The sequence below is a fragment of the Urocampus carinirostris genome, chromosome 11 (assembly GCF_059441175.1).
Source record: "Urocampus carinirostris isolate Australia breed hairy pipefish chromosome 11, RoL_Ucar_1.0, whole genome shotgun sequence".
Taxonomy (NCBI): domain Eukaryota; kingdom Metazoa; phylum Chordata; class Actinopteri; order Syngnathiformes; family Syngnathidae; genus Urocampus; species Urocampus carinirostris.
In genome coordinates this window covers 24,871,777-25,015,955 of record NC_142359.1, presented here as the reverse complement: position 1 = coordinate 25,015,955, position 144,179 = coordinate 24,871,777, and the positions used below count along the sequence as shown (strand labels likewise).

The 144,179-nt window shown below is 40.4% G+C and overlaps 5 protein-coding genes and 1 long non-coding RNA gene across 13 annotated transcripts; 5 read left to right on the top strand and 1 right to left on the bottom strand.

Moving 5' to 3' along the window:
- Positions 1 to 54,131: 54,131 nt before the first annotated feature.
- Positions 54,132 to 65,157, bottom strand: dthd1 (death domain containing 1). The gene is made up of 11 exons (XM_088347450.1): positions 65,120 to 65,157; positions 64,691 to 64,785; positions 63,105 to 63,426; positions 61,580 to 61,886; positions 60,380 to 60,559; positions 60,045 to 60,304; positions 58,921 to 59,067; positions 57,945 to 58,234; positions 57,628 to 57,845; positions 57,499 to 57,556; positions 54,132 to 54,418 (listed from the first exon to the last, which is right to left on the bottom strand). The coding sequence occupies exons 1-11, from the start codon at positions 65,155 to 65,157 to the stop codon at positions 54,132 to 54,134; spliced, it is 2,202 nt and encodes a 733-aa protein (XP_088203576.1).
- Positions 65,158 to 67,258: 2,101 nt separating this feature from the next.
- On the top strand, positions 67,259 to 76,330 carry LOC148356888 (uncharacterized). Of its 5 annotated transcripts, XR_015852090.1 has the most exons (4): positions 67,259 to 67,498; positions 67,603 to 67,675; positions 67,873 to 67,975; positions 70,946 to 76,330. It is a non-coding gene; the product is annotated as an uncharacterized LOC148356888 (long non-coding RNA). The 5 variants fall into 5 exon arrangements; XR_015852089.1 differs by having other exon boundaries at positions 67,603 to 67,975; XR_015852086.1 differs by having other exon boundaries at positions 67,259 to 67,675.
- A 3,934-nt stretch (positions 76,331 to 80,264) lies between these two features.
- LOC148356887 (phosphatidylinositol-binding clathrin assembly protein) lies at positions 80,265 to 113,299 on the top strand. Of its 4 annotated transcripts, XM_088348326.1 has the most exons (20): positions 80,265 to 81,228; positions 87,691 to 87,833; positions 92,263 to 92,338; positions 92,420 to 92,522; positions 92,977 to 93,070; positions 93,177 to 93,288; positions 93,441 to 93,547; positions 94,725 to 94,766; positions 96,373 to 96,458; positions 96,529 to 96,652; positions 97,717 to 97,853; positions 98,231 to 98,331; positions 98,978 to 99,088; positions 103,155 to 103,295; positions 103,371 to 103,401; positions 104,216 to 104,348; positions 104,761 to 104,784; positions 108,727 to 108,783; positions 108,951 to 109,067; positions 109,746 to 113,299. In XM_088348326.1, the coding sequence occupies exons 1-20, from the start codon at positions 81,099 to 81,101 to the stop codon at positions 109,758 to 109,760; spliced, it is 1,884 nt and encodes a 627-aa protein (XP_088204452.1). In that variant the 5' UTR covers positions 80,265 to 81,098; the 3' UTR covers positions 109,761 to 113,299. The 4 variants fall into 4 exon arrangements, with proteins under 4 accessions (XP_088204452.1, XP_088204454.1, XP_088204455.1 ...); XM_088348328.1 differs by lacking the exon at positions 94,725 to 94,766; XM_088348329.1 differs by lacking the exon at positions 98,978 to 99,088.
- Positions 113,300 to 116,852: 3,553 nt separating this feature from the next.
- On the top strand, positions 116,853 to 124,451 carry LOC148356886 (cysteine and histidine-rich domain-containing protein 1). The gene is made up of 11 exons (XM_088348330.1): positions 116,853 to 116,997; positions 117,091 to 117,219; positions 119,189 to 119,238; positions 119,301 to 119,357; positions 119,429 to 119,583; positions 119,652 to 119,755; positions 121,289 to 121,341; positions 121,417 to 121,487; positions 121,563 to 121,665; positions 121,730 to 121,912; positions 123,832 to 124,451. The coding sequence occupies exons 2-11, from the start codon at positions 117,156 to 117,158 to the stop codon at positions 124,252 to 124,254; spliced, it is 1,263 nt and encodes a 420-aa protein (XP_088204456.1). The 5' UTR covers positions 116,853 to 116,997; positions 117,091 to 117,155; the 3' UTR covers positions 124,255 to 124,451.
- A 3,361-nt stretch (positions 124,452 to 127,812) lies between these two features.
- Positions 127,813 to 134,365, top strand: ap1s1 (adaptor related protein complex 1 subunit sigma 1). Its single transcript, XM_088346885.1, has 5 exons — positions 127,813 to 127,986; positions 131,372 to 131,550; positions 131,636 to 131,744; positions 131,839 to 131,976; positions 132,060 to 134,365. Exons 1-5 carry the CDS (start codon positions 127,984 to 127,986, stop codon positions 132,105 to 132,107), a joined length of 477 nt encoding a protein of 158 aa, XP_088203011.1. The 5' UTR covers positions 127,813 to 127,983; the 3' UTR covers positions 132,108 to 134,365.
- Positions 134,366 to 138,159: 3,794 nt separating this feature from the next.
- vgf (VGF nerve growth factor inducible) lies at positions 138,160 to 143,694 on the top strand. The gene is made up of 2 exons (XM_088346884.1): positions 138,160 to 138,426; positions 139,957 to 143,694. The coding sequence occupies exon 2, from the start codon at positions 139,978 to 139,980 to the stop codon at positions 141,568 to 141,570; it is 1,593 nt and encodes a 530-aa protein (XP_088203010.1). The 5' UTR covers positions 138,160 to 138,426; positions 139,957 to 139,977; the 3' UTR covers positions 141,571 to 143,694.
- The last annotated feature ends 485 nt before the right edge of the window (positions 143,695 to 144,179 follow it).

Here is a 144,179-nt window from a genome sequence, read left to right as displayed (position 1 = left end):
GAGCCATAATAATTCATCTAACAGGCCGGATCCTTGCTTGCTGGCCGTATGTTTGACATGCCTGGGTTAGTCCTTTAATTTTTTGATGACTTGTGCATCTATATGCATTCAAGTTCTCCGATTTCTTAATTTCCTCCTCCGGAATTTTTTGATGCCCCAAAGCACTGTGGGACTTGTTGTCAAGAACCAGGACGGACTCTCGGACACAATAGCTTTTGTTTCATATGAATTTTTATTGGAAAGAGTTGTTGCAGCTGGCTTAGGACGCCGGCGCTTGTCGGTCATCAACCTCTTTGGGCGGAATGGCAGCTCCGTGACAGGTAAGTGGAAGGTACATCTTAGCAAGTCGATGGCCAGGGCGGGAAAGCAGGTCGAAAAACGTGGGACGAAAACAGGTCAAAAACGGAAAGCAGGCATGAACCAGGCAAGAGGGGTCGTAGGTCCTTTGTAGTCTGGAGCAACACACTGGGATACAAAAAGTATGATCCGACGTCCATCTCTGGACGCAGACCGCTTAAGAGGAGAACGTCAGCCAATCAGGAAGTGCGCTCCAGCGCACCAAACGATTGCCCCAGGTGACTTCACTTAGGCAATCACGACACTTGTAGTACTTAGATGATGAATATCACACATGAAATCTGTCTGACTCACCAAAAAGCCTTATTTCTATTGCTTGATTTCTACAGGACATTTTTTAGTTTGTTTTTACAGGGTTATGGGTTTGTCTTTTGGCATGTACACAATTAATTGGGATTACTCCATTAATCCAACATCCCGTTTCCGAACCAGATTATTGCCTGCATGTAACATTTCCACTGGAAAGAGAAGAGCAAAGAGAAAATCTGTCACAACATGTTTATTAACAAATCATCTCACTGGGAGGGACCATCCGTCTTTTCATCCTCCAACCGGCTCAAGCTAGCTCTCCGCTAACACGAAGAAAGGACGAGCCCACGGCAACACTGTTGTTTGTCCTTTACAGCTGGTCCGGTGTGTTCGAGACCTCGAATATTATTGGTCATTCTGGCCACAGATAAGGTCATTAGCCCCCAAAGCAAGGTGGATTTGACTCTTTCTGTCCACTCAGGTGAATAAAATCCCAGAGACGTATGGAGGACCAATCCTACCATAAGGAAAATATAGAAGTATATGCCATAGAAATAAACTAACAAATAAATAAATTTGGTCATTTATCTATTTTGTTAATTATTTTACTGTGTAGTTTGTCTCAACTAAATGTTATTCAATTGAGGGCGTGGATCAAACCGGCTGATCTTGTCACCTATTGGTTGTTTAGCCCAGTGTTTTTCAACCCTTTTTTGAACCAAGGTACACTTTTTATTTATATTTTCCGTCGAAAATGTTTGAAAATGAAGTTATGTTAACTATTTCACTGTACTACCTCAAGCAGATAATTATTATAAAAAAAGAAGAAAATAATACATAAAATAAAAAAGAATGATGTGCTTTAATAATTTTTTTATTGTTTACAGTGCAATCTTACACCGCTTTGAAATAATAAGTTATTAAATGCAGTGTGCTACCTCATGAGAAGATAATTTGTATATAAAAAGTATATAAAAATCTACTGCCACCTACTGATATGGATGGCTGTTACAGTTCTTCGTCTGAAGAAAACAAAAATACTGAATAATAGCCTGATTTTTTTGAAAGATTAAATTGGGCAAATTCCAGCAGCACACTGGACAAGGTCTCACAGCACACTAGTGTGCCCCGGCACACTGGTTGAAAAACACTGGATTAACCAATCAATGATAAACCGATAAATCAAAAGCTAAAGCAACACATCGCCTTCTCGTTTAAATAATATTTCCTTGTGACAAAAAACACAAAAGAAAATGTATAACTAAATACATGACTAAATCCACAACAAAATGCACAACAAAATCCATGAAATAAATAAACGATAAGTTACACGAAAAAATAAGTGACAAAATACATGACCAACAAAATGACAAAATACATGAGAAAACAAAAGACTAAAACACGACAAAATATATCCCTCATGACAAAATATAAATCTAAATAAATGCGTGACAAATTACACGACAAAATATATAAAAAAATACACGAGGAATTACACAAAAAATATACAACGAAATATACAAGAAAATATACGACGAAATACAGAACAAAATATGCAACAAAATACATGACAAAATACACTGCAAAATACACGACGAAAAACACCACTATATAAATGACGAAATACACAACAAAATAAATGATAAATTACACGATAAAGTACACCACAATATACAGTAAATGACAAAATACGCGACAAAATACATGACAAAAATACGACAACACGACAGAATACATGGCAGAATACTAAGCAAAATACATGACAAAATATCCCGGCAGATTTCTCAACAAAATACTCCATAAAATACATGACAAAACAACTACCTAAAAATGTGACAAATTATACAAAATAAACATTATACTTGAAAATACAAGACAAAATACGCAACACAATAATTGACGTACTACATGACTAAATACACAACAAATGACGTGACAAAATAAACGTCAAAATAAATGACAAATTACAGAATAGAATACACTGCAAAATAAATGACAGAATATACTACAAAATAAACTAAAAATCCCCGACAAAATCCTCTACAAAATACTAGAGAAAATACACGACACAATAAATGACAAAATACACGACAACACGAAAGAATTCGAGACGCAATACACAACAAAATACACTCAAAAATACACTCAAAAGTACACGACAAAATAAATGAAAAATTCTACAACAAAATACACATTATACATCACAATACACAAAAAAATACAAATTACTAATTGAATTTATGTCACGTATTTGGGTATTACATGTTTTATTTTCTATGTTCATTTATTTATATAGCATTAATTTGGACATTTTACAACAAATATCTTCTGTACTGTAGAATCAAGGTCCACAGCCTTTCCATTGTTTATCCGTTGCAGAAGCTAAGGTGTGTTCGAGATCTCGTATCGTATCGGTCATGCCAGTTTCTAGCCCAGATGAGGTCATTAGGCCCCAAAGCTAGGCGGATTTGACCCTTCCGTCTACTCTGGTTTAGGAATATCTGGAGACGAGGCAAGGCTGCGGTCAGTTCTGCACCCGAGCACGTGATTTTGCATGTGTTGGCGTCCGGGGAATCCCGAGTATGAATTTATTCAACGAGGTCCTGGTCGACTCGCGTTAGCGTGACGAAGCCCATGGAGGACGTCTGCCCGAGCTCGCTTGTGTTTAACAACAAGACTCTCGCATTGTTTTGCGGGCGCCATTAAACACTCGGCAGACGTCTCCGGAGAGGACCTATTAGCGGGGATTATTTATGGCGGGCGTCGGCGTTTTAAGGCCGCCGCTTCTTCATCAGCACCTCCGTATCCATCCGAAAGCCCGGCCGCAGGGCTGTTAAGTATCCCGGCGGCGAACGCTTAAAAATGATTGTTGGCTCGTAAAAAAACCTGGTTGCAGGCCGCTTGCCCGCCCGGAGCTTTCACTGCTACAGGTGGTGTCGTAGCTTTTATTTCAGTTGAACGGATGCGAAGAACCTATCACCACTCCAAAAACATGATTCTAATTCACCTAGCATCTCTCCGAAAGATATTCCTTGGTTATTCTTTATTTATGTGTTGGTAGTTATCAGATGTAGCGTTGGGCATGATACTGAATTTCTTTTTATTTTATTTTTTTTCTGTAGCTTTGTATCTGGTCCAAGACTATTCATCATAGCATCAATGCTCCTTATTTTTTGTGTGTTAGGTATTTGTGTTTGTGTGTGTGCATGCATGCACGCATGCGACTGTTTATTCATGCCCTTCGGGTTAACTCTTTGTAAGACATGACAGTGTATTTTTGTCTCCTTGCTGGCTTTAGTCTGGAAACCTGCAGAGGTGAAAAATCGATGTAGAAGTGCGATACCTAATCCATATAAGCATGCGTGCATTTATGCTCCTCAGTATAACTCTTTATAAAACTTTGGCCATTCAGATGTATTTTCAACTCCTAGCCGACTCAAGTAGTCAGGAGACCTGCAGAGGTGAAGAGTCGATGTAGAAGTGTGATACCGGACTCCGTATGTGCTTGTGTGTATTTATGCTCTTCAGTAAGACTCTTTATAAGACTTTGGCCATTCAGATGTATTTTCAACCCCTAGCCGACTCAAGTAGTCAGAAAACCTAAAGAGGTGAATAGGAGATGTAGAAGTGTGATACCTGACTCCATGTGTATTCATGCTCTTCAGTATAACTCTTCATAAGACTCTGGCCATTCCCTTGTGTGTATTTTCAACTCGTATCAGACTCAAGAAGTCAGGAAACCTACAGAGGTGAATAGTAGTTGTAAAAGTGTCACGCCCAATTTCATGCATGCGTGCTTGTATTCATCTTCTTTAGTATAACTCTTCATGAGACTTTAGCTAATCCTGTGTATTTTTGACTCGTATCTGACTCAAAAAGTTAGTGAACCCGCAGAGGTGAATAGTAGATGTAGAAGTGAGATACCCTACTCCATGTATGCGTGCGTGTATACATGCTCTTCAGAATAACTCTTTATAAGACTTTGGCCATTTCCATGTATTTTCCAGTTTCGTCACTCCAAGACTAGCCACACCAATCCACTCCTCCGATTCCCTCTCTTTTCCACGTTTGTCCACCCAAGCCATCTTCATAAAGGTACTTGCATATCTTTGTCATGATTACTGATGCGAGGCACCTGTGCCCGCTCCTTTGGTGCCAACCGCCTCGGACGCTGATTGGCTCCCTGTCACTTTTCAAACCCCTGTCTTTCTGTCACCGGTTGTCAGTCCTTCTGCGAACCTCAGCATACGCTAGGCAAACTTTTCGACTCTGTACTGTTTTGGCTCCCGTCTGTTTCCCGACTTCGACCCATTTTATGATCCCGACCACAATTTTTGCTCCCCCTGTCCCGGCTACTGACCTGTTTTTCCCGCTCTCGACACAGCCATCGCTCGCCACGGAAATACAACTTCCGCGCCTGAGCAACCTGCTCCCCGCAACCAGCGATCTCCAGATCGTGTGTACGATCCTTTCTCTTCTTCCCAATAAAACTAAGAGAAATGCACGCAAGTGGGTCCTGTCTCCGTTCTGGTCCTGACAATCTTCCCTTCCAGATTTATCTTCCCCCCCAAGATCGCCTCTCTAGTTTCCCTTGCAAGTCTCCCTCTCAAGATTACCTCTGCAATCCCAGTCCCACACCCTCTTCTCGCCGGTAAAGTTTTATGTTGTTGCTGTTTAAATAAACGCACCCACTAGAGGAGTTTGACCACATCCTTCGTGTCTCCCATTTGGGTCTGTCTGACACCTTGTGACATTCAGCAATCAGAGGAGACTGACATCCAAGATCTGAATTACGCAAATAGCTCAAATAACACTGTAACATATCATATATTCATGACGGTAGAGATACAAAAATGTATCAATAACGCATTAAAGTACTCTCTCTTGGTACTACTGAGGGAAGTAATTGCATTAGTCCCAACACTAATTATATGTACTGATATATTTACTGTTTAAAGACATTTGAGCAGTGGTTGGAGTGCAGACACTTGGACGCCATTCTAATATTTGGCAATCATTTCCTTCTTCAACTCCATCGCTGTTATCGGTCTTTTCTGTTTTTCCTTCCTTTCCTCACTAACTTTTTAGGACCCATTATTATCGTCAAAAAGGCCCTTTATTACAATCTCTCTCCACAATCTATTATTATCTTATGTTGCTGGTTTAACGATATCTCTCAGAATGATGTTACCTGATTGGGCGAGAGTAGCCAAGATGTCTGTTCAACTCACTCAGTCATCTTTGTTTGACTGTGTTCAAGTTCTGATTTTTTTGTCAAATACAAAAGGAAAAGCTACTCAAATTTTAGGCAAAATACCGATTTGTACTGCGGTATCACTGTGTTCTGTTTGGCTTATGAAAAATCTTATATCTATTTGCAACTGACAAAAGGAAGTTGCAATCAGACGATTCAAACAAACAAAAAGCAATTACTTTCCTCTCCACCCCTCCGAGAGCTCTTCAACCTTTTGTTTTGTTTAGCGCAGTCAGTAAAACAAGACAGATTACATATAAGAGCCTCGCCCCATCCGTATGCATGAGACAAAAACTATTGATTGTGTAGTCTCCAGTCTCGGAAGACCAAAATACAGATTAAATACCCGGCAGAGCAAAACTAATTATCTATGTAATATGTCATGATGATCTGTGCAAGGCCCAACTTGATTCAAATTCGGATAAAGTTCTGAAAATGATTGCCTACTTTAACTGTCATTTCTGATCACCCAACACTTCATTTGTGTGTAAAAACATTTAGTTTTTTTTAGGCATAACTGACAAAATTCAGCTCAAATTGGTTAGAGTGAATTATTACCTTCTACAAATAGTTAAAATATGGTAACACATTCCTGCTGAAAGAGAAACTCCGTACAGTCTGGTACTAGACATGCCTCCACTTTGAGGTTGGGAAGGTTTTCCTTGTTGGCTGAAGCATGTGTTTTTTCTTTACCTCAAACCTCCCAGTTGGATTTAGAGCTGGCATATATGAACAATAACCTCAAATTCAACAACGGAGGTCCTGGAAAGTCTGGATCAGCAAGTTTGGGCTAGGGCTTAAACCTTTAGCTTAGCCGCTATCTTTGCTCCTGAATGGTCTAAGCTAGGGGTGGGGTTGTAACGAGCTTGCCAAACAGAATTTTGAAAATACAATAATAAGATATATTTGTTTGAAAAAGTACTACCAATAAAAATGTGCCGTTTAGTGCCTTTATGTGTACTTTTGTATTCCCCCATGAAGATTAGATTTTCCATTGCGCTCATGGCCAACAGTAAAATAGCTGACTACATTTTTCTGTACTTGCTAAGTATTTGTCAGAAAACAGAAACAGGGAAAGGACCCACTTGCGTTCATTTTTACTAAGCTTTATTTAGAAGGAAGAAAGGGCCTGCAGGTAGCAGATCCCTTGGAGCGCGGAAGTGGCACTTCCGTGGCGAGCCAAGGCAGTGTTGAGAGCAGGGAGGAGAACAGGTCGATGGCTGGGATGGTAGAGCAGAAACGTAATAGAGTTCAGAAAAGGAGTCAGCGCCGGGAATCAAACGTGAATCAGGACAGGATTGAGTCAGGGTCGAAAAGTGCTTGCCTAGCGTGGGGCTGAGGTTTGCAGACGGACTGACAATGGGTGACAGGAAGATGGGGGTTTAAAAAGAGATGAGCAGCCAATCAGCGTCCAAGGCAGTTGGCGCCAAAGGAGCTGACTCAGGTTCCTTGCATCAATAATGATGACAGTATTGCTTAAAAACTATAACAACAGTTGGAAAAAATGGTGCAAAACAGTTTTGCACTTATATTTTTTATGGGTAATCCATAGTATGAGCGTCAAAATCCTCGTCCCTGTTTCTGAGCAGAACAGCTTTTCTAAATCTCCATTTAAAGGTTCACCTCCTTCACTTTCTTCACTTTCAGAGTCATGTTCAGAGTCACTTTCCGAAAAAGTCCAAAAGTCCCGCCCAAGCATCGACAATCCATTCTTTTCATTGTAATACGCTGTAATTTCTGCGCCACCATAGTCCTGGGCTGGGTGGATAAACGACACGGTTTCAAGAAACGAAAGCACCAAGATGATAACAATAACTTTCAAATTGCTACATACGCTACGGTGTTAGCATCTCTGAGTCATTCCGCAAACAATGCTTTCCATGTGATGTCACACGTGTCATTTTCTGCGAACACAGGTAAAGGCATACAAGTCACAGGAGATCGCATGCATGTTGCATTTAGTCGAAAATGTGAAGGACCTTACGATTGAATTAATATTCTGGGGGACAATTCTCTTCAGCCTACACTAGCACGATCATTTTTAAATTGCTAAGTATGCTACAGCACTAGCATCCATGAGCATTTCAACAATGCATTGCTTGTGACGTCACGCGTCATCTTCCGCGCAGGCAAGATGTGATGACATCAAACAAGAGATGCTTAAAAGTCACAGGAGACGCAAAGACGCGTAGATCCATTTAGTTGGAAATGCGAACAATCTCACAAAAACATCAGATTTCACCCAAGGCTCAAACCTGTAACCTTCCTGTCTTGGCCACTGATCTGGCCTACATCTGCCCCTCTCCAACAGGGCGCGGCACACAATTTTAAGAAAATCTGAAGCTTTTATGTGCGCCTTATGGTAGCAGAAATATGGTACAATTAAGTATAACTTTTGCATCGAAATGTAGACAAACAAAATTGGATAGGCTTACGTTATCTTATTACCTCACGTATTGTCGAGGTATCGGATTCAACACTGCGTATTAGCATCTACAAACAATTAAACACGTCACGCAGCCTTTTTTTTCATCCTTGCCCGGCCCAAATGCAAAATGTTTTAACCTAATGCAGCCCGCAAATCAAAAAGTTTGCCACACCCCTGCTCCAAAGGAATCTTCATTCTGTAAATGAATTGTAAGGCATGGCAAAAATTGGTCGGATGCCCTGTGGAAGGAAATGGAACTCGCTGGCTGCAGATGAAATAAGTCTTTGTTGACTCAGCTCAAGTGGGTTGAAAGGAGATTTGATTTCTAGTCAAAATTATTAAGGGGTCAACACACGAGAGGTAGTAAAAAGCAAGTCTGGATGACAAAGTTTGGGCTACGGCTCGGCCGCTATTTGGCTTCCCCCCTGAGATAGCCAGCGTGCTACAATTTGCTGATTCACTCGTCTGAAGCCAAGCGTCTCATTGATTTTTAAAGTGCAATTTTTTCCCCCTAGCGACTTCCATGATGATTTACATGATCTCCTCAATTAGCAAATGAGAGTTAAAAAGTCCACATCACCACATGCATCTTCCCTGAGTTTGCACTTTCTTAGCGCCGGGTCAGCGTCGGCTGCGCTTTGCTTGATTGCGTTGCCCGATGGCTTTCCATTTGCGCTTTTTGCATTTTGAGCGCAGCGGCTCTCGTTTGCAAAGGGTTGCTCGTACATCACTGTCACGCCGGCGGGAGTTTTATCTTCTGGGGATAAACGATGGCTTTTCTTTGCTAAAAGGTATCGGACACAGAAAGCACAACAACAGTCTGCTTTTGTTGTTGGTTTTTACAAGTGGAATCATGTCATACTTTGGAGCATTCTCTTGTTAATTAATGAATATTCAATTGAAGACAATGCACATTAGTAGAGCTGATGGACTGAAAATCCCCGAAAGCAGGGTTGTCAACCTCATTTTAACTCGGGGGCCACACGATAGAACAAAAAAAATTTCCGTGCCGGACTAGTAAATTAGAAGAAAGAAGAAGAAAGAGAAAGAAAGAAGAAAAGGAGAATGAGAGAAAAAGAGAGAGGATGGGAAAAAGAAAGAGAGAAAGGGAGAAAGACAGAGAGAGAGAGAGAGAGAGAGAGAGAGAGAGAGAGAGAGAGAGAGAGAGAGAGAGAGCGAGAGAGAGCGAGAGAGAATGTGATAAACAGAAGAGATAAAAGAAAAATAGTGAGAGAGGGGGAAAGAAACAGAGAGAAAGAAAGAACTCTAGAGAGAGGGAGAAAGTACAGCTTTTATGAGAGGCACCTGGCTTTGGCAACATTAAGTGAACGTATTTCACCCTGCAGCTCGTTTTTCTCTTGCGTTTCCCTCAGCGATGTCTCGCGGGACGCATTCAATCCCTTAGCGGGCCTGTTTCTGCCCGCAAGCCACACGTTTGACACCCCTGCCCCAAAGTGTAGCTAGTATCCTAAGAAATGTTTATTTATTTAGGAAGCTAGAGAGAATAAGTAAGCTCTATGGCTTCTTATTCCTTTACAGTTTCTACCTACTTTACCTGACCACTTCCTTCTCAGGATCTGATTTATCTTTTAATTTTTTAAAACTATATTTTTAAATAATTTGTATTTGTTTTCTTTTATGCTGGTGGGCGGTCAGACAGATAGACGGCCAGACAGACAGATATTCTAACTAGAAGATAAGTACATATTATTTATATTATAGATAGGAATAGTGGGAACTTTGGTATCGAATATATGGTATATATATAATAATAATATAATAATAATAATAATAATAATATATATATATATATATATATATATATATATATATATATATATATACATACATATATATATATATATATATATATATATATATATATATATATATATATATATATATATATATATATTAGTGTTCTCGTTTGCCCGCGTCCCTGCGTCCTAGCCGCATCATTTTTCTAGGGACACATAGTTTCAAATTAACGCGCGTCCCCGGGACACAACTTTTTGGACACAAAATTGTCATCATTACCTGATTACTTTTTTTTTTCAAACAAAGATTTACTGCACTCCAAACTTTTTGTCAGGCAGATCCGCCATTGTTGTTTTGGTCTCGCGGTTCGAGTTTTCGTCTGCATGCCGATCTCGGGAAACGAGATCTCGTTGCTTAGAGATTACGTCATTGTTGTTGTTGAGTGAAAGATAAGTATGCCTCAGAAAAAACAGTTAGTATTAGGTGCAAATCAACACAAAATTGGTAATATTTTCAGTGTCAATAATAAGTCGAAACATAATGCAGAAAGTGATAACAACGGCAATAATTCCGGCACGAAAAAACGGTGGAGAAATTCTTCAGAAGATCGCCAGGGCAAGGAAAACACGAGTGTTGAAGCGAACAATTCGACGTGGGCGTAATTTATTATTCTTCAGGGAGAAACAGCACATATGAGCATTTCACAATAAAAGAATATAAGATTGATAAACGTACAAGAGATGCAATTAGACTGATTATTGAAACGTTACTTCATGTGTGTGTGTGTGTGTGAAAGATTGTTTTTATATTTAGTAATATAAAAACAAGCTAATTACCTTGAGACAGAAATTCAAGAGATTTACATTGAAAACCTGACATAATGGAGGCTACATGTTCTCTGATATGTGTACCCAGCGTGACAAAAAAACTGGATTGCATAAATCATTTCGCAATACAGTACAAACTTTCAGAAAAGCACATTGGATTGGCACAACGATAATGAAAACCACAAATTAGCTATGGAAATTCTGTTACTGCAGGAAGAGAGAGGCAAGTATGAACGGATACGACATCAAAAAGAAGACTTGGCCATGCTTTCACTGCTAAAATTAGTTAAGTGGATGGCAGTATTTTCAGTATTTTGTATAATGTACAATATTGTGAACTGAAAAATATGAAGTGATAACTGCTTTGTATTACCAATTAACTGTGATGATTAAAACTGAATGAAAATATAGATTTATATAATTATTTCAGCAATATTATTTTTTATAATTTACAATATTGTTGTGAACTGAAAAATGAATGTATAGATTTATATTATATATGTGTTGCCGATTTACAATTTCAACCTCGATAACACAAAATTTTGGGGACCCATAGATCTCTGTTGGGACCCATGGATTTTTAAGCATGCGAGTCCCCGGGACCCATCACTTTTTAGAGGTAAAATGAACACTGTGTATATATATATTTTGACACCCCTGCCCCAAAGTGTAGCTAGTATCCTAGGAAATGTTTATTTATTTAGGAAGCTAGAGAGAATAAGTAAGCTCTATGGCTTCTTATTCCTTTACAGTTTCTACCTACTTTACCTGATCACTTCCTTCTCAAGAGCTGATTTATCTTTTAATATATATATATATATATATATATTTATATATATACATTTGAAAATTATAATGTATGAATAATCTTACAATCCATTAACAAGATTACAATAGTTCTTGTTGAATTGGAAGACAGTATCCATCCCAGCACAACATTATCGATTCAATCCAAGTACTGGCTAGGTATCGATAACATCGATATTTAGAACAAACCGCCCACCCTTAATTTCTTTAAACAACCTGCTCGGTGCTGACCAGGCACTCGGGAAAAGTCAAGAAGTTCTACTCGAAGTTGGAACGATGTCCTCAATGCTGTAATGAAATCAACACAGACCGGTTGTGTAGTGAGCAAGCGGACGTCTTCACTTTTCCGGCAGGCTCAAGTATTTTAAGGAGCTGGGAGGCTGTCTTGTGTCAAGCTCAGCACCTTATTAGAGCTGCAAAAGTTGGCAAAAGTCTCCAGGAGGAGACTGAAAACTAGTGAGCGGTCGGAACTTGTCTGGCATGCCTCGATAAATTGTTCGATCTCGTCTAAATGAAAATAAATACCGTATTTTCAAGACTATAAGGCACACCCAAAAATAGATTTTGGTCACATATTTTCCATACATAAGGCGCACCGGACTATAAGGCGCTACAGTGGGAATGTCAACAAAACCGTCAGATGGTTCAGTCTAACTCATTAACCCCTTAACATTCCGACGGCTCACAAAGGAGCAAATACCTGTCTCAGACACGTACGGACATAGTTTCTGTACGATGTCACCAATCACTCAAATGCGTCATTCCACATATAATTAGGAAACTCTTGGGATTCAAGAAATGCCAACCGTTTCTTAGTGTGTATTTTCTTTTTCGTTGGCAACTGTGTGGACAGCAAAGTAAAAATTTAATCATGCAGGGAAACGTGGTTCTTTACTGTGCATATGACAACAAACACTTTGAATTGAATTGAATTTAAAAATAGACTCATCACAGATACATCATCAGTCTCAAATAAGATACTGAGAAAATATAAAGCCGGGGTAGCTTGCCAAAGTCGTCTTGCAGCCATCCCGTTCAATAATAATAGGCAACCATGGTCCTCTTACATCCGTGAGTGTAGTAAAATATTTACACACTCCAAAACACACAATATGCCAACAAATAAAATAAAAAATCCACCAAGACATTGTTTGTTGCTAGCTCCTTGATTAACCCCATAATTCCCGTTTACAAATACAGACAAGTAAAACATGTTTTCTCCATGCCTAGAGGAACCTATCGTGTGATTCACATTAATCTTTTTTAGCCAATTGCAGGCTTTGTTTTGCTCTGCTTTAGCCTATGCGAGCCTATAAATGATAAATAGGACCCGCCTCCTTTACCTCCGAAAAACTTTACCCAATAGTGACCGATTCAAATGATGATTGACACATTGTTCCGGAAATGAAACGCCGGTATATATATCCCAGCATACACCACGGACAGGGTTGGGTAGGGTTACTTTAACGTGATTACTTTCAATTACTTTTGGATTACTCCAATACCAAATATGCTTATAAAAGACAAAAGAAACTAAATATTAATAAAATTATGACTCACAACACGTGGTAAGCTTTCACTCCTGGCTTTGATCTCTTCGATCTCCGGCAAAACTAACATAAAATGCGACCGAAACAAAATAAAAAAAAAACAAACCAAACAGCTTGCCAACATCATTTTTGCCGTTCCATGTATTGCGTTACTCCCCAAGCCTGCACGAAATTTAGTAATTTTATTCATATTTAGTTTCTTTTGTCTTTTATTAGCATATTTGGTATTGGATTCATCCAAAAGTAATTGAAAGTAATCAAGTTAAAGTAACCCTACCCAACCCTGACCGCGGACTACTTCGCCTACGGGGGAAAATCTAGTGGGCTGCTGCTAGCCTTAGTTGCGAGACCTTGCGACTCAAGATTGATCCATATATAAGGCGCACTGTATTATAAGGCGCATGGTCAGCTTTTGAAAAAAATAAACGCTTTTAGGTGTGCCTTACAGTCGGAAAAATACGGTCCTTTAAAAAATTAAATTTTCAGATGTGAAGTACTGTATTTTCAAGATTATAGGGCATAAAGTGTGAATGGGCGTAGTCTCCGAAGCTGGTTCAATTTCAGTATTCAACACATACACAAGGCGCACCCCATGATAGGGCGTGGGAGCCCTCTGCTAGTGACCACGTCACAGCAACACAAACAAATGTGCGTATTTTAAAATACAACGGAAGTAAAACTGAGATTGGTCGTGGTTTAAGTATTGATTACAAAGTAAAACACATGGATAAAACATTTTTTTTTTTAAAAAGAACAGCTGCAAAACAGTATAGCACTCACATAGCAAAACAGTCAAAATCCCCTTTCTGTTTTGCTAAATCTCCATTCACTCTCTTCACTTTCAAAGTCACGTTTAGGGTCACTTTCCAAAAGCTTCAATAACAGTGTTTTTTTTAGTGAGTTAAGTTTCTCACCACTATGATGTTTTTACCTCACGGGGTGAAATAATATGTTTTTTATTTTGGCACCGCTTTATTGAATTTTCCACACTATACCACATTAACAATGAATAATTATGCAAAGTCATTATTGCACACTCTCTGTAAACCTTATCAACTTAATTTCACAGGTCAACTATGACTGCTTGTCTTCTGTATGATATATTGACTAAAATTGGTGATCCAAAACAACTGTCAGAACCAGAACAGATGGTAGACCCAAACGCATACATTTCACACCAAGGTTTATTGAGGATGTGGGGAAGTCAGGGAAAACAAACACCAGTGATTCGTTGCTCGCTGGGCAGGAAAGGCCGGAAGCCCACGAGATCGGAGCGTGGTCGGAGGACGGAAACAAGTCGGGCAGCTGGGACGGGAGATCGTAGCGTGGTCTTAGGATGGAAACAAGTCGGGCAGGCGGGACGGGAGATCGGAGCGTGGTCGGTGGACGGAAACAAGTCGGGCAGCCGGGCCGGGCAATTGGAGCGTGGTCGGTGGAAGGAATCAAGTCAGATGGCCGGAGACGATGGGGAAGCCCGGGGAAGACGAGTAGGGTACAGGATAGGACGGGACAGACGGGAGCCAGAGTCAAAAAGTGCTTGCCTTTCGTGTGCGGAGGTTCACTGACGGACTGACAAGGAGTGAATGAAAGTGTTTAAATAGGAGGGGAACCAATCAGGAAACGAGCAGCAGCTGGGGCTAAATGAGTGGGCACAGGTGAGGGCAATGGGCAAATCATGACAACAACGAGATGTCTTGAAAAAAGATAAAACTGTATGTGTCGGAATAAAAGTGACTGCTCAGCTGCCTCAAAGAAAAATATACATTTCAAAAATATTACAAATTGTGTCAAGAATGGACCGATTCCTACTTGAATAGATTTCCTTCAATTTTGTTGTTATTAGGACTTATTTTTGAAAAATCTTTTGGGTTCTTATCCAAAATTTGTGTAAAAACATCTTGGGGTAGTTTTGAAGAAAAAATTCCAGTATTGGACTTCCTTGGTGAAATATTAAACAAAGTGTTTAAGAATTGATTTCTGAAAATTTTGATCCAAATTTTGAGGGTTGTTTCAAAAAATAGATCTTTATCATGAGAAATGGACAAATCTTCTTGGTATTTCAAACAAAACAAACCAACTATAAATGGTTTGTTTGTGTAAAGTTTGGTCAATTAAACTCAAGTAATGGATCTTTCTTAGTTGGCCCAAATTGGTTTATTTTTGGAGTGCAGTCAGATAAGCAAGTAAGGCTCTGCCATTAGTCAAAATCAATTTCCCTCATTGCAAAACTTCAGGTGTTGCTCCTTGATAACAATATTATTTTCTGTGTGTGTGACATACAAGTGGAATGTTTTTAATTACTTCGGTCGTGATTGATTCAATCTACCCTTTAGCCCATGACGCATGATTTCAACTCAACGCTCTCTCGAAATAGTCTTTCTCAATCTTCCGGCCGGCAGAGTAGCCGCCGCCGCTTATTAATTTGCAAAAAGTCATCATGATCTCAGCTGGCAAAGGCCTAAATATTAATACATCATTTGGGTCTAAATGTGGAGGGCTTTCAAAAGGGTAAGGAAATCATTGATGGTGGAATAGGACTGTGAAGGAGGATGCTAGGATATCATCGCCCCTGAATCATGCAAAAATCCATTCAGGTTTGATTGATAGGGGAGCTGTGGCAAGATGGCAAATGTTGACCTGCGGGCAGTTTTACTACGCTCGATTTTTACTCCGTGTTCGCCATCTTTCGGTGCCTAGCTAAAGTATTGGCTACCCAATACCTTTCCGTCATATTGACTCAATTCAAGCTTCAAACTCAAATGTGAGTTAAAATTGTGAAGTGGATCCAAATTATTTAATCATTTTACTATATACAGTACTATGAAAAGGTATTGCCAAAACATTGGCCTCTTGTTCTCTCAGCTCGGCTAACTGACTCCAGAGGTTCCTTGATGACCTCTGAAAAATCCAATGTTGACCTAAATGCCCAACAACGACAAATGGAGCGCACCTATGTGTCATTACGTCTCAGGTAAATGCACCTATTTTTTACACATGTACACATCTCCCGCAGCACTTTGTGAGCAATGATATCAAATTGAAGCCTAAAACCACTGCAATCCTACCAAGACCTGGTCATGAGTATATCTGGCTCAGAGATAAAATGTATCTGTGTCATTTTGAGATTGATATCTGGAAAGCCAATTGTAGTACCCACAAGGTCAAAGCCTACCTTGAAGTGAAATGGTTCTGTTTAGTATATCTAGGATACAGTTTTAACTACAGCTTAGTCAGGGTGTCACACCAACAGACCTCGTTTTGGCTTTACGTGGCTATGAGTCCTTTATTTGGAAGCTAATTAAACAATCTATGTTCACTGTTGAGATGCTTTATCATGAAAACCCACAAAAATTCCAGCAAGGCATTGAGATCAATTTGATTGGAGGAGCTGTAATGGGTGGGCGTATCTTTGCACACACAGCAAATTGACTCCCTCGCCCGTGGTATTTGCGCCACAGGTAAAAACTTTACGTTGGTATCCTCATTTGCAGTATTTTGTGATATTTTTACAAAATCCAATCCAAGGAGCACCTTTGGTGATCAGCATTTCTTTGTACTCTTCAAATTCAGAGTCTGATAAAAGTGATGAGTTTCTTTTCAATTTAATGAGCTGCTAAGATGCTAGCTGTCGCCGTGCTTCGCAGTTGTAGGCCCGCCTTGCTCTTTGACTGACAGCTTATACCAGCCTGTCACAGTCATGCACACAGATAACCACGCCCAGCCAAAACACACATACAAACAGCCCATGTGATAGCATTAAGTATGTGTTTGCTGCAGAACACAATGCACAATGAACATCCGTGAAATGTCCAAAGCACAACACAGCGAAGTATTACTGTATACAAATAAATCCTGTCCCAGATGTGAGAAGACCCCCACTGGCCGCTTCAGCTCCCTTCCTTGGCTGAGAGGAGAGCCTCCACTTCCACTTTCTGTTCCAGCAAGGACCTTTCACTGTTACGTTTCTGCAGCCCCCGTAATCCTTTTTCTTTTTGGCCGTCTGCTCCCTTGATGGGAAGGTTATGTCGGTGTCTGGCGTGCCCCTTTCCACCAGAAGGCACCTCAAGGGTTTAAAATTGGGCCAGGTGTGTCCAAGCTCCACAAACCTGTCCCTAATTATTTATTTTAGACACCATCCGTTGTTGGGTTCTCATCAATATGAAAATCTATACCCCCATACCTGTGTTCCAGTTTCCTCCTAGTTTGTGAGATTTGTTTTTTCTATCTGGTTTGGATAGTTTAGTTGTTCATTGACCATTTGTTTTGTCACTTTGTTCATAATTTTGTGATTATAAACAACAATTTTTAAGGACCTTGTAGGGGTTTGAATTTACGACTTCAACAAACAATTTTTTTAATGTTTATTTGATCCGTATTTTTTTTTTGCTCAATTAAAACAGGCATTTGCTGTACTTTTTGAGCAGCAGTTCAATGGCAGAAGCTTGTACACCATTCTCATATTTGGCAATCATTTCCTTCTTCAACTCATTATTTTTTCTCACTGTTTTGTCACTAACCTATTTTTATTTCAGACAAAAAAGGCAATCATACGCACTACATCACAATGAAGTCTTTCTCCAAATGATACACAGTACATGAATACAGAATAACCAAGACGGCCACTCTCACTCAGGTTCCGGTTTGTCCGAGTTCCGATTTTCTGTTCTAATGACTCAAATTGTTTGCCCGAACACTGATGTGTTAAAAGATGGAAAAGGTTGGAGTACCGAGGCAAAACAAACATCAATTGTAAATTAGCAATGGACTCGTCTTCGTTCAGACATTCGCAGTAACGCCAATTAGCGCTAGCTTGCTTGGTTTAATTGGCGAGCGAGCGAGACAGCACGCAATCTACGAAGAAGACCAGAGAAGCTTTGAAGTGAGCGGGGCCATGGAAAGAGAGAACAAATATAATTGCGGCGCTAACAAATAGGAAATTACAAAAGACATATACAGAGTTTTAGCCGTCAAATGGTTGCCTGGTTGTTTCACCACCCTAAAAAAAAATCTGTTTTACTCACATCTCAAATATATTTTATTGAATAAAATCAGATTTAGCACTTATAACTTCTACTACTCATAGTTTGGATCTAATGTGCTTAAATAACATTTTACTGGTTGTTATCGGTTGTTTAATAATTAGAATTTTTTCAATGGGAATGCGACGAATGTCACTTCCTGGTACAGGCAAAATTTTATGATATTTTGACCTTTTTTTCATAGGAAATAAAGCGCAACAATACCTAAAATGATTTAAACTTTTTGATAATCAAACTAATTTGATTGTTTTAAATAATTGTATCCTGGGTTCCATTTTTAAGTTTTTTTCTGAATAGATAAATAGATAAAAATACAAACTTTCCGATCTTTTACTTTCTTCTTTTTTCTCCTTTCTTATCCACCGCATGTCTCGGAATTGATCTGAACCGCTTATGAAAGTGGATGAATTATGTATCATAATGTTATGTTCGTGTTGTATTTACATACCTGTCAACCTCAACCAATTGCTCCACTTACTAAAGTCATTCGTAAATTCTCAAATATGCAAAATGGGAGGCAATAGTATATGGTTTTTGCATAAAACCAATACATAAAGCTTATGAATGACCTATATTTCATGTTGATGATATTTGTGTATTGCAACATCCGTTGCAGCCTTGTCATCCTGCAAGGAGGATTACTTCCCTTCTCAAGGTTTCTTCATTTTTGTCACGTCTAGAACAAAGGGTATACCCAATCGCGTAACGTTTCTCCGAATAGGGATGTGGATCTTCTGTAGCGAGCGATGGTGGTGTCAGGGACGGAACTGGTCGGTAGCCGGGACAGGGAGAACAAAGCGGGGTCGGGGTCGGAAATGAGTCGAAAGCCAGGCCGGAAGAGTAGACGTAGTCGGGAACAAAAATGGGTCGTAAGCCGGGATGGGAGAGCAGACGTGGTCAGGATCAAAACAGGTCGTAGCGGGAGACAAACGCAAAAACGGGCCAGGTGGGGGTCAGGGTCGAAAAAGGCATGCTTTGTATACAGAGATTCGCAGACAACAGGGGACTGACAGGACTGGGTTTAAATAGTGACAGGGAACCAATCAGAATCCGCAGCGGTTGGTGCCAAATGAGCGGGCACAGGTGATTCCAATCGGTAATCATGACAGGTTTCCTCATGCTGAAGTTTCTGAGTCTTTCCTTGCCCTCATGTAGGTTTTAGATCAGGGGATGGTGTAATAATAGTCTGTAGTTTGCAATAATCTGTGGTCTGTTCAGCCCTTTGAGACTCCTTGTGATTAAGGGCTATACAAATAAAATGACTTAGTGAATACCAATTAGTCTGGATGCAGAGTCATACTTCATACTAAGATATCACTGTAGTTGTATTTTTCTAAAATATCATGATTGTAAGGTGCAATAAAAACATACACCAAATGGAAAGCCCGCTACCAATAGCTAACACAACCAGTTGTCCCAAAACTTTTGCCGTACCGTGCGTATTTCGAAACAAAGACAACCTTGATCTCTTTAACATTCACGAGTACAAACCTTGAACTTTAATTTGGCTTCACTCGATATAGTAATTGTGCATTTTATTTTGTTCTCTTACTCCGCCAGCATCTGAAAAGAAATGTTCAAGCAACAAGGTGTCTTTTCCAAGTGACAAGCTGTCTCCTTTATTCCTGCTTTGCTAATTGCCTTCCACTGAACAGCGCCGCTGTTCTCCCAACTCGTCGTGAAGGAAGCGTAACGAGAACGGCCCCTGGCAGCGCCGGCCGCTCTGATCTTCGCCGCCGTTCTCGCCTTTGCCAGAAAATTGCTCCGTAATTACGCATTCATGTGTTCTCAGAGAAATCGGGATTGTTTCCATTATCAGGCTCCATTGTCAGCGGCATTATCGAAAGAGAGTGAGTGATGTCGATAGGAACTTTCAGTAATTATTCACAAAGGTGGCGCTCTGGTTTTGCACACTTTTAGCCACCCAAAAATGTCACATTGTACACAGTGAAATCACCTCTACCAGAAAAAGTTTTGTTTACACTCATGAATGTTTCTATATATACTCACATATAAGGCACATTTAGAACTATACAGTACAATATCGAAATCAGGGGGTTGGCTCATATGCGTACAATACAAAATAAACACAAAGGGGCATAAGACAGAGAGAGCCAAAGCTGTGCTGCCGATCTCTTCCTTCCGTTCAGTCATTTGGCACCGTCCTGATTGTGTTTGAGAGGGACCACATCTCTTATTACTGTGATTTAATGTGTTTTATTGCAGTTTTTGCTAAATAACAGGTACCAGGAAGATTTGTGAGAAGGGGAAGCAAAAGTAAGAACAATGATCGAGTCATAGAAGGAAACCGATTGCGAAATACAAAAATGATGTATGAGTGTCTACCGTCAAAGAGCTTTTTACAGGTACAGTAAATTTGTTTAAAATTATTTTATATTTATCCTTATTAATCTTTATTATATATACTTTCAAATACTTATCATTGATTAGGTTTATACTCTATCCATATTTTTGGTACATAATTATTTTAGTGTGTGAAGATCTTTTAGGGGTTCTGCTTTTATTCAATGTATGCTTGTATGCGAGTATAAACGGTGATCGACCATTTATTTAACAGGTGTTACTGCATTATCGAGACTATTAAACACAACTTTTCCTGTACCCTGATTTTGATGTCTAGTATAACGCCTTCATGTAACGGCTTTATTTTTTCAGTAATGGGATGATCTGACTAATTGTTTTTTTCAGATGTTAGCACAACATTACCGTTACTGATGGTCAAAAGTGATTCGCTACTTTGAATAAATTAAAGTAACTACCATCAGTAGCAAGTCGAAGAGAGACTAAGGGGGAGGTTAGAGACAGAGTGAGAGAAGGGAGGGACTAAATGGCAGAAAAAGGGATTCAATAGTAATTTCATGTTCTTTTCCCGTTGACATTTGTTGTGAAAAGGTGCGGTTGCTTTTTTTGACTTTTGAGAGTTTGATCTATTGATTTGATGCTGCAGAAAAGTGTTAAGCACACTTTCCAATTTTGAAGTGTTTACCATTGTGTGAAAATACTTGAAGTACAGTAGCATATGTGAAACTCTCTTTATATTGTTTTATAATTGACTTTTGTCTTGAACAAAATACTCGAAGTATAGTAGGCTATGTCTGCTTGACCAGTTGTCTCAGGTTTTTTATTAAACTTACATTATATATATTTATGTATTACTGATGATTTTTAGTTTATTATATTGTTTACTGTTTATTTTTGTTGCACTTTAAGTGTAGGATAAATGTATTGCTGATGAGGTGCAATACATTTTTCAAAGTTCTATAACACAAGTACCTGTCTGTTCTTCTCTTTTCAACTAAGTAGAATACTGCTCAGAAAACTTCAAATTCTTTGACATACAATTTATTTTTAAATTAACTAAAATAGTTACTTTCCCCGGTAACTAGTTACTTTTACTATAGAGTAATTCATTTACTAACTCAGTTACCTTTGGAAGAAGTAGTAAGTGTTCATAGCTAATTCCTTTTTTAAAGTATGTGCCCAAAACGGATGCTCACACAAAGGAAATTGACCTGTTGACATGTGGAAAAATGTCAGTTGGATGAAGGTTGTTCATTTGGTGATCACTGGTTACATCATTGTGTTGGTCTCCACCCATGATCGTGCAGGGAGGGCAACCATGTTCCTTGTTTTCCCCCACCCTGTAGGGTTGTCTCCTGCTTGTATCCTATGAGACTTTTAACCTAGGAGTTACAATGGTAATAAAAAGCAGATGCAAAAAATAATAATAATAAAAAAGGGTACACTCCTAAATCATGCTCCAAAGGCGAACATCCATAAATGTTGCTCTGAATGAAACGTTGCACAGGCAAAAGCAATCGTTGTAGAAAATGAAAGCGGCGCCCGAGGGAAGAAATTTCAACCCTGTCAATCACGAAACGACTGATTTTATTCCTCCAGGCTGCCAATCTGACAGGTAAACATTTGACAGGAACGGAAAATGAGAGTCAAACGACCTGAGCTATTATCAAAAGCGCCACTTGCCAAAGTGACAAAATACAGCGAGTTCCTCAAGGGGGTGCATAGGAAATACTTGAGCAATTACTCGGCCTCCTCTTGTGTGATTCTCTGACTCGCAATTTAAGGTTTGGTGTTACTTTTGTATGCCAACAATTCTAAATTCAAACAAAATGGTGTTTCACCCAAACATTTGAGTCATTTTTGCTGTGGTCTTCAGACAAACTAATCTGAGCTCGAACAGCTGATCATAGCCGGATGTGAGAACCTCGAACAACTGCACAAATCTGAACGCAGGAACGCACGGACTTGAACACTCGAACATAGCTGAATGTGGGAGCTTAAACACTGTAACACAGCCAAACTCGGGAACTCCAACACCTTAACTAACCTTAATGGACGAACTCAAAGACAGCTGAACACGATAAGTCAAACACATAAATAAAGCCAGAAGCTGAAACTGAAAGACAGCCAAATGCGGGAACCTGAAGATTCAAACAAAGCCCTGCGTAAGAACTCAAACACCTAAACTAAGCTGAATACAGGAACTCGAAGGCAGCTGAATGTGGGAATTGGAACACTTGAACAAAGCTATCAGGTTCAAAACGATGTCCGAGACTTTTGAGTTACAAACAAACGTATTTATTAAAAAGAAGCAAACACAAAAGATGAGGCAAAGACCCCCTTAGATTGACATGTGATGAATTCCAAAGTCTAAAACGTGAATTGTAACTTTTGATTAGAGACAAATTCTTTTGGCTTGGGAAACTTATTGTCTTGACTTTGAAGGTGCTTGCTCCTGAAAACAACTTGAAAACGTAACTGGTTTTGAGTACACTATAGAAATATATAAACATATAAAGATATAAATGTCATGATTGCCAAAATGAAGACACCTGGGGCAATCGTTTGGCGTGCAGGAGCACGCTCTCTGATTGGCTGGTCGTAAACGTGGGACATAAACAGGTCAAAACCAAAGGCAGGCAGGAATCAAACAGGAGAGGTCCTTGGTACTGGAATCTGGTCTGCTATCCTGCCCGGGCCATCGACCTGCCCGCTAAGCCGGATCGATTCTGCCTACCTGTCACGGAACTGCCATTCCGTCCAACGCTGCTAGCGACCGACAACCATCGGCTTCCAAAGCAAGCTCTGTCAGCTCAATCCAATAAAGATTCCTTTAAAACGAACGCAATTGGGTCCGAGATTCCATTCTGTCAGGAACAAGAATGGAATCTCGGACCCAATTGCGTTCTGCAGGATAGCAGGTCGTAAACGTGGGACAGAAACAGGTCAAAGCCAAAGGCAGGCAGGAATCAAACAGGAGAGGTCCTTGGTACTGGAATCTGGCAAAACACCCAGAAAGACACAAGTACGGTATAAAGTATATATTGGGTGTAAAATATAGAATATAGTATAAAAGCCACACACATTTAGACCATAATTTCCCCCAGAAGAAAGCCAAACGCAAAAACTGAAACAACAAACAAAGCCAAATGCAAGAACTGGAGCACCTAAACAAAGCTGAATTTGAACACCTGAACAAGCCGAACGTAGGAACTCAAAGACAGAAGAACATAGGAACTTAAATGGTCTAATGGTCTGCATTCATATAGCGCTTTTTAATTCAATGAAGACCCAAAGCGCTTTACAATGTGCATCACACGTTCCCTTTTACATACACTAATTAACCGATTGCTGTGTCAGCTATGCAAGGCATCTTATCAGGGGCATTAGAGATTCAATGTCCAAGGACACTTCAACATATAACACGGAGGAGCCGGGAATCAAACCTGCGACCCCTTGATCCCTCCAGAGCTACTGCCGCCCCTTAAATACCAGAACAAACCTGAATGCAGGAACTTAAACAACCAAGCAAAGCTAAACACAAAAAAAAACACTTGAACTAAGATAAAATGCAAAAACTTTAACACGCAAGCGTCGTCAAACTCAAAAACCTAGACAACCCAGAAAAGCCAAATGGGGAAACTTGAACACCCGAATAAAGCAAACCCCAAGTAATCGAACACGTGAACCAAGCTGAACTCAAGAGCTTAAACGCCTAAAAGAGCCAAACATAGAAACTTGAGCACCTAAATTAAGCTGAATGCAAGACTTTGAAGAAAGACGAGCACGAGAACTCAAACACCAGAATCAGGCCAAACGCCTTGAACTATTACACCTAAACTAAGCCAAACGTAGGATCTATCTAAATAAACTTAGCTACTCTTGCCCGGGCAGAATCATTTGGAGAGAGACTATTGGTCTGGCAACTGGTGAGTTGCTCCTCGGCTCCAATCCCTGAAGCGTGTGTCGAGTACTTTAGATAAGTGGCTCATGAACCGCGAGTCGAGGTGTATGTTAATGACGTAAGCAGTGACGTTTAAAGTCCCGCGAAGTGTGTGTATCACGTCTCTTATTCAGGAAATGATTTGCTAGCTTTGAGTGTGTTTCGAAATAAAAGCGGCAAAAACGGACCCCCAGATTTGAAAGTCCCCTTTGGTATTGGGAATAAAATAAATATGCACTTCCAATTCGTTACAAATTTGGTATCACACAACTTTGCTTCATATGTACCTTGTGAAAGAGTAATTTTGAAAGCAGGTGAAGTTCCAAAAATTTTTTAAATAAAAATGAATAAGCATGTCATTTTACCATCCTTTTTTCACTTGTAACACCGAACAATTCTTGATACACTCTCACTTTGTTACGCTCTAAATACACTCTTTATATATATTTTTTTGTATGCAGAGCATATTTGAAACAAGCATGTTATACATGTTTTTATACTCATCATGGCATAGTCGAGGCAATGAATCATCTTGAAGCCCCTATGTGTTTGCGGAGCTTTCCCGTTTAGGGAAAAGGTGTCCAATACACAGCCCACGGGCCACATCTGGCTCGCTGTACGATTATATCCGGCCCTTGAAAATCATTTTATATACATCTACTATAATGGCCCGGCTCAATGAAACGCTGATAAGTCTCAAACTACAGATCCCACAATGCAACGCTTCTACTGCCGCCACAAGACTTGCCGAAAATGTTCCCGCATCAATCGAGTTAGCCTGACGAACGCATCCACCTTTAAAACAATTTACTGACAAACAACACGTTGGCCAGTTGACAAAAAAGACCGACAAGTGCATTAATAGTGAGTCTTTAGTGTCAAGAATCAGAGACTTGACACCCAGGAACAAACTTCTATCTATTATGTTGTAACGGAGGGCTAAACGGAGAAAAGCAGGGTAACACTTCTGTTGCTGTGGATTACGCGGATGCTAAACCCTCACAATGGCCGATCAAAAAGTTTATCTGGAAGACAGAGCCTTTCATAACAGGGGAGAGGCTGAATATTTGTTAATAGACATTGCCGGTAATCCCGCGTGTCTTCTATGTGGAGCTAATGCGGCCGTAAGTAAGGAAGTTAACCAAAGAAGGCCCAACGAGACAAAACTTCAGAGAAGCTGAAAAACCTGAATGGAGAGCAGAAGATATAGAAAGATGAAGAGTTAAGGAAGAATATGAGGACCCAGCATATGTGTTTCACCAAAGCGAAATTCCTAATGGTGAAAAGCCCAATTTTTATTTGTATTGACATTTTTTTCACATTTTGAATTTATAAAGTGACTTGAAAAGTGCTATATAAATGCAGTCCATTTACATTTATTTACATTATATAGTTTTGATAGATATTTTATGAAGTTTTTAAGTTTTTTTTAATGTTTAAGTTTGTGTATTCTGGAATAATATTCATGTCTGTTTTGAATTCATATTTATATTTTTTAAAAAGTTAAGTTTTAGCGTATTCGATAAATATTTTTCCAGTTCAGCCGACGACCCAAGGTGTTTGAGTTTTGGCCTTCTGTGCAATTGAGTTTGACACCGCTGCTTTAGGCTACTCTGCTTTATGGGGCTTCATTTTGCTATCACTACTGATGAGAATTGATTGTGATCCGTGTGTTTTCTTGCCTTTTCTTCCAAGAAGTTTAGTTAGTGATAAGGGGAAGGAAAAAAGGACAAGAGTGAAAACAAGCATCAAGTTGAATAAGACAATGATTCCCAGATATAAGTATATTGTACGAGTCTCTGCAATGGATCGTTGCTTAAAGGTAGAGCAAGTGCTTTCAAATCAATTCGTGTTTTTATATTTATCATGTTGAATCTTTATTTTGTACACATTTCGTACGTATTTGTTTTTTTGTGGATGTTTACGTACATGATTTATCAATATTTTATGGATTATGAAATGCTTAGGAGCCTATGGGAAAATATTTTGTGCACTCGAACAATTCGTTGTTGTCAGAAGGACCAGAACAGAACAGGAAACCCCAGAGCGTTCGTTACAGTTCTTTATTTAGGGAAGCGTACAGGGCTAGCGGGAGACGCGATGGCTTTTGGACGTCAGCAGCGGAGCCGGGAAGGTAGCTTCGGAACACGTAGCCAATCGGAGTACGGAAGTCTAGCAGGTCAAGTTTACTGGGGCTAGAGAGAAGATCGTAGCGTGGGACGGATCGGAGGCAGGCAGAATCAGGTAAACAGATCAAGACGGGACAGGTAATCAGGAGAGTCATACAGGATACAAACGTAATCCTCAGACGAAGAGGTCTGGGCGTAGCGTGCTTAAGAAGGGAAAATTAGCCAATCAGAGGGCGTCCACGTTATTGCTCCAGGTGACTCAAGTTAGCAATCACGACAGGTGTTCGAACACCGATCCCAAACGGATTGTATTCGGAAAGTTCGGCAAAGTAACAAAGGTATGAATGATCAACTGTTATACAGCGGAGAAAGCACCATCATATTCCAAGTTGGCAGAAGGACAATCTGTTTTTTCGGGAATCCCTCTCCTGCCGGCATCCACTGAGGATTCGCCGGCAGCCTTCGGGCATAAGCGTCTCGCTTGACGGAGTGTGAGCAGCCTTCCGGCTCAGCTCAACTCAACTTTTTTCCCTGAACGCTATTCAGCAGCCAACAAAGGCGTCAAAGGTTAAAAAAAAAATCAATTATTGACGAAAAAAAGAGCTCCTCGTGAATCAGGAGAGGCATTGCTTGCTAGCAACCGTCTGGTTTTAGTTTCTTTAGGAACTGTAATTTCAAATTCCAATTCAAGGTGTTTATTGTCACATGCACAGTAAAGAACCATGTTTCCCTGCACCATAAAGTTCTTTCTTTGCTGTCCACTCAGTTGCTAGCGTAAAAATAGAAACTAAGAAACTGTATACATGTATCCATAAAATAATATAACGAATATTAAAAGATAAAAATACAAGATTAACTCAAGATGAGTTAAGGTAATGAGGTAAAAATAAAGATAAAACACAGGTGTAAATGCTTGTAAATACTCGCGTTTGAAGCTTTTACCTTCTTGCAAAAACATGGCTAATCTGCTTGTAGTCCATTTGTCGCCCCAGGACAAGCATTTTTTTTTCATTTAGTCAGGATTTGAGAACTACAAGGGGCTTTCCTTCTCTATTGGGACATGATTCTTTATACTCTATTAGTAATATTTTGATCATATTATTTATTTTTTGCTACTTGTGCTATTAATTTGCCCACTAGAAATCAGGACATAAATGTTCTAATAACTTCTTAATCTGTGTTCTTGCATTTTTTCTCCAGCAGTCCAGTGTGCTTGTTTAGAATGGTCTTGTAAGAATCTGTCTCTGAGCCTGTTAAACTTTGTTTTAAGGGACCTGTAGCGCCTCCCAGAGAGCAGCAAGTCAATCAGATCCCGGGTGAGAGGAGGTGGCCAGACCCTGTTATGTCCTCCAGAATGGGCAGAGAAAAGCCCATGATTTTCTGAGATGTGTTTATCACGCGCTCTAAAGTTTAGTTTTTGGTTATTCTTTGATTTGGTGAGTCTATAATCTTGGAATTAGGTTTAGATATTGGGTTGTGTTAATTTGGATGTTGAGCAAAAAGCAAGCTATGATTATCTGGGATGTGCTGATGACCAGGCTTGGTTTTGGTTAATCTTTAAATTGGTGAATCTGGAATGTTGGAATTAAGTTTTGATTGTGTGCTGTTGTAATCTGGCTGTCGTTCAGAGATCATCCCATAATTTTCTGGGCTGTGTTGATGATTCTCTCTAAGGGGCCGGTCACACAGCCGTTTGCGGCAGAATCACGGCTAAAATTTTGCGTTTTTTTTTTGCCCGTGGTTGCCCGGGATGGAAAATGCGCAAAATTGGCCAATCCGCTGTTCATCGGTGGTATGCCCGCAAAACAGACGCCGGCGACTGTTCCGCTTCCTCATCGCGTCATTTCTGCGTCATTTTCTCGTGTGGACCACGGGTATAAAAGCTTCCGAAAGCCACCCATGATTTGCTGGGCTTATATGATGACCCTCTGTAATTGTTTGTTTTTAGTTAAATCATAATTTGGCGACTCTGGAATCCTAAAATCTAGTTTGATTTTGGGTTCTTATTTGGTTTAAGGAAAGAGAGGAGCACAACATTTTCTGGGCTGTGTTAATAACTTTTTTTCCAGTTTTTTTTAGGTAATCTATAAATTGTTGAATCTATAATGTTGGAATTATGTTTTTATTTTGTGTTGTTCTAATTTGGGTATCAGGCAGAGAATAGTCTATGATTTTCTGGGATGTACTGATGACTCTGTCAGGTACTGTTTTTGGTTAAATTCATAATTTGGAGAGTGACTGTCGGGCAGTGAGCAGCTAATAATTGTCTGGGCTTTTATGTTGACTCTTTGTAAAGTTTGGTTTTTGGTTAATTTTTAACTTGGTGAAACTATAATTTTGGTATTCAGTTTTGATTTCCTGTCATTCCAATTTGGCTGTCAGGTAAAGATCAACTCGTGATTTCCTGGGCTGTGTTGATGAATCTCTGCCAGACTGTAATTGACGCTATATGCTTTCCACTGTGACTCTTTAGAAGGACACCAGCAGTTCCAGTACAAGGTGAATTTCCCTATGCATTGAGAATCCAAGAAATGTCTGTATTGCTGTATTTGATCTGCCCTGGCATTCCTCTCCAAACAGCCGAGGAGAAAACAAATCCTTCCTGTCATTGGAAATCCCGAACGAGCGGTGCATTGAGATGCAAAGCTGCAACGGGAAGCGGTGATTCCATGCTGAAAGCCTTTATGTTTGACGCAATCCTAGAGTCTTAGATGCAACAATACAGAGATTTATTTCCTTTAGGGGGGGTCAAGTACTGATTTGTTTGGGTGGGTTTGTGTTTGTTCCAGTCCCTATTTTTTTCTCAAATACCAGAGCAAAAATGACTCGAATTTTTAGGTTGAGTGCTAATTTGTTCAGCTTTGTTCATGTTCCTATTTTTTGTCTGAATTCCATAACAAAATCTACTCCAACTTTCAGGTTGAATACTGATATGTCTGCGTAGTTTAGGGTTTGGACGAATTCAGATTTTTTTTGTTTGAATACCACAACAAAAATGACTAAAATTTTTGGGGCGAATAATAATTTGTTTAGCTGTGTTTGTGTTACGATTTTTAGTTTCATGATATGCCCATTGCCCTCACCTGTGCCCGCTCGTTTGGCTCCAGCTGCTGCTCGTTTCCTGATTGGTTTCCCTCCTATTTAAACTCAACACTCTCATTCACTACTTGTCAGTCTGTCAGCAAACCTCCGCACATTCAAGGCAATAACTTTTTTGACTCTGGCTCCCATCTGTAACGTCCTTTCCTGTATCTTACTAGTCTGCCCCTGGCTTCCCGATCGTCTCCGGCTACCTGACTTTTTCCTTCCTTCGACCACGCTCCGATCTCCCGTCCCGACTGCCCGACTTGTTTCTGCCCACCGACCACGCTCCGATCTCGTGGGCTTTCTGCTTCTCCTGCCCAGCAATCGCCGAATTGCTGGCGTTTGTTTTCCCGTGCCTGACTTCTCCGCTTCCACTACAAAGCTTGGTGTGAAACGTTACGCGTTTGGGTCTACCGTCTGTTCTGGCTTTGACATTCAGTCTGAATACCAGAGCAAAAATGACCCTAGTTTTCAGGTTTAAGACCGATCTGTCCGGGTGTGTTCATGTGTTCGAGTACCAATTATTTGTTCAAACACCTCAGCATAAATGACAAACTTCTGGACTGAATTCTGATTTTTTTTACAGATATGTTCTGTTTTTTTTACTGTCCCGATTATTCACTTGAATAGCAGAGCAAAGATGACTGGAATGTTTAGGCGAATAGTAATTATTTCAGCTTTGTTCCTGTTATTTTTTGTCTGAATTTCAAAGCAAGATCTACTCCCACTTTCAGTTTGAATACTTATATGTCTAGGTGGTTTAGGGTTTGTACGAATTCAGATTTTTTTGTATAAATACAAAAATGGCTCAAATTTTGGGGTGAAATATGAATTTGTTCAGCTGTATTCGTGTTATGATTTTTACTTTGAATACCAGAGCAAAAAGGACCTTCATTTTCAGGTCAAACACCGATCTGTTCACGTGTTCAAGAATCAACTCAAATTTTGGACTGACTTCTGATTTCATTCACAGAAATGTTTTTTTTACTGTCCTTATTATTCCCTCAAATACCGGAGCAAAAATGCTTGATTTTTTGGGTCGAACACCGATTTTTTTTAGGCTGTGTTCGTGTTTGTTCAAGTTCGAATTTTTCGTATGAATACCTAAGCAAAACGTACTGTGATTTTTGCATTGAATACTGATTTGTTGTGCTGTATTTGTATTGCCCTACTGTTCATTTTTTATGAGAAATCCTGAATGAGCAACGATTGGTATGCAACCGCAAGAAGCAATTTGACGCGGGAAGCCTCACTTTTAGATGCAATCCTAGAGGCAACAACACAGAGATTATATCCTGGAGGGGGCGTTGGGGGTCCATCCCGGAGCCGATTTTCGAAACGTGTGAGGCCTCCGTTGAGATAGGTGAACCTGACATGCTAATAAATCTGGAGACGATGGCGGCTCTCTGGGGGGATCTGCCATTGCCCCTTCCGTATTGCCAGTGCTTCTTAATTGAGTTTGGCTATGCGGAAACAGGCGACGGCACTCGGTATCTGTGCCGCCGAGCCTGGCAGCCAATCTCGGAGTCAATTGGCCACTGCCGTTAAATGAGTCAAAAGGGACGCCATTTGTCTTTCTCAAAGAGGAATTGGAGAAATGTATGCTCAAGAGGGGAGGGGGATTTAAACGAGTTCAAGGGGGGCGTCAGGTAGCCAGCACGGACCATTTCTGGGAATAGCTTACCCATGATCCGTCACTGAGATTTTCTAGGAAATTTGATTTCTAACTGGCATCTATGTCTTTTTTCCAATCTTTGCCTTTCTTTCTTTCTTTCTTTCTTTCTTTCTTTCTTTCTTTCTTTCTTTCTTTCTTTCTTTCTTTCTTTCTTTCTTTCTTTCTTTCTTTCTTTCCTTCTTTTTTAAATTTAATTTCTAATCTCTGTTTATCTCTTTTTGTGTTTCTCTCTAATTCTCCCCATCCTAAATTCTCTCAATCTATCTTTCTTTTTATTTTTATTTTAATTTTTGTCTCTTTTTGATCTCATTTTTATCTTTAAAGTCTTTTTTTAAATGTTTCTCCTGGAGTGCCACTTCAGCTAATCGTGTAAACAATGTTCACCTCGATATTATCAATGACAATAAAGACGATTTTAATTATAAAAACCCGTTGCTTAAGGAGAATTTTACAAAAACTGGCAAACTAACTCCCATTAAGTGCTGCAGTTGGACACTTGATTTGCAGACGTTTCTATTTTTTATTCTTTTTCTGTTTCCTTGTGATGAGATCTTCGTCCTGCTCAGACAAAACAAACGAGGAGATTGCGGAGATTATTCTGTATTACCGACATTTGTCATCGTTTCTCTGCCGGCCATAAAAGTTGAAAAAGAGCAGCAGCTGCCGCTGAACAAGATAGATGATCCTTTGGAGACAGCCCACTAATGGAAGCCACTTAAGGAGATTTGGCGTGGGAAAGAAAGCGAATTGCAAGTATCGAAACAGATAAGACAAGAAGCTAAAAGTTTTTACCATTGACACATCTTGTTTCAGTTTAGCTGCCCATGCATTTGTCTAACTGGAAAATCCTCAACTAACTACTCCGCATTTTCACAAATCTTGATTGGCATTTCACACCAGGCAAGGTGGAGTGGGGATTAAAATCAGTTTTACAGAATCACTGCACACAGAGTTTAACGTTCTACAAAAACACTAGGGTCAAACAATACCAAAAATGGGTAAAAATAAAATGGAACAACCCACTACTTGGATTAATTGGACGTTTCTGGGTTGCATTGTGCGAAGCAACCCAATCTGTCTGTGAGCATGACAAAACTACAGTGGAACCTCGGTTCTCGACCATAATCCGCTCAATTTCTTTGTACGAAAACCGATTTGTACGATCACCGAAGTCGTTTTTTCCCATTAAAAGTAATGTAAAATTGTTTTAATCCGTTCCAACACCCTAAATGTTTACCACGAAAGTAAACATGAAGCTAACCCAGGCTAATCGTACGTTCGCGTTAGCGTAATATTCCGTACGAAAGATTACGCTAACATGAGCGTGTAAAAATAAAAAAATCAGGTCGTTTACACGTCATTTAGCACCCGGGTCTCCACAACAAGTGGTGAGCAGTTAAAGGATAAAGAAAAGAAATAGAGTAGGATTTCTTACCTTAGCGGTTGTCTGCAGAAGCCATGCTGTATTCCTGAGAGAAGGGAAACTCGCACACCTTCTTCATATTTCGCTATTAATTCTTTCTTAAATGCAATAGTTGTACGCACTACTCCTCTTTTTTCACCTGTAGCAACTTTGCTGCTTGCACCAACCTTCTTCCGAGGCATAATTAGGAGTTAAAACACTCCCTTCACCGCTTTTGAAGAACGAAAGCAGAAAAGGAGTGCGCGTTGCCGTGACAACAGTTCTTCACGAGGGGTGGGGGTAATCTACACTCGTACGCCGCTCAGCATCGCCCCTAGCGTACCGGCGTTTGAACTCCGATTTTTTGAACGAAAAGCGAAGCAAGAATTTCTCAACATTTTTGGTCGAGAACCGATTTGTTCGAACTGAGAGGCGTTCGAAAACCGAGGTTCCACTGTACTTGACTTTTTTTCCAGTTGTTCCTAAATGTATCCAGTGGGTGGCAGAAAAGCAATCTTTCCAGTGAGTGATATTGTACCTCGGTGGTCGAAAATCTCCAATTGGTATTCAACCTAAAAGATTTAGTCATTTTTGCTGCAGTGTATGAACATAAGATCAGAACTTGAACACACCCAAACACAGCTAAAGTGAGATAAACGGCCATCTTGGCCACTCTTGCCTGGTCATTTAGGACAATTTGGAAAAAAATGGTCAGTCCAGCAACACGTGTCAAGAATTGATTGTGATTTTAGTGCCTTTTATTGTTTATAATGACGGCTCCCAAGAAATTGAGAAAGGGGAAGGAAAACAGACAACAGCCATCGATTTAAAGGAGCAAATGATTGCCAAATAAGAAAATTCTGCACAAGTGTCTGCTATCCAAAAAAGGTACCAAAAATGCTTTCAAATTGTTCTTTATTTGTACTTTTATCATGTTTCATGTGTAATTTCATCTATATCATTATCCTTGGTTAGGTACATGTTTTGTTCATATTTTGGGTATTTATCCTCGTTTGGGTATATTCATAGTTTGCTACTTTGAAATTAATAGGAATGTACGAAAATAGGGCAGCACGGCGGCGCAGTGGTTAGCGCGTGTGCAGCACAGTTCTGAGGTCATGGAATCAGACCTCCTGTGTGGAGTTTGCATGTTCTCCCTTGCTTGCGTAGGTTTCCTCCGGGCACTCCGTTTTCCTTCCACATTGCATGTCAGGTAAATAGGCCAGTCCAAATTGTCCCTAGGTCTCGAATAAGTGAGTGACTTGTCTGTCTCTGTGTGCCCTGCCACTGGCTGGCAACCGGTTCAGGGTGTCCCCTGCCCATTGCCCGAAGATAGGTGGGATGGGCTCCAGCACCCCCGCGACCCTACTGAGGATAAACGGTGCAGATAATGGATGGATGTACCAAAATAAATATCATGATTATTGTTTCAGTACTCGAATAATTGAGTGTGAATACGGATGAGTACTGACGTATTGTATTTGACTTTGTTGAAGTACTGAAATATGTCACTGCCTATAATTAGTCATTTTTGTATAATTTCTTCATGGATAACTTTTCCATTATTTCTGTCATTTATAACTTTTTGATTTATTTAGTCGTTATCACGTAGTAAATTATTCAGTTGTGATTATACAGATGCTGCCCTCCTTACGAACGAGGTTCCGGACGATCGTTCGTCAGTTGAATTTGTTCGTAAGTTGAATTTGTTCGTAAGTTGTTTCAGTGCTAAGTTTTGTATTTTTAAGGATTATATAAATATGTTTAAGGCTTGTATAAGTAACCTGTACTGTTTTGTACTAAAAAAAAAACATTTCATAAAATAATATTCTCTATAAAGATAGATAATGTTGAGTTAAACTTACTTTTGGAAGATGCGCTTCAAGAGGTCCTCCTACGTGGTAAAAAGTGGCAGAAAAAAAGCATTCCGACCATTTTCTCAACCGCATCAAGCTCTCTTATTCCACTTTCATTTCAAAAGAAACGGCTCGCCTCTTCTTTACACTTTACACAAAACATATTAAATGGATGCACGAGATATTAAACAATAAAAAATGTCAGCGTTCTTAGCGCGCTGCTGTTAGTATAGACATACACATGAATTAGGAAGAGAAAGCAGGCTTTTTTTGTTCAGGTGGATGCTGGATGACCTCTCACAGCGCCACACGCCGGTAGCGGCGGAAAAAAGCACTACAATACTGTCCTGTACTCCGAAAAAGGTGCACACAATACAACATCTAACTAAAGGCCCGGTCACACAGCCTTTCAGGGGTGTATCGAGAATGAATCACGGCCTGAAATTTCTGCCCGTGAAGCAGACGCGGTTGGACGCTTTGAGATCGCGATACAGACGAGATACAGCCGTGCTTTACACGCGGCAAGAAATTCACACGCGGTTGGCCGTGCGAAAAAGTTTTGCGCTGCTCAAAACTTTAGACCACGGGTAACCGCGGGCGGCACACGTGGTACACACGAGGTAGGACGGGGTACAGACGCGAAACGACGTGCTACGGCCGCGGCCAGGGCGTGGTTACGCGCGGGTAGGACGCGAAATTTTAGCGGGTAATCGCGGGTGGAGCACGGTCATAGCACGTTTGTGCTCCGCCTGTATCGCGGTGTTATCACGTGAATTAGTCAAGTCAAGTCAAGTCATTTTTATTTGTATAGCCCTAAATCACGAAGAGTCTCAAAGGGCTTCACAGATTGTTACACTATATTACACAAACTATTTTCAACCGACAAGAGGAGTAGGTTATTCGTATGCAATGGAGTAGAAGTGAGATTTAAGTTTAGATTTAAACATTTCCACTGAGGTTGCAGATCGAATCTCAGGGGGAAGAGCATTCCACAGCACCGGTGCCCGGATGGAGAACGCTCTCGAAACAGCAGAAGACTTCTTTGCTCTCGGGATCATCAGAAGACCAGCACTCTCAGATCGTAGGCTTCGGACCGGGACATAGTGGCAGATCAGATCTGAAAGATAAGAGGGAGCAAGTCCATGTATGATTTTGTAAAATACTAAGAGAACTTTGAAGTCACATCTTTGGCTAACTGGGAGCCAATGCAGGTTAGCCAAAATCGGTGTGTTGGCAAGTCAACCAGTTGAGTAAAACCAAATGCATCAATTAGAGAACTAAACGCAATAGTAAGTGAACTGTGTGGGGAGTTCATATGAATGTTAAAGTCTCCCATAATTATAATTTTGTCTGCATAGGTTACTAGTTCAGACAAAAGTTCAGCAAATTCGTCTAAGAAAGTTGTGTATGGCCCAGGTGCACGATAGATAGTTATTACATCAATTGACAATTGAGGGGACCGCATCACAAGAGCCTCAAACGTTTTGTAGTTATTAGAGGTACGTGTATTAAATTTGAGCGATTTTTCAGAGATTAGCGCAACACCACCACCCCTTTTCAGCGTGCGTGCTATATGACTACTCTCGTAGTCTGGGGGAGAGGCATAATTTAGCGCCAAGTGCTCATCCGGGCGTAACCACGTTTCACAAAGACCCATACAGTTAAGTTTATAATCACGAATAATGTTATCAACAAGTAAAGCTTTTGGAGCAAGCGATCTAATATTTAACAGACCAAATTTCAGCTTTGCTGAATCATTTGACTTAGCTGAGCTCTTTGTAGTCTTTGTCGAGATCTTCAAAAGCTCCCGGCGTTGTGGCCGTTCGTGAGCGCTGAGTTTAAAGCGTCGGTTGTCCAGCGAGGAATGAATGGTGGAATTAGTTACATCCTCGCGTCCATCCTCGCGTCCATCTTGCTGCTTGGACTTCACACGCTTAACACATCTACCTGCACGGCAACCACGCTTCTGTTTCCTTTCTTTACGGCGCCGCCGCCGTCGTTTATTAAGAGGAATAGCTGTCCACAAGGATGCCGGGTCTCTTTGAAGTTCGCTCGGTATATCATAGGCGTTATAAAAAGTGCCCGAAAAGTCGAAATTTAGACGCCCACCCAACCGAATAAGTTCGTCCCTACTGTAAGTGTTTTTGGCCACACATGTGTCCAAAAGTGAAAGCAAAAAAGACAAGAGAACGGCAATAAATAGAAGATTAGCTGGACAACGAGCCGCAAGCATGTATCCAAGCGCCGCCATAGCGTGCGTAACACGTGTGACGGTCAATTGCCTTTCTCCGCGTATATACAACGCGATTTGCCGAGCACACGTCAGTTGTGCTCGAGACGTCAAGGGGTGAACATGGATCCCCGTCACCGTAGTGACCTCGTCTTAATCCATTTTTATTTCTTGACATTTCTTTTCATTTCATAACAAGATAATAAAATAAAAATGAAAAACTATTACAATAATAACATATTGGCTTCTTCTTCAGTGCCATAGCTTGAGCGGTTATGATTTCTACAGCCCGGCTCGGCAGCTTTTATACCCGTGGTCCACACGCGGAAATGACGTGGAACTGACGCGATGAGGAAGCGGAACAGTCGGCGGTGTCTGTTTTGCGGGCATACCACGGATAAACAGCGGGTTAGCCAATTTTGCGCATTTTCTACCGCGGGCAACCACGGGCAAAAAAAAAATCGCAACATTTTACCCGCGATACAGACGCAAAAGGCTGTGTGACCGGGCCTTAACAGCAATGTCCGGATATTTTTCAATATCCCCTCAAAAAATTTTGTATTTAGTTTTACGTAAGTCAAATGGTCGTAAGTAGGGGAGCGTCTGGTACAACTTTTTATTTATTTCAGTTGTGTTTTGTTTTGTAGCCAGAAGAGGCCTTGAACATTGTCATATTAGATTTGCTAGAACTGGTTTAGACAAAGGGTTGTTTTGCAGTGGAAATTTTCACCACCGCTGTACGTTAAGTTTAATTTTCTATAGCTTTAGGTTTTATTTGAGCTTGTGTACCTCCCTGTTAGAATTAGAATGATTGTAACCCATTTTTCTCTTTGCACTCGTGAATTTTCAGCAGCCATTGTCCGTGATTCATTTGTGCTCAAACATTATGTGACTAAAACCTTTAGAGGAACTGTTCATTGTCTGAGCCTTTTTGCTACCCAGAATCAAACAAACGCAAAGAAAACAAAAACTTCCCAGTCAAAAAGGAAAAATGATGTTTTTCCAATGATGGAAGAGGGAGGCTGGCGGCACGGGGACTGGGTGGTTAGCGTGCAGCCCCACGGTGCAGAGGTTCAGGGTTCAAGTCCAGCTTATGCAGCCTTCCCGTGTGGAGTTTGCATGTTCTCCTTTGTCTGCTTGGGTTTCCTCCCACATTCCCAAAAACATGCATATCAGGTTAATTGACTGGTCCAAATGTTCCCTAAGTGTGAAACGAGAAAGTGAATAGTTGTCTGTCTCTGTGTGCCCTGCGACTGACGGGCAATTAGTTCAGGGTGTCCCCTGCCCTCTGATGGCTGGTATGGGCTCTAGCACTCCCCTATTGAGGATAAGCGGTGCAGATAATGAATGGATGGATGGATGGATGGAAGTGGGGGGCTACTTATTGTGCAAAAATGTGTTGAAATTCTTTCAGCAAAAAAAGTCTGTCGACTGGCTTGACCGGATATGTCTCCATTAAATCCAAAGACAGAACCGTGTAAAAGGGCAGTAGGACAGCGTGATGATGGGACGTTGAGCAGAGCAAGAAAAACGCTATTAAAGCTGGATAAGATGACATCACATGCCCGGGAGTGATGTCACCATGTGCTTGTCCTTTGGCGGGTCTCAAAATAGCTCTCTGCCTTCCTTGCGGACCCCCTCCTTCCTTGTCCTTCTCGTCCCTCCCGCTCCCCAATCCCTTTTTGCCCATTTCTATCCGCCATCTCCTTCACATACACTCATTGCTCTTTTAAGAGGGTTGGGAAGGGTGGGGGGACTTTTGCACAGCGGCCACTTCCCAAGCTCTTTGCTAGATTAATTTGCAATGGCCTGTGCCCGCTTGACTGTATGCAGTGAAAGTCACTCAGGGATTAACGGCAGGCGGCAAGCTCCTGCCCGATTGCTGCCTCGGCAGAAAAAAAAAAACACTGCGAAAAAATCCCTCCCTTCGCAACCACACACACTCTTCCCCACATCAACTCGGCCGCCATCTTCTTTGCCTTACAACCACTTTTCTATGCTTTCTCTCATCAACTCTCTGTGGTTAATTAGTGTAATGGGCTGACCGTCCTTGGAGGCGGTTGAGGGGCAGTGGCAGCACTGGTCATGTACAGTAAGCTCTCCGTGTGCTGGATGTCTTTGCACTCTTTCTCATTGCACTGCTGTTCTGATACACATACAATTTAAGCTAGCCTAAAAGCACTAACTTGTATATGTCTTTGAAGTAAAAAATGGTCTGCATTTATATAGTGCTTTTCAAGTCAATGAAGACCTCCCAAAGCGCTTTACAATGTGCTTCACACTTTTCCTTTTTACACACTAACTAACCGATTGCAGCGTCAGCCATGCAAGGCAACTATGTGCTAAGTCTTTTATAACATGTTTATCCTGGATAAAGAGAAAAAAAGATGAATAAGAATGTTTATATATCGAGTCATGTTTATTTGGATAGCCCTTAATCACAAGACGTCTCAACATGCATTGTATGCAGTAATGAGCAAAGCTTAATCTTAAATTTTTGGGACACAAACTTTCCGACTTTACACTCCTGTAACTGTTCATCTGCACGTTTTAAAACTATGCTTTTCTGGATTTACAATTGGCATTTGGGCTGCACCTATTGAACATGCTATGCACTGCTCACTCGTCATTCCTATCGCTGTTTACCACATCGATTCAAACCATGTTTTGTGTGAGGCGTGTTCCTACACATCCTATTACTTTAGGTTAATAGTCCTTGGGTTCATACAATCAAAGTCTGGATAATTTTCAATATTATGAAGATTACAATCATCATAGTATTCATCATATACCAAATTTATTGAAGTTGTTATGTTTGTTGGCGTAGCGATAGTTACCTGTGGCGTTGCAGGTTATGTTTACTCTCTAGTTCATGCTGAATCAGTTGCTGCCCCAGTAGCAGTCGGAGCCATCACTTTCTCGACTTGGGGGCTAGAAGGCAAGGTTGGCCCCAACTCTTGTATTTTGGTAGGTTTAACAATGTCATGCTTTATCACTTGGGTTTGCTGGGTAACCTCAGTAACAGTTTCTTTTAACTATAGTACTGCTAGAGTTGTTCTAGTTTTATGTCTAATTGGTCACACAGGTCCTCACGCAGCTATAGTTAATAAATCGGTAAAGATTTCCAAGATAGTGCTTATAGACTGGCTTAAATTGTAAGTGCATCGGGACGATTGTGCAACGAAAAATAGTGAAATGCCATTATTGGCAACTTATTTCTAAAATAAGAGTAGGGTATACATTTTTTTACACACAGGCAAGATATATGTTTTCCTTTTTCACATTCTTGTATGCTTGTTTAGGGTGGTGATGGCTCAGGGGAAAAACTGTCTCCTAGCCTTTACATTTTTATATGAATAATTTCCAAAAAGGTGGCACGGCATCCCAGTGGTTAGCGTGTCTGTGACACAGTTCTGAGGTCATGGGTTCAAAACCAGCTACCAGCTTTCCTGTGTGGAGTTTGCATGTTCTCCCCGTGCTTGTGTGGGTTTCCTCCAGGCACTTCGGTTTTCTCCCACATTCCAAAAACATGCATGTCAGGTTAATTGACTGGTCCAAATTGTCCCCAGGTGTGAATGAGCAAATGAGTTGTAAATACATAAATAAGTCTCTGTCACTGATCTTGTTAGTCATCGTTTTAAGGGACATATACCGACTGCCAGAGGGCCGGAAGTCAAAAGATAAGAGGGGTTCTTAAAACTGTTGTGGGCTTTATCCTTCAGTCTGGCCAGAAAGAGGACCATTATTTTCTGGGCTGTGTTGATGACTCTCTGTAAGGTATTCTTGCAGCCAGAGTACTATGTATTTGCAAAAGAAGCAGCCTTTTTGGCTTGCAATTTCCTGGGGCAGCAATATTGGCACATGGTCGAGGAGGCGAATGTCACCCTCTTCATCTGCACTCCCTCGTTTCACACTCTTACGCTCTAACAAGCAGCTGTCAAGTTTCCACGCCGATCCTCCTTATAGACGTGGCACTGCGATTGACCTCAGGCTCAAGTGGTCTCATTCGGCCCCTCGGCAAGCCTGGCGGAGGAAATCAGTCCCGGGAATCTGTAGAGAGATATCCAATATCCGCCATAATTGATCTTACTATTTGGACTTTTTCCTGGCCACACGTTGAAATGAAACTCACATTTTGCTCTGTCAACAGCAATGCAATCCAGGTAGCAAGCTCACGTTCTCTGGACAAAATGAGCTGCTCTGGTTGACCTCTGGGGTTGGATGTGTCCAAAATAAGGCCTATGGGCTATCTGCAGCCTTTCACCTGTATTTTAATGGTCCACAGAAACAAGAACTAACAGGCTAGGGGACGTACCATCTCTCCCGAATTTAGGCTACCTGTCACAGATCAGGAACGGAGACGGGACCCAATAGCATTCGTTTGACTTAGTTTTTATTAAGAAAGAGAACAGTGCTTGCATCCACGATCCGGTAGCAGGAACACGGAAGTGGCACTTCCGTGTCGAGCGAGGGTAGTCGTTGGCAGCGAGAAAAACAGGTCGAGAGGAGCAAAAGCAGAAACAGGTCCAGAAAAGAGGTTGGCAATAGGTATCAGGCAGGAAACAGGGCAGGATAGTGTCGGAGAGTACAAAAGCTTGCCTAGCTGAGAGCTTAGGTCCGCAGACGGTCTGACGGGTTCCTTTCGGAAGACGGGAGTTTAAAAAGAGTCCAACACCCAATCAGGTCCCGTGGCTGTTGGCCCCAACGGGGCAGCCGCAGGTGCCCCGAATCAGTAATCATGACAGCTACCAGACCGGGCAAGAGTAGCAAAGATGGCTGCTCATCTCACTCGGCCACTTGTTCGAGTTTTGATCCTTCAACACCACAGCCAAATTGACTTTTTTTTTTTTTTTTTTTTTTTTTTTAATTTTTGCATAAAATACCAGTTTGTTGGAACACAATGTCAATCGAGTACCAAAGCAATAACAGTGTATTTGAATTTTTGTATCTGAGTATTAGAAGAATATATTCTCTACCTCTTCATAATGTGTCTTAGGCACCAGAGAACTTGACCAATATACCAATATGTTTTCTTTTAACTTTTTTTGTGAGTAAATGCTGGGTTAAATTAAGATTGACAGCCCATTTATTAAGAATGACAGCTGCCCACTGGGCTGGAGTAGCCAAGACAGCTGCTCATCTCACTTGCGTGTGTTCAAGTTGGCTCTATTTCTGATTTTTCATTCGAATACCGCAGCAAAAATGTTTTGGATTTTTGGGTCGGACAATAGTTTTGTTCAAATACTGCCGTTTGATCATCAACTGCATTATGATTTCCTGTGGAAGTGTAAAGACAATTTGATCGTGTCCCCTTTCTACCTCTTCATAATGTGTGCGTGGCACCGGAGAGCTTGGCCGAGATTTTTTTTTGTTTGTTTTTTTAGGAAGGTTTTTTTTTTAAATTAATTTTGGGATTACGATTGACCGATGTCCAACCAGGCTTGAGCAACCTAGATGGCCCCTCATCTCGCGCAGCATGCAGGCTGTGTTCGGGTTCCTTTTTTTCCCGCTGAACACTGCAGCAAAAATGAGTCAATCTTAGGGTCAAATTTCGATTTTATTTGAGTTTTTAGAGCACTGAGGTACCACTGTAGTATTGTCCACGCTATTATTTTTCTTGCCTCTTTGTTCTTGTCTCCTCCCTCTTAGTTTTTTTTTCTCTCCTGACACTGCTTTTCTCACCATCTCCCCAACCCTTTCTCACCTTTTTCCCTTTTCACAGTGCATCAGACACTCGTATCGGATTCCACTCACCGAGCCACCGATGTGATACAACCCGAAAAAGGAAAACAGATAGCCTTTCGTTTTGAAATATGTCTTTGGAGACTTCAAAAGACTGACTCATCCTTCACCTTCCGCAGATTGGGAATTCCATTGGGAAATTGCGATCCCTTTGCTCGGCACAGTCTGCCATTGGAAAGTAGGACGAATAAGGACTTTAAAACGACCATTGGGCAACCCACTTGAGAGTTGAGCCTCACCATCTGCTTGCAGGGCATGATGGTGGTCCCTCCTTACCACGCTTGCTCTTCAGAGAGCAAGTATAAGCTGATGTTGATCATGGCAAATTAAATTTCCCACTGTTTCATATTCAAATCGCTTCTGCACAGAAGATATATTTTTTTTCCCCCACAGTCTTATGTGCTTGTCGAGGGAAGTGATGGACAAGTATGCAGTACTTTGATTTGTTAAACGACTGTTTGGGCCTGTAAGAGTTTTGGTCTTTGATTTTAATGTATTGAAGAGTATTTTTAATTGTCTGATGATTGAAAAAAATAAACGGTTTCTACTTCACAAATTACATTTTGGAACCTAACTACGCGATAAACAAGGGATCACTGTTATCCTATACATAGCTGCTTCTTGTATCTTCTTGTGTGCTTGTTTAGCGTGGGGATGGCCCTGGGAAAGAAACTGTCCCTGAGTCTGTTCAGCCAATTTTCAAAGGATAGATGTTTCTTGTGTTACGTTTATTTTTTCAAATTCAAATCTCAATTGGTCAGAAAAATATTTTTTCCATTTACTTACAGTTTTGTGTGGATATTTAGGGTGGTGATGGCCCCAGGGAAGAAATCATCTCTGGGCCTTTATATTTTCATATAAATATTTCTAAAAGAAGAGTCTAGAATTTAAAAAGTGAATACTCTTTATCCTGTAAAAAGACGACATCTATAAGTATTTTATTTTACAGTCTCGTGTGCTTGTTTATGGTGGTCACGGCCCTGGGGAAAGAAACTGTATACAAGCTATTATAATTGTATATAAATGATTCCAAAATTAGAGTAGATGAATACAATATGTATATTTTTTTTTTTATAAACATAGGCAAGATGTGTGTATAGATATTTTTCACAACCTCGTGTGCTTGTTTATCGTGGTGATGGCCCCTGAGAAGAAAGGTTCATTACCTTTATATTTTTATATGGATATTGAAAAAAATATCAGTCAAGAATTGAACTACGGATACCCGTTATCCTAGAGAGAGAGAGAGAGAGAGAGAGAGAGAGACAGAGAGAGAGACAGAGAGATATGATGATGAGAGCACTGGGGAAGAAACTTTCGTTAAGTCCTTATTTTAACGTCTGCCAAAAAGCACAAGGTCAAAGAAGTAGTGGCCAGGGTGAAAGGACTCCACAATGATATGGTCAATGTCCTCCCTTCTGGTCAGAGAACAGCCCATGAATTCCTGGTCTTTATAGATGACTCTCTGTGAGGTTCCCTCGTCTGCAGCCGTGCTCCCAGGCCTTTATAACCTGCTATGTCGAATCAACTCTAGGACTGAATAGTTCTGCCGTTAACCCCAAATGTGTTATATCCAGTGAGGCCACAACTAAAGAAACAGCAAGAGGACTATTGCGCTGAGCTTTTGTAGGATTTTCCTTTGTCAAACGCCAAAGGGGACGTGTGAGTGTGTTGAGCATCATTAGAGGCCTATCGCTGCCACAACAAGGACCGAGGGCGGGTGGCAGTAAATGTCAGGTAGGGGGGCTCCTACAGCGCCGGAAAACTGTTTCCTCTCACATACGCTTTCCCTCCCATCCTGCTCTACATTATTGAAAAGGCCACACAGCAAGACGCTGTCGGTGGTAGCGGCGGGGGGGATGGCAAGGCGCGAAAGGAAACCTGACGAGTTGATGCAGATCTTAAGAAAAAAATGAAGATTACAACCTAATTGCTTGCATTGGCGGAAGAAAATACACATCTTGTTCCGTTGGCAAATTGCTTGGCTCGTTTATGGGTCATTTACTTATCTAAGGATGAAAAATCCTTTCAAATATCACAGTTCACGGATCTTTTAACCAACAACGTGAACGGGGCACACTTTCTTTGGTGTGTCTTGGGCAAGTACAGCCTGCCGGCGGCCATTGCTCTACGGGCCGCATATTGGATTGGGGTTTGTCCCCAACATGGTTACCAGTGGTAGAAGAAGCCTCCCAATGTGACTCCGATACAGCACCTTCATAATGAGGGCAGCTTGTATATCAAATCACTGGAGAAACACTCTTTTGTTCCGAAATTTAAAGTAGGCCTTTTTTGTTCATATTAATTTTGAACAATGCACATTGCATCATTTGTGGCTTTCACATTTCTCTCGAAAACAAACGGTGATGTTATATTTTATGTTTTTGTGACATATTAATGGACAAAAGGCATTTTTTTCTGATAAAGGGATTTGCGTTTTGTACATATTTGTATTTATTTTCAAATTACAGACGTTGCCCTACTCACGGACAATCGTTTGTAAATTGAATTTGTTCGTAAGTTTCTTCAGTGCTATACAGTATTTTGTATGGAATGTATATTTAAGGTTTGTATAGGTATGTTCAAGGCTAGTATAAGTAACATGTATTGTTTTATACTACAAAAATAACATTTCATACAATAATATGCTCCATAGAGATAAATAAAGTGAAGTTTAACTTACTTTTGGAAGATGGGCTTCAAGAGGTCCTACTCATGGTATAGAGTGGACGAAAAAAAAAAGCGATTTAACCAATTTCTCAACCGCATCAAGCTTTCTTATTCCACTTTCATTTCAAAACAAACGACTCGCCTCTTCTTTACACTTTACACCAACCATATTGAATGGATGCACGAGATATTAAACAATAAAAATGTCAGAGTTCTTAGCGCGCTGCAGATAGTATAGACATAGACTGTATGGAATGTTTACACATGAAATAGGAAGAGGAAGTGGATTTCTTCTTCGGGGTGGATGCTGGTTCGGCTGCTAACATGAAATGTAAATATTAAAATCTGATTTGGTTAGCTCTTGTCTTGTCACAAGCCAGAAACAGAGACAGGACCCAGTAGCGTTCGTTTACTCAGTTTTATTGATAAAGAGGGAGAGCAGTGCTTGCTTCCACGATCCGATGATCGACGGACACGGGTTGCAGGTGGCTGGAACACGGAAGTGGCACTTCCGTGTCGAGCGAGGATAATTATAGAAAGCAGGAATACTGGTCACTAGCCGGGACGGGAGAGCAAGGGCGGTCTCGAGTTCAGAAAAGAGGTCGGCAACAGGTATCAGGCAGGATACAGGGAAAAACAGGTCGGTGGGTGGGATGGCAGATCAGGGCAGAAACGGGTCCAGAAACAGGTCGGCAACAGGTATCAGGCAGGAGAAAACGGGAGGAAAATGTCAGAAGGTATGAGCTTGCCTAGCTGGGAGCATAGGTTCGCAAACGGTATGACAGCTTCCTCTTGGAAGCCGGGGGTTTAAAAAGAGTCTCTGAACCAATCAGCGCTCAGGGCTGTTGGCGTCGATTGGGCAGTCACAAGTGCCCTGAATCAGCAATCATGACATGTCTTGTTTATAAAACAGAAAAAAGGAGGAAATTGGAGCTTTTAGGTTTTGACATACTAATCAGAGCTTCCTACACTGTGAAGAGTTGCAACGACTCAGCAAAGCCTGTATCTTCCTACCGGCTATCTGTTTACATCAGACCACGTACAGTGTCCATGGTGCACTTTTGAATTTCTGGCAGATTCCAGGCTTTAGGTGTGTCTTAAAGTCCGGAAAATGTTTGATTTTTACTTACATAGAATTTTTAAAAATTAGAGTGTGAAAAAGTCCTACTGAAATCAAATGAAAATGGCACTTGTATGTTATTGAGAGCATCAACACGTTACTCATTTCATCAGTCTGTTTGTAAATGTTATATAATTTGTTTAATTCGGTTTTCACGCAAATATCTGTCTCAGAAAATGAGAATACTGTATAGCGATGAACTTAGTTTTTTAAATGCAATTCAAAAAAATCATGCATTATGGATTCATTGCAAATCAACGGAAATGTTATAGGTATTTTCTTTTAATGTTCCCGATTATAATGTTGAGCCACGGAGTTCAGTTTTAACAAAAGCAAGAAAGACGGGGCAATACTGCTCTCTTGTGGAAATAATTTAGTTATTGCAAACAGCTCTCGTGGAAAATTAAAGAACAACAACGAACCAATAATTGCATTTTTGTTCACCAGGGATACAAACATAAAACTATTACAGCTTGTACAATAATACAGATTCCAAGTTGACAATATAATATAAAAACCAAACACCCACCTAATACATGGTCAGCAACAACAATAAATAAGAAAATTAACGAAAAAAAAGGAACTAAAAGAAACAAACAGAAAAGCTACAGTTCCTCGACAAACTTAAAAATGGCAGATAGAGTAAAGTGTAGACGCGCTGCAACGGCTGGCTCCCACACGAGACACCTGGACGCATCGTTGTAAGTGATGGATATATGGATGGATGGATAGATAGATAGATAGATAGATAGATAGATAGATAGATAGATAGATAGATAGATAGATAGATAGATAGATAGATAGATAGATAGATAGATAGATAGATAGATAGATAGATAGATAGATAGATAGATAGATAGATAGATAGATAGATAGATAGATAGATAGATAGATAGATAGATAGATAGATAGATAGATAGATAGATAGATAGATAGATAGATAGATAGATAGATAGATAGAATTACGCAGCACAATATAAAAGTCTAATGAGGGGATTGGTACAGGCATCATGCAACTACACCAGTCAGGTTAATCAATCTGGAATATGTGGGAAATCAAAATTCTATCATGGTTAAAGAAACTAGACCAGGGGTCGGGAACCTTTTTGACTCAAAGAGCCATAAAAGCAAAAAATATTAATTTTATTTTGGGAAAGAGCCACACCATATATTATGAGACAAATTTACAAAATTGCTAAACCCGCACCCCAGACAAAAGCTTAGTCTTCAGCACATTTATTTTTGATGATTTGATAAAACTTATGAAAAGAGAATAATGACAGAGCCCCTGACCCAAAATCAACAAACATATCACTTTAAACTTGTCTCTTTCTTGCAATTACTCAAGATCGGTTAAACTCCTTTTGACCCTTTTTTTCATACATATTGGTTTCAAAACCAGATGCAAGCTGTTATTGTGTAAAAACGTCACAACATTCTGCAAATAGGGAGCCTGATGAGCTCACTTTTGGCGCAGATGGCGTAGGGCGAGAGATGGGAGGGAGTGCTTGCGCTTTTTGCATGGCTCCACCCATCCCTCCCACTCACCCAATCAAAAGACTAAGTTCTCTTCCGGTGTTTTGGCGTATTTACAGTGTGTTCTGTGGATTCATCATAAGGTATCTGAACACTGAACACAGATTATATAGTGAACTTTTATATAAAGGATTCTTTACCGTTGTACAGCCAAAACGAGTTTTTTCCCACCTTTTTTTGTGTGACACCTTGACTGTAAATTGTAGTGAAAAACGTGCCCTATATATACTGCGAAGTAACGCTGTAAGACTTAGTTCTGGATTGGCTTTGCGTGTACCTGAATAGGACGAACTACTCAAGTTTCGAATTGGATGGAGAAATTTTGCATGCAATCAAATTTGTCTCTGAGCCACAGATATTCATAGAAAGAGCCATATATGGCTCGCGAGCCATAGGTTCCCGACCCCTGAACTAGACCAACAAGCTTACATGATGATGTAATGATGTCTCGTATGGCATTGGGATGTTTTAAAGTATCTAAAGAAGTTCCAAATAATGATATCATACTGTCCGGTTAGACTGGCCATTTATTTTGGAAATTGTTTGAAAAATCTCCTTCTAGAAATGATGCAGAGACGCACAGTACCAGAACATGTGGGTGTGATTGGCTGGGAATTGATTGCACCATGCACAGTTTGAGTTAACAATCTCGAACATTTTGTACATCCTTCCTTTAGTCCAATAAGCCCTGTGAACAATTTTAGTTTGAATTAGTCCATGTCAAAAAAAAAAACCTCTGAAGTCTTGAACCTCACTGTATCGGTTGAAGTTATGAAACTTCTCGATGTTAATGCTAGAATATGGTATGAAACATGGAGCTGGTGACAAAATTTGCAGACAAGGCATGGGCATTGTACAGATATACTGTACCCATAGGTGGCAAGTAACGGAGTACATTTACTCCTTTACATTTACTTGAGTAAGTTTTGGGAAACGTTGTGCATATAGGAGTATTTTTAAATCTCTATACTATACTTTTATTTGAGTAAATTTGTGAATAAAAAAAACTGTACTCTTACTCCGCTACATTGGGCTACATTGAAGTTGTTACTTCGTTACTTTAATAAATGCCCTTCACGTAATTACATGTCTGTCTGTCTCCTCTAAAGCGCTTTTGTATTGACACAGAACTACGTCAGGCTCTGCCATGTTTAACCAATCAAACATAGCTGTCAGGGAGGACCAGAACAGAGCAGGAGACCCCAGAGCGTTCATTACAAGTCTTTTATTTGGGGAAGCGTACAGGGTTAGCGGGAGACGCGATGACCGTCGAGCGTCAGCAGCAACGCCGTGAAGACAACTTCGGGACACGTAGCCAATCGTAGCGTGGGACGGAAGCAGGTCGAGTTTACCGGGACTGGAGAGAAGATCGTAGCGTGGAACGGAAGCAGGCAGAATCAGGTAAACAAGTCAAAAATACACAGGAAAATCAGGCAAGTCAAACGGGGTAAAAAGTATTCTCCGACCAAGAGTTCTCCGCGTAACACGTTTAAAAAGGGAGCATTAACCAATCAGGAAGCACATTCCAGTGCGCCACATGATTACCCCAGGTGGCTCCACTTGGGTAATCATGACAGAACCCCCCCCTCAAGGAACGGCTCCAGAAGTTCCCCAGCAAAAAAATAAAATAAAAAATAAACCCACGGAACGTCACAGGGTAACACAGGAAAATCAGGAGAGTCAACTCAGAAGAGTCGGACTCAGGGGGGTCGGATTCAGAAGAGACGGACTCAGGGGGGTCGGATTCAGAAGACTCGTACTCAGGGCGGACATGTTCAGAAGACTCGTACTCAGGGCGGACATGTTCAGAAGACTCGTACTCAGGGCGGACATGTTCAGAAGACTCGTACTCAGGGCGGACATGTTCAGAAGACTCGTACTCAGGGCGGACATGTTCAGAAGACTCGTACTCAGGGCGGGCAGGTTCAGAAGACTCGGACTCAGGGCGGGCAGATTCAGAAGAGTCGGACTCAGGGCGGGCAGATTCAGAAGAGTCGGACTCAGGGCGGGCAGATTCAGAAGAGTCGGACTCAGGGCGGGCAGATTCAGAAGAGTCGGACTCAGGGCGGGCAGATTCAGAAGAGTCGGACTCAGGGCGGGCAGATTCAGAAGAGTCGGACTCAGGGCGGGCAGATTCAGAAGAGTCGGACTCAGGGCGGGCAGATTCAGAAGAGTCGGACTCAGGGCGGGCAGATTCAGAAGAGTCGGACTCAGGGCGGGCAGATTCAGAAGAGTCGGACTCAGGGCGGGCAGGCAGCGGAGTCGGAGTCGAACAGGCAGGCATGGAAGTCGAACAGGCAGGCATGGGAGTCGAACAGGCAGGCATGGGAGTCATTGCGCAGTCATACGGCCGGAGGTGCCTTAGCCAATTTTGCCACGTCGGAAAGGACTTGCCGAACTGCACATTCTGAAGGGGAATTGCGCTGCTGATTCAGGCTTTCATAGTGGTCAGGGGGCAAATGTACGAACGCGGGGTCCATTCTGGTCGGAGGATTCTGTCAGGGAGGACCAGAACAGAGCAGGAGACCCCAGAGCGTTCGTTACAAGTCTTTTATTTGGGGAAGCGTACAGGGTTAGCGGGAGACGCGATGACCGTCGAGCGTCAGCAGCAACGCCGTGAAGACAACTTCGGGACACGTAGCCAATCGTAGCGTGGGACGGAAGCAGGTCGAGTTTACCGGGACTGGAGAGAAGATCGTAGCGTGGAACGGAAGCAGGTCGGATCGGAGGCAGGCAGAATCAGGTAAACAAGTCAAAAATACACAGGAAAATCAGGCAAGTCAAACGGGGTAAAAAAGTATCCTCCGACCAAGAGTTCTCCGCGTAACGCGTTTAAAAAGGGAGCATTAACCAATCAGGAAGCACATTCCAGCGCGCCACATGATTACCCCAGGTGGCTCCACTTGGGTAATCATGACAATAGCACCCTTGTCACAAGACCATTTTAGACTGTAGTGGGGAAAAGTTGTTTACAGATGAAACAGATAGAGAATATTGCTTAGCAATAATACCTAAGAAAACACAGAAGTGGAGAAGCACCCCTGGCCTCACATCAAAAGCATGTTTTCCTTAAAAAGGGTGCGAAACACCAGCTACAATATGCAATGTAATGTCTCCTTTGTTCGAGTTCATGGACGAGCTTGTTGTTCATCTTGCAGAGCCTGTTAAGATAAGTATCGGGCCTTTTAATGTGCTACTTGGTGCTCCATGTGCTCAATTTATACTTTGATTTGTACTATTTTGACTTTATTGTTTATTAAAACACTTGCATTTATGTTGATTATTTTAATGTAGGTTTAAATTAAAAGTATTTTGTTTGTTGTTAAATGGATGGACTATGATTATTTGATGATCTGATTGTCAGGGCCAGAACGGAAACAGGACCCAATTGCGTAACGTTTACCACAAGTTTTATTGAAGAAAAGAGGAAGGGCTGCGCCCGCGATCCGGTGTTCGCTGTGCACAGGAAGCAAGTCGCTCTCGTACTCGGATTGTGATCCGAACACGGAATTGGATCTTCCGGAGCGAGCGATGGTGGTGTCAGAGATGGAAAAACTGGTTGGTAGCCAGGACTGGGAGAGCAAAGCGTGGTCGGGGTCGGAAATGAGTCGTAAGCCAGGACGGGAGAGCAGACATGGTCAGGATCAAAACAGGTCGTAGCGGGAGACAAACAGGAGCAAAAACGGGACAGGCGGGAGTCAGGGTCGAAAAAAGGCTTGCCTTGTATACACAGAGGTTTGCAGACGGACCGACCACAGGGGATTGACAGGACTGGGTTAAAATAAGGACAGGGAGCCAATCAGAGCCCGCAGCGATTGGCTCCAAATGAGCGGGCACAAGTGATTCACATCGGTAATCATGACACTGATTGGTTGTTTAAAAAAAAGGGAATACGACGTTGAGTAATTTTTTTACCAAGTACTTTTTTGCCTTTACTTAAATAAGTACATGGAAGACTACTTTTACCTCTACTTGAGTGATATTGTTCTGAAGTAACAGTAGTTTTACTTAAGTAAAATCTTTGGCTTCCCTACCCACCTCTGTCTGTACCTCTGTGTTGAAAAAAATCGGTATTCAACCAAATTGGAGTAATTTCGGGTTTGGCATTCGAACAAAATTTAGAAATTGAACAAAACCGAAAACAGCTCAACATGTGGCCAAGTGACCTGAGCAGTCATCTTGACTACTTGGTTAACATATTTTGAGATAGATGGTCAGTCCGACAACACATGTTGAGAATTGAATGTGATTTAGGTCCTTTTGTTGCCGTTTTAGGATATAATGTGCCCTAAGAAGGTAATTGAGAAAAATAATGGAAAATGAGGAGAGTTGAACAAGGAGATGATTGCCATATATGAGAAAGTGTATGAGGATCAGCCATCAAACCGCTACTCAAAGGTAAAGTAAATGCTTCAGAAATGTCTGAGATTTTTCTCCTCCTTATGTTTAATCCTTATTATCTACTCATTTAAATAATTCTTGTGGTTTAGGTACACGTTTTAGGAATATGTTGGGCATTTGTGGTAGTTTACGTAAAGGGTTTTACTCATATTTTGGGAATATATTGTATTTTAACCCTTTGATGCATGACCTACCAGTAAACTCACTTTCCCATTACTGGGATCGAAAATTTGCGGCAAAAAATATAACAATACAATTGGTATCGTGTCATAAACATGCTTTATGACAAATATCTGGAATATGACAATATTACAACTTTTTTTTTATTTATAAAGATTTTGACAAACACAACCCATAAGGGCATTTTGACCCCACTTATGCATTTAAGGGTTAAGTACACAGTTTATGAATATTTGGGGTATTTATGGTTGTTTGGGCAATACCATTTTTTTAACTACACAGTTTCTAAATATTTTGAGCTTTTATGGTTATTTAGGTACATGTTTACTCATATTTTGGTTATTTATTGATGTTTAAGTACTTATTTTATGAATATGTTGGGTATTCATGGTTGTTTAGGTTACCGTTTTGCTTATATTTTGGGTATTTGTCGTTTATGTACATGTTTTATTCATATTTTGGGAATTTGTGGTTGTCTACATACACATTTTATTCGTATTTTGTGTATTCGTTGTTTATGTTCATGTTTTATTAATAATATGTGGATTTATGGTTGTTTAGGGACGTGTTCTATCAAGAGTTTGAGTATTTACGGTTGTTAAGATTGTTTATTTTACTGATCAAAGTCAACAGCAAAAAAGTTATTTTGACCTGCGCGACGAATACATTTTGTGAGACACTTTTGGGAGTTCTTGTGTGACTTTTTGCCTCGGATACAACACCGGTCAAAATCGGGTGAGTAATGAGTAAAATACATTTTTATGCCAAAGTGTTAAAAGTTTGAAAAAGTTGGCTCGGATAACCAATTTATATTTATAGCAGCTTAGTTGACACACAAGTTAAACTTTAGAAGAATTGACTTTTCTTGGCTTGCACGCTTGCATGTTATTATTATAGTTATTATTGTTATTATATAATATCTTCTAGCTAGCACCAGTAGTAGCAAACTTACAGTCTACAATAGCCGTTGGTATAGAAACACATTCATCCTGCTTATACTTAATAAGGAATTTGCCATTCAAGTAAATCTGAACCAGACCGCCAGGATAACTTACCAAATATCTAATGGGCACTGCAAATGCGAACATGGCTAATGATGTCCTCGTCCCAGTCAGTTCTTTTCATGGCTTGCAGCCACAGGCTGCTACGGTGCTTTTTAAAAGGCCCTTTCTTCTGGGTATAGCAAGAAAAAAGCAAGCGTTTCCTGTAAGTGCAAAATGTGCTCTTATACACACAACACCCCGGCTTTTTTTAATTGCGACTCTAAAAACACTCCATTCGAACTAGTACTAGTACTCCGGCTATTTGGGTCAACAATGTACACGCATCCTTTGGTGATCCAGTGATGGCTTGACAGGGGTCTATAGGTTTTACCTTTCGAGAACTGCAAAGAAATATGGTGCAACACTGCTCTTTTGTGGAAAGAGTTTACTTCTTGCTAGCAGATTCCATGGCAACTGGTATAAAAACAGTAATGCAGGGTGACATTTTAAACCACAATAAACTTAAACCTCACTGGATTTCTTTGATGTCATAATCATCCCTATATTATCATTAGCACCAGGAATGTCTTTATTGCAATGTCTGATGTTGCAGCAACTCTTCGGCCAGATCGGGTCGGCCGATCTTGACCAAGCACCGCGCCAACTGGGCGAGCTTTGCGCGGAGCTGGGAAATGGGCAACTCCCTTCTCCACGTGCTCAAGATGCCAAAGGCTTGAGCAGGCAAACAGTCGCCAGCCCGCAGCTTCACCAGCTGGGCAGCACCGCGTCCCAAACGGAGGGAACGTGCCAGCGGTGCCATCTCGTCCTGCAAAAGTTCTCCAGATAGCCACAGCAGCAGAGAGTCGGCTAGGCAGTCTGTTGAAATGAGCAAAATGCACTGTCTGCTCCTTGAGAACCGTTTTTCATGTTTTTGATACTGCCTTCTCCAAATCACATGGTTCTAATGATCACCTCAGTCTACTGAAGCAGGATAGTAATTATGATAGAGTTAATTTGCTATGTTTGTTTTCTCCAACACGCCTGGTTCAAAACATGACAATACTGATCAAGCTTCTCCAAAGTGAGGCGATCATTTGCACCAGGTGTTTTGACGGAGGTGACAAAACATGCATTCCCAACCCTGGATCTAACCCTCAACTATCATGGTTTATGAGCGAAGGGGTGTCCACTCCTTAAGGACCACTTTTATTTTGATGCAACCTCCTCCAAAACACCTGGTTTAAATGGTCAGCTCACCGTGCAGAAACCTGATAATGATTCTGATAAACTGGGGAAATTACCTGTTTGACTTCCATCACACCGGGATCAAATGATGACAAGTCTTAACAGGCTTCTGCAGAGTGACCGGATCATTTGAACGAGGTGTTTTGGAGAAGGTGGCATCAAAAATATAGTTGTCCTTGACGAGCAGATTTCAACACCCCTAAGGTCATAAAACATGGTTATCAATGTTCCCTCTAATTTTCCACGGGTCTGAGCGTTCACAAAAAAATCAGTGAGCAACGCTTGAAACAACAGTGAGCAACCATAATCCCAAGTGTGGCAAGATAATTAATTATCAAACATGTCCAAAATTTGACATCAAGTTACATTTTGCCGAGTTTCCGGCAATGCAAAATTTTTTTTCTCTTTTGAATGAATTGACTCATGTACTATTGCAAAGGTTGTACGCCCTACATACAGTACGTCGTTTGTTCTTACAATTCTTTCACAAGATATCCATTTCCTTTTATTTCCTGATATATTTTGTCGCATAATATTAACATTTTTGGGGGCTTATTGAGTCGGTTGTAAGATACAGAACTGTACTTAATCAGATTTTTTAGTGAAAGTACAATGTTGGCAACACGATTCACTTGATATAATTGGAAATTATCTGAATGCAACACAAACTTTTTTTTTTTTCTCCTTTTTTTTCCTTTAAAAAATCTCATTGTGTTAATTTTTTTCCAAGCTGTTACTTTTTTCTTTTTGTTCTCTATTTACTTTTTTCCAACATTTCTTTCTTTTCTTTTTTTCTGGCTTTTTAAAATGTTTTCCTTTTTTTCGCTTCCTTTTGTTTCTTTTTTACACAGCTTTTCACTACTTTTTCATTTTGGTATTTTTTCTTTTTTGTTCGATTCCCCACTTCCTTTAAGTCATTTTGTGCATAATTTTACTCAATATTCGGTCATGTTGGGATTAAAGAAGCAAAAACAACCTGAAGAGCCGTTTAGGACCCTTTTTAGTGAGCCGAGCCGAAGAAGCCGGTTCTCGACATACTCTACTAACTTTACTCAACTTCGTCTGACTTCAAAATACCGCATTTAGTACATAACGTCATGTGAACCCGTGTATTTTTACCTTCATGCACTGTAACTTTGACTTAAGTCGCTTCTTAATTAGTAATTTTGAGCCCTCATTTTTGTGCGCTGGCTAGATTTTCTTGTGCGCCGAGAATGTGCGAGCAGTGCGCAATTGCCCACGCGCGCAGCTTAGATGGAACACAGATGGTGATTAAGGGCCACTTAAGGGGCGGCAGTAGCTCAGGAGGTAGAGCGCTCGTCTTGGGATCAAGGGATCCCAGTTCGAATCCCGGCTCGTTCGTGTTACATGTCGAAGTGTCCTTGGGTAAGACACTGAACCCCTAATACCCCCAATAAGCAGGTTAGCGCCTTACATGGCTGCAAGGCCGCTATTGGGAAATGTGGAGCACATTGTAAAGCGCTTTGGGAAGTCATTGACTTGAAAAGCGCTATATAAATGCAGATCATTTCATTTTCATTTCATTTCATTTCATTTACCTCATTCAACTAATAGATCAGGGGTCAGGAACGTATGGCTTGTACGAAAGGTGTGGCTATTCTCATGGGTACGTCTAATTCGGAAATGAAATTCACTTTTTTAAAGCATTTAGGCCAGCAGTGCAACACCGTGTTTTACCACTAGCGGCTGGAGTGCTGTAACGCTTTTCTACCTTTAAATCTGGTAAGAAGAAATGTCATACAATGTTTTTCCTGTCTCTTAGCCAACGAGATGCTTCAGAATACAAATGTGAGTGGGACAGCCTTCTACCATTCTGTCAATTGTTTCTTTAGATTATAGTTTGCGCAATTTATTAAAAAAAAAAACTGTGACTGGCTGGCAACCAGTTCGGGGTGTCCCCTGCCCACTGCCCGAGGACAGGTGGGCTAGGCTCCAGCACCCCCGTGATCCAATTGAGGATAAGCGGTGCAGATAATGGATGGATGGAAATGACAAATTAACATCGCAAGTGGACTTTCAAGACATATGTTTGTAAATATCAAAGATTTTAAAGATTTGAATTTATCATACCAAAAGGAAGACAAACATTGGCTACTCAATTCCCAAGGTTAGAACGAAAGCATTTCACAAAGTCAAAGGTAAATACATCTGTATCCTTCTTGTTCGCAGTGTTTGGTGACATTTTTATAGAAACACTATGCCCGCACCTTGTTTTGAAACCATTATTTTTGACAAAAAAAGGTGAGGGTCACAAAAAGCCCCAACGTTTTTAAGTATCTGCGTTTTTAAGTATTTGGCATTATAATTTTCAAGTTTATGAAATCATCAAACGTTACGCAGTGAAATAGAATGCACTGAAGAATTAGCTTTTGTCATGGTGCGTCTGTCACTGAAAGAAGAAATCTAAATATTTTGCATTCTTAACTCTTTGAGTCAAAGGTTCCTGACCCCTGAGCTAGAACTAGGGAAGATAGATAGAGATCCTGATGGTTTGGACTAGGTGCGTCAGAATAATACATCAGAAGTCTTCAATAGCCCTTAACTCATGTATGACTTTTTCCTCTCCCAACACACCTAAACTAAACGGTCAGAGGACGGAAACACCTACATACACGATTATGATTATGGGCCCTTGAGTGCACAAATAGATACCCATGGGTTTTGTTTCAAGTGAAAAAAAATTGTTTTACCCTGGGGTTCACTGAAGGTAATCTTGGGCATAATCGGTGGTCTGATGGTTCTGACTCTCTAAAAGAAGACAGGAAGACAAATGTTAACATAAATTGGAAAGTTCTGAACCCATCTTTTGTTTTTGCTACCTTGGGCAAAGTCAGGGGCAGGGTGCAGACCGGCTTCCCAAGGTCTTTGACGGGGGTGCCCTCTCTTGTGACCTTGTAGAAGAGGACAGCACCCTTGTAGTGAGGGGAGCTGTAGTTCCCAAAGGGGTCCACTTCCGTCAGATGCAAAATCAGTTGGTTCTGGCGCTGGCTGTGGAAAGTGATCCGCTGGTCTAGAATGCCATGTTCATTAGTCCGACCTGAAAGATCATATTAGTTGAATAGAACCAAGAGCATTTTCCTCACAAAATCCTAAAACCGAATCCCTGACGTGCCTGAATCCCCAAGATGCATCTCACCTGCACAGGAGACATTTCCACAAAGACGAAGCAAGAGTTGATCGCCCTCCCGCATGCAGATCTCCTGCGACGTCCTCAGGGGCCCGTCGCAGCCCCCTGCCTGCAGCCGGGCCAGTTCCCAGCCTAGTTCCCTGGTGGGCAGGGCAGCCACCAGGACGGCTCTGGGCTGGCCCCGGTGGGGCCGGATAACGATGCTGACAGCATGGCGCTGGGCGGACTCGGCCAGCTCTTCTGCCAGAGAGATGAGGTGGCAAGGTTGCAACGGAGGGAGAAGGCGGACCACCAGGAGTCTGGAGGTCCAGAGACAGAAAATTGAGGCTGTGACTGAAACGTTCAGATTCAACCCTGCCTCTTTTCTGTTCTTCACTCCTTCAACAGAGCTGCAACAAGCTCTGAACGGGAATAATGCAAAGACACTGACAAAGTGGTGATCTAAAAATCATGGCTGCTCTCAGGAGAACCCTTAAGAGAATCATCAAAACAGCCCAGGAAATCACAGACTGCTGTCTGCCCAACAGCCAAATATTAATGACACAAAATTAACCAAATTCCAAGATAATGGATAAACCAATTTATATATTAACCCCAGATAAACCTTTACAGAGAATCATCAACACACCCCAGGAAAACATATGCTGCTCTCTATCTTATTATAAAATTACAACAACGCAAAGATAAAACACAGTTCCAAGGTGATAAATTCACCAAATGATGGATTTACACAAAAACAAAATCATCAACACAGCCCAGGAATTCATGGAGGTTATTTCATGTTTCTGGTGGATATCAATTCCACTATAGACAATTATAATTCTAAAAGTTGAAATTTATCAGCTGTGTTGGGGGACAGGGACGTGAAAAACAAGACTACGACACCTGCAGAGTTCCCTAAATCTGATCTACAGTCTTTTTTGGGAGAGTTTTTTTTTCTTCAGCGCTCTTTGCGTTAAAGAAAAAAACAAACTTATGGCCCTACCTGTCAAAGGCTCCCGTCATTTCAAAGGACACCAGGCCGTTCTGATGGTCACGAACGAGGACTTCTTCTGTAACGCTCCACTGTTTGTCCTTTGAAGCCAGTACGGTCAGAAACTCAGTGACATTTTCTCCTGAGGTACCCCACATCCTGACACACAAAGTTTTGGAAACAGTAGAGGTAAGATAGGGCCTAAAAAAAATCCAGCTCAACAGGACCTGGACCGCGGGTATAAAATCCTACACCTCGAACTCAACCAATTAACTTAATTTGAGGGATCAGGTAAACCTGGAACGCACACTTCTGTGCTGAAGTCTGTGCTTCAGCTGAAGTACGTCACATCAAAGTGCAGTGCGGGTTAACTTCGGGCTCTGTCCCTTAATTTCAAGTCTGCACTTTGGCGCTGAAGTATGCGCAGAAGTGGGCACCAAAGTGTGTTACTCAAGTAAAATACTTTTACTTCAGATTAATAGAAGTAAAAAGTAGTCACTCAAATATTTACTTTAGTAAGTGCGCCGAAACGTGTGCATGCTGTGCAGATCCTCCACAAAAAAAATAGTCTAATCTTGAACCTTCAGTTTGATCTAATTTTGGACCTGTCTCTAATCTGCATTTTCTTTCTAGGGTTTTGAAAAAGTTGTTTTCTTCCTTAAGGAAAACTATATTTGTATAGTATTTGAGAAGTTCAAATTGGTATCAGATCTCAGTGATGTGAGTCTGCTCTGTTAAAGCTGAACAATAACATTGCTCTGTCCATTGCCCTGTTGTTCTTGTGCTTCCCAACCTCACAGCAGCCTTTTACAGGGTGGACCATGCAGTCCTTCTGTCACGTTTGAGTAATTATGAGGACATCCATGGCACTGTATTAAAGTGGTTTAAATGATACTTGTGCTTGGTGACCTGTCCTCTTGCACTGCCCCTCTCTCCTGTGGTGTTCATATTACTGTTCTTTGATAAGCACACCCTTTAGTGCGGATTTCATGCATACGTGGTTAGTCATTTGTCTCTAGGCACGTACATGATTCAATTACTCGATAAATCCAATATTCCCTATCCAATCGATTATTGCTTGTATGCATATGTAGTCATGGGCGATTTTATTATCTCCACTAATGATTTTTTTGTACCTTCTCAAGCAGGACCAGGTCCAATCCCCCACCGGAGGGGCAACGTCCAGTTGAGGAAGGTGTAATTCCTTTTCCTCCACTCGCCCTCTGGTCTCCTTCCTCGGACTAGGAGGGCAGGGAAGGCTGACGGTAAGAGGTCTTCTCAGGGTTTGAGAGTACGGCTGTGCCAGGAAGAGCAGGGGGCTTGTGGACACGACCCGTCGGTAAATTTCACTTTTCGACTTGATAGCAGCAAGGAGAACGGCGTCCAGTGGCTGGATCTTTCATTGGGTGGATTTGTGATATGGTGAGGGATAATGGTTTGCCTTGTTGCTGGACTTTTCAGTCTCTCTTACCTTGCATTGCACCATCACAGGGACAGTGAAAGACCCTGGGAGGTAATTGAGGAAGATGCGGGGATCAACAGAAAGTTTGTACGAGATGCCTCGTCTCGGAACAGTAAAATGTTCCTGCTTGAGACAGGAAACAACTGCAAACAAGCCGAGGAAGTATACCTTCACCTCTGCGAAGGAGCCCTGAAACCATTGTGCAAAGAATGAATACAGTGATCCCTGGCTATCACACGGTTAACTTTTCTAGGTTTCGCTACTTTACGAACAGTCCCCAAGATATAGTCGGCATTAGTAAAGAAAACATGCATGAATACAGGTACATTATACTGCACTTGTATTTTGTAAACAAATGCTCGAGCCTGTGAAAAATAATTTGTTCTTTGCGTTTAGCGTATAATACAGCATTTAACTGTATGATCGTAAACAAATATAAAGGTTTCTACTTCACGGATTTTGCCTATTGCGGGTTATTTTTGGAACAAATCCCCATGAAAAACGAGGCTTCACTGTTCTGCACTCCAACGACTCTGTATTTGAACAAATAGCTATTTGACTCAAAAATTTCAGGGGTTCTTTTTTGGTGACTTATCATTGGGGCCTTAATCCCTGGGACCTTCCCTCCCCTTTTTTCCCCCTATCATTAATTTTCGGTGTTAATAAATTGTGTGTGCTATTTCCATTGGCCTGGTTCATTGGATCCATTTTCTTGGGATTAGTAATTCATATCAGAACTGTAAGAACTTGAAGTAATAACTTAATTATTCAGTATGGGACATTCTCGCATCCTTTTAAAAAAAAGAGCACCACCAAGACCTGAGGCAAATTTGTTTGCTGATTGCAGGAAAGAAAAATTTGTGTCAATCATAACGATTTTCAAAATTAAAGCTGCAAAAACTTTGTTTTCATCAAACAGTCGGATTCCCTGGTCTGCACTACTTCCAAGCCAGCTCTAGGTGCCAGCTGGGCCCTGTTGACATACTAGTGAATAGTCCCCAGTGGGTACCACAGCTGGGAAGTCCACAGGAAGGGCCTGGCGCGCATCTGAAGTTGTAGCAGACACCCTTGCCACCACCCGCATCGCAAAAAAAAAGAACAAGCTGTATTTAAAACCACAGGAAAAAATGTGTAGGAAAAATGTAGGAAAAAAGTAGCGGCTTGTAGTCCAGAACTCCCGGTACTTTAAATAAATTTGAAATGTTTTACCGTTTCCCCAGCATAGGTGGCCTCAGTGATGGCAGGCTCGAGGTAGCTTGCCCTCCCGCGGCCATCCAGCACTTTGACCTTGACGCTTCTGTAGCTGCGGCGGTAACGTGCCTTGTAGGTCAGCGCCACGGTCAGAGGAAAGCGCAGGTGGGCGTGGCCTCGGGCTTGGAGGCACACCACGCCGCTTAGCAACTCCTCGCTGCTGCCTGCCAACAGGGAGCTGAAAGCGTCAGCCGCTCGCCAACGCACGGTGTCCACAGCGCCCGGAGGTGATATAATGAAGCAGGGACCACTCACGTTAGATTGGCTGTTGAAATGGGAAAAAATGCCTCCAAAGTCATTGGTGATCAGAGCTACCAAATTCTACAAGTCCTCTGTAATTTTATAGACCACTTTTCGTGTTTGTGAACAAGAGTGAAGTAGACAAGCTGCGCATGCATTGTTAAGGCAGTTTATACCAGTAAAATGACAGACAAATATTGTAGAAAGTAACATCTGTAACAAGCACAAAGTATGTGCAAGCAGCAAGATAGGGAATTTTTATTTTAGTGATTAAAGTCAACACTAGCAAAAACAACATTCTTTTGATCATAGCTTTTGCACGCAACTTTGCAGACAAAGCCACTCGGGTTGGCTCTAGGACTTTCGATGTTTAGGTGGGCCGGATCAGTCAAAGAATTTCAACTCAAAATATTTAGCTTATTATAGTTTTTCAGTATTGGGTTTTGTCATTCAGCCTAACTTACATATTATAATCATGGTTGACAAGATCCAATTTTTAAGCATAACACATATACAATGCCAAAAAAGATGTTCATCTTTGGCATTGAATGCAGGTTTGTTTTAACAGTTGAGTGAATGCAGTTTTACACCTGAACCAACTCACCACAATATACAACCTGAAGTGGGAGCTCTGAAAAAATTTAATTTTTGCCATAATTGTTACCCTGGTTTGAAAAACAAAGTACATAAAACAAGTTTTTGCACTGCACGGGCAATAGGATTAGACTACATCAGATCGAACCACAATGTAGGGCTTGGTAGTAACTTGTTAAGTACGCATCCTGGACGTTAGCTTTTTTCTACATTTATTGTCCTTTAGCGGTCAGCGGGATCACTTTGTTTGCATTTGTATAAAAACCATTATCTTTTTCCATTTTCCTTTTTTCTCCTAATTTTTTGTCTTTTCCTATATTCTTACTTTTTCCTATTTTCCCTCTATTTTCCCTTTTAAATTGGTTCTTCTTTTTACCTTTTAAAAAGCAAACTTCCTACAGCAATCATCTTTTATTTTCATTCTCTTCTTATTTTTCTCTTAATACAGCTTCTCTCTTTTTCATTTTTCTAAACATTATAACATTGTGTAAGAAGCACTTTCAACTTCAAAATGGCACTCAAAAATCCTACTTAGAAAGAATTATAAAGAAACATTAAATTCTTCTTTTTCATTCTGAAGCTTCATTTTTAATATTTGGCCACTCTGAATCATGTTGATTATCGCATGGAGTTTGTGAAATGAACCTACTAATTTCTGAGCCATTCTTTGTTTATCTTCTCTGTATCCAAGAGGTCTGTTCCATGACTTTTGACCTCCAGGTGACCCTCTGCTTCATCATAACCGGTAAAAGGTTCAAAAAGCGATGTCGGGTCTATTTTTGGTGGCGCCTCTCCATCTTCAGCACGGAAATTTGTGAATTGGTCGTCCATCTGGAGGTCCTGACCCGTTTGGGAGGATGCTTCTGTGTTTAAATGGATGATTTCAGCATCCAGTTTGAGGCAGACTGTGCTGAGTCGTTCATGAATGTGCTCCAAGTGTTTCATTAGACTCAGTAAAACACTGCCTAAGACTGGAAAAGGAACATTTGATCACATGACACACAAAAATAATAATGCTATTATTTTTTTGTAACATAATTTTTGAATATTTCAAAACAACAGGTGCAGAAAACATCAGGAAACATATACATATTTTTTAAATTTGCTTTTTATCTGATCCTTTGATCACATAAAATGAGCAAGAAAAAAGAAAAAAGAAGCGAATTCTGTTTTTAAATGTAAAAAATGAAAAAGAGGGGGAAATGGGGAAAAAGAACAGAGGGGGGAAAATCAAATCAAAAAAGAGGTAATGAAAAAAAAGGACAAAAAGTATATTAAATAAGAAAAAAATAAATTAAAACAACAAGGAAAAAACAGCATTTAAAAAAACAATGAAAAAGAAGAAAACAGTTTTTTTAAAAAAGACAGAAATTAAATATACAGGGAAAAAAATGACATAATGTTGAGGGTATAAATACCAGAATCATTTTGGCACAAATACCAAAAATGCTTAAAATGAGTACTGTATATTAATATGCTTGATATGACGCTGCCATCAGTATGTCAGTGTGTGTAAATGGGTAAGCGTGAAGATTACAATGACACAATTACCTGATCTTAAACCCAAAAAGTGCTATCTAGAATGCAAAGCATTTAATATCCTTTTTTGCTCTTCTTTTTATCCCTTTTCACCCGTTTTCCATTTTCTCCTTTTTTGTTTTTTCTTTGTTACTCTTTTTTCTTCTGTTATTCTTATTTGATTGTTTTTCCCCAACTTTTCCATTTTTTATTTTTTTAAATTTTGAATTATTTAAAAATTAAAAATAAATCTTCTTTTCTCCTTATGATCCTTTTCAAATTGTTTTCTTTCCCTTTTTATATTCTGACTTTTTTCTTTTTATCCTTCTTTTTCAGGTTTTTTCCTTTAATCGTTCTTATCTCTTCTCTTTTCTCTCTCTTTTCCTCTTTTTTTCTTCATTTTAATCATTTTTTCTCATTTGACCTTTTTTTTTCTTTTTTGGTATCTTTTCTCTTCTTTGTATCCCTTTTTCCCTTTACCCGTTTTAATTTATATATATACAGCCCTAAAGCACTCCAGCACATCATCGCAGGCTCTAAGATGATAGCTGGATCAGAATACATGGAGAGGAAAAATCAAGTAGCTGGGATAGTAGGAACATCTGCAACCAGTATTGCATTGAAGTACAGTACTCAAATCCTGGTGGGCCATACCACAGAAGGACCAAGATCCTGCGGGACTTTAGCTTCCATACTGCAAAATAGCTCCTAGCTAACCGACGGACATAGTGGTGGTGGCAATCTCAGCTGACACCAACAGCAGGAAGTACGAACACGAGAAACTGGAAAAGTACCAAGAGTTGAAAGAGCAGCTGGAACAGACGTGGAAGGCCACAAAGCCCGCATGGTCCCAGTTGCAGTAATCCCCAAACCGGAAGAGTGGCTCAGACAGATCCCAGGAACAACTTCTAAAACCTCAGTCCAGAAGACTGCAGTCCTAGGAACAGCTAAGGTACTCTGCAAAACCCTTAAATTCCCAGGCATCTGTTAAAAGAACCGAGAATGATACAGACACTATCCCAGCAGGGACTGGGGGGGAGATTGTTTTAGATGGATACATCAACAATTATATCGTGTAATATCGCAATATTACGAGATGGCTGTTATTGTCATGGATCTAAAAAAAGAGTCTTTGAGGAAGCCTACCTCACTGCCGAGGATGCAAGCACACTGTCGAAGAGCATCCCTCTACACCGCTAACCTGTCTGCATGATAAATATTATAATCATTCAATTGCTTCAACCTTCCTGGGTCAGGCGGCCCCCTCTTCCTTTCATTGCCCCCTCGACTCGCTTCTTGGTCCTTAAGCAGCGGAAAAACACTTGCAGAAGCCAGGGCTAAACTTCCAGAGTCTCAATCTGTAAAACGAGCAGCAAAAATTTGAAATTTCCAACATTTGTTTAAAAACCATTCCTTCGCTTTTAGATATGTTGGCTCTGAAGTGGGGGTCCCTGTGTCTGACCACCCTACTTGGCAGAATTTTTTAAAGTCCGCTACTTGTAAAATGTGTTACCAAGGTAACCCCTGAAGGCGCGACAGGGAGGGACAAAAAACATGCCACAAACATTTCTCAAGGAGCAACTGTTTTATTTGGCCCTCTTGTTACTTTTTTAAGAGACTTCAAGGCATCAATTTACAGAGCTCCAAGAGTGCCAAAATTCTACATATTAAATAACGTTCTGTCGTTGTGTAGTTTGATGTCGTCATGCGACGTCCGTTAGTGTTGGATGTCGTTGCTATGTGCATATGTCTAGTTTCATTTCTACTGTCAAAGTCAGCTGCCATTGTATATGTGTACGGGCACTATGACGTTCCGTTGATGGCAAAACTTGGCCGATCTGTAGTCTGGCTATGTCATGTGGCGTCTGTGAGTGTTGCGCATTGTTGCTGTGTTAATATATCAAGAGTTGGTGCCCGTGTCGATGTCAGCTGCCGTTGTATATGTGCACATGCACTGTGGGGTTTCCATTAGTGCCAAAATTGCGTGTATGTATAAAATGACAATCCATTAGTGCCAAAATTCTGCCAATGTGTAGTTAGTGCAAAAAACGTTGTCAAATGTCGTTGTTTCTGTCAATGTAATCCGCCATGAAGGATAACATCGACACAAGCAATCACACATGGCATATGCACAGAGCAACGACACGCAACACTAACAGCCACTGCATCAGAAAATCACACTACACATTGGCAGATTTGTGGCCCTAATGGAATGTCACTTTATGCTGAGACATAATTTTTGCACTAATGGAACCATGTAGTATACAGTATATTACATGTGCACATATACAACATCAGCTGACATCAACCTGAACACCGAGACTTGACATATGCAAACAGGAACGACATGCAAAAAAGCAGATACTGCATGGCATTGTCAAACTACACATCAGCGGTTTTGACACTAATGGAACGTCATTTTATTCAAGGATAACATTTTGCCACCATAGAAACTGCCTACTATTATCAATTCTAGGACAACCATTTGAATCTGTAAACAGTGGAAACAAGTTATATGTCCTACGTCTTCGAGCATCAGTAATGGACTGTCATGTTATACATGGACAGATTTTGGCACGAATGAAACCCATAGTACACATGCACATACACAACTGCACCTGCAACCGACACAAGTAACTATGTATTGACACGCAACAATAATGGACACTGCATGACGTTCTCAGTTTACACTCTGGCAAAATGTTGGCACTAATTAGTACATGTACAACATCAAGAAAATGGACATGGGCAACAACACTTGACACATGCACACAGAAACAATACACAGCATTTATGGAAGCTGTGTGACATCATCAAACTACAGATTGAAAGTTGAAATTTCGCTGCTAATCCGATGCCATTTTATACATAGACTGAATTTTGGTACTCATGGAACCCCGTAGTACACAAGCACATATACAACGGCAGATGACATCGACACGAGCAACGTCAATTGACATACGCATACAGAAGCGACACTTTGGCAAACTGCACATCGGCAGAATTTTGGCACTAAGGGAACGCCGTAGTACATGTACAACGGCAGCTCACATCCACACAAGCATCCGACCACGCTCCGTTCTCCCGTCCCGGCTGCCCGACTTGCTTCATCCGTGAGGGCTTCCTGCTCCTCCTGCCCAGACAGCACCGGATCGCTGTTGTTGTTTTTTTCTCGCCTGACTTCCTCGATTCCTCAATAAAGCTTTGTGTGAAACGTTGCGCATTTGGGTCCAGTGCCTGTTCCGGTCGTGACAATATGCCTACAGCAACACTAACCGACGGAGCAGGACATTGTAGAACTACACGAAAGCCACAATCAGAATATTGTTTTTTATGTGGACAGAATGTTGTCACTGACAAATCCCCATAGTTTGTTTCCGGAGCGGTATTAAAAGTACAGGAATAATTGGTCTCCATCTGTTGCACGCTCACTATTTCTGAATCATAAGAGCAGAGAGAGTGACGCAGGTCGAATAAAATCCTCGATCCAGCAGAGGGAGCAAGGTTTTTCTCGTTACTGCTCAGGTGGAAGCATCCTCATCCTCTGGCTATTCTTCCCATTCATAGCACTCCTGCTGGAATAGCCCTTTTCCTTTCAATGTGTTCTTTTTTCTTTTTCTTCTTCCCAGCCTGGCAGCCAGCTGATTGACTCCCTGAAGTCTCCCGGATGTCGCTAGCATCGGCAGCACAAATGGAGCCGAGGTACTGGCAACATTTGTTCGATATCTCATATAAATTTGTTGTTTTTTTTCCATTTAAGTGATAACACCCTCGTCTCCAAGACGCTGGACGCCGGTAGATGCTCATTGTTTACACTCAGTAGTGCTCTTGATCCTTTCCGCTGCTCATCTTTTCTGTAAATCGATTACAATTCCTTTTCTGTTTTTTTTTTGCATAAGGACACTTGAATCAATTCTGATTTGAGGACAAGTTCAACCATGGGAAGAGGTGCGATCATCGGGACGCTCATCAGCTTGCTTTTGCTTCTGCGCTCAACCGAAGGTGATACAAACTGTTTTAAAGGAACAGTGTGTATGTATTATTTAGCACATCCTAATGGTAATAAAACAATATTGTTTGAGATAATAAGCAAAACCACAAGACCTATCATATAAAATCGTAATTCAAATTCTTGCAGGTGAAGAGATATGTACTTTTTTTCCGTAACATGAGGTTTACCTCCAAGAGCATGTACGATATATCAAACTCATAGACCGCTGCAGAAATGTATGCAACCTGCGAGACAATGCTGAGAGAAGCACAAGAGAAAAATAAGTTGCAAACAATAACCTGCAGTTTAAAATATGTCAACCCGATGTCGTCAAGCTAAGCGTTACACTCAAAGCTGTATTTGCTGATTACGGCTAATCAATAAACATTGAGGAAACCCATTCCAGTGTTATTTTACTTGAAACAAAAGTCACTGTCCCGCTGTATAGGGCAATACGAAAATAACAAACTAACACCTGAGTGTCTTTGCAGGAGTTTAAAGAAGCTTTAGCACCTTTCTATAACAGATATAAAATCTATTTTTTTTTAAACCCAGAATCACGTAAACATTTCAGTAAAAAAAATAAAATAAAATAAAAAATAGAAGGACATTTAAATAGTTGAATCAGTAATTTAAATGTGTTGATATGTTATTTTCCAGTCTGCATGAGTTTGGTCAGGTTAAATCTACTTTAGTGTAAATGAATTCAATTGTTGTATTGATGAAAAAAATCAAACCTCAATAATCGTTTTAAAACCATCTATCATATTCTTGAATCATGAGTGTGAGCCTCCAAAACGACCCCCACCTAAGGCACACTTTTAATGCCATCAATTTACTAGTCCAGCCCCTTTGAGATTTGATTTTATACCTTGGGGCCCTTCAGCCACAGTGCTGTGAAAAAGTATTTGCCCCTTTCCTGAATTCTGTCTTTTTTGCATATTTCTTCATTGCAAAGGTTTCAGATCATCAAAGCAATTTTAATGTCACTCAAAGACAACCCATAGGGCAGCACGGCAGCTAAGTGGTTAGCGCGTCTGTGGCAAAGTTCTGAAGTCTTGAGATCGAACCCTCCTGTGTGGAGTTTGCATGTTCTCCCCATGCTTGCGTGGGTTTCATCCGAGCACTCCGGTTTCCTCCCGTATTTCCCAAAACATGCATGTCAGGTTAATTGACCGGTCAGAATTGTCCCTAGGTGTGAGTGAGCGAGTGAGTTGTCTATCTCTGAGTGCCCTGCGACTGGCTAGCAACCAGTTCAGGGTGTGTCCTGCCCACTCCCTGAAGAAAGCTGGGATAGGCTCCAGCACTCCCCCGACCCTACTGATGATAAGCAGTGCAGATAAAGGCCCGGTCACACAGCCTTTCACAGGCGTATTGAGGCTGAATCACGGCCAGAAATTTCTTCCCGTGAAGCAGACGCTGTTGGACGCTTTGAGATCGCGATACAGACGAGATACAGCCATGTTTTACACGCGGTAAGAAATTCACACGCGGCTGGCCGCGCGAAAAAGTTTTGCACTGCTCAAAACTTTAGACCACGGGTAACTGCGGGCGGCACATGTGGTACACACGAGGTAAAGACGCGGTACGAACGTGCTAGGACGTGCTAGGGCCGCAGCCAAGACGTGGTTACACGCGGGTAGGACGCGAAATTTTAGCGGGTAATCGCGGGTGGAGCATGGTCATAGCACGTTTGTTCTGCGCCTGTATCGCGGTGTTATCATGTGCACTAGCGTGTGTACCGCGTGTAAGCACGGTCAAACGCGATGCAGCCGCGGTTACCCGCAATAAGGATACCACGGGTAAACAGCGGGTTTAGCCAATTTTGCACATTTTCCACCGCGTCTGCTTCACGGGCAGAAATTTCTGGCCGTGATTCAGCCTCGATACGCCCGTGAAAGGCTGTGTGACCGGGCCTTAATGAATGGATGGACAGATGGAAGGTTAGACAACCCAAGGAAATACAAAATGCAGTTTTTAAATGTTGTTTACATTTATTAAGGCTAAAAAAAAAAGTCAAAAACTACCAGGCCCTATGTAAAAAGGTTCTTTTAAATAAAATGAATGTTACTAACAACAGTTTTGGGATAGCTGAGTTCAATTCCACAGACCTGACCCAAAATTGATCGTCAATACTTGTGTTAAATAAAAAAAAAAAAATCACTTAAATTGAATCTGTTAGACCAAGTTAAGTAGGTTAAAAAATCCCAAGAACATATTTGACATGCCAATATCCTCCAAAATTCAGGAAATTAATAAGTGATTTAAATCTATCAGTCCAGGAAAGGTTGCAAAGCCATTTCCAAGGCTGTAGAGCTCCGGTGAAGCACTGTCACATCTTCAAATGGAGATAAATGGGAGCGTTGGCACGCCTTCTCAGGAGGGGTTGACCAAATAAGATTACTCCAAGAATTGGACAACGGCTCATCCAGGGTGTTACAAAAGAACCTCGAAAAACATGCAAGGAACTACATGCCTCGCTGGCCCCAGTTAAAGTTAGTGTTGTGACTCCACTATAAGAAAGACCCTGGCCAAAAATGGCATCTATGGTAGAGTTCCCAGGCAAAAACCACTGCCGTCACAAAAGCAGAGTCGTCTCTCTTTTGCCAAAAAGCATCTTGATTTTTCTCAAAACTTTAGGAAAAACATTCTGTGGACTGATCAGTCAATATTTGACCTTTTTGGAAGGTGTGCAGCCTTTTACATATGACGTAAAAAGGGCACAGCATTTTACAAAAAGAACATGATACCATCAGTTTAAGCTTGGTTGTTGCAGTGTGATGGTTTGGGGCTGCTTTGCTGCCTTCGGACCAGGGCAACTTGCTGTGGTTGGTGGAACAATGAATTCTGGTGTTTTTTATGTATATTTTTTTCTGTAAAAACATTTTGGGGACAGACATTGAGAATTAGCTAATTAGCTAATTAGCTAAGCATGCCAGGGTACACAACATCACTGTAACGGCGCCATTTTCCACTTCCAGGCCACCAATTCAGTGAGGATCAATTCCAGTCTTCGCTGGTCACCCTCATGGGAAATAGTCCGCAGTCGGTCCTGAGTCTGCTGCTGCTGTCCTTGACCGTGATCCTTTCGGTCATCATCTACCTTTGGGTCCTCAGATACATCTGCGTGGGCTGCTGCCAGCCTGTGGCCGTGGGAATCGACCCGGAGACCCTGGCAGAGATGTCGTCCGCCCTCGTGTGATTGACGATCTGCTACGCGCGGGTGAAGATAAACACTTTTTTTTACAGCTTGGATTGTTTGAAAAGCTGAAAGAAATAATCATGGTCTGTCTGCTCATAAAGTGACTTAGTGCACTCTTTTTTTCACTTTGAATACATTTTTGGACTGGCATTCATCAATGTTTCTGCTGGCACAAGAAATGTTGCACATTCACGGACCTACAATTTCCCAACATGAAATATTTGATGTTCAACGTTGACTGTTCAGGGTTTTATTTATTTATTCATGACTTAGTTTCTTTTTTTTCTGGGTCATAATTGGAATTGTTATTATTGTCATTTAGAAGAACGCAGTGAACATTGTTTACAGCGAGATGAGACGGAGCATTACAAGAGAAATATGTCATATAAGCGGGCAATGTACTCCAGACTAGGTTGAGGAGAGCCCATGATTTTCTGTCCTGTGTTGATGACTCTCAGTAAGGTTTTGGATTTTGTTTAATCTCATATTCAGTTTGTCTATATCCTCATAAAGATTATATGTGGCACTCATGGATAAAAATCATCAAAGCCAGCAATATCCTCTAGACAGGACAGAGAGCAGCCCAAGATTTTCTGGGTTGTGTTGAACTCTCAGTAAGGTTTGTTCTTTGGTTAATCTATCATTTGGTTCGTCTCTAACCTTGAAGAGATTAGGCGTGGCACTCAATGATAAATATATCATAAAAGTCCTCCAGACTAGGCAGAGATAAGCCCATGATATTTTAGGCTGTGATGATGATTTAGGTAAGGTTTTGGTTAATCTCTCGTTTGGTTCACCTATGACCTTGGAGCTATTGGATGTGAATCCAGGATGAAAATGTCATAAAAGACTCAAAAGAGGAAGATTAGGCAAAACATTTTTATAAAGGACAGATACTTGCAAGGTAGGCTGGCTTAAGTTGTAAGTGCATCCCAACAATAGAGCAATAAGGATTAGTGGAATGAAATTAACAGCAACATATTTCAGAAATAAGAGTAGACAAATAAAATATAAATAAATACTTTTTTCTATACATAAGTGATTGAAAATATGTAATTTTAATCAATGTGGGAGAATCCAGAAAGTGGAGAATTACAATTATCAATTTAAAAAAAAATTATCTTTATTGTCATTGACAACTATCCATCCATCCATTATCTTCACCGCTTATCCTCAGTAGGGTTGCGGGGTTGCTGGAGCCCATCCCAGCCATCTTCGGACAGTGGGAAGGGGACACCCTGAACTGGTTGCCAGCCAGTCGCAGGGCACACAGGGACAGACAATTAGTTCGCTCATTCACACCTAGGGACAATTTGGACCGGCCAATTGACCTAATATGCATGTTTTTGGAATGTGGGAGGAAACTGGAGTGCCCAGAGGAAACCCACGCAAGCACGGGGAGAACATGCAAACTCCACACAGGAGGTTCGATCTCATGACCTCAGAACTGTGCCGCACACATGCTAACCACTCATTGACAACTACATAATGAATATTGTATACAACCAGATTAGACATACCACTTCAGGAGAAATATGTCAGAAAAGACTGCAAAGTGCAAAAAGATAAAAATAAGATTTAGAAAAAGAATACTGTGATAAATAGGTAAATATTTGCAAAGTACACTGGCCTGTGCATGAGAAGAATGGTGCAAATAGAAATAGAACAATGACAATAGTGGCAACATATTTCCAAATTAAGAGTAGAGGAATAAAATCAGAGTATACATTTTTCTATGAAAAAAGACATTTGGGGGAAATCCGGGGAGCAGAGAATTAGTGAGTTTTTTCTTTTTTTTCCCCTTTTTTTTTGCCCTGCCATACTTGCACCCGGCCTCACATTTGATTTTCCCATCTGTCATCTGCAATTCCACACATTTATAGCATTGTATAATAAAGCACACGTTCGTCATCAGTTGTTGCTATGGTTATGGGGATAACAATTAATTGTGATATAATCTCCCCCTCCTTGTTTCTCTCCACTCACTCACCCTATTCAATGGCCGCCCAACAAAGCGTGTTTAATTAACAGCCTCAAGTCTTGGCACCCGTTGCTCGGGGATGCACAGGCTGCCTGCATCCGTGCAGTTGCCATGGTGATCGGGAATTTCCACTAGACGCCGCAAGATGACAGTAGACTCCAAGGTTGATTTTTGGCGTTAGCTGGTTCTTCTTGTAATTCCGAATCAATAAGAAAAGATTGGCATACCTGTCAAGCTCCACGGCTCCATGCCCTTACAAACGGTCGTATTTTTCCTTACAAAATACAAAAAAATATTACACCAAAACGTGTTTATTTATGTAGTTAAACATGTTATATTGTACATGTGTTTTGTTATATCATTCTGCACATATTCTTAATAATAAAATAAAAAATAAAATAAGAAAAAAATCAATAAATCAGGAACAATTGTTATCAGCGTAACTAAAATATCCATTAATAACACTTTAAATTTAAATTTGTAAATAAAGATGTTTTTTGGAGGAACAAATTAGTAGGCATTTCTATTTTGTAAACCAAACCACAATATCAACCATTTATGTGTAGTGCCTAATTTCGACTCCCCTGCAAAATCCTCCCCCTTTGCGTGAACGCACATTCTGCTGCGCTTCCGACAATAGCTTTATTGTTTTAATAAGCTTGTTATATAGAAAACGATCGCGATTGTCCGAAATTAGGCACTAAAGTGGCAGACGCATGCGCACAGTAGGTTCCTGACATATCTGGCATGGTTCCCTGTCTTGAAATCATACCACAGCATCTCAATGGGGCTTAAGAATGAGCGTAACCAGCCCGATTTTAGTTATGTTCAAGCACCCCCTAATTCAACTCAAGAACCCCTAAAAATATAAGCATTTTTAAAAGCTATCTTCCTTAATAAAAACAGAATAGGCCAAACAAAAAATGGAAAAAACTCTACTCCCTGAAATTGGTTTAGTTCATTTGATTCCTGACACAGTTCTCCCCTCCGCTCCCCACTCCTCTTTCGCTCGGCTAGTGTCACTTGCGGCATAGCGGCCGAGTCTGTGAAGACTACGGTGTATTGCAGTGACACTCCTGAACAGTGTTGAATGATTCTAAAAGACTTTAAGAGAAATAAATAAAGGGATTACCAGACAGACACTTTGGGTGCTCAGCAACCCCAAAGCTATGGACTTAAAACTGCCCCTAGGTTTATGTCTGGACTTTTGACTTGGCTCCTCCACGTTATGTTCTTCTGAAACCATCCTGACGTTGATTTATTTCTGTGTTTTAGATCATTGTTTTGCAGTATCTCTATTCTCTTTTTAACGTCAACTGTCAAAGACAGCCTCAGGGTTTTTTGCAAAACATCCAAATAAACTTTTGAATTCATTTTTCCATTTATCATATTTTTCTTTGTAAAAATAAAATAACATTATAAATTATTTGGTTCCACTTCACGCTTGTTTCTCACACTTTAATTCTTAAAAAATATGTTTATTATTTTAGTTTTAAGTTCACAGCAGTGCAGTGTTTAGCGCGCGTGCGGTACAGTTCTGAGGTCATGAGATCAAAACTTCCTGTGTGGAATTTGCATGTTCTCCTGTGCTTGCGTGGGTTTCCTCCAGGCACTCCGGTTTCCTCCTACATTCCAATAACATGCATGTCAGGTTAATTGGCCGGTCAAAACTGTCCCTAGGTGTAAATGAGTGAGTGGATGGTTGTCTCTGTGTGCCCTGTGACTGGCTGGCAACCAGTTGAGGGTGTCCCCTGCCCACTGCCCGAAGATAGCTGGGATGGGCTCCAGCACCCCTGCGACCCTACTGCAGATAATGGATGGGTTGATAGATTTAAGTTGAAGCCTGAAAAGTGCCAAAATGACTTGGAAGTTTAACACTTTTGCTAAGTACTCAATAACTTAAGTAAGGCAAAATTAATGAATTGGTAAATGGTCTGCATTTATATAGCACTTTTCAAGTCAATGAAGACCTCCCAAAGCGCTTTACAATGTGCTTCACACTTACCCATTCACACACACACACACGCACACACACCAATAGGGGGTCAGCCATGCAAGGCGCCTACCTGCTTATCGGGGGAATTAGGGATTCAGTGTCTTGCCCAAGGACACTTTGACATATAACACGGAGGAGCCGGGAATCGAACCTATGACCTCTTGATCCCGAGACGAGCACTCTACCTCCTGAGTTAATGCTGCCCACACATTGCACATTATATGAAGGATTTTTTTTGGTCTGCATGTATGTTTTGCTAGTTTGGATTGTAAGGGGTTATATGGAGTCTCCAACTAAACTCTTTAACTTTTTCTAAATAAACATTTGTTGATTGGATCCCTCAACCGTTTGTGTCATAAGGGCGCCAGTTCCTGTGGTGCATCTTGTGTAAGTACTGCCTGGTGACGCCCATTCCTCTACAGCACAGGTGTCAAACAGGCGGCCCGTGGGCCAAATCAGACCTGCTAAGGGATTGAATCTGGCCCGTGAGACAACACTCAGAGCAGCGCAAGAGAAAAACAAGCTGCAGGTTGAGATATGTCAACTTGATGTTGCCAAAGCCAGGTGCCTCTCACAAAGACACTGTACTTGTATTTATTTCTCTCTCTCTCTCTCTCTCTTTCTTTTCCACCCCTTTTCTCCCACTCTGTTTCTGTCTCTTTCACTCTCTGTGTCTTTCTTTTTCTCTTCCTTTGTTGCTATTTGTCTCTTGCTCTCTGTGTGTCTTTCACCCCCTCTAACTTCCTTTTTTCCTTTTCTCTCTTTTCTCTTTCTCTCTTCATACCCTTCAGGCTTTTTTTCTCTACTTCTGTCTTTCTATTTCTCTTTGGATTTCTTTCTTCCTCTCCCTTTCTTTTCCCCTACTCTCACGACACTTTATCTTTTGTTTTTCACGCTCTCTCCCTCTCTCTTTTTTTCTTTCTTTGTCCCGCCCTCTCTCCTTTTCCCTCCCTCTTTCTCTTATTTCTTTATCTCTCTTTTTCTTTCTCTTTAATCTACTAGTCCGGCCCCCGACAGAATGTTTGTTCTATCGTGTGGCCCCCGAGTTAAAATGAGTTTGACACCCCTGCTCTACAGTCATATGTCCCACCTGGTCTTGAACTGGGGACTCTGCACGTTTTAGGTAAATGTGCTAACTACTGCACTATGGAAGTCTTTTTTGGATATCTCATTTATCATAACCTTTGTTTTTGACACATTAATGATAGCTTACTTTCCTCAAACCATTCCTTTATAATTGTTAAGTTTTCATTTCTGCCAGGAATTCCTGTAGATTTGTGCCCGAGCTTAATATCGTTGTGTTGTCAGCAAAAAGAATATACCGGTATTTTAATTTTTATGATACATTTCATAAGTCATTTGAATACAATAAAACCAATTAAGGCCCTAAAACAGATCAGTTATCTGTTTGAAAGATATGCTTTTACCCAGTGATAAACAATTCCTCATATTCCAAATTTCTTTTGGTTTTGAAGAAGTATATGGGCCATATTTTGGGGGGCTCAGGTACCCCCTCAAACTAGACCCATGCAACCCCCAAAATTAAAGCATTTTTATAACTCTTCTCTTTAAAGGGAAAGTGTGTAATATTTACTGCCTCCAAGTGGTACAAAAAACTTTCATTCAGTAAAATCAAACGAACATTGGTTTGAAAACTAGGCAGAAATACCTGAAATGTCATATCAAAGTAAAGTTTTATTTTTAAAAGAATCAACAGTCGAGAAAACTGTATTTATTTTACTTGATGGGATCCTTGAGAAATTGCTGCTACGCTGTGCTCTGTGGCACTGGTTTTTGTTCACATTAGACAATACAGTCCCATCTAGTGTCAGGCGGGACGGAAGGAAAACTGAGATCACTTGCACTCGTTTCTTGTTTTTTATTGGAAGGAAGGAATGACAAGGCGTGATTCTTCTATCTGTTGTTTGACGGATTGACGAAGCTTGACAGGCGGGCGAAGGCTTGGCGGGAATGGTCGCGGACAGGCGGAATCGTCGTGTTGTTGGTCGGGGCTGGAGAAGAAGGGCGTTGTCGTGTTCGGAAATGTGATCAGGAATCAGACGGGCAGGGCAGGTCGTAGGCAAATTCGGAAACGGGTCGGCAACGGAGATCAAGTAGAAGAAAACAGTAGGCAGGCAAAGAGTCGGAGGTACGGGCTTTCTGAGCAGATGGCAACAGGTAGCATAGTACAATCAGACAGCTTGTTTCCGGAAGCTGAGGATTTAAATGGACAGGGTGCGCCAATCAGCTGTGCTGGCTGTTGGCGCCAAATCCTGAGCACAGGTGTTCCAGTTCCGGGTGATTGTGACATCTAGAGTTCAAGTATTACGCACTGGGGCTTTGGCATCCGCAATTTGAAAATTCTCCGCTCACTGATGCCATTTTCTGTCTAAAATCATAATTGCAGCCTCTGTCAAGCGGCTTGTGTGGCACATGCACATAAGTGGCTTTCTTACGCTGGAATAAACTCTCCTTTTTTAAATCCTTTTAGGAGGTTTGTGTTGGCATTTGGATTGTATTTGAATCAGTCGTTTTCTAACTTTCACCATTTTCATTCTATAATATGAAATGAAATGATCTGCATTTATATAGCGCTTTTCAAGTCAATGACTTCCCAAAACGCTTTACAATGTGCTCCACATTTCCCAATAGCGGCCCTGCAGCCATGTAAGGCGCTAACCTGCTTATTGGGGGTATTAGGGGTTCAGTGTCTTACCCAAGGACACTTCGACATGTAACACGGGCGAGACGGGATACGAACTGGGATCCCTTGATCCAAAGACGAACGCTCTACCACCTGAGATACTGCCGCCCCGCCATAATAAAAGAAAACAACAAGCACGTGCATGAAGTAGGTTTCCCCCACATTCCAAAAACGTGCATGTCAGGTGAATTGATCAATTCAAATTGTCCCTAGGTATTAATGAGCAAGTGAGTTGTTTGTCTCTGGGTGCCTTGCGACTGGCTGGCAAACGGTTCAGGGTGTCCCCTCCCAGCTGCCCAAAGATGGCTTGGATGGGCTCCAGCACCCCTGCGACACGACTGAGGATAAGCGGAACAGATCATGGATAGATGGACGGACACCTTTAATATATATTTTATTTATCCTGGAGTGTCCAGGTCTCATCACGTTCTAAACAATGTTAATTGTGTGATCATCAAACCCCAAAAAGACCATTCTGATTTGAATGTAGATGTATGCACTCACATATGTGTTTTAATTGCTTTCGAATTTTTAAAGGATGAACTATGCACATATTCGCTCAATCGATGCTGAAAAGTCTCCACGGTTGGTTCGGCAGCACATTGCGTTCCGTACGCGATGTGGAGTCAAATGAGGACACAGGGCGTCTGAGGGACAAAGGCGTTGGATGCCACCCCCTCTCATCAAATGTGTGCACTACGTCAGCTGAAAATGACGTTTTTGCGGCGATTCTTGTTGCAAGGGCGTGATGCAACCAGGAGAAAAAATAGATTTGAAGAATATTCCGAAAATATTCAAGGTTTCGTTCATTGACGACTTCACGAGCGTTCAGCGCTGTGGGAAAACGGAGAACTCGTTCAGCAACCACTTTTGTGAAGATGAGCTAAAGACACGTATAGATTTAGAACTTTTGTTTCTTAAAATGACATCGAGGGGAAAGATTTCAATTGACAGTTCCTATTCCACCCCCACCGTCCATGTTAAGCAATAATAAACCTGACAAACACGACAGAGCACCTATTTACTCACACCAAGAAGGGCTATGTTGAATAAAAACAAAATCGTTTGTGTAAACATGTTTATATACGAAGTAAACAGCAAACAAGTCTTCAATATATTTCTTTTTTCTTTACCACGGAAATACTACAAAAATACTCCTACAGAAATACTACAATAAGAGTATATAAATACTACAAAAGTCCTGCTATGGAAATATGACAAAAATACAACAAAATACTACAACAGAATACTCCCAAAATACAACGACAGTAATATTACTACAAATACTACAAAAATACAACAAGATTCCTACAAAAATACTACTGCATAAATACTACAAGAAAACTTCTAAATACTGTACTACAAAAATTCTACTATGAAAATACTGAAGAAAATGAAATGAAATGATCTGCATTTATATAGCGCTTTTCAAGTCAATCACTTCCCAAAGCCTTTTACAGTGTGCTTCACATTTCCCAATAGCGGCCTTGTATTGCAGCCATGTAAGACGCTAACCTGCTTATTGGGGGTATTAGGGGTTCAGTGTCTTACCCAAGGACACTTTGACATGTAACAGGGACAAGCCGGGATTCGAACTGGAATCCCTTGATCCAAGACGAGCGCTCTACCTCCTGAGCTACTGCCACCCCGAAATATAACTGCAGGAACATTACGAAAAGACTACTGCAAAAATCCTAAAATAATACTACTAACATACAAAGAGATCTAACTGCAAAAATACTACTGCAGAAATACTACAAAAAAAACCACTACGGAAATACTGCAAAAATGCATCTGTGGAAATAATAGAAGAATGCTATAAGAATACTACCTTAGAAATACTTCAAGAAAACTAAAGAAATATTACAAAAATCTTCACACGGAAATACGTACTACTTCAAATATACTATACGAATACTACAGAAATCTTCAAAAAAATCTACTAAAACTACTACTACAAACTCCATAACGCTGCAAAAATACTACAGTAGTACTACAGTGATAGTACAAAAAAATACTGCAAAAATACTACTGCAGAAATAGAACAAGAATACATCACAAAAAATACAGCAGAAAATCAACAACAATACGCTAACGTCTACATTCTTCATGATTGCAATTCCTCTTATTAAGCAATAATCAACCCTACTAACACAATGCGGCACCTATTTACTCACAGCAAGAAAGACTATGTAGAATAAAAACAAAGATAAATTGTAGACAAGGTGATTAACCAACGAAAAAAAGCAGTATATATATATTTTTTTTTTACTCTGATGAAACACAATTTGATTTTTTTCTTATAAAATACAGGTAAAACGAATGAGAAGTCAGGTATGCAGTTTTTCCAGGTGTTTTCGATGGGTGCTAGAAATACCACGTTTAGAATCTGTCAGTGAAGGCATCTGAGTTGTGAGATCAGCTGATTTTTGACGCTGCCATTTTGTCCGGCGGAGACCGAAGCAGACCAACCAGCCCCGCCGTGTCTCGGAACAAGCCGCTCGCCAGCCCTCCCTTTCGTGACCGGTTGACGAAAGGAAAGCAAGGACGAGCCACAGAGAACTGCCGGTCGTCATTTACGAAAGAACCTTCTTGCCGGTTCAACTCTTTATTTTTTCTTCTCAAGCTAATGTGGCTAGCCTTTTTCGGCTAACACCGTCCACCCTTCGCGCCCGACTGAGACGTCAGCCTTCCCCACTGGAGGCTCCCCCTTCCCGGTGCGCTTTTCACAAGTTCCAGCAATGCAATTTCCCGGTGCCCTGTGACTTTTTATTCCCGAAGAAGGAGTTGACGGACACTTTTAGCGGCTTATAAGTTGTCGCAGAGGAAAGGAGGAACTCCGAAGAGGAAAAAAATCCGCAGAGGGCGAGTGTGTGTTGTGATTTTCACACAAAACTGCCACATTTGTTTGACCTGAAAAGACAACATCGCCGGTGGTCTGGTGAAATATGTTTATTCTTGTTCACAAAGTTATTTCCAATGTTGCCAAATCCCACGACGGGACTCTCTTTTGGCATTGCCACGGAAACATGAGCTAACACGGACGAGCTCGTAATCGTGTTGAGGATATAGAGAAAATCGCAGAAAAAGAAAATCAACGCTTTTCCCATTGACTTACTTGACAGCGAAGTCACGTTCAAGGTGTCGACCCTCTGATAGGATCGTAGTGGTTTTTTTTCCCTCCCCCTCCACCCTGTCTTGAGTTGAACTGGTAGGGAAGGGCACCGAAGAGAAACCGAAAAGGAAACGTCATGTCTGGCCAATCGATCACCGACCGGATCGCTGCAGCTCAGCACAGCATGACTGGATCGGCGATCAGTAAGGCAGTGTGCAAAGCCACAACGCATGAAGTCAGCGGACCCAAGAAGAAACATTTGGACTGTGAGTCTCCTCAATCTCCTCCATTTGGTGTTTGTCTATGCACATCCGTTCACCATAAGGAAACAATTTCCCACTTTGGGTAATGGAATGAAAGTTGTACCCAGTCTGAAAAGCAAATACATTACTGTAGATATGCATTTGACAGGATCAACATCTGCACATATACAAAAAAGTTAACATCGACACAAGCAAAGACACTTAACATGCACACAGCAATGATACACAACACTAACAGACCCCACAAACTTGTCAAACATCACATTGGCAGAATTTTGCCACTAATGGAACCAATATTACACATGTACATATACAACGTATATATGTTGTATATACAACATATTGCATGTGCACACAGTAACGACACGCAACACTAACAAAAGCAGCGTGACATCGTCAAACAACACATCAGAAGAATTTTGACACTCATGGGACAAAATTTCATACATACACAAAATCTTGGTGCAAATGGAATTTCATAGTACAGTGGTACCTCTACTTACCAATTTAATTCGTTCTGGGAGTCGTTTCGTTACCCAAAAACTTGTAGTGACGCATTTTGAATGAAGCGCTCCGTCCCAGGTCGCGCCAAACTGCAGTATAGTTTTTAATAAATCAAAAATGCGCATCAGAACATGGAACGAATACATGTTGAAATTGCGTTGCCGCACACTAAACATAAGACGTGAGGCACATAATGTAAAATAAACAAAGAATAAAGAAAATAATAAAAATATTCATTTAAATTTTTGCATCGCGTTTCATGAAAAAGAGATCCAATGATGTCTGCTTTTGCCACCTTTTGTCAATCCATCGGAAATGTGCGATGCAGCTGTACCAATGGCCCGACTTTTTCCGGGTAATTCCTTTCCACAAACTCCAAGATTTTTTAGAATTTTGCTAAAATATTTTTATTTTGGGCGTATTGAATGATGGCTGCGTCCTCCTCTCTGCTATCTTGCCGGAATCGGCCCTCCTCCTCGTCTCTAAACTCTGACGGTGACACGAAGAGATTGCTGGGTTGCCAGGCAGATTTTAAGCTATAGCCAATTTGTTTACGTTCGGGAAACCCTGGGAGAGGCGCGTATTGTACTGTATTTTTGACTTCGTATTCTTAAACGCCTTCATAACTAGAGGCAATATTTTTCCATTCGGGTACTTCGTAAACTGAAACTTTCGTATGTTGAGACATTTGTAAGTAGAGTTACCACTAAACACTATTTTTTTCACATGTACCACAGCAGTTGACATCAACACAAACAATGACACTTGACATATGCACACAGCAACAAGACGTAACACTAACTTACGACACATTACATTGTCAAATGTCACATCGCCAGAAGTTTGGCACTAATGGAACATGATAGTATACATGCACATCTTCAGCAGCCGCTGACATTGACACGAACAGCACTTAACCTATGCACACAGCAACCACATGCGACACTAACTGACGCCACATGACATAATCAAATGACACATAAGTATAATTCTGTCACTATTTGAATGTCATTTTCTGCACAGAGAAAAATTTGCGCACTAATGAAACCACACGTTTCACGTGCACATGTACAATGGCAGCTGACATTGGCACGGGCTGCGGCATTTATCATACGCACACAGCAAATCACGTCGCATGCGCAACTGACATGTCATTGGGCACATGAACAGAATTTTGGCTCTTCAGTGCATCTCACCTCTGTGTGTTAGCAGATCAAAAAGACAATGGTTGCGCCCATTCTGAATCCCAAAGAAAGTAGATCATAGATAAGGCACTAGATATGTGCTCAACACGATCAAGATACATTTGAAATCCGTGTCGTAAAACTCCGAATGAGACGTCTTAGAAAAATTGCAGAGGTCAAGTGTACTCGGATCAACTTTTGCATCTCTAACTTCCAATCAAATATTACTTTGAAACCGATGTTCGTCAGACAAGATTCTCTTCTGTTAAAGTCCTGAATAAATTGAACGCTATAATAATTTTATAAATATCATAAGGTGTTCCCTTTACCTGTAATATTACAAAGGACAGCTTTTAAAAGGGGGTGTTTAATTAATCTTTGTGAAAATTCCACCTCTTCACAGTGTTATTTAAAATAATGTATCAGTTACTAGTAAACAAGATAAAGAAAAATATATCGAATACAAAGTGTTGAAAAGGCCATCATCTCATTTCAAAAGACTACTGGGGCAGTTCCATTTGATTGTTTTTTAATTACCAATCCTGAGTTAAGAGAGTGAGGCCATTGCAATCAGTAACCAAAACATGTTTAGGGTCCAACCAATGAAATAAAGATGAAAAATACTTTCTTTTTTCCATTTTCGCCACTTAAAATAAAATTTATTTTTCAATGTCCAGCTATTCATTCCCGGGTATTTTTGCTTGTTAAGTTTCTTTTTTGAATAGGACTTGGACTAAATTAGTTGACAATCACCTGATTAATTTTCATATTCAGAAAATAGATGTTAAAGCTTTTAAACATAATTCAGGGACGCATTCTGGAGCAGTTGTGACCTTTGAAGCCAAAACGACACATTCAGCTTAATAATTTTTTGTTATTGATTTCCCTGCAAATGCGACAACCTCGGTGTCGTCAACCCTATTTCCTAGCAGGCTGAGTGTGGAGCATCCAGTGAGAAACAAAAAAAAGGCATATCGAAGTCTTAAGTGCAGTCGGTATGTACGTGTCCTAAACTGGGAGCAGGCACAAACGTTGAGTTTTGCAGAGCTGTGAAGACACACCCGTGGGAAATTATCACGGAGCAGAAACATTTTTAGGAACTAGAAGCAGAATGTGATTTTTCTGAAAAGTCTGATTTGGTGAGAGGAAATGAAACCAGAAGGTTGCTTCTCCTGTTGCAGCTGATTCAGTGGGAAAAGAACAGACAAAAATTCAATGGAGTTGCTAGCTTCCATTCAGAGACAACTTTTCTTCCCAGAGCTAAAAAAATCAGTCTGACAGCAAGCTGGGAATGATCTCACTGGCATATTTGCGCCCCCGCCAGAGGTCTTTTCAACAGCAGCAACCCTAAGAAGTGTGACATTCAGGCACCACTTGTGAAAAAGAAACTGTTTCAAAGCTAATTCCCCGTCACCATTTGGAAAGTCCGCCTCTGTTAACAGTAGTGGGTACCCTGTACCTGCCACTCCTGGAATGAATCCTCAAGGGCACAACATCAAACATTTTGTTGGTTGAATAGTGCTTGTCTTCTGAGTAGCAGCTAAATTGTTGTTTCATGCCGTTTTTGCAATCTCACGGCAGTTATAAAAGAATTGTGACATTAAAAGTCAAGGCTGTTTCCTCCCTCTGCCAGCTTTTTGTTGTCATGGCAGCAACGTAGGCAGCTGGCTGCTGTTAAATGGACTAAGTTGGCAAGGGAACCTGAATGGGGTACATAACCACAATGGCGCGGTTTATCGACAACAATGTTGTTTATACTCGCTCATCAGACACATTATAAACTCTTAAACCTATTAATGTTCATCATTTGCCGTCAGATTTAGACTTGACATAATGCTGTGCCCAACAAACACTGTTTGTCAGGAATAGTTAACTTGGGAAAAGTTGAATCATAACACAATTTATTTTTCACAAATGACCAACCACATCTTTCTCACTTTCATTGCTAACATTTATTATGAACCGTCATTAACAGGCCGGGATTAAGGTTACAGAGACTAGTTTTCCTGATCTTTGAGTAGTCGTAGTGGCATTTAGTCCTCCTACTTTGTAGAGATTGCAATCTTGATAGCCTAGCAACGATACATCTCAGGCTAGCTGGCTACTCGATTGTGAGGTGAGCCCAATGCTATCCAAACAGAGCAGGGGTCGCCCCTCCCTGGCTGCTGACTAAAGATAGGTCTGATGTAGACCCACTGGCCGGAAAGGTTTATTGCTCTATGTACACTGCATTGCATGTCACCTTCACTGGACTAGAAGTATAAAGTCTCCAAGTGAACAAATACAGTAAATATAATGCATTATAAATACTGTAGAGTACATGCCTTGGATCTGAAGTGTAAGCACACAATCAGTAGTTGTGCCTGATATGGAAGTGTTTATCACCATCTCCCTCTTGGTGTCCCTCGGTCGGTTTGGGCTTCTTTTTTTAGGTCGTCATACTCTACCTACTTGCATTGTTGCTGGGTTGTAGTTAATTTGAAGACACTCCTATCAAGACAGCTCTCGACGCAAGAGGGAGTCTGTGTTTATTTCTGGGAAGAGAAGTCTCTTTTTTTTCAAGCCCTCTGGGGTAGGATTAAAACAAAGCTCAAACTATTAATAGGCAAACTTCCGGTGACATTCTTTCTCTGCATCTCTCTGGTTCATTTTTTTATTTTCCTCTTCGTCTACCTGAGTCCCTGCAAAAAAACAACACTTATCTGTGGAAAGAAAAAGTCTTCCCGATTCAAATGTGAGCAATGATATAAGCAAAAGGCTGTTGCATAAAATCTGTCAGTGTCTCAGCAATTTCCGGCCTTTGTCTGCAAGCAAAAACTGTAATGTGCTTTTTAAGCTTGAGAGGGCTGCAGAGGCTCAACCCTTTTTCACACTTCTTTTGTCCTCTAACTAGAAAAGGACCGCAGAGCGAAGGCATTGCCTTCTGTCTGCGCAAGAAATTGGCATGAAGTTCTGGACAAGGTGCACACTTTACTAGCCAGGGGGTAATTTTAAGTAGATGGAGCTTCCTCAACTTGTTGTGTATTAGATGCAGTATGTTTGGCTCTAACACATGAGAGGGAGCATATAGCTTTTGTCTTAGACAAGCTGCACTTTAGAAATGACACTAAGTTAATAAACACATTGAGTTGTGTCTGTTGCCCATCATTTGTTCAGACATTTGTAGTGTGAGTTAATATTTGATCCTAAGTGGGACTGGAGGAATCTACAAAGCTGCTCACATGCATACAGCCATCACAAAATGTAACTTGGTGCGAAGAAATCTCTGTTCTATTATGGCTCAATCATCGGCCATTAAAGTAAGAGATGACAATAGACCTCGCAAGAGTACAGCTCTGTGACAATCAGGAATTAAATCACATGCCTGACAGTATGTCATGTCACCCTTTCAATTTTACTAATAGACCAGAGAAAGCTTGGAGCTAAAGACACTGAACGATTGATTTATTATTGGTCTGGTTTCCTCTTATTTGTCCTCCTTAACTTTTTCAATCATGCTCTTCTTTCTTTCCACTCTCCATGTTCTGTCATATTTTGTTTTCCGTGCATTGGCCTCTTACTTCCTCACTCTTCTGCTCTTGATCAGTGGCATCTAATGCCTCTCGCTCGGCCTGATTAAGTCAGCATATGTAGGCTCTTTACATAATTACACTTGCAGACGGACCTAAAAAACCTTACCCCCTTTCAATCCTTAATAAAAACACACATTAGGTGTAAAAGAAGGACTTGTTGTCCTCTGAGATTTAAGATGCCATTGTATTTCTTTTGAAACAATGCCCAATTTCTGACACTCTCCAAAATCAAAACAAATAAAAAACGAGTCTTTTATTTTTTACTGGTTGTAAGAGATTTACAGGACTCTTGTGTAACAAATGTCATCGTACATTTTTTTTACTCAAGACAACTAATTGCATGTATAGACCTGGGTTGTGAGTTCTACTGATTTTATAATTAGCTCATCAAATGCCACCAGCACAACAGCCAATCACAAAACAATTTGAAAGGTCCGCCCCCGGGCTGGTGGTCCAGCAAGCTTTTTTTCATCCAGCTCTCCATCGGGCTATCAATAAATAGTATCAGCTGACCAATATTTCCCATTAAACCGTTGCTGTTTTTTTGTCGCACTGGTACAGTGTACAATGGTAATTCATATTCAGAGCTGTCAGTCTTCCTCTAAAGGCGCTAGTCATTCTTCAGAGATTGTCATGAACAAGGTGCCACATGAAGCACTCGTGTAGTCTATATTGTCATTCAACCCTTCTAAATGTGCTGCTATATCCCTTTGAGTTTTTCCACACTCATTTGTTTCAGCTAAAGGCAGGTGGGAGGGTTGTGATCTTGTACGAATCAGTCTGCGTGATTATGTGTTAAGTGAGCGAAGGCTACACGAATAACAGTCCTGTCGACTTAGTCTGCCTGTGCAAGCGCTCAGATGATTGTGATAAAAGTATCCGGCGGGACCATTCTCCCTGCCATCTTCCTATGCTAGTCTAATGAGAAGCAGTTTCCATTATAGCCAGGTAAGGAAACTGGATGCTCGTAAATGTTCGGTGGCGAAGCAAAAAGGAGATGCCATTGGGGAACAGAATGAATGATTTTCAAGGGCAGTGGAATGAACCAAAATGCAAATATCTGTTTTCATTACGTCTCAAGATGAAAGGCCATTTTATGAATTCTGATTAGATTTGATGTTGAGCACAGGCTCATATCAAAACATTCCAGATCAAACCTCTTTACTTCTGACTTTTTTGTGTTTTATTTCCTTTGTTGTGTTTAGATTTGATCCACTGCACCAATGAGATGAACGTGAACATTCCCCAGTTGGCGGACACGCTGTTTGAGCGCACAGGCAACTCCAGCTGGGTGGTGGTCTTTAAAGCCCTTATCACTACGCACCACCTCATGATGTATGGCAATGAGGTGGGACACACACACTCACACAAACACGCACTCACAAAACAAGACCATCCTTTTAAACGCCATACATTGTGGCACATTCTTTTCGTTATTCTTGATAACTTCGTGAATGGACATTGAGCGATACAAGCACAACATGTAGCTTGGAAAGCATACAAGAGCCAACTTCAAAATCAAGTCCCAAATTTATATTCCAAGCCACCATGTTTCCGATTACTTCTCAGGGAACTAAAATGTGTGTTTCAAAATATGAAATACCAACAGGAAATTGTTGTTGTGGTTTTTTTGTTTTTTTTTAAGAATGGTAGAAGGAAATTGCGCTATGCAGTGATTGTAAAGAACAGAAGCAGTTGCGCAATTTTGTGAAAACATTTGTCACAATGTCAAATCATTTTGCAGTTTTTAGTGACACACACGTTTGAGTTGAACTTTTAAAATGTTACCCATTTAGGCGTTTCCTTTTTCTTTTTTTCCCAGAAAGTTGGTATTGACAAGCGGAAACATTCCTTTTGTCAGTTATTGCAGCAACTCATACTGAAAAGAGGAAGAAAGTCAGCTTAGATTTAGTTCTGTTTTCAAACATTAAGCAACATTCTTCCTTATTTATTTATTTTTTAATCAAATTGTATTTATGCAGGTTGAACAACCTCCAAATGCTGGTCTCGTCAAATACTAGTCCAAATAATTCCGCCACTACTGAAGTCAGGACTAAAAATACCATGCCGGGACACCAGTTCATCACACGACTGTGTTAAATGTTTGCACAAGCTTTGCAAATTCACGCAACATTTTTGCTAAGCCAAAATGCTGCTAAGTAGGTCACCGTGGAGCTGCAAGGATTTCTTGAGATGTATTCCTTAAAATAGATTGTTGTATTAAATTAGCTTCGGAACTAGTGAAATTGATTTATTGGACAATTAGGTTAGAAGTTTAAAACTCTACATTTTAATGAGGACAGTGGTTTATTAACTTTTATTCCTAAACTTTACCAGCTGTCTAGGTACCAATTGTATCATTTGTAAACTCGACCACAAGTAACTTCCAGTACTCTAAATTGCACATTGTGGGGAAAAGTGCACTGATGGGCCTGTATTCATCAGACCCGTCGGCACAGTTGTGCTGACGCCAGCTCAGTGGCCAGGTGTCCCTGCTGCCTCATGGCCATACCATCCATTTTTGTCACAGCTGAAAGAAGCTTGGCCATTAAAATAACAAAACCATGTAATTGTGGGGTCAAACCGCAAACAGGCTTGGCCATCTATAAAATCAAGATTAATAACCTTATTTTGTGTGATCATCCTTATATGCCTGACTAGAAAAAACATGCAAAAATGTCCAAATTGTGTGAAATATTTACAATAATGTCGAGGGTTCCTGTTTTAATTTCGGAGAACTGAGAGAAGGCCCTTTGTCTTAGCCTATCAGCTTTTTCCTGGTGCGGTAAAGTGTAAACGATCAAAAACAGGGTCCAGCAGGATGCTTCAAACAATGCCTGCAAGTACTTATTTCCACTCCCTCCGATCCAGCCGAGCTCTCTATTTTTCTTTAAGAGAATTCTCCCTCTCAATTCAAGAAGCTGTTTGATAAGTTCAAAATGGAAGTTAAGATCTAGCAATTAAGATGATGATTTAAAAGATTAGGAATTTATTTTTTTGTTAGTGAATGATTTCCTTTTGTGGTATGACAAGTTTAGTAGACTATCAAAAAAATAGAAAAGACATCAATACAATTTGAACTTGCAAGGAGAACAGGAGAGAACTGTACAAAAATCCTCCTTAAGGCCAAATTCTGTTTCAAAAGCCTCCCATGAGCCTTTCCTTTTTATTAAATCTCCTTGGTTACAAAAGACTGTTGAAATTAAATACAGCATCTATATTGGCCGATAGTGACAATGATGTAAACAGTACCTAATACTCAGAATAACGGAAAACACTGAGGTATAATGGTCAAAATAATGAACTGACAGCCTATGCAATCTCCTTTTAAGGTGTTCAATATTAAAAACAGAATAAACCTATCAGGGTAACACTAAGACAACCATTGTTTGTTTCCTAGAAAATAAAAAAAACCTATAACTATGTACCTTTTACACTCTAAAATTCTTAGGGGAAAATTTATCTCTGAAAATGAAAATACTGTGATAAAGTCTCTTATACTTTGCCACACAATTAAAAAAACAAAACATTCTGAATTCATAACTAATCAACTGGTCTTTTACTGTTTTAATATTGTTGATTATGGCAATAACGCAAATATCCCATCTCAAAATATTATAATATCCTGAAATCTAGTAGGAGGCTCTAAGCCAAAATAGAAAATCACGAAATAATAAAAGTTTTGCAATATTTCAGTTGTTTTTGAAGGCATCCAGAATGTGTGATGTTTTTGTTATTTAATTGCGTGACCGAAAAGAAGGAGGTTCATCACTATATTCTCATTCTCTTAGACAATCCTGTATTGTCAAATGGCTCTTGCCGTTTTAATTTGATCCCTTGTTTTCAAACAAGGTCAACAGTACAAGGTAGAACATGATACTAAAAAGATGAGAAAAACGCAGGAGAAGATTAGCAGGAGTTATTAGCGACATGTGAGAGAACTGTTGATGTCAACAGTATACTCTGCCACTTTTCTATATGTGTTTGAAATGACGTAGATGACAATCGGTTGTCTTACACAGGAGCTCAGCTTGTCCCAGAAGAAACATTTTTTTTTCCCGTGACATTTTTTTCAATCTTCTGAGAACAATCCTGACACGTGTTCTTGATATCTTAAGGTCACACAAATAGAAGTCATCAGCTGTGACATGTTCACTGACAAAATGATCAGCATTACCCCACGGGTCATACCATTTACTTTAATCCTCACTTGTTATTTTTTAACCAAAATGTACCATTTTCAAGCAAAGAAACAAATTGCAAATAAAATTCTGTTGTACTCCTAATATGTTTTAATAATGGTCAATGCCAAACAGCCTAGCAGTTCAAACTAAACTTTGACAATTTTAAATCACGTTTATAGCAAGTCTTTGGTGACTTAATGAAATTCCCAATGTATTCTCACTCTGCAGTGTTTGTGGCAAGACTCTCGGACTGTTTAATGTTCCATGAAATGATGGCATTTCTCTCCCCGAAACCCATCTGCTCATCTATTACAATAGGACTGTCTTGCAGAATTTAGTCTGGAGCATTAGTTCTTTTGTATTTGTGTTTCTTTTACTATTGGAAGAAAAAGATTTGTCTATTTTCACTATTTTGCTTCATTTAATCTCTTTTAGCTAAATCAGGTATATAATAAGATTTTTGGAGTATGCACATTTGTCCACTAGTATTGCCATGGACTTTGTCAAATTGGAACAAAATCAATGCTGCGGTTTTCATTTGAAACAGATACATACCGGTAAATAAAAGATCTGGTTAAATTCTAGATCTTTCCTAAAGCATCTTAGATGTTTTGGATGCATAATTTTGGGCTTTTCTGATGGACTGTTTCCATCCACTTATTCAGCTTTATCCTCTCATAAGGCGATGTGATGAGGCAAATAGACTGTCTTTTAGTGTGACAATATTTAAATATTTTAAAGCCACCATTTGCAAATGGAGATCCAGCAATGTTTCACTCAAATACATTTCGTGGCCTGGTATTATTATCTGCGCATTACAATAACAACATTTTGAGGTAAATTGCCATTCTATATCAGATCCAAAATTTATAATTGATTTGTCTCTTTAGAATGAATGATTATCCACTTTGAAAACAATTTTCTATCCTCGCATCATCGTTGTTTTAAAGTGCTGGCATCCAAAAGGGAAGCAAAAAATCAAATAAATGTCTCTTTAAACAGTTCCAACGCCTGTGGCAACAACTTCAATACAACTCATGTCTGTAAACAAATGTGTTTGTCTGCAATTCATCAGGCTTTGGTTGACTGCCAAATCTAGAACTGGCAGAGTGGCAAATCTCCCGTATATTTTAAATTAGCTTGAAGGATATTGTGCACGGAGAGCTCCCCAGCATGCTAAACATTTTAAAGACCACGCACATGGAAATACAGACATGCTGACAGTTGTGGAGGAGGAGTTGAAAAGTTCACATGGATCATTTTGAAGTTGAAAATGAGTACTGGGGGAAGGGGGCAGGCTAGCCTTTGAAGACATACCATGTTGTATGGGCAGCGTGTTTGAGTAATTTCCCTAGCAAAATGTGCACGTGGCTCAAGAATAAGTGACCATTGTATTCTAGTTGACTTTCTGGGTGTGTGCATTGTTGTCTTGCAAAGGGATTGGCTTGCATGATGCTGAATAGAACACACAAGACAGAACAATCAAATGGTAGAAAATATTAAGGTGGCAATATATCAAGTGGGTTAAAGCAAATACACACCAAAAAATATTTATGGCAATAATTACTATTTGTCTAAATTTTCACCTCACAGCGTTTCATCCAGTACCTGGCCTCCAGAAACACTTTGTTTAACCTCACCAACTTCTTGGATAAGGGCGCTCTGCAAGGTAATTGGAAAAAAAACAGATGTTTGTCGCAACTTAATCAACCACATTTAATCTGCACGCTTGATGGGTTTTCTTTATCAGGTTACGATATGTCAACCTTCATTAGAAGATACAGCCATTACTTGAACGAAAAAGCCATGTCGTACAGACTTGTGGCTGTGGATTTTACCAAGATGAAGAGAGGGTAGGTGCTGCAAAATGACCAAAACATACATTATCCCTCCATGATGACTTACTGAAATTTATTATAACTACCTTAAAATTTGAAAAATACACCAAATATTTATGGCTCAAATGATATAGAAGAAAACTAGACCAAGTTGTAGCCCTCATTTTTCCATTTGGTAGGAATGCTATCTGACTGGTAAATTACAATTACACAACTTTTTTGTATTACGTTATGTTTTCTGTGGTCAAAGAACATATCTGTTCCCTTTGTTCTGACTTAATGTGGAAAAATGGATTTAAGACAAACTACCCAATTCCATAATGAGAAACAATGCAGATGTGATTGGTTTCTGAAAGCCTTCAGTTTCAAATTGCAAAGCACGCATCGCTGAGCAGATGCTCATTATGTATTGGTTGTTTGTGTTGCTCGGGTTTTCCTAATTTGCACCAAAGCATTTGTCATCGTGCAGGACTGACGGAGTGATGCGGACCATGAACACGGAAAAGCTGATCAAGACGCTGCCCATAATTCAGAACCAGTTGGATGCTCTGCTAGCTTTCCAGGTACTTCAAGTTTATTGCGGGTGTGCGTGAGCTGTGATTTGGATGATTTCAATTCTTGTCTCTCTCTGGAAATCAGCGCTCAAGCCGTTAGCTATTTTCTCCGCAGGCTAACCCGAACGAACTCACTAATGGTGTGATCAACTCTGCCTTCATGCTGCTCTTCAAAGACTCCATCAGGCTTTTTGCCGCTTACAATGAAGGGGTCATCAACCTCTTGGGTACCAAACTCAACTTAATTTAAGAGTTCTTATGATCTAACAAAGTGTGGTGAGCCGGAGTTGGTAAAACATACTGGTTGCCATGGCTTCGATGTAGGTTGCATTCAGTGCTCATCATCTTTTCTATATCCCTTTTCTTCCTGTTGCTGCAGAGAAATATTTCGACATGAAGAAGAACCAATGTAAAGACGCTCTGGACATCTACAAAAAATTTCTTTACAGGATGACTAAGCTGTCAGAGTTCCTTAAAGTCGCTGAGGTATGCACAGACACACTGACATTGGGTATATACACAGTTTGGTTTTAGTACCCCCTCTCTCCCTTATCCTGACAAAGATGGATACCCCTGCGGTCCTTTGCCACCCAGTGCTGCGAATCATCCCTTCTTTCTTTTTTTTGCTCTTTTGTTTCGGAGCAGGCATGAAACGGTGCCCGTAAAAAAAAAATTAAAATCCCTTTGTATTTTAATTAGCTTAGCAAAAGTAAATATTTCTAACATCCTTTTATTAATAACATCAAATAATTTGGGTACATATTTGGATATTGGTCATTTCTTTCAAGTTGTTTTAAGTTTTCTAAACGGATCCTGACGATTTTTCAATGCGTCGTGGCTCTATCCAAAAGGCAACCATGGACAACCGTTGACAGATTGCCGAAGCAGATAAGCTGTGCTGGATGTCCATATATACTTACTTACCACGCGCTATAGGAAACTCAAATAGGTATGTACACACAATCGCCCAGGCCTATACATAAAATAAAAAAAGAAAAGATGCACCATTGGTGTGGAGCCATACCTGAAATGGCCTTAACAAAGGTACATTTAAGATTATAAACGTCTTTTACAAAGGTCAAACACAAAGAGATAAAAAAGTAAATATAATTACTAAAGAATGACAAATATGTAAGTGTATCGGGACACTTTCAAAAAAATCAAATTGTTCTTAATTGCTTCTGGTTGACCCAAATCAGACCCAAGTTTTTACTTTTCTAGATCTAAGAGGCGCTATGGAGGGTGCACCCAAGTGATGTGAGGCAGACGTAGAAGCCCTGACGGTGACTCGTTTAATAGTCCTTGACTTCGTGTTCTTTATCTATGTTCCAAGAGTCTACTTATCTGTCCGAGTTGTTAGTCCTCTTGCGGTTGGGTTTGCTGTCGGTGTCCCTTTTTTTTATTTCCTCTTTTATCAATGTGTTGTCGTCACAACACGATCCATCACAGCAATCATGCCATCCTCCACCCCACGTTTGCCATTTGTCATCGATCAATCGCTCAGTGTGGCGTCACAAACTCGGTTTGTTGATTTCTGTGACCGTTTATTGTTAGCGCATTAAGTAACGATTCCCCTATTTCTTTTCTGACATGGACCCTGCCCTTTTTCCCTCCATTTTTTTCCACCCACCTTCCTCTTTGTCTCGTTTGTTTTCTACAACAGGAAGTCGGAATAGATCAGGGTGACATTCCCGATCTCTCACAGGTCAGTGTACATCTCACCATCCTTATCTTCTTGCTTTTCTACGCCACTTCTCCCCTCCTGTCCGGACATTCAAATTTCCATCCATAAATTCGCCTCATTTAATCCCTGATTGTACTTTCTATTTCTCACTCACCAAGACGCTCTACTGTTCACCCTCCACTCACTTTTTGTTTTTGGGGATGTCCAACAATAATTCTGATCTTCCTGGAAAAAAGAGTAGAACCTTCCTCCTCTAGCTTGTTCTCGCGTTCTTTCATCACTATTGCAGGCTCGTTATGAATCCAGTAGCTTTCTAAGCTCTGCTCCAACTATGTAATAATAAGAGCCCTAATGCATGAAAGTTCATGATACAGGATGTAAATCGCTGTACCACTGAACAGAAACATTTCTATTGCTGTTTTAGTGTTCCTGTTAGGCTGTGCATTTGGGTGTTTTTAATCACCCCAAAGGAGGATCAAGAACACCTAATAAAGCTTCAAAAGTACAGGTGTAAATAAGCTTATAAAAAGTGGCTTTCACAATGTAATTTTCTTCCTCCTTTGTCGCAGAAAACTAAAGGATCATACATTGTAGGTGCTGGGTTGCGTACGGTGTTACCTCCTCCTCCTTACCTGTTTTGACACTCCTGCACGCAGCCCGTCTTATATGAAATGAGTGACGCCGCATGCACACACAGGCACGTTCGCTCGCTCGTTGCCTTGCTTAGGATGCGCGTCTGTTCAACTTGTGCAGATTGCTTTTTGCCTTCTTGCGGGCAGTTCGCCGCGACAAGTGAAAGGCCGTGAAACTTCATGAATAGAAAATGAGGATTTGCCATGCCAGCCTCAGTCTTCATCTGCATGGCTCCCTCGGCTGGGTTTTATTTATTTTTTTATCCCATCGCTGTTGTCTGCAACGTTTTAGGAACGAATAACCACAATGCAGGAGGCAGAAAGGTATGAGTGGTAAACAGGATGATCTTTTCCCCTGTTGTGCCAAACACTTGTTTCATAAATAATTAATAGCAACACGCACCTTGCTGGCGGGTGTGTGTCCCCCAGCTAATATTGACTCTGCTTACAAGGTCCACTTCTCCAAGCAAACTACTGTCTCGCCCGCCGCAAAATATTTCCAGATGTGCGTGTTAGCACATTCTTGCGGATGGTGACGTTGTCAAAATTTCTCTGTAGAGGAAATTGCTCTTGGTGTGCTGCAATAAGCTAAAGCACAGCCCAACAGTGGATTTTTGATAACAACGCAGCTGCTTCGTATTTTACACTTCTGATCAACTCTTTGACAATGGGTTAATGAGAACTGCACAAGTGCTTCTTATGAAAGTTCAAGGAAGCTGAAAATAACACACACACACACAGTAACCGCATTTTTTCTTTCTGAATACTATCCTGCTTTTGTTCAAAAGCTTTATAATGCTGCTCACCATGTCAATTTTTGCTGCATGTTGCCATGGCTACCTTTTACTGCCTTATGCACTTCGTTGCCATCCTTAGAAATCATACTGAGAAGTATGAGTGTGTGTACTCTTTAATGTGTGGGGGGGCAATATGATAAAACGTTTTTTGGATTACATGGAATGCTTCTCCTTGATTGCTTCTGTTTCCTTCTGAAGGCCCCCAGCAGCCTCCTGGAGGCGTTGGAGCAGCATTTGGCCTCCTTGGAGGGCAAGAAGACCAAGGAGCTGAATGCCGACGCCAGGTGAATATTTGAAGATTTCAGTGCCTCATAATCGGCACTTATTTTCCTCTGACATTCTCTCGTCTCACAGAGCATCCACCTTGTCAAGCGCTGTCTCATGTCTTGCCTCCACTGACATGTCTTTCGCCCGCATGGATGAAAAGGAGAGACAGCTGGCCCTGGAGGAAGAGCAAGCCAGATTACAGGCTCTTAAGGTAACTTGTTCCAAGTGTTTTTTCCTTCCAATTCAGTCAGTGAAATAAAGTGAGAAATTTGCTAATGGAGCCAGATCCGTTTTTCTCACTCAAGTGATGCCCACATGGACTCGACACGGACCACTAGTGTCCATCTGGAGCTTTTTCCATTTGTTCCTCGCTGCACTGCTGGAGTGTAAATGAACAGGTTTCTTGTTGGTCTTCGTCTTTGCTTTAAACCGCACGCTGCTGTCATATGTAAGCGAGTTGATGATTTTTAATTCTAAAATAACAAATGTGGCTCCTTTCAAAGTTGAGACTGTTTAAGAATGACTTGACACAGATATAGCATCATTAAAATGTTTTTATGTCCATTTGAAAAAGTGTCACCTCAACCTAAGTTTCATGATTTATTTTGATTAGGAAATTTAATAACTTCATAGACATTTATTGGATACAGTCTGAAAACCAAAAATTTTCATGTTTAAAATGTTAACAAAAGTGGGCTTTCATCTTAGGTTGCATGGTGTTTCAAGCCTACAACATTCTGCCCTCCAAGCTATATTATTTTATTATTGAAGTCATGTAATGTTTGCTTCTCTGAATCCCGCATCAGAGGTCATGAACCAACTAAAAATTTTCATTGATTTGACTCTGGTGGCTTTAATGAGTCCTTTTAACCACCTAAAAAGTTGTACAATTTATGTAGAGGTAGTAATGGCGAAAGTGATGGCAAAGCTTGTACTGGGTGTAATAAAAAAACTAATTTAAGGTATCTGTACTTGTGAGACTGACAAAACTGCTGATGGTAGAAAGGACATTAATGCAACGGGAGGATAAAAACTTAAAAATTGCCATTAGTTTCATGCAATTCTAAGGAAATGTTTTCTATGGGGATGAACTAATCTTTCCTTTGAGTAATCTTTCGTTTATTTTCGGGGGGGGGGGGGGGGGGGTAAATATATATTAATTATCAAAACCACTTGTGGTATCAGAGTTTGGTATTCGTATCAATGCCTATTAAACATGCTTATTTGTAGCATCTGTCTGATTGCTTGACAATTTTGTGTATACTTTTTTCCCAGGATCAGCGTCTGAAGGAGATCTGCATGCAAACTCCGCCTTCTGCATCCCCCAGCAACCAATCCATAGGCAGCGTCCACAACAACAACCACATCGCCCAAACGCCAGAGTTGTTTGGATCTGGCCTCCCAGCTAACAGGTGCAATAATTGCTCTAGTCTCAATTTGAAGCCCTGCTTTGGCCCCATAGGCGGATGCCATTTTGTGGCATTACCCACCCTACCAGATGCAACTGTAATATATAATGCGGGATCATGAATTTCTCCTTGGAGAGAAGTCTATAACTGTGAGCACTTTGAAGTTTTTTGAAGTGCCCTTTTTATTCCCGAGCAATTAATTATTCACGCCCAATCCAGTCTAGTTTTCGTCTTTCTTGTTGACTTGATTATCCACTCGCTACCCCCAAACCCCATTATTCCAGCCTGTAGTCTTTCCTACTCCTGTGCAATTTCTTTATCTGTCGTCTGCCTAACAACATGTCTTATTTTCTCACGTCTTCTTTTCCGGGGCTCCTCAGTGTTCCCAACCTGAACAGTGACTTGTTTGATCTCCAGCCAGCCTTCATCCCTGCGGTGCAGTGCACTCCTTCCATCTCCTCTGCCAACAGTGCCTGGGGAGGTACGCCACACACACACTACCACAGACTTTGATTAGGATATGCTCAAAGGAACTGCTTCAGACACAAAGATATGCAAGTAGATGTGGTCTTCCTCCATCTCTCCATATGTTTGTCAACGTCATCACACACATGCCATCGTTGTGCAGCATTCTTCCCTCAATTCACCATACTGCCATTTTCCGAATCCCATTGGTCAGTTGCATCCACAAAATCAGCTTTACTCACACCCTAGATCCTGAAACATCTTCATTTATGTGTTTTGACCTTTTCACAAAGGAAGATCTTAAAAAAGTAGCAGGGAGACATACAGGACCTTACTAGCTTCATGGCTGAGGGCTTTTAACTAAAGACCCCTCCACCTCCCGCTTTAACAAAGGTTAGCAAACTTGTCCTGAAAGAACCTTTCCACTCGAAAGGTGTATCATGAATTTCTTCATGTGGAAGATTAGCTGTCATTAAAAAACTGTTAAACTGTTAAAATATTGTTACTAAATTACTACAAGGCAAATGTGGACTCTCCCTGAGGGGATTGATCACTGGAAAACTCTTTACTTGATGTTTTTGTCTACATATTTTTATTTTTGGAGAGGAACGTGGTCATCCTAAAAGAAAATGTTACTTAAATAATGGAACTACATCCCCTAGGACTGGAGAGCCATCCCTCGCAACCCGATGCCCCTACCATGATGGTAGATTTCGATGCCGTGTTTGGGAATAAGATGACTCCGGCTAACAATGGAACGCTGCCAGCAGCCGGTAAAGCTTTATACCCATAATGTCCTCCAGGGCTGAAAACTAGTAGCTTTTGGCTTCATGGGCAGCGCCAACATTAACCCTCGTTCTTGCTACTTGTTGCTGCTACACAACGGGGCCTGGGAGCTTTGCTACCTTTTTCTACAAAAACACTGAAAGAATCAAGTGTTAGAATAAATTATTTACATATTTTTCTTAAAAAGAGGTTAGTCTTCTATTGGCACAAAATAATTCTCCTTTGCTGTCTTGATTACCACATTCTGACTTTGGTCTACACCTGTTCAGCTACATTTCTTGTTCAACCTTCCTTCTTGTAAGCCTGTAATCTTGGTGCAGTTATTTTTCAGTGGATCTCCGCTTTGACAGTTCCCATCCATCAGCATCACCGCTGAAACCTGGCTCGCTTTAATCAGCCAGCTGTTTTACACTAGCCACATATTCATGTGCTGCTCAGTGTGTGTGTGTTTGTGTGTGTGTGTGTGTGTTTTGCATTGCAAATAAGATTCCAAACCAGACAGAAACATGTCAATGCTGACATTGGTACTCATTTTGCACCACCGTGACAATTCTTTTTGACCAGTCGCATAACAAAAATATGATAAACAAATTATCTGCAAAATACAAAAAGGCCATTCAATGACTGAAAAGATCCACAAAAATAAATTCACATCTGAATATTTAGCAAGTACCAATGTCTGTTTTGCAAACAGGCCTATACTGTGAGGTACTGTCTCTGAAAATGAGAAATTGTAATAGGTGTATTATTATCTTCAATGTATTAAAAAAACAAAATGTCATTCATTGTGGATTCATTAAAACCCCAAAATACTTGTGGCCCTTTTGCAACAGCAGGTTACCTTAAATACCCATTCAGCTCATGCCTTCAGGGTCTTCATTTATAAAAAGATTAAACTCATCTGGGAAGAGATTTGTAATGACAATCATGTAAATACATCATACTTTGAAGATTTGGATGGCGGCTGTTTGGCGATGTAGTATGATTTTCATTTCACCTAGTTGTATTCCAATTCATGAATTCATACAAAAGGCATCCATCTATCCATCCGTTTTCAGATAAAAAACACAGCTCACTGAAGAGGAGCAGCTTACTTTCCCCACCACTTATTGCACGCTTTTTTTGTTTGTAAATTGCATTCTACGACTTGATGGAAATATTGATTTGAATATAATGAGTTGTTCAGCTACAACTTGTGACTCTCGTGTGTTGTGTCGGCTTTGTAGAAGTCATACATGGAAAGCTACTTTTCAGACATCTACTTGACTCGCAGAATCTTACCATCTGCTGTAATTTTTCTTCCACCTTCTGTCTTTTTTGCTTTCTCTCTTCAGTTTCAATTTGTCTGTTGCTTTAGCTCCAGTGTTCATTTTGCTTACGAAGAATCACGCAGCCAACTCTGTTCCCTTTACTCAACCCCTTGAAAGACCTTCAGCGTGTATTCACACTCATCTGAAACGCAGCAGATATCTCTTGTGAAAGCGGTCTTTTGTTCTCCCGGCATTTGCATCAAACCTTACCATGTTTACTCTCTCAGTAGAGTACTCAATGTTTTATCACTTTTGCTTCACATTGCCCTCTATTTTATTGTCTGAGAGAGATTTTTTTTCCTTTACATCACCTCCCTCACACTTATTAATCAGTTGTATTGAGTAGCCTTCACAACAGTGCCTAAGGGTTTTTTCTCTATCTGAGCTACAACTAGACAAATTCGATTTCAAGAAAATTATCAACTTAAGTATGCTACTGATTAACGTGAAAAATATTCCGATGCCAGTGAAATACATTTTTTTGTCATGGACCGGATTCATATCAGTGTTTGCCTTTTATAGTTTGGAAGAAAATTGTCTTTATTGTCATTGATAAAAACATTGTGAACAATCTTTACAAGGGAATTAGATGGGCACTTGAAACATGTCTCAAAAGTCTTAAGAGATAAAAAGAAAAAAATGGGATGAATTGGCAAACATTTTACATTTGGCTGGACTAAGTCAAAAGTGCGTCAGAACACCTGATTAATAACAATCATGATCTATATTGAAAATCATCGATAGATTTCCCACCTATCAATTATTAAACTAATCAGCAGCTGTTTTTAACGATACCTTTTTGAAATTCCCCAACTCCTCTAAAGCTCACTTTTTCAATACAACAACAAATATTTTCCAATCATTATTGTTGATCTTTTCAACCAAAATAGCCCTAAAAGAAACTATATTTGGGGAACCTTTTGACACACACGTTTTGTTTTCTAGATTGAGCCATACAATATATTCTAAGACAAAAGACAGCAAAACTGCCAAACCTGCTCTCCAGACAAAAGATTATACTTCAGCGCATTTATTTTCACTGTGTGACATTTGATGATTTGACAAAATCTAAAATCTAGCTTGTTTAATGGGGTTTGTTGGTGTGACACCTTGAATATAAGCTAAAGTTAAAATTGTGTCTTATATATATTTGACCGACGCCCTTGAATTAAACTAATATCTCTGTTTTAGCATCCAGGTATCACAACAATTCTTTTTTTTTATTCAAAAAGAATTGAAAAAAAGTAATCAGCACATCAAATGGTCAAATAACCATGTGCAGAATCCCCGGATTCCCTTCTTCCATCGTCACAGCAGGAAAAACGTTCTCTGGATGTCTTGTGTCAGCACCGCTGTCAGAGCAACCAACCACTTCCCAACTAAGCCTTATCCTGCTTCCTTTTCTGCATTCCATGAAGTCTGTGTTCTGTTTTTGTAAAAATTTCGAGCTTTGTTGCCCCTCTCACCACAGCTGTTTCTGTCAAACTTGGCTTGAGGCGGCTACTAGCGGAATTACTGACTCATTAGCTCAATGAATGCTGACACAGGAAGTTGTTAACACGGCCACCTACCCTCATGCGCCAGCACACCGATTGCTTGCTGTTATTTGTGCCAGAATTACTATTAGTCCCCCAACAAAAAAACACATCCGTGCTTGCAAGGATATGGCTGTAATCCCTCGCTTTTTCGCGCCTTACACTTTGGAGTCCTTAATGCTTTGTGGGTTGAAAATTATTGCGTGATCCAATATTCTCATTTGCATTTGTATTCTTATCAGGAGGTGTGAGGTTCTTGCCTGCCTAATTTAAATGCTCGGTTGTGGCCATGATCCATTATTCCATGTCGATAATTCCTGAGTGCGCGGGCCAGCAGAAAGCTTTTTTTTTTTTTAACTCTGTTCTGGCCACTGAATTGTGCCATTGTAGCCTGCCTAAAATGAAATGCACGCTTGTGGCCGCAATCTATTATCCCTGGTTGACTATTGCTGAGAGAAGTGGTAATTTTTAGGGGGGGAGTCCAGGCCGCAGAAGCGTGCCATTGTGGTCTGCCTGAAATGAACTGGACTGTTTTGGACGTCATCTATTACCCCTAGTCAATTTCACTGATACCAGGGGCTGGAAGACCTTTTTTTAATGCGTGGTGGCTCTTTTATCTTCTTTCCACATAAAATGAATCCATGCAGCCACTATCCATGATTCCCAGTCAACTATTGCTACAAGCAGGTGTCAGAAAAGCGCATATTCTTCTGGCCTGCTGCCTTTATTGTGCTATTCTGTCGACCAAAAAGTGAACTGCACTAGTGCAATCGTGATCATTCCCCCCGATAACATATTGCTGCAAGCGAGGACCGTCAGAAGACACTTTTGTCGAGAGGTGGGTCGTTCTGGCCCATCCAAAATGAAATGCCTAGTTATGGATGTGACTCGTTATCCCTAGTTGACTATTGCTGCTAGCAGGGAAACCTTTTTTTTCCGGTTTGGGCACTCTAAAGAGTGCCATTGTGGCCCGCCTAAAACTAATAGCTGTGTCGTGTCATTGGAGGCAGCTCATTTTTTTTCATCCTTTTGCAAAAAATGAAAATCACCCATGCAGCCTTAATCTATTATCTCTGGTTGACTATTGCTGCAAGCTTGGCCAGGCATAGCACATTGGAAGGGGGTGACATTGCAGATTTTCTGCTCCTACGTTAATGGCAATAAACAGGTTATTACAGTAGATTTTACAGTTTGTATCACCACTGCAGGTTTCGACACCCTAGGCGACTTGCTGAAACCGACAGTTCCTGTCCACACGGCCCATTCTCTCCCGCCTCAAATGGTCTTCCAGTCTGGAGGAAAGCTGCTTGCAAATGACCTAGACTCTTCTCTGGCCAACCTTGTCGGCAGTGAGTAAATCATGCTGTTTTGTTGAATGTGTCTTGTTGGTTAGGTTTGTCATCAGCACAGTTTTCTTTCTTCAGATTTACAGTTTGGTGGAACTCCATCCAAGAAGTGAGTCTGATGCATTCTACTCGAACCTCTTTTTGGATCAGCAATGTGCCGTTTGTTAATTCACTAAGTCTGTACCCCCCACTCATCTTCACTTAAAATAATGCACTGATTTGACAGTGAGAGCGTGCCTCATTGTGTGCTGCTAATGCATATTTACGCTTAGAGTTAATAACCAATCAGTAATTCAACAACTAATCGATTATCTCATTCATCGTCTGAAATAGATTGAAGTGTCCAAATCTTGGAAAAAACAGAAGTAACATTTTTTCGCCCTGACACCATCGATTTGCTTTTACTTTTTTGCATATTTTCCTACAACTACTGACCCAACAGGTAATACATTCAAACCTATTGATCTTTTCCGACAATATTTTTTTTCAACAGTAAATGATTTTTTTTTCCCATGTTTAAAACCGTAACATTAAAAAAACTAAGAAACATACAGGGAAAAAAAAGTTTTCTACAATCTCAATAGAAAATTTAGTTATTTTGAAAAAATTAATGGAATAATCAGAAAATGAACCAAATATTATCATTTGTTGCAGGCAGATAGGGGTACAAATATGCAGTATGATTCGACTGCTAATATAATAACATGTAGACTGGGACTTCAGGCTGGCTTGGCTGCTTTACATTGTATATATGTTGACCATTTCCCAAAGAAATTCCCACTGTGAGTAAGTATATGACTTTTACCCTCTGGCAATCCTGTATTCTAGCTCCAAACTACTTGAATCTCCCTGTTGTGCATTTGGCTCAATCTGTTGGGAAAAAATTTACTCCTGATCTTGCATATCTTGTGCTGCCCATCCAGGCCGGAGATGCAGTGGAACCAAACGGGTGAGAAGAAACTGACTGGAGGGCAGAACTGGCAGAACAAGACCATGTCCACTACCCAGTGGATGCCTGCCCCCATGGTCCCCCCACCCATGCCTGTGCCGCATGTGGTAAGATAAGATGCATATGTGAAGGAGTCTTCCTTACATGTTTGTATGAAGACAATCTCAACAAAAACATATTGTGTGTTTTTTACTGACCATTTCCTTGCCCTCATTTCCCCGAATCAGCATCTCGTGCACTGCTTGACCTCCCCTTGCACTTCTTCCGGTTATTTTGCAGAGCCTTTTCCCTTTACTTCTTTGCTTATTTTGCATTTATAACAGCCCTGTTTTGCTCTGTCATCTGCTAGCTTTGATTTGTCAGAACTCTACCCTTGAGTGAGGGGGTCACTCACTCATTTGTCTCTGCCCCTCAAGTGTTCATTCTTTTGTTTTTTTTTCTCCCCTCTTCACTCCACCTTGCTGTTTATCTGTCTTATCATCTTTTTCTGTCCTTTTTTCCTGTTGCATCCTGTCGCAGAATGGAATGTTCTATACTAGTTATGTAAGTACCCATCCACTAACACGGGGTTCGGGAATCTTTTTGACACAGAGCCATATTAGCAAAATATGTTTATTTTATTTTTTTATTTGGAAAGAGCCTTACCATATATTATATAACAAAATTCAGCAAGAACGTCAAACCCTCTCTCCAGACAAAAGCTAATTTTTCAGGGCATTTTATTTCTGTGTGACTTTAGATGATTTAATAAAATTTAAGAAGTAATAGTTCCCCAACCCTGTACTAACAGTTACTTGCCGGACAAGACTCCTTTTCTTTGTCGATGTAACATTAGAAGGCAAACTTTCATGCTTCTCGAAGGTATTGGTGGTCTACCCAATTAAGTCAATTCCGCCGTTGCACTTAATGAGTCAGAACGACACTTCTTTGCTTTGGTGCTGCCAAGTCAATTGACATTTATTTATATAACCCTTAATCACAAAAATGTCTTAAAGGACTGCACAGGATTACAATAACACCAACGATCGTCCGGAAACCTGTCTCGTTTGTAAGGAGTCAAGTCAAGTCACATTTATTTACACAGCCATTAATCACAAAAATGTCTCTTTGAGACGCCATGTGATTAAGGGCTATACAAATAAACAATTGTCAATGTAAAGGATGTTTAAGCATAATTTTTTATTTTCCAAGTGCTTATTGTGGTTGCTCTGCGCATATATTTACATTATTCAGGACTGTGATTTTTTTTCCTCTAATGCTTTCATGCATATTGGATTTATTGTAATTCAACTCAAAGGTGCGGTGCGTTGTTTCAGGTGTCCTTAAAAAGTTGAAAGTATATATATTTTTTTCTATAAAGTAAGTGTTGACCAGGTTTGCTACGAACGATTATTTTAATAATTAATTATATAGATAAATAATTTTCGATAAATCAATGAATCTTAATTTTTATTTTTTTTGTTTCCTCTTTATTCAAGTATCAAAGTTTTGGAAAAATAGAAACATGGTGCACAAAACTTTTCTTTAATAGAAAACAATTAAAATCCATAAATACGGCACAGACGCTCCCCTACTTGCGACCATTCGACATACGAAGAACTGTAGATACAAACATTTTTTTGGGGATGTCAAAAATATCCGGACATTGCTGTTAGTTAGATTTTGTATTTTGTGCACCTTTTTCTGAGTATGGGACAGTATTGTAGTGCTTCTTTCCGCCGCTACCGGCGTGTGGCGCTGTGAGAGGTCACCCAGCATCCACCCCGAAGAAGAAATCCGGCTTCCTCTTCCTAGTTTGTGTGTAAAACTGTTTCTCCCGCGCGCTAAGAATTTTGACATTTTTATTGTTTAATGTACATGTGCATCCATTCAATAGTGTAAATTGTAAAGAAGAGGTGAGCCATTTCATTTGAAATGGAAGTGGAATATGGAAGCTTAATGCTGTTGAGAAAATGGTTGATCGCTTTTTTTCGTCAACTTTCTTTCACGGAGGAGGAAATCACCTAACTCTTGAAGCCCATCTTTCAAAAGTGAGTTAAACGTCACTTTATAGGGCATATTGTTTTATGAAATGTTTATTTTTGAGTACAATACAATACAGGGTACTTATACAATCCTTAAACATACTTATACAAACCTTAAATATACAAAATATAGCACTGAAGCAACTTACGAACAAATTCAACTTACGATTGTTGGGAAACATATCTCGATCGTACGTAGGGCAGCGTCTGTATATATATTTGAAAAGTACATTAAAATTATTAAAGAAAAAATGTAAATAGATTTAGTGTTGTTTGGTGCTGACTGTAAATAATTTTATAGTCAAGTCATGTTTATTTGTGACGCCCTTAATCACAAGGAGTCTCAAAGGGCTGCACAGACCACAGATTATTGCGAACCACAGAAGTGTTCCGCTGGTTCGAGAGCGTTCTCCATCCGGGCACTGGTGTTGTGGAATGCTCTTCCCCCTGAGATCCGATCTGCTGCCTCAGTGGACATGTTTAAGTCTAAGCTTAAAACTAACTTCTACTCTATAGCATACGAATAACCTAAACTTCTTATATGTAATAACTTGTGAAGCCCTTTGAGACTATTTGTGATTAAGGGCTATACAAATAAAAATGACTTGACTTGACACAGACTATTATCACACCATCCCTTGATCTAATAGGGATTTAAGTTTCACTACATCTCTTAATATTAAAATGTTGGATTTTACAAACAGTTTCTATGTTTTTCATACCTAGCGTTATGCACAATCCTAATAGCTTTTCTCTATAATCGAATTTGCGATTCTATCTTACTCTTATATGTATTTCCCCAAATCACTATACAATAACTTATATAAGGCAAATTGAACTGTGTTATTTAAAGGGTTTTTAGGACAAATATGTCATTATCTCCTCATGACCACATTGTCTGCATTTTATTGTACATTGAATGTTTTTATACAGCATTTTAGTTGAATTTTGGTATCTGAAAAGTGCTCTATAAACAAATCTGGATTTTGTTCTAAAATGACCCGGTGCATCAAAATACATTTTTTTCGGCGCCCTCTGACGGATCAAAGGGGTGTTACAAGCATGCACTCTTATTTGCATTGAATAGAAGTGATGAGAGACTCATACATCGATGAGAGTTTATTCGAGTGTATACTTGATGCATGAACTGTAATCGTGACTTTGAGCCAAGAGATGGTGGCAGAGAGTAATAAATTTGCAAATTCCGGACAGCACCTATGAGTATTGCAGGCCTGTTTTTCTATAGTTGATTATGGCCTACAGCTTACTAGTAAACTTTAGCATTATATTCAAACATTTTTGAGAAAGGGTAATTGAGTTTTTGCCATCATTAGCAATATTAAAACAATAAAATATATTATTTCCCTTGCCTAAAACAAAATACATGGTTGTAGTCGTGATCCATTATCCCTGGTTGATTATAATAGAATAGAATCGAATATACCTTTATTGTCATTGTTACAAAATGGGTTAACATATTGTGACAACGAAATTGGGCATGACACTCCAGTTTCACACATTCACAGTGAGGTAAAAAGCCAAGAAGATAAACGAACAGAGAAGATAAGGTTATAAAACAAGGAGTATAAGGCTATAGTTATAATTTACATGATATTTACACAAGAAATGTCGATTACTGCTGAGAACAGGGATACATTTTATTTTAGGTTCTGGCCGCTAAAACTTGCCTGCGCTGCTTGATTTGGAATAAAAATTGTCTTTATTGTCATTGATAACAATGTTTACAAGATTAGGCATGGCACTCCAGAATACAAACTTAGAAAATACTTTAAAGAGAGAAATAAGATAAAAATGTCAGATGAATAGGGAAGAATATTTACAGGGTAATGCAGGTGTGACCTCGAGAACTACATGTTCTGCCTGTTTTAGGAGTTTACATCTGATACCAATCACTAAGATTGACATCAAGCTCCTGCAAACAAGCTCATAATTTGCATCCACCGGAGTTTGAGAAGAGAAACTACCAAAACATGCAGGACCGGGTTTGCTACCCTTGGGGTAGTGCTTGGAGACTGGCCAAAGTTGTAAGTGTATTAGAAAGATAGGTTTGTAATGAACTCCAAATGTTTTTTTTTTTATTATTGCATTACAGAAAAAAATGTAATCACAATATTTTAATGTCCCGAGGTAGTCCTATGAGTTGCTTCTTGGTCATAGAGAAATATTGGGTTAAACATAATATTCGTTACTGTGACACCACTACTATACTATGCTTTTTCCGCCATTGGAGTTCTGCTCCTTGTTCGCACACAAGATTGGTAATTACTTTTATTTCTTCCGGTGTCAACAATTAATACTACTGGCCATTTAGCAAGTTTTCTAAACACTAAATCTCATTAACACCATCAAATTCCCAGTGGGCGCTGAGGAATGTCGTATTGTGCCTCAATTGCTTTTTTTTCCCCCGCTCATATCTGAGTCATTTGCCATTTTCTTTAAGGCTCCAGCTCCTGTGGCTTTTCCAATGACGACACCACAAGTGCCTGTGTATGGAATGGTGAGTGCACCTATGTTAATTATGCATAACATTGATTTTTTTTCTTTCTTACTGTATGTGATGTGTATGACATTGTGTTTGGTTCAGTTGTGTTTAGCTTGAAAACAATTATATAAAAAAAAGATGATTTTAACGATGGTGGCTTAGTTTTACTTAATATGTTTTAGGTACCTCCCCATGTGGGTCAGGTGGGTGGGGTACCGATCATGGCTCCTCAGCCAATGATGTACAACCAGCCTGTCCTCAGACCCACTAATCCCTTCTCAGCCATGCCTGGAGCCCAGGTGAGATTGACTATCTTTGCTGTGCAAAAAGGGCTAGTAAATGATAACAGTATCATCTTCACAATTTGCTGGCTTCTCATCTAATTTTTTCAAGGCATGATCTCTCCTATACCAAACCGATCCCCCTTGAATTTTAAAAAATAGGTCATATTCATATCGTTATTCATATTGTTGTCCCGCACGGGTAGTGGACCAATAAGAGTTAAAAAAAAAATTGGCAAAATAAATTAAAAAAAAAAACAAATACAGGAAAATGTCCATTTCAAAAAGTGATATAAAAATGGCATATACATGGTGTTAATTGTACATTACGAAAAAAAAACACTTTGAAGGAGTGGGCCACAAAGAAGAACCTGGGGACAAGAAAACAACATTTTAAGAATATTTGTGCTACTATTCTTTTTTCCTTTTTTCTATTTTATCTTGTTCAGCACCATCTTTGTAAGTCTGTGTAGACAGGAGATTTTGAATTTGGCACCAAAAAGTCCATTACACAGCAAATGCCCTTTTTTTTTTTTAACCAAGAGACAGTGATCGATTCATAAAGCGTTGAATGTGACATTTTTATTCCTGTTGCTTTATTGGATCTGCCACAACTTTTGAGGTGGCACCAAATGTAACTGTTGGGCTGGTGTTTCCGCAAGAAACTGCAAAACTAACTTTCCGCCTTTTTTTCAGATGCAGTTCATGTAATCCAGTCAGGCTGGGGGTGTAGTCCAGTGCCAAAAGCCACAAACTAATGTAAAGACGACAACACGCAAGAGGAGCAATTATTTGATCAAGCTAAAAGGAAAAAGACTGCACCACGATCGGAGGGATGGTCCTTGTCTGGAGCGCCACACGAGTGTGTTAGGGTGTGTATGTATGCATGGAAAGCTGCATTGCTCGGGATGATGCGAGGGTCTCTGCTGCCACATTAGCTTTATTTCATACTGGTGCTCTTTTGTCCCCTTTTGGCTACGTCTGCCTGAAATTGTGCGACTGATAGTGTGTGTGTGTGTATATATATTGTTGTACTGCGTGGCTGCTTCAGACAGGCATCCTCTGAATAATCTGTCCCACGCACACCTTTTTTTCCTTTGTTTTCTGTCCAATCGTTAAATGCCATGCCGAATTGCAGACCCAAGTTTTGGTGAGCCAATGGAGTGATTTCTAGAGCTGAGTTGTGTATAGTTGTCATAGTTTCCACTAGTGGTTTATTGGCCCTGTAATAGAAGCCAGCAAGTTGGGGGGACGGGGTCAACTCCCTTTTTCAAGCCATCGTCTGATGGTGGAAGTCAACATGTTGACCTGGAAAACCGATCACCAGTATAGCCATGCGCCATGTTAACTGAGCTTTACAATTTTAAAAATTGTTGATCTTCCACGATAATTTATCACAGTATAAATCAATACTGTACATACTCGCTATGGTATAGGAGCCAACCCCCTAAAATTACTTTAAGAAAGCCACACACTAAAATAAATATATACCCGAATATATAAATAAAACAGTACCTGAACAACGTTAATTATTAAAATATGTAGATAATTGGGAAGAATGTTCCGGTAATAAAGTTAAAAATAAAAAACTATTTACTGTACCTATAGGGAGCGCTTCGATGGCAGAAAATCTAACATCATCCTCATATTTTTCGATCGTTTCCTTTGACTCGTGGGTTTTTCTCTTTTTCTTCCTTCTCACTTTGAACCAATTATTGTTTCCCAAAAAGGCAATAAAACGCACTAGATCACAGTAAAATGAGACGTGGTCCCTCTCAAACTCAATCGGGCCGCTGTTAATCAACTGAACAGTAAGAAGAGATCAGGTTAGGAGAAGCATGAGGACAAGGCAAGGCAGTGGTCCATTGGGTGGTTATGCCTGTCTTAAGCCTCCTTGTGTTAAATTTGGTTGATGTGCATATAAGTTGACCATCTCATTTCAATATTAGATTTTTTAGTAAATTCCCCTTGTATGAGGATATCTGAATCTTTCAAAAATGTAGTATAATACAAATTACATCAGAGTTGCAGCCTTCTCAACTTACGACTACGGCCAGCAAATGCTTTTTTAATTCAATGTTCAGCACCGCAGTGTGTAGCAGCCCGGCAAACCCTTACTTTAGCAAGTTAGCAAGCGGTGTCACTCTCACAAAATCAAGCTACCACTACACTAAATCTCTCCAGCAGATGGCGCCATTATAAATGATTTGTTTTGGAACTGATTCTGGTCGTTACTCAAATGTTAATTGCAGTCAGATTATTACCGTAATTATTTGGTTTTCAAACAATTTGGTGGGATTGAATTTTTTAAAAAACAATTTTGGGTTTTGTTTTGTTTTTTACTTGTTTACGGGGATTGTTTGTTTTGAACAACCCAGAAAGTTTTAGTTCAAATCAGCCCCAGTAGTGGACCGACCCACCGTTAACCCAAGTTGGGTTACTTTGAACCCAACCTTTTTTGAAAAAGCAGGCTATGTGCTTAATGTTTTGCTCTTTTTATGTGTGTGCCTGTTTCATCAGACATTTGAAATCACGTTAATTGCACTGATTCCATTTAAGTGTCTTTAACAGTTCTGTTTTTGTGTGCGCAAAAGCTCATCACAAGCGGTAATGATTCATATCCTTTTCTTTTTTCACGGAGGGCTCCTCGTCAAAGTCACGCAAAGTCCACGTGCTTGATTTGCACCTAGCGGTCGGGTTTACTTTCGAGTGTCGAGAAACAAACCCACTTTGTGTAAACACATTAGACACTTTCGCAGGTAACCAAAACGTTCCTGCCATGATTTTATGGAGGAGCAAACCTGTCATATGTAGAAATAAATGTATAAATAAATAAATACCTACAAATACATGCCATATATGAATACATGAACACATAAATAAAACGTGAAATATTTAAATATATTATATAAATGAATTTTATTCATTTATTTATGTATTTTGTCATGTATTTCACTAGTTTGTTGTAATGATTGTCATGTATTATGTCAAGTATTTAAGTTGTGTATTTTGTAACAACAAACTTTTATTCAAATGAGGAGGCGGCCCAGTTGCCGGAGCTCTTCGCCTATTGGTTGATCAGAGATGAACATATCGGCTAATTACACAGATCAACGAATAGATGAAAAGTGTAACCAGTTTGAAATGCCTTCTCTTTTAAATAGAATTTGCTGTGACAAAATACATGATGGAATACGCGACAGAAAATGCAACGAAATACATGAAAATATCCATCACGACTACGCAACAAAATAGATAAATAAATAACTAAATATATGACTTCACCGTATTTTCTTGACTGAACGGCACACCAGATTATGAGAAACACTCTCAAAATATTATTTTGTGTGTTTTTTGTTTGAAATATAAGGTGGAATAGACTTTAAGGTGCATGAAAATAAAATTACAGTAAAGGTCAGAGTTGGATTAACAAAACATCAAATAATAGAAAAAAACATTGTATTATGGAACTTAAATTTGAGGAAATATGGGTTCACAACTTAATTAACCTATGTAGAATAATTTTATCGAAATTATGCTTTTTGATCATAATGACTGTACTTCCAGTCTAAAGGGCGTACTTTCTAATTTCTGGCAAATACTTGTTTTTGTAGGTGTGCCTTGTAGTCCAGAAAATATGGTATTACGTTAGGGGTCGTGAACCCTTTTGACCTAAAAAGCCCCGAAATATATATATACATCCATCGCTCCATTATCTGCACCGCTTATCCCCAGTAGAGTCGCGGGGGTGCTGGAGCCCACACACACACACACACACAAGACGAAATTCAACAAAACTGCCAAAACCGCTCTTATTTCACTGTATGGCATTTAATGATTTGTGAAATAATAATTCCAGAGACTATGTTCCATATAAATATACCATTTAAAATGCCTTTACACAGTAACTTAATATTGTGGCTGATTTTGACCCTCATTTTTGTTCTAAATAATGGTTTTAAACCAAGGTGCAAGCAAAGTTATTTTTAAAAATGTCACAAAATACTGCAATGTTTAGGTATATCGTCTAATTTACCTTTGGCATAGACCGCGCTGATCAAGCGAGCTAAGGGACTGCGGTGTGCACCACTACCGCTCACCTATCAAATTGCTCTGAATGGTTTACTGTCATTTTGAGGGGTTTAAAGTTTTTCCTGTTGGTTTTCGTCATCAAGAATCTCAACAGTGAACATACATAGTTTCATTCTTTCAATTAAAGGATTTCTTGGCTACCTACTGGCAAAATGGTATGTTAGTGTGACACCCTGACTGTAAACTGGAGTTGAGAATGTGCCTTATATCTACTGGACTGAATCAAGGGTTATCCCAGTGTCGCTTGGGCTTTGCATGCACCAGAATCGTGATTGGATCATCCAACCTCGGAACGCAACAGAGAAATGTGCAACAATTAAAATTAATGTATGAGACGGATTTACTCATAAAAGAGCCATATATGGTTCACGTACCAAAGGTACCAGACCCCTGATTTAAAGGATTCCTTTGCAACGTAATGCCGGAATGGAGTCTGTTGATGTGACTCACTGACTGTATACTGGACTGAAGTTTTTTATATATTCAGCATTGCCTTTGCTTCGTGAGCACTGAAATTGGCTTCACACTAATTATAAGTGGAACAGCGAAGACGACATTTGCATGGGCTAATTTTTATCTCCGAGCCAGATGTACTCATGAAGCCATGAGCCAGATTTGGCTTGTGAGCCACGGGTTTCTGACCCCTGTCTTAGGAGATTTATCTCTGTATTACTCATATGGCATATATCTATAGGTATTTATTTATACATTTAATTCTACATTTGGCAGGATCAGTCCTCCATACGGTTTGAACAAAAGGACTTTTTCCACTCCCAGCCCCCGTCTAGTGTTTCATCCAGAACAATGCTCATCCAATCACACCTTTGGCTCTTCTGTGTGTAGATATGTAAACACTAATCAATGCTCTTGCTTGTCTCTGCCCATCCCTGTTGCTCTCGGGTAGATGTCCGACGCTTCTCGGTCTGGTCCTGTGTTAGCATTAGTTACTGTAGGTGCAATCCATCGATATCCCGCCTTGTCCTGTACCGCTCTAGTTGCTTTCGATTTTTCTCGGATTATTTTTGGGAAGTGACTTAATGCCACTACCTCTTTTGCATGTTGAGCCACTTTCATCTGTGCCTCTGTCTAAGCAGCACCTGAACGTCCAAATAGTCACGATTTGTTTGGAAAAGAAGGCCGATTGTGTTCTTTAACAGCTGATAATTTCAGTTGAATTTTTTTAAATTGTATATTATTTTATTTTAATTTCACAAAAAGTCAAAGATTTAGCCAAATGAAATAGCAATAGTTGCATTTCTTATCACACAATGTAAATTATCAGGTATTTTAGTACTGGAAGGAAAGAGGAAAAAAGATAAATGTGGATTTCCGTTTTGTTAATTTACATTTCATGTGTATGGCTGACTGTTCAGACAATCGGAGAGACGAGGCCAAATGAGTCTATAAAGCCTGCGAAGAGAAACAATATGCAACAATTGCCAGGTTAGCTAGCGTGACATTTCAACTGCTAACCTTAAAACCAATATGTTTGGTAGCACAGTTTATCTCCAGATACAAGTACAATAGAGCTACCAAATACTATAGAATGTTCCGTTGTTTCTGACGCCAGTTTACAGCTTATTATGGAATACCCATTTTCTGTGAAAACTACAAAAATAGAATCAAAATCAAGAAATGTTCATTTTACTCTTCTAGAAATTGATCTTGGTTTAAATACAAGGGCTAGTTCAATACCTTCCCAGCGTGTCTTTAAACAAAGCGTGCCATTTTGAGAAATTAATCAAGACTGCAGGGTTTTTTTCCTGCAAATTTCTATTGTCCAAAAACCACGTTCAACCTAAAACTGGTGCTCTCAAATGCTACTACGAAAGTTTTTTTCAAAATCTTAAAATTCTCTCCATTCTAAAATATGTATTTCAATATTTGGCAGCACCGATACTGTAATGTTCTAGGTTTTTTAGTACTGGAAGGAAAGAAGAAGGAAGAAGGTGGATTTTGCGTGCATGGCAGAAAGATGAGACCAATTTAGTCTATAAAGCCCTCGAAGGGGGACAAAAAAATTATGCAATGATTGCCAGGTTAACAAATGTGACATTTTAACTGCTATCCTTAAGAACCCTTTATGTCAGATATTACAGATTTTTTTTCCAGACCAATACGAGTACAACAGAGGTCCCAAAAACTACAAAATGTGCATTTTCTAGGAAAAACTACAAAAATTTGGAAATAAATCTAGCAAGTTCCTTTTCATTTAAACAAAAAAAGCTAATTCAATACATCTTTAAACAAAGAGTGCCATATAGATGAATCACTCAGTATCAAAAGTCCTAAGAAGCGCTTCCTAACATAAAAAGCTGATATTAAATGCAACAAGGATTCTTTTCAAAATCTTCTTAAACAATTCTAAAATATGACTTTCAATATTTGGCAGCTTTCCTGTACAACGTATCAACTCTTGAGTAGTCATCGATAACATCTTACACCCCACACTTCTCTCACAAAGCAATGACTCAAGTTTGAGAAATGCTTCTTAGAGTTATTCTCCATGATCAAATTTTCTATTCTTGTAATTCTTATGTCTGGTTTTTGATAGTAAACAGAAAGCTTTAAGAGGCTGTCCCAAATGCCGATATCTTAAACCAAGACTCTTTATTGGCTGCGCTTGCAAGAAGTGCAACTATGTATTGGCTGCGCTTGCTAGAAGTGCAACAACTAATCGATTAATCGACAACCCATCAGGATGAAATAAATCCCTACTCAGCACTTTGCTGCCAAGTGTATATTCACTCCAGCAGCTCGACCACTTCTTGCAGTGTGTGTAACTCTCCTCGGTTTGTGCAATTTCCGTCCGTCAAACGAAATCCGTAGCATCCGAAAGGCTCGTTTTGTGTCATCAGCAGCAGAATGTTTTTTTCCCCCAACTTTCCTCTGAAAGTAGATTTTAAAAACCACATAAAACCTCTCAGACTGATGGCAACTACTCTTCCATCTTTTTTTAATTCAAATTTCCTCTGCATGAGGCCCGTTCTAAGTGATTTGACAAATTTGTTTGGGGGGGTTGTGTTTACTTTGCCGATTGGTCAGTTCACAATTGTCAAGGGGAGTTCTTTGTCCGTGTTCTGGCTCCTTTATCCCTAGTTGAAGGGAAATCGAGGATGAGCCTCGAATATAATGTTGGAATCAGTGAGTGCATGGTCATTGATTGTTCTTTTTCTAGAAAATAAAAAGCATGATGTGATGGTGACCATGATTGAGTTTTACAGTTCACAGTTGTATTTCTTTCCTTTTTTTATTGTGTAAACCACAGCAGCAAAGCGTCCCCAAAGATGTCCGGTCTTCAGTTGGTTTTGTTGTGATTCTTCTGCCATCTACAGGTCTTTTCTTATATTGCAAAAATCTAAAACGCGGTGGCAATTTCCCCCCATTATAATCATGCTCATTTATGCTTTTCTGGTAAAATATCAGCACAGATGTAATATTGGCGCTCATGAGATGCCAAATGTGTTTTTGAGCCCGTGCCACCTTTACAATCTGTTTCTTTGTACATGATTTCTATTTATTTAATGGAGAATTCTATGGATCGTTATCAAGCATGGAAATGGCAAATGGACAAAAAATGCAAATCACAGGCTTTTATTTTACAGCAGTATATTTGTTTATTCAGAGGATTGTTTTTCTGTCCTTTTGGAAGAAATAAAGTCATTTTCCATTCCTAGAGAAGCCTCTTCATTTTTTCATTGTGATATTCTTGTTAATTTCATATCCGTCCGGTCAAATGATACGCATTTTAGTGTTGTCGAGTCCACAGCAGGTCTCAGACAGCTGAAGCCCACGAGGGAATGTCACACCCCCCCTCGGTCTGCAGATAAACCTTAACAGCTGTGACAGGAGGGAGGTAAGCTGCTATTTTTGTCCCCCTCCCTCGGCCAGAAAGACAAGCCTCCACTCGAAGACCCTCCTTTTAGCTTTGTGGATCTCTTGACCACAGAACCTTCTGGATAAGCCGCCAGACTACAAGAGTGGGTCCAAAGTTTCTGAGGCAGACTGTTGAGAATGGCTCTGTTGTGCTACAACAAAGGCTGTGGACAGACGTTCCAGGCGGACCACAACAAGGATGGTGAGTGTTCGCCTCTGAATTCTTTTTCGTATGGTCCATTCATTCTAGCTCAGCTAAGAGCAGAATGATTTTGCTTCACTTCGAAACAGCACATGGTTTTCAACTCTGCTTGTGTAATGCTAACAAGTCATGTTAACCCATGTTAATCCATTTCATGTATTAGTGCTCTTAAGAAATGAACATTTTAAAAAAAACGGGTACTGCCAAGATAGCAATAAAAGTCGTATACTGTACATATATTATTTATCCTCAGCAAAAACGGAGTAATATACACATTTAATGATGGGTTCCTGGGTATAGTTTTTCTTCACATTTGAGATATAATTTAAATACAGTGATACATCCTTCCTTGACCATTATCTGTTGAGGATCGGTTTTCGAAGACCGAAGTATTGGAGTACCAAAAATGTTTTGCATTTATCACTAATTTGTTTGGTACTTTTCCAATATCAAAACGTTTTGCTGCATATATACCGTAAGATTCGGACTATAAGGGGAGTCTGATTATAAGCCGCACCTGACTATAAGCAGCATGTGCCCACTTTGAAATATGAGATATTCAGAGAGACGGTACCTTATCCTCTTAACGTTCTGACGAGCCGCCTGTTTAATGGTAAACAAAAACGTGTCTTCAGGATTTCACCAGTCACTGAAATACGTAACGCCACATATCATTGGAAAGCTTAAACTCTTGGGATTCACCATTTCAAAAAATATTCATCAGAGAAACATCAAGATACATGAAAACTATAAAGCTTATGTAACATACCAGTATGTCCCCTACGCTGTTCTTTGAATGTTCGCGAAAATGACTTCGTTACATCAAGGTCAATCCATAGAATCCAACCGAGTAAAATATTTACTCAAACACACGATAATGCCGACAGATAAGTAGGAACCCACCTAAGACATTTCAGCTTCGTTGGACGTTGTTCCACATCATTTCCGTTTGCAAATATACAGACTTGTAAAGTTATTTTCAATATGATAGTTAGCCCTCCCTTTCGATTGACATCGTTTCCATGATGAGGGTCTATTCATGCCAGTTTTATTCAAGCACAAAGTTTACATTAAACCTTTTCCTCAAAACATACATTCCACGTGTCTCACTCTGACTTTTAGTGCTTTGGCGCCTCATGGCGGTTGTTAGAAAAAGTGCATAGATTGGCCACCTCGTTGCATAGCCACTTGGTTGAAAGCTTGGGAACTAAATCGCGGCTTATAGTCCGATTTTTTTGGTAGTTATGATTGTATGAGCTCTTCATTTACAAAACATTTAATATTTCAGTCATTAATAACTACTTTACCCTCGAAATTGATGCACCCGTTCATATATCTTAATGTAATTATTCTTTATCTTTACATAACTTTTTCAGTTGTTTTTCAGTCTATATTGTTTCAAGTGGTGCTTTTAGTCTGCAGTTAAGAGAAGGGTCTGAGTTTTATCAGCACTTGTGGCGCTGATGTGATGTAGGGATTTTTCCATTACCTCAAAATGATAAGATTGATTGTCAGTCATTTTGACACTGAATCCAACAGCTTTTTTCTGTACTTCATTTGTGCTCAAAATATTCCGCAATAAAAGCCTCAAAGGAAGCTACAGCGCTTGTTTTCACCACCCAGGTGTTTATTACTGGGAGAAAAAAGACAATATAAAGCACTAAATGACTAATTATTAACACCTATTTTCGAATTGCTGATACAACTTGAGTAGCAAACATGGGCGCTCATCTCACTTGGCCACACGTTTAGCTGTGTTTGGTTTCCAAATTTTTCGTCCGAATATCGAAGCAGAAATGACTCAAATTTTTGGATCAAACGTGGATTTTTAAGACTACACAGTGGTTTGAGGCGTGAGGAATCACTGTACCTTGAAAAATAACTTATCCAAGAGAGCAAAAACTGCTCAAAATATTACTTAAGCTAATCAATATTTTCTTTGTGGTAACGGTTCATTCTCTTTGTAAAGATTCCTGCCTCTTTCATCCCGGAATCCCAATCTTCCATGATGCCCTAAAGGTAATGCCTTCACTGTGTGGCCAATGACAAAAACATTTCCAAAATGTCAATGCTCCCTTTAGGGTTGGTCATGCTGTCGCAAAAGAACCACGGACTTCTCAGAATTCCTCTCCATTAAGGTAAAAAAAAAAAAGAAAAGAAAAAGATTCTTATTTTGTCTGTTATCTCATAATTATTGTTTTCCTAACAGGGCTGCACCCAAGGGTCCCACAGCAACGAAAAACCACGTGAACCTCTTTTACCGGAAGTGTCTTCTAACAAAACTGGCAATAAACATGGTGATGACCGGGAGATCATCTACAAGGGACCCAAATCTTCCGAAAAGCTCCAGAAAGAGAGACCGAGGTTGGCATCGAGTGCGGTATATTTTTCAACAGACTTTTCCCACCCTAAAATCATTTTTCTATGGACAGTTCGGATGAACCCAAGACCAAGTTGCCCGTCAAAGTGGCGGCATCCCTGGCGAAGGAGTTGAAGAAAATAGACATAGATGAAAAGGCTGAAAACCAGAAGAAAGGTACAAGTCGAGCTTGCTGCATGTGCTTTTGTCCGAAAAAAATTAAGTGGTTCAAACATGGGTAAATCAACTATTTGGATTTTTTTTGTCCGAATTTCTGTATTGGACCAGAATCCATTTTTCGGACTGGTTCCAATAAATTCAATCGTCCTTTTCTACAGTAGTGTTTTTAAAGCAGTGTGTCACGAGAAGTTTAGTGTGCCACAAGAAATTGCCCTTTTTTTTTTTTTTAGGGGGAAAAAAAAAAAAAAAACAGTGGCCAAGTCAAAAACCGGATTTATATCCAATTGAAATGGTTTAGTGTAACTTTAAACGGGCAGTTCATGCTAGAAAACCCTACAATATGGTAGATTTGAAGCAATTTTTGCAAAGAAGAGTGGGCCAAGACTTTAGAGTGTGAAATACTTTACCTATGATCGTTAACATTTGATTTTTGTTATCGACGCCAAAGGAGGCCCATCTCGCTATTAGGTTAAAGGTGCATTGCTTTTTTTTTACATAGGGCTGGATTGTTTTTTAAAAAAAATAGTGTGCCACATTTCCAAACTGCGCATTGTATTTCCCCAGATTGTCTCTGTGAGATATTGAAATTGGCAGATACCTTTTCACAACAATAAATACTTTATACACACACATGCATACAGAGTAAACTACACCGTTTTGTTGTATTAAGTGTTTTGGGGGTGGTTTTGTGTTATTAGTTTGTCAAAAAACTAACAATTCTAGAGCGGTTCAAACAAAAGAATCCATCATTTTGGGTTTTTTACAAAAGAAAAAGACACAGAAGTTTATGCATTTTGGTTACTACTTTATGACCCAATCGGTTAGTTAATCCTAAATCTACGACTTATTTTTGGGGAGGTTCAAAACTAAATGAAACCCATTTTTCAGTGGATCGTGAGAAACATCCATCCATTATCTGCACCGCTTATCCTCAGTAGGGTCGTGGGGGTGCTGGAGCCCATCCCAGCTATCTTTGGGCAGTGGGCAGAGGACACCCTGAACTGGTTGCCAGTTAGTCGCAGGGCACACAGAGACAGAAAACCCATTCGCTCATTCATACCTATAGACAATTCAGACCAACCAATTAACCTGACATGCATGTTTTTGGAATGTGGGAGGAACCTGTAGTTCCTGGAAGAAACCAGACGTGAGCACGGGGAGAACATGTAAACTCCACACAGGATGGTTTGATCTCTTGACCTCAGAACTGTGCCGCACACGCGCTAACCACTGCCCCACCGTGCTGCCCTCATGAGAAACAATGATCCAGAAAAAAGGTTGACGTATTTTATAGGGTTGGTAATACAATCATATTTTTGTTATGCTCATTTTTTTAAAAGTCAACAAAGTAATCCTTTGGTCTGCTCAGTTTGGATTGGATTTTGATAGCACAACTTATATATATTTTTACCTAATCTATATTTTGGGGAGAATAGTGTGTGGTAGCACATGCAGGTGTATGTTGTGTGAATTTTCAAGAAATCCTTTTCTGTTTTTGTTGTTGTACTCTTTCTCTTATTTTTTTGCCAGAGAGCCAAGAGGTGATACAAGGCACACGATGCAAAAATTCAGGATGCAAGACCGTAAGTCTACCACTTGTGCTACCAGTTTTATCTGGACACCAAGTCCATATCTGAAATTTTTGTGTTTACCCCAAGGTCTACCAGGGTCCTGAAACCAACCTGGAGGTCTGCACTTACCACCCTGGTGCGCCAGTCTTCCACGAAGGGTAACCCATACACAAAGTAGGTGCAGGCTCGACCTGGTCAAGACGACGGTGCATCTGTGACCAACCCGCCCTCAGGTACAAGTACTGGAGCTGTTGCTGCATCAGGACCCTGGACTTCAATGCATTCTTGGACCAGAAGGGCTGCACGGCCGGCAAACACTGCTGGGTCCCCAAGCAGGTGAGGCAACGCGCCGTAGAATTTTACCGTTCCGACCAATAAATGCCGCTTTGTGTGCCGGCAGGACAAGAAGCGGGTGGCATGCCGGCATGACTGGCACCAGACGGCAAACAGCGTGGTAGTGACCATCTACGCCAAGAACGCCAATCCGGAATTCAGTTTCGTCGAGGCCAACGGGACGGTCATTTCTTGTCACATCCAGTTCCAGAAGGACAAGATATTCAAAAGGGACTTTCACCTTTGGGGGGTGAGCCCACAACCTTATTGCTGACTCTTCTCTCACCCCAGGCACCACCTCTTTGACCTGCTGCCTTCTGGCTGACACTCAGTTCCCTTATAAGAAGAACTGACTGTCTCAGAGACACTTTCTTCCCGAGGGCCATCACCACCTTAAACAAGCACACTTAACTGTGGGGAAAGAAAACATATCTTTCATATAAGTAGTAAAGTATAAAAAAATGAGGAGTGTAATCCCTCACTGCTCAATGTTTCAAACTTAGTGGCCCCAGCAGATCGCAGGTTAAAAAATATATTTTGCGATCCATTATCCCAAATTGCATATTGTTCCGAGCAGGGAGGCAGCAGAGCACATTTTTTAGGGATTGGCAGTGTTTTCCCTTTTTGTATGACCAAAGGTGAACTGCACTCGGGCGGCTGTGATCAATTATCCCTAATCGCATATAGCTACAATAGGGGAACAATAAAGCACACTTTTCAGAGGCTTTCCGGCTGTTTTTTGCCGTTCTGTCAACCAAAAGGTGAACCACACTAGGAAGGCCGTGCCTTTATCCCCGATCGAGTTGTGCTACGAACGGGCCAGGCAGAGCGCAGTTTTGTCGTGAATCATGGCATTCTGGTCTACTTAAAATAAAATGTGGGTTTGTGGGCGCGATCCATGATTCCTGGTTGATTATTGCTAAGAGTTCAAGAGAGGAAATTTTTGTCGTATGTGGCAGCCCCTTTCTTTTCGTCTAAAACAAACTGCATCCGTGCAGCCGCGATCAATCATCCCTGGTCACCTATTACTGCGAGCTGAGAACAGCAGAGGGCGTACTACGGGTCTGGCAGCTCTCTTTTTGATTTTATTTCCACATAAATTAAACTGCGCTATCCACAATCCCATGTTGATGCAACGCGGACTTGCAGGAGGGACTTTTGTTGGGAAGCATGCTGTTCTAGCCACCTAAAATAAAATTGGCTGTGATTCCTTGTCCCCGGTTGACTATGCTTCAAGGAGAGGGGGCTGTTTGTTCAGTCTGGGCCTCTGAAGCCTGCCATTGTGACCTGCCTAAAATAACCTGCACTGTTTTGGCTGCAAACAATTATCCCTAGTCGACTATTGCTCAGAGCATTGGGGGGCGGAGTGCTACTTTGCGGATTTTCGCATACAAACAAGGATAACGTTCTTTGTTTTCCTTGTTTGTATGTTTTCTCAAATCTTATTTTGTAAATATGTTGTTTCTAATGTAATTTTACTCTTGTTCTGATGCACTTACAATTACAATTAGTTTTATTTTATGACATGTTTATTTAAGGGTGCCACTTATTTTGTTTGACTCAGTTTTTATTGCATTTTCAACAACTTTCCTTACAAAGATAAAATAAAATCGCACCACAAAAGAGACAAGTCAAAAAAAATGAATAGAATGTATACTAAACTAGAAGTTTGGTGCAATTTACTATGAATAGGGAGGCTCTACAGATTCTTGTAGGGATAAAAATTGTCAAAGTCATCCCATCGATCATTGGTCACATTCAACCCACCTAATCTCCCCAATGTTTTTTCACAACTTGTAGCATCCATCATCAGTGTTTTCCAAACATTAATGTTTGGGCTATCCGGGAGCTTTTTGTGGCTCAAAATTGTCTATGCGCAGATCATGAGTCAAGTCTTTAGTATTTTGAAAATGGATATGTCAGGTGGGGCATGACGGTTCTGTCTCCAAGAAGAGACAGTTTCACAGATTTTGGAAGAGTACATTTTCCCGTGAGGGTGCAATTTCGGAACATTTCCTACATAGCATGTACCAGTGTACCTCTGTCATTGCTACACGTCCAACAGAAATCATCCTTGAGCAATCCTATTCTGAAAAGTTTTTATAGTTTACAACTAGATTATAAGTGACACTCCATGTTCAAATCGACATCGCTGTTTTTTGCCCTCAGGTCATCATCGTCCAGCAGTGCATCGTGAACATGGTCCCATCCAAAGTGGAGATCTCCCTTCGCAAAGCCGATCAGGTGTCGTGGGGAAAACTGGAGGACCCCAAATTCAAGCCTGCGCCCGAGCCCACTGAAGACGAGCTCGAGGACGCCTCAGAGTCGCAACATGCCGACTGGGACATCGACGACGACGACATCAGCGACTCGGACGAGGAGTGGGCCAACGATGCGACGCCGACCAAGACTGAGACGAACGCGGGTCCGCCACAGGCTGGCGTGGAAGGCTTGCAGAATATCAAGAGGAAAGAAGTAGAGGAGGAGATGAGGAAAGCTGTAGAGGAACGGAAGAGGTCTGAGGAGAAGATGGAGGAGCTGAAGAGACAGGAAGAAGTGGAGGGGTTTGAAGATATGCCGGAACTGGAGTGAAACATGTAATAGATATACAATCAGTTATTTGTCTGCTAAAATTTGGTTTTATGTCCATTAAAATAATTTTGTGTAGATGTGTCACTGGCTATAATACTAAGAGTTAATTTGTTTTTTTACTCTAATCAAAATGAATTAAATACATAATCATACTTGTCAACCTCAGCCAATTTCTCCCCTTATTAGTGATCGCAACTCCCCTCATTAAGCAACAAAAGTTTACAAACACATCACCTATTTACGTATGTCCAGAATGTCTACGTACAATAAAAACAAAGAGGATTTGTGTAATGTTTATATAATTTACTCAAAAAACAACAGAAACAATTCTTTCAGCATTTTCCTTAGTTCTTTTCCCACTTCCTGTCAATTTCGTGTTGCCTATTGTATGCTGCAGTGCAGGATTTTAGGGACTTTATCTCTTCAATAGATTGCTTTACTCTGCAACAGAAATGGTCACGATTTAGTTTAATTTGCAAAAACATGTCTAGTTAAAAGGTGCAATCGTGTGTACTTTCCTTTCATGACTAAAAACTACTGTCGGCATTAGTGTGAAGAAGACAGGGCAGAACTTTGTAAATCTCATTCATAAATGGAAAGAAATCTTGCTGAAATGCACGTTGTAGTTTAAATATCTGTGGCCAAAAAGACTCTGGATTGATAACACAACAGTATTAGCAATCTATGATGACGTTGTCATCTTCTACCAGTGACCAAGACGATTTGGATTAGAGCTGAAAAGGGCAAGACGAGATTGGTCTAACCCCCAAAAAATATTTTTTTTAATTGTTCCCCGTACCAAAATTGTATGGTGTACACAATTTAAAATGATCAACACACCTTAGTAAATACAATACATTCGTGTAAGTTGACGGGTATGCATTTTAAATGGATTTATCAACAAACCATACCTGTCACCTCATACATTTAATTGTATTTTATATGACATTTTGCTCAAATATTTTAATGCTATCATATTCAGAAATCAACCCATTTGACCACTTGATGTTGCCGTATTCAGATTCAGATATACTTTATTGTCATTCTTGTACACGTGTATACAGAACGAAATGTCGATACATCTGACCCGCACAGTTTCCTTAAATGTACAGATATAAATAAATGTTGTACTGAGTTAGAGTATTGAAGTACTAATAATAAGCTAAATAATTATAGCTATGTATAGTATTATACTGTAGTGCAAAGAGTGCAAGAGGAGCAGCTAACCAGATGTGCAAAATGGGCAGTCGGGTAAACAAGTCATTATACAATAACAATAACACTGGAGTACGATAGTGTAGAGGAGAACAGATGTGCAAAGGAGTTGCTAGGTATAAGAGAACTGCCAGTAGTGCAAAAAAAAACAGATGTACAGATTAGCAGCTATGTAGGCTTACTATGTGTGTGATTGACCATTTAACAGTCTAATGGCCAGGGGGACAAAGCTGTTGCAGAACCTGGTGGTCCTGCACCGCACACTGCAGTACCTCTTCCCAGAGGCTAGCAGAGTGAACAGTCCATGATGGGGGTGAGAGGGGTCCCTAATGATGTTCTTGGCTCAGGATAGGCAGCGCTTCTGGCCAATGTCTTGAATGGAGGGGAGAGAAGTTCCGATGATTTTCTCTGCTGTCCTCATCACCCTCCTCACATTACCCCAGTCGGAGGCACTGCAGCCTCCACCCCACACAGAGATACAGCTGGTCAGGATGCTCTCTATGCTGCCCCTGTAGAATGTGATAAGGGGGGGTGGGGGCAGGTGGGCTCTCCTCATCCTCCGCAGGAAGTACAGGCGCTGCTGTGCCCTCTTTGTGCTGTGCTACAAAAGAGGAGTGCTAAAAAGCACAAAGAAGGGTCCAAACTACCGAGACCCCACCAAAACACACTTTTTGGCTTATTTTTTTTTTGCCCAGCCTTTCGCAGGTTTCGGGGGTTTTCGGCATAAAGCGGCAGAAATTCATGTCACCTCCTGCTATGTGAGCTTCATGTTGCGTCAAAAAAATACAGATTTCTTGATCTCCAAGTATTTTAAAAATTACACGTTTATATGATAGCCCATATATTTTTGATGGTATTTAAATCAATTTGGTTTTTGTTTACTACTAGGAGACGCAAAATGATACACACTGTCCATTTAAGTAAAAAATACTTTAATTCATCAAGCGTCATTTGGTCATTGTTAAAAAAATCTTGTGAATTTTGACAATACTTCTGGCTTTGGTGGAGTTTGGACATTGTGGTGAAAAGTTATCAGTTGAAGAGAAAGACAAGTAGCAGATAAATATTTTGTAAACCTGGATCTCAAGAAATGGCATCCCTGTCAACTTACACGTCTTCTACATTATTTTGATCATTTGGTATTATGGACGCTGTATAACAAATTTTTGTCCTGGATCCGTTAACTGCCTGGGTTGTAGGGGTACCACTTCCTGTGGTGTGACTTGGGCAAGTACAGCCTGGTGGCGCCCATCCCTTTTCGGGTTTTTTTTTGTGGTTAGGGTTTGCTCTCCCACACAAAATAGTAGTGGTTTTTAGCGGCAAGAGAAGCCCCCTGATCTGACTCAGATACAGCACCGCATACCTGTCAACCTGCACGTTTTTGCCGTACAAAGTATGTTTATTATGCATTTTAAGACATGAACGACGTACAAGAAAATCTGTACGGAAAAACTCAAATTTGTCAATTATGGGTACCATCCGGTATACACTGATTATCACGAAACGGCAAATCAATCAAGTCATTAGAGTTCGCCGCGGAAGCCTCTATCTCGGTATGTTTTTTTTTCGTTGCAAACGAAGCAAGCGGTTTGATGCTACTGTGCGCATGCGTATGCAGCATCGGATTTCATGTGGTAGTTATATAGTGAAAGGAAGTCCGTCTCTTTTTAGAGAACCGGCTTTTTTAGCTCAACTCATTAAAGAGAGCCGGCTCTTAAACGGCTCACTTGCTATGATGCATTATATTACAAATTATTATGTTGCATAAAGAAGTTAAGAAAAAAAGGAAGTATAAAGGGACAAAATGAAAAAAAGACACATTTGCAGTTATCCCTTTAACAGTATATTACCAACAATAATTTAATGCAGAAAATGAATTAATAATTTGAATAAGAATGTATTATTCTACTTGATTATATTTGCATATATTTTTTCCTTCTACAATGAACTTCCAAGCTACTTAATTTTTTAACTTTTTTTTTATAATAAACCTCATTCATGTCGAACAACTCAGTATCTCCCAACAAAATGTTAATTAACAATATATATGATATAACGAAACACGTGTACAATATAACATGTTAAACTACATAGATAAACACGTCTGGAAAAAAAATATGGTGTAAAATTATTTTGTACTTTGTAAGGGAAAATACGACAGTTTGCAAGGACATAGAACCGTGGAGGTTGACAGGTATGGATTCCATACTTTTTGTTGAGGTTGTACATGTATAACCTACATAGTATGCAGTAATAAAGTTGTCCAGCACAAGGCGCTCATACCATACGTCAATGAGTTAACCGCTCGTCCAGACCCGAAGAAGGAAAGGCGCGCATGCTCAGTGTGAGTTTAACCCGGCTGGGCTAAACGGGCGACCACTTGCGATTCCCTGGCGGTGTGATGATGTGGACTCAACAGACATGAAGCGGCAACATTAACCGCATCACTGGGGACTTTTTCCACGCGGAGTTGCTCTTCAACGTTTTGGTATAGGTCGAAAACAATTGAAGAATATGGTAAGTTTTCGTCCTGAAAGGCGACATTACGCGCCCAGCTAATGCTAGCAAGTTACCAGGAAGTGAACGGCAGGATACCTGCCCTACCTCCACCTGACATCTGGTAGCATACAAAAATCAACTCGGAACATTTTGACACTATTAAGCTTCCAATGGCTACATTTTAAAGTGATGAGTTAAATCTGTCGTGAGTGTAAATGAAAGTTTTTCATCATGTCCAATTTCTTTGTCTAGCTTTTGAACAGAGTCTCAGGGCCCGCAATTGCGACACACAATTGCATAAACCTACACAAGAGTAAGGGAAAAAACAAAAAAATCCCATGAGGAGAATGAGACATCTCAAAGAGGAGGCAAAAATGAGTTAATTCCCCTTCCAGAACATAGAATTGGAATCGCCTTAATGTAATTTATAACTACTTCTTGAACATTACTGTACTTGTAACGTGACTATACGTGGCACTAAATGATAAACATTTCAGAAAAGACCAACTAAAATTTCAAATTTAGGGTGAATTGGCAAATATTAAAAAGTAAATAATGACAATGTTTATACTAAATAAGTTGTCCCGACGAAATTTGGTTTGAAATAATGGCAGTGCGCTAAATTCAATTTGGGTACAAGAATCTTTTCTGATTGCCGATCCCACGTGACCTTTACAATCTTTCAAGTCAAGTCATATTTATTTATATGGCCATTAATCATTAAAAGTCCCTGAAGTCTTTACCGACCGCCATTGCAATGTCCCCTAATGTGAAACCTACATAAGGGCAGGAAAAAGCTCCCCAGCATGAGGAAAATGGGAAAGCTTGAGGAAAATTGGAAAGCTTGAGGTAATCCCCCTTCTAGGATGACCAGGCATCAGTAAACAATAAACTGTCATCAACGTTAAATATAGTTAATAACAGGATTTCCAGTTGACAGCTTCCTGCCCCAAAATCTTGACCGATGAAGCATACATTAGGTCCAAGTCCTGGTACAATGGCTTGAAATGCATGCACTGTGAGAAATTTAGGCTCATCCTTCTCCCTCAATAACAATAAAACAAGATAATGAGGTCATTATCACTCACAAACCTTAGAAAATAAGAGCATCTTAAGCATAGATTTAAACACTTCCTCTGAAATAGCAGAACATTTCACAGCACCATGGCCTGAATGGAGAACGCTCTCGAGCCTGCAGATTTCTTCTTGGCTCTTGGAATCATGAGTATACCAGTATTTTCTGGATGAAGGCTCCAAGCAAGAACATAGGAGGCAATTACTTTATAAATACAAAAGGGCGATAGTTAATCAAAGTTCCTGCGGATCCTTGAATATTATTAGATGGTCTGAAACAGGCTTGAATTTAACTTGCCTCAAGATGTCGAAACCTTGTTAACGCAAAATGTTGTATGTTACCAACATAACCCTAAAACCACATCTTAAACTAATAGGGAGCCAATGCAGGTCAGCTAAAAATGAGGTCATATGATTAAACTTTATTGTGCTAATCAAAAGCCTCCCTGTGGCATTTTGCACTAGCTGCAATCTTTCAATGCTAGACATCAGGAGACCTGAGAGTAGTATATTAAAGTCATCAAGACGGGAGGTAACAAAAGCACTAATTATAATCTTGGCATCAGAGACAGCTTGAGGTGAATCGTTGCAGTGTTGCAAAGACAGACAAATGCTATTCTTCAAATATTCCATACTAGTAGCTGAAACAATTGATTAGGTTCAAATGTGATAGCTAAATATTTGACTTCGTGGTGATACTGCATTTGTCATTGTTCAGAGCGGTGTTGGAGAACAAGTTACAACATTGAGCTGGACCAATAATTAAGATTACAGGTCTTTCAGGGTTAATACAAAAGAAGTTAATTGACATCCTTCCAGGCAAAAAATACAATCAAGTAATACGATTTGAGGTCGACCAATTATCAGCGCTGATAATTGTTATTTTGACAGCTCATGGTATCTGCATTTTTCTTTAGTTGATAGGCCGATTATTTAGGCTCAGATACAGACGAGCCTTCCCGCCTGCATTCTGTTTCACACGCTACCCACTCTGTGCCTTCTAATTGGATAAACGACTAAGCCACTGAAGCAGGAAGAATATCATTAGAAGTTGAAGGCAGCTCAGCTAGCTTCGGAGTCATGACATGCCTGTAAGCCCAGACCATTGATAATTTTGGAATTTTTAAAAGTCCGTGGTAGTAAAACCTGTGTGTGATTAAGAGATTGTGTCAAAAGTGTAGCAAACTTGGATTTAGCTGATAAACGTTCAATTGGAGACTGATATATTAGCTCTTATTATATATAACATTAGTTCGCCAATCAAGCGTGTGTGTTTGTATTTGTGGGAGAGCATAAAAAGAACGCTATAGTGGAAGCCTGATTGATCAGCGGTTACCATAACATTAGTTTACAAATCTTGCTCTAAAGCAGGAGTGCCCACTTTTCAATTCACCAGCTCCATTGAAATTTCAATGCACTTGTTTTAAGTTAAGTCATTTTGGTTGTATTGAATTATTTTTATGTATTTATTTATTTATTGTAAAAATAATCTGGGAGCTATTTTAGTTTTTATGTACCTTCGTTCGAGTTGCTGCGAAGCCTAACTTTATTTCCTGCTCTGTTGGTTTTTTGGTCTATGTGAAGGAATAGTCATTTTAGTTGTGTTGAAATTCTAATTTAATTACTGAAAATGATTTGAAAGAGCAGTAAAGGTTTCATTTGAATTTAAAAACAATTCTCCTTTGTTTCTTTTTGCATTATTAAAAAATTAAAACTCAAATTTTTAAACTTTAACAGCATATTAATGTGTGTTCCAAGTATCTGTTATCAGCCTCGACTTAATACTAATAATCGGTATCGGCCCTGAAAAAACCCACATCAATCAATCTTTACATAAGACAAATAGACCAATATTTACAAGGTAATGCTTGGTTAGGGCAGCATGGCGGAGCAGTGCTTAGCGCGTGTGCGGCACAGTTCTAAGGTCATGGGTTCAAATCCAGCTACCAACCTTCCTGTGTTCTCCCCGTGCTTGCGTGGGTTTCCTCCAGGCACTCCGGTTTCCTCCCACATTCAAAAAACATGCATGTCAAGTCAATTGGCTGGTCCAAATTGTCCCTAGGTGTGAATGAGCGAGCGAGCAAATTGTCTGTCCCTGTGGGCCCTGCGATTGGCTTGCACTGTCCAAAGATGGCTGGGATGGGCTCCAGCACCCCCGTGACCCTACTGAGGATAAGCGGTGCAGATAATGGATGGATGGATGCTTGGTTACTGGTCTAAGTTGGGAGTGCAGCAGAACATTGAAGAGCCATTGTGCCACTCTTAGGGGTTTTCATTTATGGAATGATTAATGTGATCTTAAAAATGTTCTCATGTTTTTTTCTGCCAGATGCGTTTCATGCTGCTGTTCAGTCGGCAGGGCAAGCTGCGTCTTCAGAAATGGTACACGGCCACGGCGGAGCGCGACAAGAAGAAGATGGTCAGGGAGCTCATGCAGATCGTACTTGCCCGCAAGCCCAAAATGTGCAGCTTCTTGGAATGGAGGGACCTCAAGATTGTCTACAAGAGGTAAACGCGAGGGTTTGTTTTTGTGCAACTTTTGATATTAAATCTGGGTCCCAGAAAGATCTCTCTGCAATTTTGCTTGGCACAGGTACGCTAGCTTGTATTTTTGCTGCGCCGTGGAGGAGCACGACAATGAGCTCATCACGCTCGAAGTCATCCACCGCTTTGTCGAACTCTTGGATAAATACTTTGGCAGTGTGAGTCTCGTGACTGAGTGAGAGCGAGAGACTTTTACGGTTGTATGCACATCCCTGCTAGCATCTCTTTGGAGTGACACATTCTCCTGCTCAGGTGTGCGAGCTGGACATCATCTTCAATTTTGAGAAGGCTTATTTTATCCTGGACGAATTCCTGATGGGAGGAGAGATCCAGGACACATCCAAGAAGAGCGTCCTCAAAGCCATCGAGCAGTCCGACATATTGCAGGAGGTCCATTTATTTATTTCTAAAATCTATTTTTGCCTCTTACTGCCACCATCTTACATACAGCATTTTTGCGTCCCACCTGGCAGGAGGATGAGTCTCCCAGGAGCGTCCTGGAGGAAATGGGCTTGGCGTAGGGTCGGACGGGACTGAACTCCGCTTGTGTGTGTCTTATGTGGTTTGGAGACCGAGACGCAGTGCCCGGGTACGAGCCTCTCCATGACAACTTTGTGTGAGTGTGTTTGTGTGTGGGAGCACACACGGTTTGTCTGTGTTTTTATCAGTAAGAGAGTGATGCAGAAATGTACGTGCCGCTAGCAAACAGGGGCTAACTCCAGTACATGTTGACCTTAGCTCCAATACGAGAAGACCAAAAGTCGGTTGTTTCTTTTTCTGTGTGACAATTCTGACATCGTGCACGCAGTCATGAGTGGCCGGCAGCGAGCAATGTCGGGAATAAGGAACCAAAGACGTCGCCAGAATTTTACCCAGTGAGATGACGTCGGCAGCTTTTTTTGTCAGTGACGAGCAGGCGAAGAGTACACATGTTCTTAAAACAACCAAAATGGGATTTCCTGCAAAAGGGAGCGATGCTTTTCACTTTGGGATACAGGCAGTAATCATTGTCTAGTACCAGCTGTTATCAAGACCTTCTTTCAAGGGACAGTGTGTGTTATTTGACTACTAGACGTCTCTGTATCTTGTCCTGCAACCAAAAACAAGTGATAGAAGTTCCAGGAGGAATAAAACCTACACAGACTAAAAGAGACTAAACGGCACCATAATTCTTTACTTCTTTGCCCAACCATACGGAATTTTTTGGGGGGTACCTGTAGTGGCAAGATGGCCGGCAATCATGTCAGCTCCCGCTTGGTGAGGCTCATGTAATGTAAAATAAATGCCCCAGAAGTGTTTATAAAAAAAGATTTGAATTTAGTTTTTCTGATAAATTAAGTTGTTTTTTTCTTTGTTTACCATGAGTAGGCACTCATGCTTGATAATTGTAAATATTTAAATGAGCACCTTGGAGGGGGGCACTATTTGTTTTGAACTTAAAAGAAAACAATTGGTACCTATTTAAAAAAAATAATTATATTGATGATAAACTTATCAATGACTTGTTAGGAAAACAACCTGGATTGTCGATTAATCGGCAACCTTCACTATGTGCAAACCAACAGCCACTGACAGCCTAAAAAGTTGGGTCAAAAATAACCCAATAACTACTTGGGTTGATTTAATAAATAACCCAATGTTATCATCTTCCGCAAAACAAAACTGTCAATCGGGTCATTTTATTCAAAACAAAGATCACAAGAATTGGTCATTTCATGCAAAATAATGAGACACAACCTTAAAAAACCTTAGTAAAAAAACCTTAGTATGAAACACCACTAAATTTATAACAAGTACCAAAATGTTTTTTTTTTTTTTTTTTTTTTTTTTTTAAACCAAACCCAAAGATTCGTGTTCTTTGCAACGACCCAAATTTGGATTTTATTGCACAAGTCCCGAAAATGCAGTAATCCCTCGTTGTAATGCTCTTCGCTTTTCACGGTTTTGCTATCTAATGTAATGGCATTGTACTCTGCATTCTGAAAGAGTCTCCCCACTCATATAACAATAGTTATTTGTAAAAAAGGAAGACATATACGCGGTACTTTTATTTGTTAAAGGAATGCTTCATCCTGTAAAGGGGGTTTGTTCTATTGTTTTATTGTATAATAGCGTATTAAATTGTATAATAATTGTAAAAATACTATAGTTCGTATGGATTTCGCCTATCCCAGGCCTTTTTTGGAAGGTAACCCACCATAACGAGGGATTACTGTATTTGTTAAGAAACGGAATATCGATGTATTTTACCCAAATGTTGTCATTTTTTTTACTGACCCAAAATATTGTCTAGCTTGGTGCCAAATAATTCCTGTAGGTCTGGAATTTTCCAAGCACTTAAATTGTTTGGTCTTACACTCAGCGGCGCAGCTTTTTCTTCAATCGCGCTATATATCTTTGCTTTATATCTGGCTGCACTTGATTAATGTATTTTTTGGGGGTACAAAAAGTAATTATTGTACTGCAACATGAGTGTTTGTTTCGGGGCGTTTGGGGGTGGGCAGGTGATGTCACTTTTTGGGAATCCTGCTTGCATATTTGTTTCTTTTTAAATATATAAATCCTTATTGGCTTGATTGAAATTCCCATGTGTGCCTGTTTGGATCAGCTGTCGGAAGTCTCGGCTCACTTTTTTGTCTAATTTAGGAAGGTAGTCACCGATGTATTTGTAATAAGTCGTTTGTGGAGAGACACAAATGTTTGATGTTTTAACAGGTGTGCATTGCCGTTTTTTAACAGTACAATAAACGATTTCAAGAGAATCGGATCTTTTTACAAGGATGGGCTTGGCTTTTTTGTGTTTGTATGCATGAACGTGTATGTGATCGAGGTCGACCGATTATCGGGCGGCCCGATTATTGGCACCAATATTTGGGAATTGACAGACAACAACACTAGATGCGACCCAATGTATTAAAAGGCTGTAGTATTTACGACTATTTGCTCACAAGTAAGCTGTTTATAGTGTGCAATAGTAGTCTTATTATAATGCCTGTGTATTGCACGCAGTTGTTCACTGATTGCTGTAACCAGGGAACCATTGTGAACAACACCGTTTTTATTTCATCCAAATTTAGTGTAAAAGGTTTCAGAGCGTTATTAGTTTTATTTGAATTCTCAACAAATATTATTGGTGTATTTTTGTATTATTAAACATTGCTTGCGCCAATTTTTAAGCTTTTACAGCAAATTGGCTCCAATTATGGGTTATTGGCCTCTTAATACTAAAAATCAATATCGGCCCTGATAGACCCATATCGCTCGATCTTAGTATGTACCCTCAAAATATTATAATTGCTAGTGGCTTCCTCTGGCTGAAATAATAACAGCTTAAATGAGCTCGAATAAACTCTTATTGTTCCCTCTTTTTTGGGGTTTAGGTCGACATTGAGACTGTATTTGAAACAGTCCTTTTCGTAATTTCACCATTTTCATCCTGGAATGAAAGAAAACCACTACCACACATGTGATATCGCTCTGGCCCTGTGCACACCTCCGTCCTCCTTTCCTTAAATGTAATGAGCTTTGTGGCCAGAACATTGATGATAAAAGTAAGCTATAGGCAGATAGGCGCAGTAGAAAAAATATAAAGGCTCTTTGAATTCAGTTGGGCATTGACAACACATACTCAATAGAGAAAGAATTTACTTTTGAACTTTTAAGGACACCTCAAACTATGCACCCGACCTTTAAAGGAGCTGTGTGGAAATTGGAGATTTTTTTTTACTCATTGCTGAAGCCTCCAGCTTGTGTCCTCATTGCATCCTCTCCTGAGCACGTTCATAATGCTCGTGCAAGTTCGTTCTTGTTGACAGACTCCAGATTGATGGAAAATGAAAACAAAGCTGTGAAGATGGACAGGAATGCGACACCTTCTGAGGGATTTGTATCATAATAAATGCAACATGGAGGCTAGATTCACCAGCCAAAAGTGCATTGATTAGGTAAATTAACAAATGGTTACCTTACAAAATTTGGGATTATTTTGGATACGTTTAGGCAACTAGCAGATTTGATACTGAAGTACAAAGTTGGTAGGAATTAAACACTAGCATTTAATGGATTACCCCCAAATGCCTCTCACCCTTGCCATTCTTATTATGAAATCACTATATCATTTTTGCTTGATGCTGTTGGTGCTTATACCAAAGTAATTATGCACTTACTCATGTACTTGAAGGAAGCCTCTTTCAGTTGTTGAAAGTTGGTATGCTACACGAACAATTAGAAACAACAAAAAAAATTGGGTGCATGATGCTACCCCCCCACCTTGCCTATGACTATCATAGCCGTTTTTTCCCTCGCATACAAATTATGGATGAAAAGTAACAAAAAAGAACAATTCCGACTAAACCAATACTGTAATCCCTCGCTACTTTCTGCATTGTACTTCGCAGTGGGTCCCAGGTTGAAAAATATTGCGCAATCCGTTATTCCCGATCACATATTGATGCGAGGGGAGGCCCCAGAGCGCCTTTTTGTTGGGCCCAACGACTTTTTTTGTCTTCCTGTTTATCTAATCGTGAGCGGCAGTCGTGCGGCTGTGATCCATTATCCCAAAGTTCACTTTAGTTGGGCCTGGTGTTTTTTTTTTAATTCATGTCCACTAAAAGTCAACTGCGCTTATGCAGTCGCGATCTCTTACATCACATATTGTTGTCCGTGTGGTAGAATTATATGCAGACATGTCTTGGCCACCTATGTCTTAAATCCACTCTTATTCCCAGAAGAAGCAATATTTTTATATATTGTGAGTTTATGACTCATTTGACAGTTTTTTAATATGTATATTTGTAAAAACTGGTGTTTTTGCCTTCCGAATTATGCGTTGTGTGTCATGGTAGTATACAGCGAATCTTAGATCTAATTACTGTATTTCTGCACTATAAGGTTCACCATATTATTAGGCGACTCCCCATAAATTTCTTTTTGTGATATATTAGGCGCATTAATTTAATCTTAATAGTAAACACACATTATTATGACATTTGCCAGTTTCCCTGCTAAAGTTAATTCATTTATTCATAAATGCTTCCTGTGCGGTTCAAACCAACAACAAAAGAGGATTTGCAGTGAGTGTTCGAAAGTTCGCATCTGACCTATCGTCACAGTTTTGCGCATTTTTTTGTTTCCTTTCAGCAACAAACAATTAATATCTTAACCACAAGAGGGCACTCGAAGACCACTCTGTATGTTTCTCAAAGGCGGAAAGTTACCTCATGCAGTGTCATTTCACGATTACTACAAGACTCTAGAGAACGCAATTTTGTACGAGCGTTACCATAAACAAAAATCTTCATTCAAGTCATCACAGTACCAGTCATACGTATGGACAATTCTTTTCCAAAGCAACAAAAGATGATTTGCAAAAAACATTCAAAATTTGGCATTGGCGCTACTGTACTGTCGAACCATCTGTGCTTCTCTTTTGTTTCCTTTTAACAACACACAATTAACATAATGTTCATCGTGTGAAGGATCATTTGATTGTAACTATGCATTTCCAATTTTATCCACTGTACATTCCAGTGTAGGATATAAAGCATACTGGATTAGATAGATCGATCATTAGATAGATACTTTATTCATCCCGTAGGGAAATTAACACTTCCAGCAGTATCCTTGTGTTGAAAATAATAATAAAATAAAAGAAATAGAATACAGAAATACCCAATATAACGTGTTGATATAGAGTATTTAAATAGTGCGACATAAAATACACACTGTAATTAAAATAGGGGTAATATGCAAATGTGGGGGTGGGGTTTAATGTGAGCTTTTACTCCCCCGGTTGGAGTTAAAGAGCCTCATGGCATGAGGAAGAAATTATCTCCTCAGTCTGTCCGTGGAACAAGACTGTGACAGCAGTCTGTCGCTGAAGGTGCTCTTCCGTTTCGAGATGATGCTGTGTAGTTGGTTGTGATGGTATGTCTATGATTGACCACAGCTTTTTTAGTGCCCGTTTCTCAGCTACAGTTGTCAGGCTGTCCAGCTCTGTGACCACAACAGAGCCCGCCTTCCTCACCGGTTTATTCCTCACCAGGTTATTAAGACGAGAAGATTAATGGCGCACTTTCAGATATCTGTCCGATTGAGGGATTTTCAGGTGTGCCTTTATAGTCTGGAAAATACTGTATGGTCTTGTGGGCCCATTATTTGTTTTTTGGGTTCATGTGTGTGTCTGTGATCAGGTAACTAACAGAATGATCTGTGGTTAGTCACTGTAGTGTCATCTACGGCCAAGAGGCCAAACAGCCGTCTGGCATGAATCAAAATGTCTACCATAGCACTTAAAGCGTTTTGTAAAAAAAAAAAAAAAAAACATTTAAAAAATACTTTTATGAAATGTGCTTTCCCCAAAAAGAGTTTTCATAAATGCATCTTGACTTTTCCCTTGACTCGTGTTTGAGATCGATGTGCTTGCGCCGCAAATTCATTTGGCCGCAGCAGCACTGCAGCTCATTGATCGGGGCGGGCGGGTGGTCGCGTGGGCGGGAAGGGGGCTCCGTGGAAATTCCTTGTGAATGGAACTAAGGCCAGTGACGTCAATGGGGGTGCTTGACGCATGTGTCACGTGGCCCGGGTGGGCGGGTATAAGATGCTCTGACGCTGTCCGCGGTGCTGAAAACAGACACGGAGGGAGACGAGGAATCCGTCCTGCCTCTGGAATCCAAAGATAATAGGAAAATCTATTCAAGAAAATAAAAAAATAAAACAGCAACTAGTAAATCAAAGAGAAGAAAAGTGAGAGGAAAAAAAATTCTCAAGGAAGTATACTGTGAAGCGTGACAACAAGACTGTGACGGAGGCTGGAATCCCCCCACAGCGCTCCTACCGCAAGTGAGTATCTACGCCTTCTATAATAAAAAAAGAAAAGTCTTTGCTATACATTTGCTTGCTAAATTATTTCTGCTTACCAGAAAAAGTTTTGAAAGAAACAAATTGATTTTAAACATATTAATTTTTTGTTACCAATGTTTTTCATTATGGGCATGTGAAGTCAGTTTTTAATCAGAGCGAATCTATTATCACCATGACGTCCCCTCTTTATTCCAAAACAACCCCACTTATTGGCTATGACTGCGCCATCAGTAGAAGCTGACAATCATCCTAATTAGAATTGTTTATTTTTTATTTCAGCCACAATAGCCTGATCATGCTTGTTGGGCACACATCAAAATTGTGGGTGTCAAATATTAGACGCCAATTCTTAATCTGGTTATTTTGGCACTGGTGTTTCTAATGAAGTGGCTGGCGATGTTCTAACCTGTGTGGAGGGGGTGTTGGGGCACTGCAGCACTTAACCGCCAACCTTCCAATCAGAACTCCATTATGTGGCTTGGACAATTTTTATGTGGCGGCAGTAGCTCAGGAGGTAGAGCGCTCGTCTTGGGATCAAGGGATCCGAGTTCGAATCCCGGCTCGTCCGTGTTACATGTCAAAGTGTCCTTGGGTAAGACACTGAACCCCTAATACCCGCAATAAGCAGGTTAGCGCCTTACATGGCTGCAAGACCGCTATTGGGAAATGTGAAGAACACTGGAAGCGCTTTGGGAAGTCACTGACTTGAAAAGCGCTATATAAATGCAGATCATTTCATTTCATTATGTCCACAAAATGGTCACGACTGTACTTATTTGTGTATAACGCACACTTGTGCATAACCTGCGCCCCCTAATTTTTGAAAAAAACGAGAATTGAATTTTTTTTTCACTTTTTCTCAGCTTAAACTAACCATTAAATGTGAAAAATGATGAATACACATGACCATGATTACGATCATTTATTGACTACATAAACTTGTACAAGATGTACACAAAATTTACAATGTATTTATTTAATGTCTGATTCAACATCAGATGAACCCTTGTAATGCTTTTTGCGTTTATAGATTCAAGACCAACTTTGTATTTTCTCCATTCTCCAACATTTATCTCTGGTGACTTGAATAAAAATAAGTGTAATAATGAGATAAAATCTCACGTCTTTTCATATGTCACCTACTGTATATCACTAGTGAACTAGTGGTTAGGTTTCTGTGCTCTCACAGACGCGACCTGGGTTCAATTCCTGGTTGAATCCTGTGTATTGTAATTGTGGTGAGCGATATACAGTATGTCGACTGATCCATCATTGCATAAATACTGTAATACCCTGAAGCCTTGTGTTTTACGTACACCCAAACCTTGAGTTATTTTTAAGGTAAAAAAAAGGTGCGTTATACATGAACAAATAGGGTAAATTGATTTGTCTTTATGGTCATTATTGCAACAGCGTTAATATGGTAGGAAATGTGATTAAATCGACCAAACAACACCAAAGGCTCAAATCTGTTTGGACAAATTAATCATTTAATTGAATTTTCTTTAGGAGTTTTTCATCTGAGAGGTCATGACGGGTCCCCTTGTCACCCCAAGTGCACTCGTCTTCCTGCTTCTCCTAACTTGGGCCTCCGCTGCCCCAGGCCAGACGGAAGATGGCCACCGTGAGAGTGTGGTAGGAAGTGGCGACCTCTTTGACGACATGGATCCCAAAACCCTGGCGTCGCTTTTGCTGGCATCGCTCAACCGCTCTCGGCCTGAGAGTAGGCGGGAGGACCACCAAGTGGCGGTGGCGGAGCCAGAGGAACGGGACAGGGACGGGCGCTTGAAGCTGGAGCTCCTGATGGCTGCTCAGGAGAAGGAGGAGAAGATGAAGGCTGAGGAAGAGGAGGACCGTTTGACAGAGAAGGTGAGCAGTCGCACCACCAGCCAGACTGTCCAGGTGGCACCACCGCCACCTGATCAAGGTGGCGAGGAGGAGCAACTCAACCCGGAAGAACTGAAAAACCTTGAGACCATGATGAAGGAGTTCCCTCGCTTAGATACGCCCGTCAAGGGGGCAGGGGAGGAGCCAACCCAGAGGCAAAGTCGAGGCTACACCAGTTACAATGACATCATCCCCTTCAATAAAGGCGGAAAGCCTTCTAAGGACAAACTCCGATTCCAAGAGGAGACCATGAAGGCCTTGAATATCCCGTCCTTTAGAGGAAACACAGTTGATGACTTTAAAAACGCAGACGCGCCACTGCCTGATGAGATAGAAGAACAAGAGGATGAGGAGGAGGAGGAGCCATTGAGTCCTGAGGAAGAGGAGGTCCGGGCCAAAGCTGAGCAAGAGGAAATGAGGAGGCAGGCAGCCGAGGCGCAGCGAGCCAAAATGGAGGAGAAGAAGCTAGCTGACATCGCCTCCGACATGCTGCTGCGCTACATGGTCAAGCAAGGGGGCGCTAGCAGCAGGAAGTACGAATCAATGTATCCAAATGCCGCAGAGGACAAAAGATCGGAGGAAGACCAGGACGACGACGACATCGACCCCCAGACCATCGAAAAGCTGATAGAGATCTCCAGTAAGCTGCATCTGCCCGCTGACGACGTGGTGGACATCATTAGCGACGTGGAGAAGAAGAAGAAGAAGGATGTGGTACCACCTATGCCCGCCCATGTATTCCCTGTGTCCAAGCAACCACTCCGCCCCCTTAAGAACTGGTACCAGGAACAATCGCCAAGCAAGGACTTCTGGCGCAACCCTGTCCCTCAATTGTATGCGTGGCCTAAGCCTGTTAAGGTTTTATCACGCTACCCTTACGCACAGACGTCCTTTTACCCCGTCTACGTCCCGCCGCCGAAACCCGCCTACCGATACTACGGCCCCAAACAGGTTTCGGTTTTGGATCGGTATCTCCAGCGTTCCCGAGACGGTGCTTCGGCCATCCAGCCCAGGCAACACTACCTCAACTGGGTGCAGCCTCGCTTGAAGAAACCCCCAGCCTTTCTCCAGCGCCGGCCCTACTATCCCAGGAACCGCCTCTTCCCCAATCGGGCGCCAGTCCCGGCCCGACTGGACCAGTTTTACCGTCCGCCTTCCATGGGATATTTGGCGAACGGCAAGCTTGAAAAATATATTCAACAGCTTCTGGTGAAGAGGCCGCGGGTGCGGGACTGAAGAAGAGCTGGTCAGAGGAAAAGGGCGGGGCTAGGGGGAACGAGGTCCTGTGACGAGCAGACTGTTTTCTCATTCCATGTCCGGCTTCGCCTCATATGTGACCAGAACATTCCTCTTTTGAACTTCATGACACCCTGAACAGTCTGCCCTTGTGAAAAGGACGTACTGTATTTTGATGGCGGCGCCTCTGTAATGGCTGCGGTGACTCATCACTTTACGCAAGCTCAATTATCCTGTTGCTATAGTGCCAAAGTCCACATGTTATTCCTTTTCTTTTACTGCGGCCATCTGGACGGAGTCAAATTTCCAAATGGAGGGACTATACTCAAAACTGTCCTCTTGAAAATTAGCTAAAATCCGGTGAAATAGCAAAATCAATATCAGCCCACTAAGGTGCTGGTAGGTTGGGTCAAAATAACCCAATTTGGTTAAAAAACTTGGTCACCGAAGCCCAGCACAAAATGAGGCTATTTTGTGCAAAAGCACCCAAAAAGTTGGGGTCAAATTTTATTTGGGTCAAAATGGATCACTTAAGTCTTAAGAAAATGTGACCTACTAGTTTTTTTCAACCAGTGAATCATTTGCACACCTCAACCCTAGTAAAAAAAAAAAGAATGACGTGTTGAGATTGTTTTGGGTCAAGTTGCCATAATCAACAAAAAATAAATTGGGTTCTTACGAGCGAAAAACAATCAAAAACGTCTTTTCAAAATTTGATGAAAATGTATCAAGTCTGGGGTCAACTGGACCTACTATATATATATAGTTTTATGCACAATACAACTAGAAAAAAAAATCATTTATTTTTCAGGCCGATTCGGGTCAAAACGGATCAATCAAATCTTAAAGCAACGTGACTCATTCGTAGGAGTTATTGCAACCCGAAAACTGATCATTTGCAGACCTCAACCTTGCTAAAAAATGAATCAATTAAGTCTTAAGATTGTTTTGACCTAGAGCTACCAAATGAGCACAATTGCACAACTCAATATTAAAAAGATTTGATTTTTGTTATCAAAAACAACCTAAAAGGTTGGGTCGGAATGGATCAATCAAGTCTCAGTTCCATTTGGCCCTCTGAAGGGAATTATTTGCATGCTCAAACTAGAAAAAAATGGGTCCTTTTCTACAAAACAAACCCCAGAGTCTGATAAGATTAACTAAACACTTTAATAATCCACTTTTGATCATAATTGGGTTATTTGCAAGGCAGAAAGTATAAAAGAAGAAATCAGTGAGCAGGATCTTCTTTGGTTCCAAAAGGACTTAAGTTAGATAGAGACCCATACAGTGGTGTTCCAGCGACTGTACATTTTAACGAATCTGTGTTTAAATATTTTGAGTAAATATGCTCGAGTACCACCGAGATTAGGTCCAGGCTACATTTTTTTTTCTTTCTCCCTACTAACTCTAAATTTCATTCCGTCTGGCAATCTTTGAAGCTGGTGTCACAAAGAGACTTGTTTACACACCAATAACCCATCAACTGCCTTACAGGTCACTGTGACATTCTTAACATTCATTTTCAATGGGATGTTTTTGACATTTGTATGATGCACAGGAATGTAAGCACACACAGAATAAGAGGGGGATGCCGAACAAACCCCCAACCTCTCCCCCAACCCTAGTCCGAACTTAGAATGTGGATACAAATGATGCCCGAATGGTGCCACTCGGTCTCTGTGCACTTTGGACTTGTTGGATTATCTGTTACAAATGAAATAGATAAACGTTGCCATACGAGAGTCACTATGTTGACGCTCCCTCTCAATTTCATTGTTGTAAAAACAAAGCGAGTAAAACCAAGGTTTTGTCATCCGTACAAAATGTGTATTTGTATGACAAAGACTGCACGTCTATGTAGATGCATCCAAAATGTCTTCTGAGAATCCAACGCAATGATAAAAATGACCTTTGGAAAAAAAAAAAACGGAAGACGAAAAAGTATTCTGTTTACAGTATCTGGAGTGACGTCCCGTTGTTGCCTGTGCACTGCCTCTCTAGATGTACCTCGTTATTGTGTAATAAACATGCTGGATACATGCAAATATGCGCATGCAGATGACTGGACTTTTGTTACACACAAACAAACCAATAAAGTCGACTACTTTTGGAAGAAAGAAACTTCTTTGGGTCCAATTTCTTTTCGTCATTAGTGTTCAGTTAATGGCCAAATTGTGTGTACGCACCTGATGATTTGTCGTCTGTACCGTGTGCATATGTCAAGTGCCATTGATTGTGGCGATGTCAGGTGTTGATGTATATGTGCTTGTGTACTCTGGGGTTCCATTAGTGCCCAAATTCCTCCTATATATAAAATGACGTTCCACTGGTGCTGAAATTCTATCAATCTGTAGTTAGACAATGTTATTTTGTTGTTCATGTAGGTGTCACAGAGCATAGACATGAGCAACAACACTTGACATATGCACACAGCAACAGCACACAACACTAATGGATGCCGCATGACGTCGGCAAACTGCTCACGGGCAGAAGTTTAGCACTCACGGAACCCCGTAGCGTCATTGCTCTTGTCAATGCCAGTTGTGCACTTTCACTATGGGGTTCCTTCCATGAGTGCCAAATTTCGTTCTATTTATAAAATTACG

Coding starts and splice junctions, on each gene's coding strand:
- dthd1 (XM_088347450.1), bottom strand. CDS start 65,157: ATGCTCTTCGACAGTGTGCTTGCATCCTCGGCAGTGAG. Junction 58,235..58,920: donor ATGACGGGAGCCTTTGACAG/GTAGGGCCATAA, acceptor CTGGACCTCCAG/ACTCCTGGTGGTCCGCCTTC. Junction 57,557..57,627: donor TGCCCCTGACTTTGCCCAAG/GTAGCAAAAACA, acceptor GTCTTCTTTTAG/AGAGTCAGAACCATCAGACC.
- LOC148356887 (XM_088348326.1), top strand. CDS start 81,099: ATGTCTGGCCAATCGATCACCGACCGGATCGCTGCAGCTCAGCACAGC. Junction 94,767..96,372: donor ACATTCCCGATCTCTCACAG/GTCAGTGTACAT, acceptor TTCCTTCTGAAG/GCCCCCAGCAGCCTCCTGGA. Junction 103,402..104,215: donor GGTGGAACTCCATCCAAGAA/GTGAGTCTGATG, acceptor CTGCCCATCCAG/GCCGGAGATGCAGTGGAACC.
- LOC148356886 (XM_088348330.1), top strand. CDS start 117,156: ATGGCTCTGTTGTGCTACAACAAAGGCTGTGGACAGACGTTCCAGGCG. Junction 119,584..119,651: donor CTCCAGAAAGAGAGACCGAG/GTTGGCATCGAG, acceptor TTCTATGGACAG/TTCGGATGAACCCAAGACCA. Junction 121,342..121,416: donor AAAATTCAGGATGCAAGACC/GTAAGTCTACCA, acceptor GTTTACCCCAAG/GTCTACCAGGGTCCTGAAAC.
- ap1s1 (XM_088346885.1), top strand. Junction 131,551..131,635: donor CTCAAGATTGTCTACAAGAG/GTAAACGCGAGG, acceptor TGCTTGGCACAG/GTACGCTAGCTTGTATTTTT. Junction 131,745..131,838: donor TGGATAAATACTTTGGCAGT/GTGAGTCTCGTG, acceptor TCTCCTGCTCAG/GTGTGCGAGCTGGACATCAT.
- vgf (XM_088346884.1), top strand. CDS start 139,978: ATGACGGGTCCCCTTGTCACCCCAAGTGCACTCGTCTTCCTGCTTCTC.